The sequence below is a fragment of the Falco peregrinus genome, chromosome 4 (genome assembly GCF_023634155.1).
Source record: "Falco peregrinus isolate bFalPer1 chromosome 4, bFalPer1.pri, whole genome shotgun sequence".
In the NCBI taxonomy this organism is placed as follows: Eukaryota; Metazoa; Chordata; class Aves; order Falconiformes; family Falconidae; genus Falco; species Falco peregrinus.
In genome coordinates this window covers 122220787-122325366 of record NC_073724.1, presented here as the reverse complement: position 1 = coordinate 122325366, position 104580 = coordinate 122220787, and the positions used below count along the sequence as shown (strand labels likewise).

General features: G+C 60.7%; 4 protein-coding genes and 1 long non-coding RNA gene across 9 annotated transcripts; 3 read left to right on the top strand and 2 right to left on the bottom strand.

Annotated features, from left to right (window-relative positions):
• The first annotated feature begins 6335 nt into the window (after window positions 1-6335).
• PDE2A (phosphodiesterase 2A) lies at window positions 6336-62348 on the top strand. Of its 2 annotated transcripts, XM_055803244.1 has the most exons (31): window positions 6336-6550; window positions 32136-32196; window positions 47744-47833; window positions 49558-49646; window positions 51212-51321; window positions 52234-52289; window positions 52370-52429; window positions 52530-52689; window positions 52788-52840; window positions 53326-53400; window positions 53529-53570; window positions 53652-53720; window positions 53873-54003; window positions 54225-54336; window positions 54431-54470; window positions 55310-55373; window positions 55462-55540; window positions 55642-55819; window positions 56404-56516; window positions 56799-56876; window positions 57091-57213; window positions 57418-57488; window positions 57619-57741; window positions 57825-57912; window positions 58032-58079; window positions 58212-58286; window positions 58452-58551; window positions 58728-58840; window positions 59116-59154; window positions 59323-59429; window positions 59638-62348. In XM_055803244.1, exons 1-31 carry the CDS (start codon window positions 6483-6485, stop codon window positions 59858-59860), a joined length of 2838 nt encoding a protein of 945 aa, XP_055659219.1. In that variant the 5' UTR covers window positions 6336-6482; the 3' UTR covers window positions 59861-62348. The 2 variants fall into 2 exon arrangements, with proteins under 2 accessions (XP_055659219.1, XP_055659220.1); XM_055803245.1 differs by lacking the exons at window positions 6336-6550; window positions 32136-32196 and adding an exon at window positions 33082-33173.
• A 6578-nt stretch (window positions 62349-68926) lies between these two features.
• On the top strand, window positions 68927-88600 carry ARRB1 (arrestin beta 1). Of its 2 annotated transcripts, XM_055803241.1 has the most exons (16): window positions 68929-69180; window positions 78746-78776; window positions 79742-79802; window positions 80181-80225; window positions 80861-81057; window positions 81848-81907; window positions 82027-82094; window positions 82954-83089; window positions 83175-83259; window positions 83349-83421; window positions 83927-84064; window positions 84267-84350; window positions 84740-84763; window positions 85739-85809; window positions 86112-86163; window positions 86973-88600. In XM_055803241.1, exons 1-16 carry the CDS (start codon window positions 69161-69163, stop codon window positions 87082-87084), a joined length of 1257 nt encoding a protein of 418 aa, XP_055659216.1. In that variant the 5' UTR covers window positions 68929-69160; the 3' UTR covers window positions 87085-88600. The 2 variants fall into 2 exon arrangements, with proteins under 2 accessions (XP_055659217.1, XP_055659216.1); XM_055803242.1 differs by lacking the exons at window positions 86112-86163; window positions 86973-88600 and adding an exon at window positions 85968-86089 and having other exon boundaries at window positions 68927-69180.
• On the bottom strand, window positions 69357-78737 carry LOC129784407 (uncharacterized). The gene is made up of 2 exons (XM_055803243.1): window positions 78132-78737; window positions 69357-77483 (listed from the first exon to the last, which is right to left on the bottom strand). The coding sequence occupies exon 2, from the start codon at window positions 71635-71637 to the stop codon at window positions 70717-70719; it is 921 nt and encodes a 306-aa protein (XP_055659218.1). The 5' UTR covers window positions 71638-77483; window positions 78132-78737; the 3' UTR covers window positions 69357-70716.
• Window positions 88601-93508: 4908 nt separating the features above from the next.
• WDR73 (WD repeat domain 73) lies at window positions 93509-99681 on the bottom strand. 3 transcript variants are annotated; one of them, XM_055803238.1, is made up of 8 exons: window positions 99455-99681; window positions 99304-99371; window positions 98624-98712; window positions 97807-97895; window positions 96822-96889; window positions 95869-96033; window positions 94474-94848; window positions 93509-93902 (listed from the first exon to the last, which is right to left on the bottom strand). In XM_055803238.1, exons 1-8 carry the CDS (start codon window positions 99529-99531, stop codon window positions 93673-93675), a joined length of 1161 nt encoding a protein of 386 aa, XP_055659213.1. In that variant the 5' UTR covers window positions 99532-99681; the 3' UTR covers window positions 93509-93672. The 3 variants fall into 3 exon arrangements, with proteins under 3 accessions (XP_055659213.1, XP_055659214.1, XP_055659215.1); XM_055803239.1 differs by having other exon boundaries at window positions 95869-96055; window positions 96850-96889; XM_055803240.1 differs by having other exon boundaries at window positions 96850-96889; window positions 99455-99593.
• Window positions 99682-99821: 140 nt separating this feature from the next.
• Window positions 99822-103942, top strand: LOC129784405 (uncharacterized). Its single transcript, XR_008747117.1, has 3 exons — window positions 99822-102774; window positions 102978-103037; window positions 103532-103942. It is a non-coding gene; the product is annotated as an uncharacterized LOC129784405 (long non-coding RNA).
• Window positions 103943-104580: the final 638 nt, after the last annotated feature.

Genomic DNA, 104580 nt, shown 5'->3' with positions numbered 1-104580 from the left:
CCGGCACCGTGGCTATGGGCTGTGCCAGGGTCTCTGTCCCATCCCGGCAAGCGGCACCGAGCCAGCACGAGTATTTACTGGGGGTTTTCTGGGAGGGGAATGGGACTGCTGGCCAGGGCCGGGGCGCTGATCAGAGCCCCCCATCAAGTGTGCTGCTCCCACCAGCACCTTGTCCTCATCTGATGTGACCCAGCGAGCCGAGCGCCTCTCCCTGTGACGCTGGGCTTCATGACGCTGGGCTTTATTTCCCTTCCCTAATCTGGTCAGAGGATCTTTTCATCAGCACTTCCTCAGCTGCCGGCCACCGCGCTGCTTCAGTCACCCTCACACTGACGGGAAAGGGGGGGCCAAGAGCCCCCCCTCGAGCCTCCCCTGCTCATCCCTTTGCTCTCAGTTGCTTTTGGGAAAGGCAGCAGGCTTTGGCATGGGATGGGGTGTCAAGAGCCGGCATCGCATCCCACCTCTCCCCACAGCACCTTCCCCAGCACGGGGACAGGCTGCAGTGGGATGCTGCACACACACCACACCACACCCCCAAACAACCTCCAAATAGCTCCCCAGGACCCCTATCCCTACCCCAAAATACTGGGGTGTGTGTCTCTGTGTGTGTGTCCGTCCTCCCTACTCTGCCCGTGCTACGGCAGAGCTGTTGTACCTGCAGACATGGAAAATCATTTTCCTGATAATTGAGATCATTGAGGATTTCTTTCTTTCTTTCTTTCTTTCTTTCTTTTTTTTTTTTTTTGAGAACAGCTTGTACTGACCTTGCGATAAAAACAAGGCTCCGGGTTCCTCTGGGTGTTGTTTTCTGTTCTTTTTCTGTTCCCAGGATAAATGTCAGTGAAAATGGAAAAGCTTTTCTCCGTTTCGCCATTTTATTCCCACCCTGAAAGACTCCTTGGGTTTTCAAGCGTGCTGGGGAAAACGGTGGAAAAATCAGAGGCGGGGAGAGGGGAGACGGGGAGATCAAAACCAAGTTGCTGAGATTGAACTTTCCTGCAGATATTTCTACAGGCGCAGCAGCACCCGGTGCTCAGCTCCCACCTCCTCCCTGCCTGGCCGTGGCTGCCCAGCGGTGATTCAGGGTGCGCGGGGCGGCAGATGCATGCAGCGGGATAACCCTAAGGAAACCCTGGAAGCAGGGAAAGTGGAGTGTGGCTCGGTCCCTGGGACTATCCCGGGATGCTGGGCTGAGCTGGCGGGGTATCTCTGGAGGAAGGGATTCTTGTGTGCACAGCAAGGGAGCGAATTGCTCTCTGGAAGCTCGCAGCTCCGAGCACAGGGTGGCAGCGATGCCGAGCCCTTTTGTAGGGAAAGTATCCGCAGAGCAAATTGCTTTGTATCGGTAAATACACCTACATTAGCGGTGGAATTGGTATCCTGCACAATGAGCGCTCGAGGACAATGGACGGCTATTCAGAGCTCAAAAATTTCAATCCCGTAGCTAAGGAGGCTCCGCAGAAGTCTAAAGCAAGGCTTGTTTCATATTCACGCCACAAATATTGGTACGAGGGCATGTAGCTGTAACGATGCCTTTGAAACACCGGCAGCCCTCCGTCTTCCTGACAATAAAGAAAGATATACGGCCCGTGTCAGCGCCCAGATCGGGGATTGCCATGAACTCCATCAAAAGGGTGTTTGCGGCATCCAGCGCAATCTAAACAAGAGGGATTTGTCAGAAACGCCATGTCAGACCCTCCTGGGACCCTCTCCTTCCAGCCGGGAGGTCGGGGTAAGGTGCACTCTTTGGGCATACCTGGAGAAGGTTTCTTCATGGATCTCGCTGGCCATCGCCCTGCCCTAGCTTCTGCACCGCAGCCCAGGTCTAAGGTCACTGTCTGCCCTCGAGGCACCCACCCCATGGGGCTCCAGTGGCCAGGCTCAGCACCAGCTCCGTGGGGGTCTGAGCCGTGTGGGACCTCGGTGGGCACAGGGTGGCACACGGAGGAGGTGGCCTCAGAGCAGGTTGGGTGTTGGAGGGCTTGGAGGTGTTGCATTCCTAACAATAAGGTCCTAACGTGTGCTGGGGGCCATAAGCGACCCACGGAGCAGCTCAGGTGAGTGTCCACAGCGAGCACAGACATTCACACTGGGTGTATGGAGAAGCCTTTCCACCACAGAGCAGTGGAAGAAGTGGCCCAAAGAGGTCATGTGGTTTCCATCCTTGGAGATGGATCAGATGAAGCCCTGGCCTGATCCACCTTTGAGTAGGAGGTTGGACCAGAGACCTGGGCTCCTTATTCCTGTGGAGCTTTGGGTTTGCTCTAAGAGGTCAGACACCCAGAGACATTTGCAAACACCAAAGGGATTTGCTGTAGAAATCCTTTTCTTCTCCAAATGGCAGCTTCCTGGGGAGGTGCAAACTGGCAGGTGATGGATCAATGTCATCTGAAGAGAGCAGGCTGCTTTGGTGGAGAAGTATCTGCCCAGCACTTGGAGGAAGGGAAGCTTTGATGGGTCCAGAGGTGATACCAGAGCCGGCTGGATGTCTCCATCATGATGCTGGGGAGCTGCAGCAGAGGCAGAGGCTTCTTTGCTTGAAGCTGGTGGAGAAACCTCCTCAAGATAAGGCAGGAAACCCAAAGCTCAGTCCTTCAGGTTCCGCCTTTGGCACCTCCAAACCAGTTTTCATGGCATGTGCCAGAAGGTCACATCCTCCTGACATCTGTGTGATGTCCCTCACCATGGGTGGGATCCTGTAGTCCTTGGTTGCTTAGGAAACCATGCCAGAACTCCCTCGGTTACTCAAGACACCAGTCCAGCCCTCCTGGGTGCTTCCAAGCAACAGCAAGCAGGGATTTATCTGAAGAAAAGAAAGTAAAAAAAAAAACCAACCCAAACTCAAAAACCCCAGAATAAGCATTTTTAATGAAACGCATCAAAATATTTCAGAAGCAGAGGAAGCGTTCCAGCAAGCTATTTAAATTTCTCAGCATTTGTGAAACTCCCAGGGCTGCACACACTGAAAGGAGGAACCTTGTCTCCCAGGGAGAGCCCGAGTGCCTGCGCTGCCATTTGCAGAAGGACTCTCAGAAGCTGCTTGGATACGGAGCTGAGTTTTCTCTTGAGGAGAAAACAGTACCGAGTGACGTGGAGCAGAGAAAGCCACGTCTTTTAAATACCAGGAATAACGTTTGGACAGGGGACAGAGGCAGGCACCGTGCTGGACGCAGGGAAGGATTCACAGGGGGGTGGAGAGCAGGTCGGATGCTGGGCACACATGGTGGTCTGCGCCTCACAAATGGGGATGGGTGGCTGCTTCTGGTGGGCCTTGCACCCAGATCTGCTCTGATCTTCCCAGCTGCTTCTGGCTGGGGACCATTGCCAGACAAAAATGCCTCTTGGGAATAAGAAAAGCTTGGATAAACAACCATGGGAGCCAGCTTTTCCAGGAAGGAGGGGACTCCCTGTAGATGTCTTCATGCCAAGATGATGTGGCAAGGCAGCTCCGTCACACGGGGTTATAGGCTCAGCGGGTGTTGCACAGCACTCGGCTTGCTCCCCACACCGCTGTTGTTGTCACCGCTGCAGGGTTGTTGGAACCAGTTCAGCCCCACGTGGGGCTCAGGGAACATCCCCTGCATCACAGACAGGCCAGCCTGATGGCTTGGGCTCTAGAAACTCTGTGAGAAGCAAAAGCAGAAAGTGAGGCTTGCGCAGTCCACACTTCCACCGGAGCCCGGAAACCGAGAAAGACTGAAAGTCGCTGCAGCCTGGATGTGTTAACACCAATGCTAAGTGCAAGCATGCAGCGACAGCCTGCTCTGCCTGCCCGGGTTACAACGAGGACCATCATGCAGCTGCTTTGCCCCAAGATCCAGGCTGCTGGGAGGAAATTAAATAATAGCAATGTGAGGAAACAAAAATAAAAATGAGAGCGATAAATAAAATCACTGAGTTGGATGCTCGAGCCTTCTGAGGCTTTGCCCACCCCTGGGATGGCACCAGCCACTTTGGTGGGAGAAGATGGGTGAGCACTGGGATGGCTCCCAGTTCCCATGGCATCCCATGGTGTCCCACAGTAAGGTCCGCCCAAAGGAGCATGGGACATGCTCCAAAACCCCAGGTAAGCTCAGCCAGAGGATGAAAACAGCATTAAACCTGAGACTTGGGATGGAAAAAAGGGATTAGATTAAAGTGGTGGTCCTTAAAATAATCTCCAATTAGCCCTGACTAATATCAGCTCTTGGGGTAAAATTTGGTAAAATCTGGGCAAGTCATTGCGGGTGGGGGCCTCAGTTTCCCCCCTCTGGACAATGCAGGCAGAGGATCTCATGTAATTGATACAATACACTGCCTATTTATGTAGACCATGGGAATATTAATCCTTGTGAATTTGACAGGAACTGATGTGATTTGAGTGCTAATCTCTTAATATCTATTGCTGCTCTTGAAGTCCCAGCTGGTGGGTTCATGCCATAGCAGGGGAGTAGTGGCATATCTACATAGATTTTAAGGCACATTCTTCCCCTCTCCCCAGAAAAAGTGACCCTGGAGGGACGGAGAGATGCAAGGCTAGTGAAGAGCAACCAAAATAGCTCCTTTCGGTGCAAAATTTAATTACATGCAGCCGAGCTCCCAGTTTGGGGGTGTTTGGGGGTTGGTACCACTGTGCAGCACATGGAGAGTGTGCGGAGGATGCAGGTACCCGCAGAGGGATGCTGCTAAGCCTGCAGACCCCGAGAGACACTCCTGGGTTCGCCTGGGGTGGGGGGACTAACATCAAGGTGGCTGTACTGGAAGGTCCCTCGCCCCGTATTGCCAGTGGCCAAGAGATGCCAAGGGTGAGTGCAAGAGCAGGGCAAGGACATGCAAAACTTCCCCGAGTTCTCTCCTGCCCACTGACCATTCGGTGCTCAGGGATGACCCGAGCTACTGATGGTTGCTGTAGCATTGTGTACATGAAGATGCTGGCCTTAAGCCGTGTGAACTTTTACCATCCACAGCATCCTGAGGCAAGAAGTTCTGCTGCGGGATGATCTCCTCCCCCTCTTTGTCCATATTAGCTTCATTCTGATGTCTCTGCTGCTTGCATTGGGAGAAGCCAAAATGCTTAAATATCTTTAAAAGTCCAGTCTGCTCCTGCTCCTTCTTCTTGTGTGCCAAGAGATGTGGGTTTAATAGCAGACGAAGCCTGCTAGGACCCTGATTCAGCATAGGATGGGTGCCCTTCCCCAGTGTCCCTCCTGGAAGCACAGGTCTTCGACTGTGGCAGGTGAGCCCTGACTGGAGAGTGGCTGGGGCTGGCATTGCAGCAACTGTTGCCCTTCTCCAGCTGCTCTCTGCCACAGTCCCACCCGGGTGACAGCTCACCCTGACGGCCCCCATCCCAGGGAAGCCCAGGGCAGGAGATCCCAGTGTGGCTGTGGGGGACAAACCCACCCGATGTCCTGCAAGCCCAAATGGGCAGCAGCTCCTCCAACTCGGCCAAGACAAGCTCCAGTGGTGCTCGGTGCTGCACACATGCAAAGGGCTGTGGGCTCTCCCAGAGGGAAGCTGTGCTTTATTCAGGAGGTGACAGCATGGGCACAGGCATGGAGTGGTTCTGCAGGCTCCTGGGAGGCTCCGGCTCCTCCACCGCAGCCTTGTCTGGGAGCAGGCTGGTGCCTGGGGCAGGTTCAAGTGGGGTTGCAGCGTGGCCAAGGGCTCAGCATCCCCTTCCCACTCTTGGCTGCAGCTGAGCAATGCCACGGGCAGCATCCCGCCGCCAGTAGCTCCACACCACCTGGATGGGCTGGGCAGGCACCTGGTGGTGGGCATGGCCAGGCCTGTATCACCTCGCTGGCACCTGCTTGATACCACCCAGCGCCCTTACGAAAGGAACCTGCCTGCGGGTTGGGTTGGGTGCTGCCTGGTGCTGCTCAGTACCCCCGGGGCAGGGACCTGTGGGCTCAGTGCAGTTCCACATTGCTCTGTGTCACCCCCTGCCCCTGCCGAAGGAACATGTTGGGTCTCGTGATGCCCAGCACCCCCCGGGGCAGGGAACTGCCTGCGAAACCAGTGCTTCCCAGTGCTGCCCTGTGCTGCCCGATGTCCCCGGGGCAGAAGTGGCTTGCGGTCCCAGCAGGACCCGCTGCCCAGAGAAGCAGCTGCCTCCGCGGGGAGCGCGGAGGCGGGCCGGGCCGGCGTGTGCCTTGTAGACAAAGGCGGCGGCCCCGCGGTGCGGCGCGGCGCGGCGGGCGAGGACGGGCGCGGCCCGCGGCGGGCGGCGGCGGCGCGGCAGGTGCGGATCCCTCCGGCCCCTCCGCGGGAGCGGCTCGGCCCCCGCCCAGCCCGGCGGAGCCGCAGCGGCGCCGTCAATCAGCCGCGGCGCGCCCCCCATCCTCCGCCCTCCCCTCCCGCGCTGCATAGGGCTCGGTGACAGCAGCGGGCTGAGACACCCTCGCCGAGCGCGGCGGGAGCTCCGCTGCCAGCCGGCCGCCTCGCTGCACGCACCCGAGCCCCGCCGCCCGCCTGGCAGGGCTGCCGAAGAATGCGGAGCCATGGGCCAGGGCTGCGGACACTCCATCCTCTGCCGGAGCCAGCCGTACCAGGCGGCAGCGTCTGACCTGTGAGTCCCTCCCGCCGGCCCCGGGGCTGGGGGCACCACGCTGGGAGGGAGGGATGCTCCGGGGGTGATGCTGGGCGAGGGAGCGAGGGAGACATGGGGAAGGCAGGAAAAAGTTCCTCCTGCCTGACAGCTGGTGGGGAGGGGGGTGGCAGGGATATGACAAGAGGCAGGTGACCCCCAGCCACTGCCCCCTGTTTCCCCACTAACCACCTGTGTTAGCCCAGGGCAGGTGGCTAGCTGAAGGGCTCTGTGCTGGAGGGCTGGTGTGAGCAGCATCCCCCCATTTCCCGAGCCACCCTTGCCCTGTGGCAGTTTCTGGAGGGGGTGGAAGGCTCCTGGCCCGCCAGTGGGCTGCTGGAGAGGGGCGGGGGGTGGGGTGGGGGGGAGGGCAGGTGACTTTGTGGAATGCAGTTCAGGCCTCAGGATCATGGTTTCAGCGGCTCCATGCAGGGCATGAGAAGCCACCCCCCTGTGCACCCACCCACGCAACAGGTCTGGGGGTCCCAGTGGCGCTGCACCCGCTTGCATGCAGCAAGGTGGGGAAGGGGCTCTGAGGGTCACAGGGACCTCATTCCATGGTGCAGGCATGAGGGGCTTTGCGTGAGAGCATGGGGTGACCTTGCTGAGGGATGACGGTGCTCCCTGGAAGCGGTGAAGGGTGATGCTCCACAGAGCCCACGTGGGAAGAGGGGCTGAGCTGGCTTAATGCAAAGCATGCGGTGCCTGAATTCCCATCACCCACGGGCTTGGCTAGGGATGGAGGAGACCCCCGGCTCTGCGCGCGCGTGTGTAGCACTCACGAGGCTCCACAGCTGCCGGCTAGCAGGCTGTGCACAGGCGATTTGCAGTATGTGGGTGCTCTGCCTCCCGGGTACCGAGAGATCTTGGGTGCTCCCAGCCTGCCCTGGTGGTTGCTGGGATCAAATCCCACATTGCCAGAGGGTTGAGCTGAGCTGGTGGGGAAGGGATGTAGGTGTAAGGGGACGAGGAGGAAGGCTGCTTGGTGCTTGGATTCCTTTGTCTGGCGGTGCCAGCTCCACATGCTCAGGCACTGGCCAAACTGCCTGGCTCGGCTGCGTACGCCGGGACCACCGCTCCCAGGGGCTGCCTTGCTGCATGCGGGTGTGCCCGGGAGCAGCCTCAGGTCTCCTGGAGTGGGTGCTTTGGGTGATTACAGGATCATTGGGGCTTTAAGTGATTACAGGATCATTGGGGCACAAGGGAAGCTGCTGCCCGCTCCTGCCCCAGTACCACACGTCTCCCTCTGGCATCACCAGGTTTTTGCACCTTCATGTCACCTTCAGATGAGGAGTTTGCCTCTCTATAGAAAATAGCCTCCAGCATCTCTCCTACCTACATGTGGTGTGGGGCTTAGACACACCTCCAGAGGCACCAAGAGCTGCTGATCCCTCTACACTGCTGTGGGTGCTGGGTCTGATCACCTCTGCGGGCAGCATCCTTCCCCCCCAGCTCTCCTGGCTCCCCTCTGGTGCTGTGCATGCTTTGTTCCCTGAAGAGATCCTTCATGCTGCCACCAGAACATGTGCCCATGTCCTTTTCTTTAAGCAAAACACACAAAGGTCTTGAAATGCCAGGCTATCCCCATGTTTCCTCTGGCTGGAAGGCCTCTGCTGACTTGCAGCTGCTGTTTAATGGCTTTTAAGAAAGGTAGATGCTATAGAAACTTAGTGTAGCCGAGGCTGGCTATGCCCCTCGAGCCATCCAGCATGGAAGAGGCAGGAATGGTGAACCCCATTCTTCCTCCTTTTAACCAGGACGTAACCTGGTCCTTCCCAGGAGATGTTTGTCCCCATTCCTGTACACCCCAAGGGGATATATAGAGGTGGAAAAGCTTCCCAAGAGCTTTCAGGCAATGCCTTTGCCCCTGCGTTTGGCCAGAGGGGGTGTCCCCAGTGAGGCCAGCGCTGCGGGGTGATGCTGCCTGCTCTCTGCCACCACTCGAGCCCCGCGTTGTTTAATGCTGGCTTGCCTTGTGCGCTGCCGGCAGATCTTAGCAATGCCGCTGCCTGCCCTCACAGAGCATTGCTGCCTGGGTGGGGATGCTGCGTGGGGCCGAGATCCATCGGTGGGCCAGGTCTCCCATGTGTGCTGTCGATAAGCTCTGATTTATTCCAGGGGAGTGTTGGGTGGCAGCCAGTCAAGTGCCATTTTCTGTTATCCAGGTCACGTTTTAACCCATTTCCTCCTTCATTTTCCCCCTGTGGGAAACGTGTTCCCAGGCGGGCGGCTCCTGACCCGGTTAGTGGCGGGTAGGATGCTGGCGTGCCCGGAGCTGCTGCTCTGACAGCATCTGACAGCAGCCGGGGCTGGGGGAGAAGCAGCCGAGCTCTGTGGATTGAAAACACGGAGGAGGAGATGATACTCTGAGCATCCCTGCAGGGAAGGAGCAGGCTCAGAGGAGGCTGGAGAGAAGTCAGGGCTTCCATCGGAGAGCAGACAGGGCTGCCTGCTTCTCATCCAGCTCTCTCTGCTGCTTGGTTCGCTTCTGGCAGCTGCCTGGCAGGAGCAGACGTGGGGACATGTGAACTGGCCAAGTGTCACCATGCTCAGCGCTGGTCTGATGATGAGGTCGGTGCCAGGCGCGAGACGGAGGAGGGACTGTGGCTGCAGCCACAGCTGGGAAGAGGGGCTCCATCCTGCCCGGGGAGCCCATGGGCACCAGCAAAGAGCCCAGTGTCCCAGGAAGGGACAAAGATAGTTTATGCATCTTTACAGGAGCGCATTAAGTCTCTGTGCCAGTTACGCCAGGACCTGGACAGTGTGTTCCCATCAAGGCTCATGTAAGGGTGATGTGTAATGCATCATCCCCATTTTACCTCCCTGATGCACCCACCTGGCAGCCAGTTCCTCCTGGAGGGGCTGATGGCATGAGGTGACATTCGTGGTGATGCTGATGTCCCTACCTGCCGCTGCCTGTGTGACCTGGGCACATATCAAAGGGAAACTCTGGTCCTTCCCCACCTTGTGTGTCCTCGCCATTACTCCTGCTTCCCTCCCAGGGCACGGCCTGAAGGGCAGCACTGGCAGCAGAAACATGGCATCCACTGGGGTGGGACTAGTTGACCTTTAAAGGTCCCTTCCAAACCAAACCATTCTAGGATTCTACGTCTTGCTCCCGTGCCATTAACCCTGCAGGTACCCAGGGAGCAGCACTGGCTGGGATGCAGAGGGCATGAGCTGCCTGGCGAAGCGGTTCAGCCTACTTTCGAAGGTCTCCAAGCATCCGCAAAGCTGAGAGCAGGCTGCTGAGCCCACCAGAGCCCGTCCTGAACCTCTGCCTCGTGGTTATTGCCAGTCGCTGTGTTGCATGTTTAAAGTGCCATGGAAAGTACTGGCCCCATCTCTCCATCCAGCATGGCCGGGGCAGCTCTGCTCCTCACTGGGCACCCACTTACTGGGGCCAAGGGGTTCGGTGGGGCGAAGGCAGCCTGCTCCCCCGTTGCTGGGGTCCTTGGGAGCTGCAAGTGACTGCGTGTGATGTTCTCCAGGCTTTTTCAAAGCCTTGGGCTGTTCATGCCTCTGCCTTTTGCACAGCCTGGCGCCAGCATGTCAGCTGTGTCGCGTCTGGGGTGCTTCAGCATCACCCACCTGCGTGGGCACCTAGCCCTGGAGCTTGGAGGTGCCTTGCAGAGAGGATGGAGGGGAACTCCTGGCTTCTGGCACCCTGCATGTCTCTGTACTTGGGGGGGTTCCCTGGGGGGGAGGGACACCAGCCAGTAGTTTCCCCTCCAGGGCATCCCCCCTGAGCATCCTCAGCTTCAGAGCAGCGAGCGGTTGTAAAGTGTCAGGGAATTAACCTCCAGTGCTTGCCGGCTGCCGGCCAGATGCTAGCGCAGATGCAGGCAATCAGGCTGGCCCCTGCTCCGCCAGGCAGGCTGGCACACCACAGCCTGGCCACGGCCCAGGGCAGCAGCACCGGTGGCACCGCCGTCAAGGGGCTGCACCGAGCGTGCCCTGGCCGTCATCTGCAGCCGACCCCTGCGCATCCCCCCAAGAGCTGCGCTGCTCCATGAGCTCTGGGAGGACAAGCATCCCTCCAGGGTGGGAGCCAGCTCTGCGGCCACTCCTCTGTTGGGGATACAGGATTCCCTGGGGCAGTGGCGGATGCAGCAGCAGCCGCTTCTGGGAATCCCTCCTGCCTCCCGCTCTTCTCTGACCCCGGTCCCCACTTTCGCTTTTGTCTCTTTCCCAGCTTCCACGTGGCTTGCCGAGAGCTGTGCTGGGCTGCAGCCAGAAATGCAGGCAGGGCCCGGAGCTGCCTGGGACTTTCTGCCTGTCCAGCTTTCTCCTGCAAAGGGCTGAGCTGTCCTTGTTAATGGATGGGCCTGTCTGGAGGGGGGAGCGAGGGGGATGGAGAGCACTGGGAGATGCTTTGTCTGCTGCTGCGGCTCCATCCGCATGGCAGCGGGGGGTGGCAGGGGGTGTTAGATGATGGAGAACAACGGGCAGAGCACATGCAACGGGCAGCTTGGCAGCTTGGATCCCCCCAGCTGAGGTGTCAAAGCTGGCTGGGGGTCTCGCCTGCCTTGCAGCAATGGGTGATGACGCCAAGATTTGCTCTTTTGTGCGGGTTGGAGCCTGGATGGAGGGTCTCCAGCTGGTCCTTGGGCAGCCATTCCCTGTTGATGGTGGTCCCGGTGCCGTGGCATCCCCAGGCAGCAGGAAGGTGTCCCCAAACCTCGTCATCCACGTAGCATCCTCGAGGGATGGGACTAGCACAGCAGCCTGTAGGACTCACCAAGTGTTGGCTCAGAAATGTCCCATGGGGCCGGTTATTTGGCAGCAGCAGCTCTTAGTCCTGCTCCCATCACCAAATCATGTGCCCTGGCTGCCCTGGCACAGCCTGGCAGCTCTGCAATGCCAGCCTGGGGAGGCAGAGGGGAAAGGATGATTTTGAGAGCTTGCAGGGAGCATTTTGGCTGGGTTCAAGCCTTCTGGGTCTTTGGCAGTTTGTGTTTTCTGTAGTAAATCAAACAGAAAAAGGAGGTCGTTTTGGATGGGTGCATTTCCCACAGAAAATATTCAAACCTGATTTTTTGTCTGGGGCTCAGGAGGGGTTCAGGGCTTGGCTCAGGTGTTGCAGCTGGCGCGGATGACCTCACAGCGTGTTTCAGCATCTCCAAAGCCCTCTGCTCCCCAGATGCAGTGGAGGACTGGTTGCACCCAAGGAAGCAAAAAGCAAACAGCAGCTGCCGATGCAGCAGCCCCGTCACAGAAGTGATGACTTAGCCAGAAAGCCTCCCCTAGCTTGTAATCACTTCCCAGCCCCTTCCCAGTTTGTTATTAGCTTGCACGTTTCAGCTGGGTGACTCAGAAGACACCGAGGAGCTATTTATAATGAGCATTTGAAAGGCTAAGACTGGTGGAGGGTTTTTTTTCTCCCCCTCCTCTTTCCTTGAGCTGTTGCTGCCCAAATGCAGCTGCATTCCCCTTGGCCACAGGCAGACGTGGGGCAGGCAGCTCTGGAAGGGGACCCATCCATGTCCTCTGAGGTTCAGTGTCTGGTGGCTATGGGGTGAAGATGCTGATGCTCCCCTCTGTGCGGTATGCAAAGCTCTGTGCAAACCCCTCCTCACGGACGGGCACCCTGAACCTCACCCCGTGGTGGCAGAGCCCTGATGCTCCTGCCTGTGGGAGCCAGGTGCAGGCAGGGCTGCCAGAACACGCTGCTACCTGGGAACACAGGGATCTGTAGCCTAGGATATGAGCCCTCGCTGGGGTGGCACCCAGCCTGGGACCCAGGGCATGAAGCGGTGGGATTGAGTAGCCCAGTGAGGACGTCACTGGACCATCCCAAGCTGGAGCCTTTCCACCCCTCCAAATGGAGCTGGGATGTCCGTATGGCTTCACAGCAGTTCACAGCCTGGGGTTTCTGCTCTGCAAGGGGATAAGGACAGGGCTGCCCCGTGTCCCACAGCCGGGACGGGGTCCACAGTCCCATCCTTCAGCCGACACTCAGCTGGAGCCCAGCTGGAAGGACACAAGCCATGGGTGCTGCCGTGTTTTTCCTTGCTCTCCATAAAAAGTGGGCCTTTCCCTATTGTTTTTTACCAGTGATAACACAGCCAGGTTGATGGCAGCATCCTTCTAGTGGAAGGCATGCGGCCTTTCAATAAGAAATCAGGGCTGAGCAAGGTGGCTCCGGCACTGGGGACGGGTGTCAGTACCAGCAGAACCTTTACTCTCCCAGCTCCAGCGGGGTGACGGCTCCAGCAGGGTGACAGCACCCCACCAGGGAATTTGCTCCCAGCTACTTGAGGCAGAAAAATCTCTGCCCTGTTGCTGCCCATGAGCCCGGAGCTCCTGCTGCTGGCCGCCAGCGAAGGGTCCCATGGCGCAGCAGGGGCTGGGGGGCTCTTTGGGCCTGAGCACCATCCTCCCTGGGGGGGCTGCGGGACATGGGGACCCTCCCGGTCCTTCTGCAGCACTTGGGGTTCTTCTGGTCAGGTGGGAAATGGGGTGTGGGTATGTGGGGGGAGGCTGTTCTGGTACACAGCAGGGGGGCTCAGCCCCCCTCCGGCTGCTGCATGGGTGGGCTAGGGCTGAGGTCGGGGTTAGGGTCGGGGTTGGGGTCAGGGCTGAGGTCAGGGTTAGGGCCAGAGCTGAGGTAGGGGTTAGGGTCAGGGTTAGGGTCAGGTTGGGTCAGGGTTAGGGCCAGAGCTGAGGTAGGGGTTAGGGTCAGGGTTAGGGTCAGGTTGGGTCAGGGTTAGGGCCAGGGCTAGGGCTGATGTTAGGGTTAGGGATCGTGCTGACAATGTTAGGGTCAGGGCTAAGGTTAGCGATAGGGCTACAGGTAGGGCTAAGGTTGGGTTTAGGTTCAGGGCTAAGGTTGGGTTAGGGCTAGGACTAAGTTTAAGTTTAGGGATTGGGATACAGGTAGGACTAAGTTTAGGGTTAGGGCTAGCCGTAAGTTTAATTTTAGGGCTAGGGCTAAGTTTACAGTAGGGTTAGGGCTAGAGTTGAGGTTAAGGTTAATGTTAGGTGTAGGGGTAGGGCTAGGGCTAGGACTAAGGTTAGGTTTATCCTTAGGGTTATTGCTTGGTGTTAGACCTCATCTTAAGTTTAGGATTAGGGCTCAGGTTAGAACTATGGCTAAGTTTAGGTTCAGGGTTCCTGTTAGGGTTTGAGTTATGGTTAGATCCAAGGCTAAGGTTCAGGTTAGGGCTAGGTCTGAGGTTAGGGTGAGAGCTTGGGCTAGAACTAGGAGTAGGGTTGTGTTTCCAAGGATAGGGGTCCTGGGACCCTGCCTCTGCTCACTGCACACAGCTGGCTCCTTCCTCCCTGACAGGCAGCGCCGGGCTCACCCTGCGCATATGCTTCCACCACAGCAGAGCCAGAGCATGGCTGGGACCTGCCACCTGCGATGGCTTCATCTCCCACCCTTCCTCACCTACACCCGGGGAGGGGGCCTGGTGCTGAGTCAGCAAGTGCTGGCGGGTGAAATTCCCAAAACTCGAGTGTTTTCCTGAAGCCTGAGTGAGAAGTGATGTGGCCAGGCTGGGGTACATCCACAGCCCGGGGACAAATCAGATCTCAAGGCATGAGAAGCTGCAGTGAGCCCAAGGGTTGGCGGTGGGGCCACCTGGGTGTCAGACACCAGGGTGATGGGCACCTGGGCATAGGTGAGGCTTCTGGCAGAGGCTTCTGGTTGCTCCAGCCCACACCTGCAGCTGCCAGCAGTGCCTGTGGCTGTGTGCATTCTCCGTCTCCTCTACTCCTTGCCTCCCGTAGCTGCAGGGGGTCCCTCAGGAGGGAGAGGATCGAGGTAGGCTCAGGCAGTGCCGCAGCTCAGCAGTGTGAGCCAGGAGCACCGTGACCTTTGTTAATTACATTTTTGCTCTTTGCTTTTCCCTGGTTCCCTCCAGTGCTCTGCACCATCAGAGGCTTGGGCTCCTCCAGTGGAGCCCTGTAATGTGTTAATTACGGGGTTTCTTCCAAGCCTGATATTGCCTGCCCGCACCAGGGGTGCTGCCACTGTGCCACTGGACAGCGGGTCTGGGCTCAGTCTGGCTGTGCTGGCGGAGGGCTGGAGCAACCAGAAACTTCTGTGAGTAAATGCCAGGCTCCTGCCCCAAAGGAAACCGCAGCCCAGCTGCGGAGGGTCGAGTATCCCCCAAAATAAGCATGAGGGCACTAAGGCACCCTTTGGGTCTGGTTTCCCTTGGCCAAACCCGGGATATGAGTGGAGGCACCTGCAGAGCTGAGCAAGCACCTGTCCCGGAGGATGCTGTGGAAAAAGGGGATGGTCATGGTGGGAGCTGGGCTTGCTGCACCCTGGGGGGGGACTCAGGGAGAGGCTGAGAGGGGCTGGCTCCCATCTTGCACCCGCCAGATGGACAAGATACCCCTGGGGTTACCCAACTGCCTGAAACCCCCTGGGAGAGCCGAGGTGGGATGCGTGCCATGGGCTGGGAGGAGGGGGCAGCGGTGCCAGCGGCTCCCTATGTATCCACACCCCAGGAGCTGCATCAGGGCAATTCCAGGGGCACATCTTTGCCCCCCACCCGGGTCCAGCCACAATTACCACCTCTTCCAGGAACTGGAGCAGGCTGTCCTGCTGCACTGCATCCCGTGGGAATGCTGGGATGGAAAGGGGGTCTTCTCTCCCCCAGCCCCAGGAATAGTGTGGGAGCCAGCTCCCTGGGTGCATGGGTGGGCTGCAGCTGCGCCTGTTTTGGTGAGGACGGAGGGGCTCTGCGGTGGTGGGGGCTTGGCAGGGACCCACGGTGCTGCTGGGGACCCCTCCCCACCGCGCTGGCAGGGAGATGGGACAGCAGGTCCGTGGGCTGGCGAGCCGGCAGCTCCGCAAGAAGTGCCAAGGCAGGCACGCCTGTGTGTCACTTGTGCATGGGCGCTGGCAGCGTGCTGGGAAGCGAGCCCCCTGTTTGAGCCCAGCATGCGGAGAGCCCGAGCTGGGCACCAGTGCGGGCAGCGGGGACACCAGCCGTGCCCCCCGCTCCCCTCCCTCCTGCAGCCCCCCAGTCTGCAGGCACAGGAGAGGCACGCCAGACCAAGGTGCTACTCTGGGGACCCTGCTCTGTCCTTCCCTGTGCGGCTCGGTGGGATCCCGGCACCACACAGCAGCGAACCAGACCCTGTCATGGGGACCCCACCTAAGGGAAGGGGATGGGGGCTCTTGCTGGGTGACACCTGGCTGCCAGCCCTCCTGCAGGTGCCCTGGCTGGGCACGGCATGGCAGAGGAGCTGGGGCCAGCGGTTCACCCTGTGGAAAAGCCATTAATTCACAGACAGTGCGGTCCACTGCTACCAGCCCGACCCAGCCCCATGCTGGTGACACCTGCAGCAGGATCTGGCCACGCTGCAGAAGCCGATTGAAGTTCATTGCTGGAAAGCTGGTGCCAAGGGTGCTGAGCAGGGCTGTGTGGGGGCTTTGGCAGTGCTGGGGATCGTCACCAGAGGATGTGGCATCTCCGTGCCCACCCCAGGGCTGAGCTGCTTGCCTTCCCATCTTTCCCATCAGTGTCAGGACCTGTGTCCTCGCTGCAAGGGACAGCAGCAGGGCTGGGGACAGCTGCCCATGCCCCACCAAAGGAGGGGTCTGTCCTTCGCCACCGCTGCCCCTGTCACCTGCCACTGTCACCTTCTCCCTGGAGAGGAAAGAGGGATGGGGGGAAAAGCGAGTTCCTTGGGTAGGAGGCTTGGTCAGACATAAAAACAGCTTCATGGCTTGAGTAAGGAGTAAGACACACTGCTGTCCCCTGGGCATCGCAGCAGCCAGGGGTACACCCTTGTCCCACAGGGTTAGCGTGTCCCTGCATCTCTCTGTCAGCTCCATCCCTCCTCTGGTGCCCATGCCAGCCCTGGTGCCTGTGTCCCCACTGCTGGCCCCTGTCCCCAGCTGCCCCCTCCCTCCTTTCAGGCAAATTAAAAACTCAGCTCAGCTCAGCCAAACAGGGCTTTTAAGCAATTGGGTGTCAGATGAAGCAGCTCTCACCCTAACGAGCCTCAAAGGCACGAGCGCCTTTTAGCCATGTCCTTTCCCTTCCCTCCTCTGATGGTCTGGATCCCTGGGCTTGCTCTTGCTAATATTAATATTATGTATTTGCATGGCGCCTGCGCTGCGTTTAATTCCTTGACATGGAGACTTGGCTTGTTTTGGAGGGAAGGCCGCCCAGTGAGTGGCTGCCACTTGCACTGTGGTTACACACAAGAGGATTTGGTGAGATATCTGGGATCTTGCAGCCTGGGACAGGATCCCTGCTCCAGGGGGGTTGTGGTTTCCAGGGAGGGATGGGGAACAGACAGCAGAGGCAGGATGCTGGGGTCCTGCTCTATTCCCATGGAATTTTGCCGGTGGCAACGGGTGAAGAAGACCCTGAACTTGCAACGTGGTGCTGAGCCCAGTTATGCGCTGGGCAGGGATGAGCAGTGGGGCTGGTTGTGCCAGTGGGGCTAGTTGTGCGTCGGGATGGGAGGAGGACTCAGGGAAGGGGAAAAAAAGCCAGGAAAGGGAAAAAACAGCAAACAGTTCTGGGAAGATAATGAACACATGCTAAAACACCACCACCTCCAGCTGCCTTTTTTTTAATTTTTCCTCTGGTTATCAACTAAACCTACTAATTGAAAGATGAGTTGGCAGAGTCTGTAATGCTGCATTTATCCAAGGACAATTCCTCGGAGATTCAGGGTAACCGTGTGTTTTCTCTCCCTGCCTTGTCACGCCAGGCGCTGCTTCTGCCTGGCTTGATGCTGGCGCTGCGGCACGGGCATGTCTCCCTCAGGGCGCCGGTGGCCTCGCTTGGAGGTCCCCACGGTGGTGGCACTCCTGCTTTCCTCTCCTCCCGGCGCCGGTGCTGCCATGTCACCTGGCATTCCCTGTGTTACCCCCTTGGAGACAGCTTGGGGCAGGCTGGGGGATACCCTCCTGCTTCCAGTGAGCTGGGTCCTGGCATCTTGGGGCGCAGTGCGATGGGGATGGGGATTTGCAGGCTTGCAGGGCTGCCATACAACGGGGATGGGGATTTGCAGACTTGCAGGGATACTGCACAATGGATTTGCAGGGATACTATGCACTGGGGATTTTGCAGGTTTGCAGGGCTGCCATGCAGTGGGATTTTGCAGGCTCGCAGGGCTGCTATACCATGGGGATTTGCAGGCTCGCAGGGGTACTATGCAATGGGGCTGAGGATTTGAGGCTTGCAGGGCTGCTGTGCAAAGGGGATTTAAAGGCTTGCAGGGCTGCCAGGCTTTTCAGCCCCGTCAGACAGGGCTGGGCTGCATTCCTGCGGCTCCTTGAAGCCTTGGGGAGCTGCTTTTCCAGCCTGGCAGCGAAGGCAGCTGTCTGCACAGGACCTTAATGCTTAAGGGCCAGGCAGCATCCGGGGAAGTGCGTTTGCTGTGCAAACAGAACTCAGCCTTTCTGCAGACTTATCGAAGGCATTTAGGGCTCGATGCGTTTGTTAAGCAAATAAATCGCACCCGGCAAAGCTTCAGTGACACCGTTCCCCTTTCCCCTCCCGCGCTCCTGCCAGCTGGTGTGTCACTGCCCGGCATCCTGCAGCACCTGGCCATTAATATGCAGGCCTGTAATTACCCGGAGCTGATGATTGCTCCAAATTAAACATGGGAGCTCAGCAGCCATCCCTGCCCATCCTGACCATGGATGCCACGGTGATGCTTAACCACGGGGCACCCCGTGCCTGCGCTGTGATCCGTCTCTTGGATGCGCACAGTGAAATCCTTCGGCTTCAGGCTCGGTGACTGCAGTAAACAGGCAATTTTCTGTCGCTGCTTGAGGCTGGGGAAGATGAAATCCGAGTCGGCAGGTGCCAGCGTGGGAGGCTGACTGCCTCCGGGTGCTCTTCGCTGCTGAAGGATGGAGGAGAGGTCTCCTGGCTGTGCAGGGACCCTGGAGTTGCCCATCGATGCCTACTGCTCTGCCAGCCCAAAACACCTCGAGTTTGTGCTTCCCTTGCTCCAGGCTTTCCTGTGCCCCTTTGGCATCTCCCCTCTGCCCCATCGTGCCCCCACCCCCTGTCACACGCTGCCCACAGCAAGGGCTTTATTGAGGTGAGGGCAGGCACCATCTCCCGCCTTGCCTTTGCCTGGAGCCCGAGTTATCTGATCCCAGCCAGCCCGTGGGTCTGTCTGGCCGCTGCTCCTGCTGTCATGTTCCTCTGCTTCCCATTTATTTTTCCCTTCCAGATATACTCTCGAGCCTCAGCTGCTTGCAGAGCTGGGGCTCCAAGCCTGCTCCCCCCCCGCCTCGCTCACACCAGCCTCTCCCTTTGCCTGGCCACTGGTGCCTACCCAGGGCTGTACCCCCCTTGCAGCCAGAGTGATGGCCACCCCTGCCCCTAGGGACAGCCTTTTCCTCCTGCTCCCTCATCCCTGGGGCACTGGTGGCGGTGCCTGCCATTTGCCCTTGCACCCGGTGCCAGCGGGGCTGCGGCGTGGCTGCTGGCAGATGCCTGTGCTGAGATGCGGCTGTGGGTACCAATCCGTCCTGCCCTCTCCACGCACTCTAGGCATCCTCTGCAACGAGCCCCAGCTTGGTCCTGTGCCCTGCCCGAGATCGCTGCTCGCTTTTCCCTGCAGAGTACAGGCAGCGGCCAGCTCTGCAGGCACTGGGGTCACTGCTGTCACCCCATGGAGACACCAGGTCTCACCCTGCTGAGGACCTTGCTGGTGCTGGAAGCAAGCCATCCTCCAGGTTTCCAGCTCTTCCAAAGTCACCAGAGTCACTTGTGCACTTATGGGCCACTAAGTGCTGTAATTACAGACATGCTTTAATTAACATAATTGCGTTTCTACACAAATAAAACATTTGGTGTAGTTAATTCCTAGTCTGCAGCTCCAAACCAAGACTCCCCCCCCCCCAGGTCCTGCCTCAGTGGCAGGGGAGTGAGCAGCTGCCAGCAGTGGGGGCTGGCAGGGGTAGGAGAGCAGGGCTCTTGCCCCCCAGCGGGTAAATCCCTCTGCCCCAGCCAAGGCCTGAGCTGGATACCCCCCCGCCCATTGCCCCCCAGCACTAAGGGTGGCTGGGGTCCCCTTCCCTGTGGCTTGGCATCACTGGTGCGACCGGGACATCTTGCTGGCTTGCAGGGCTCTGCGGCACTGGGCTTGCTGGGATGCGGCACTGGGATTGCTGAGATGGAGCAAGGAACTTGCTGGGATATGGCACGCGGTTTGCTGGGATGCAGTACTGGGATCGTGAGGACATGGCACTGGGATTGCTGGGTTATGACACTGGGCTTGCTGGGATGGTGGCATTGGACTTGCTGGCACATAGCACTGGGATTGCTGAGATGCAGCGCTGGGATTGCTAGGATATGATGCTGGACTTCTTAGGACATGGCACTGGGATTACTGGGATGTGGCACTGGGCTTGCTGGGATGCTGTATTGGGATTACTAGCACATAGCACTGGGATTACTGGGATGGAGCACTGGGCTTCCTGGGACACAGCTGTGGGTTTGCTGTGACACAGCGCTGGGACTGCTGAGACAGTGCTGGGATTACTGGGACACAGGGCCATGTCAGCAGGTGATTGCCGCAGCCGGGTGAGATGTGGCCAGGCTGGGTGCTGGGGATCCAGCCCCTTAAGCCCACCCCGGTGCCTCCCCAGGATGCTCTGTCCCCTCCCAGAGCCCCCCTGCGCCAGCAGCATCACCCAGGTGCTCCCGAAAGGCTTTGGCTGGAGGATGCGAAAGGAGCCGAGGAGCTGCTGGTGGAAACATGCAGGGATGGTTTGGGAAAATGGCTGATGCTCACGTGCCTGCAGGGTTTGCTAAATGCCCTTTTCATTAAAAAAATAAAAAAAGGGGGGGGGAAAATATTCCATTTTTCTCGAGCTGAAAATGAAAGTGATTATGTAATGAGCAATAAATTACTTAAAGAGAATGACTCATTAGAGCAAATACAGAAAAAGTCACCATGTATTTTTAGCTCGAACACCTCGTGCTGTACCCGGCATTAACCCTTGCGGGGTGCAGCCTGGCCCCCCACCTCGCCCCCACTGTGACCGGGGCAACACCCCCAGAGGTGCCATAATTTGTTCAATAATTTTGTCCCTGTGACGTATTCCCGATGGAGTGTGGAAGTGATGGGGCCAGCGTGGCTGAGCTGTGGGTCCCCCACGCCGTGCCCCCCATCCTCGGTGGGATACTCGCAGGTGGGCCAGGGGATGCTGCTCACCCTGGATCCAGGTCCCTGTCACAGATGAGCTCCCTGCTCTGCTTCCCATCCCAGTCTTTCCTGCTGGGATAATTAACACTGATCCCTTCCCAAGCAGCGCAGACCCCGTGTGCCGCTGTTATTTCCCTGCCAAAGAGCCTGATGAATTAATTTGGAAATAGAAGTGACGAACAAATTAATTGGAGGAGAACAAGCAAGCAAGTGAGTGATCCCGTTTTAATCCAGGCTAAATCAGCGAGTGAGTGCATTGTTAACAAAAGAGAGATAACGAGGGGGAATTGGAGCAGGCAGGTGCCAGGCGAAAGAGTGGCAGCAGGTGCCTGAGCGTGGGATTCCAAGGGATGCCCACGGAGAGTTGTCCTGAGAGGGGGAAGATCCTGGGGACACCAGTAGGAACCTGTACAAGTGTGGGGAGGAGTGAGAGCTGCGTGTTACCCCCACATCAGGGTCCCTGGGGATGGTCCTGCCAGGTCCCTGCCTGCGCTGCCCATGTCCCCACTCATCCCTTTGCCACCCCTTTGATGAAATGGAGCATTGTTTTGACCTGATTTGCCTCCAAGGAGGAGATTTCCACCAGGAGTGGGGTAGGAAGTGCCTGAAGGTGCTAGAGAAGAGCTGGGGTTCCCTTCTGTCCCCCTTCTATCAGATGGGTCTCATTGGGTCTAGAGGGGAAACTGAGGCACAGCATGTTTTAAAGTGTCAACACAGCAGGATATAGTGCCCGGGCATCCATGGTGACCTTGGGGACATGGCTGTCCTTCCCTGGGTATCCATGGTGCCCTCAGGGACACAGTTACTCCTTCCTGGGAATCTGTGGTGCCCTTGGGAATGCAGCTCTCCCTCCCCAAGCATTACAAGGGGGTCCTGCTGACGAGGGAACATGTTGGGGAAACAGAGGCTGAGCTGTGTGCGTTCGTGTCCCTGGAGCAAGAGGAGGGCTGGAGCAGGTGGCCTTTTGGTGAAAGTGTTTGGAATTCAGCCAGATCTGCCCTTCTGCCTATGCTGGGCTGGGGGCACAGATTCTGGGGGGCATGGGCACAGAGAGCTGTGCTGGCTACACGCACCCAGGCTGTGATGGCTGTAGTGGGGTACTGAGCATTCCTGGGTCAGGCTCAGAGCCTCCCTGGCTTAAGTGATGTTATAATTCAGATCTTCTTTTGAGAAGCCCATGGGATTTGGATGTGTGCGTGGGGATGGAAAGCCTGTTCCCCCTGTGCCAAATTTCTCAGGAGTCTCCAAATCTGATGAAAACCAGCCCTGCTTTCCCGTCCCGGGGCAGAGTCCCTGGTGCTTGTGGTGGCACCTCAGTCTGCTGTCACCTGGCAGCAAACCCACCACACAAGGGGCCAAGGCGAGCAGAAGGGACTACTGGGAACACGTGGCAGAAGTCTCATGTCCTGCAGCTGGAGTAGGGTCAGTATGAAGTGACGCAGCCCATTGCTAATGGAGATCACCTATTATTCTTGTATTTAATCTGGCAATAAATCCATGTCCTCCATATGCCTGGGCCGGTCTGGGGTCTTCCTTATTGCTGCTTGGCCACCTGGAATAGCCGGCGTGGCACAGTCATTAATGTACTAACGATTTGCCTAAGTGCTTCTGGAAGAACATTGCCCACCTGGCTCAGATGCTTCGTTTATTTTTCACCTAGAATGTATCAGAAGAGAAATTTACGGTGATAAAAGGTGGGGAAAAACAAGGCAACGCCAAATGAAGTTGCTAAATGAGGTTCCCATCCCGCCGGGCTGGGTCTGCCTGCACCCCTGAGCCGTGCCTGCTGTGTGGGGCAGCCCTGCGGGCTCCGCTGGGGGGGTCAGAGCTGTTTTCTCAGCGGGAAACTGAGGCACAGGGAGGCTGGAGGCAGGCTGAGCTCTGAGCTTCGTGCTCCGGAGTTGCAGCCTGCTGTCTGTGGCTGAAGAGCTCACAGTGGGGGCTAACGGGGCTGGGGCTCACTCTGCACCTTGCTGTGCTCACAGCACACGGTGCTGGGGGGGCTGCATGTCTGGGGGGGCTGGGCCCCCTGGGCACTTGCTGTCTCCCCAGTGCATGCAGTCCCCTGAATGCATGCCGTCCCCTCCATGCATGCTGTCCCCCAGGCACCTGCTGTCCCCCCTCCTCATGCATGCCCTCTCTCTAGGTACATGCTGTCCCTCCAGACACATGCTGTCCCTTCAGGCAGCTCCTGTCCCTCAAGAACACGTGCTGTCCCTTGACACACATGCTGTCCCTGTGTGCACGTGCGGTCCTTTCAGACACCTGCTGTCCCTCAAGAACACGTTGCTGTCCCTTAAGACATGTGTTGTCCCCGAAGTGTGTGGTGACCTTCCATATACATGCTGTCCCCCAGGTCATGTCCCTCCAGACACACGCTGTCCCCCTGGATGCAAGCTGTCCCCATGAGTGTCATCTGTCCCTCACCCCCCCGAGCATGCAGCAGGTGTGTGTTCTGACCCCACGAGTGCAGGATGCTCGCAGGGGACAGGCTGCATGTGACAGTGGGGCTGAGCCACCCGGGGGTAAAAGCCCTTGCAAGCCAAGCTGGAGGTGTCCGTGGCCACCATGGGCAGCGCTTGCTCATAGCCAAGGACCAGCCAAGCTGTCTCCACGCTGGGGAAAGCAGCTGAGGAACAGGAGGGAGCTGCAGCCCCGGGGAGAGAGATGGAAACGGAGAGAACAGCCCTTTACACACCTTCCAGCCGGCCCCAAGGGGGACCAGCCTTCTTGGGAAGGGCAATCAGCTGCCGGGGAGCAGAGGGGGCTCTGCAACCCCCCCCACCCCCCTAACTAGCCCTTGCTCGCTGGCCACTGCCAGCGCCAACCCCCCCCCCACCCACCCACCCCCGGCACCCCGCGCAGCTGAGCTGTCTCCATAGAGACCCTCCAAGGGCTCCATCACTTATTCATCACCCTCAGCCAGGTCCCTTCATTGCTCAGCTCAAAATCCACAGTAGTAATGACAGCAGCAACAACCAGTGCAAAACCATCCCTGCCCATGCCCAGGACTCGGTGCCACCAGGTTCCCACAGCTGGCATCTCCCGGGGACTGTCCCTGCCAAGGGGCCAGGTGCCAGGACACCTGCGTCCCTGCCCAGCCCTGGGTTCGTACCATGCCTCGGTTCCTGCAGTTGCATCCCTTTGGGTGCTGGGCATCCGTGGGGCTCACGATGTGCCAGGGGTGACAGGGTGCTGTTGGCTCTTGGGGTGGCAGCGATGGCAGGAGTGAGCCCGGTGACAGCTGAGGTGGGGACGGGGCAGGTCAGTGAGGCCTTCGCATCGCTCTGGGTAAGCTGGCTGCTCCCGGCCCGTGCTGGAAAGGGAAGGGGTGTCCCCAGCCAGGACAGAGCCCATACAAATGTAGGGATGCACTGGGTGCAAACCTGGAGTGCACGGGGTGCAAATGTGGGGCTGCGCAAAACACCGAGCTGCGTGGGGTGCAAACGTGGGGGTGCACAGGGTGCAAGCGTGGAGCTGCAGGAATGCAAACACCAGGCTGAGTGGCTCCCAGCCCGGAGGCTGACCCTGGGGGGGGGCTGTGGGGCTTCTGCTGCCCCTGGGGTCGGCCTTGAGGGCTGGCTGTCAGCGACGGGACATGGATGGAGGGAAAGGTGGGGAGTGTGTGTGTACTCGCATGCATGTGCACCCCACGCACATACATGTGATGCACACAAATACACACCTCCCACACATGTGCACTCCCTGTGCATACAACCCCCATCACCACACGTGCCCCCCAAGTGCATGCACACGAACACTCCCTGTGCATATACGCACCCTGTGCCTGCACAAACGCATGTCTCTTGTGCATGCACGCTCTGCATGCATGTGCCCCTCTCCTTGCACCCCTTGTGCATGCACACACAAGCACACCCTGCATGCATCCCTGTGCGTGCAACCCCCCGCCACCGCATGCACAGCCCCATCCATGCACCCCATGCACACGTGTACACACACAAACACAACACCCCCCCATGCAAGTCCACCTAAGCGCACATCCCCATGCATGCACGCCCACAGGGAACATGCAAACTGATCCGTACCCGTGCACACACACACGCACACACATGTCGCAGCTGCCAGCAGCTGCAGGAGCAGCCTCTGCCCTGCCAGCCCCAGCTCTCCCAGAAATGATCCCCAGCAGCAATGCCCTCCTGCCCCACTCTTCCTCCCTGCCCTGCTGCAGGTCTTCCTCACTCCTGGACATGCACAGGTCTCCTTGTGGGCAGGAGGCCCTGCCTGCTCCTGCCCAGCAGCAGAGACATCATCTTTAATGGGAGGGGAAGGAGCCAGCGGCTTCTTCCTTCTGCTCTGAAGCAGTTTGGCTGCAGCCGCCGGTGCCATCGATTGTCTGGGCTCACGGAGCCTCCCGGTACCCTGAGCCTTGTCCCCAGGGGTCGGTGGCAACGGACCCTGAGCGTCACCCTGGGGAGAGACGCTGCAGCATGCCCTGCTCTGGTGGGCAATGTAACCCTTGTGGTGCAGCCCCATTTTGGCCACCACCAGCCAGGGCTGCGGTGTTGGGTAGGATTTATTGGTGAAGAAGCCATCACCGCCTTCCTCGGCGAGCAGCAAATGAGATATTGATCGGCAGCTGCGTCCAGCGCCAGGTTACACCCCCGCGGAGCAAGCGGTGAGGCTTGGCTGCTGCAGAGAGCCCCGGCCGGGGGGATTAGCGGCCGAGCGGGAGAACAGATGGATTTATTTCCGCCTGAATTTAGAGCTGGCAGAGTCACCCGGATTAGCAGCTCTGGCGAAGTAACACCTCAATTTATCTGTAGATACAGCAGTTCGATTAGCGGCCACGTCCCCAGAGCTCTGCTCCAGCCAGCTGAGTCCGGGTTGCTTCCGTGGCAGGGACCGCGCCACAGGCAGGGACACTGTAGCCCCGGTGTCCCCGCTCCCTCGTTCCCGGCCACACGTCCACCGGACGTGGGGTGCAATGAGGCATCTTCAGTGCTGGATGCGACAGCCCCAGGCATCCCGCCCTGCTCCCCCCTGCCTCCCGTGGCCATGTGCACCCTGTCCCCATGCCTGGCCACACGGTGTGCCCCCCCCCCCCCCGCCCCCCCCCCCCCCGCCCCCGTCAGGGATGCTGTGGGGATGCTCAGGGAGATGTCACTGTCCTTGTCCCAGCTGTGCTTCCCTGGAGCCACTACCAGAGCCAGGATCTGGCCCGGCAATCCACCCCAGTGCCACTGCTGCCACTTAATGAAGCTTCACTGATCTGACATGATTTACAGCAACGCTGGCACAGCTGGTAACTGCCAGGCCACGCTCCCCTCCCACGTTGGGCAAGGCAGCACCCGGCATCCCTGTACTCCCAGTATACCCAGTATACCCAACAATGCTGCTCTGGGGGCAGGTTTCTGCAGCTTTCCCTCCTAAACACAACCTGCAATGGGGCCTGGGCATGGGGAGAAACGCGTTGCTGGTGTTTTGGGGCTACATGGGCTTGGAAGGCTCAGCCTTGCTTCTTACCACCCCCACTCCCCCCAAATCCCCCGGCTTTGGTGCTTTGGTGCTGTTTGCTGCCGGCACCTCCTGCTCTCCCAGGGAAAAGCTGAGTCTGTGGGTCTCAGACACCAAAGGAGGTTTCTTGAGGCGTCTTTTGCGTGAAATAAGGGTTAATATTTACTAGCTTGCATGAACTTCGCTCCCTCCTATGCCATTAAACAACCCTCCCGCTGAAGCAGGGCTGGGATGCCTGGCAGGCTGCCGCCCCGAATCCTGGGGAGAGACATGATGGGCAGCACCAGTCTATCAACCCCAGGTCAGAAACATGGAAAAAACCCCACAGTCAGAGTGGAAACATAGGAAACGTGGCTGGGGAATATGCTCCTTTGCCTCTCCCCAGCACCTGGATTTATTCCCCAGCAGCTCCCAGCCCTATGCCAGGGTTGGGACAGGGGTGGATGCTGCATGTCCCCAATCCGACTGTGACACCCTGGGGACTGCATGAGTCAGTGAGCTGGAGCAGCTCGTAATTATACCGGGTTGTTAACAAGCTGGCCAGGGAGGTGGGCTCTGTTGCATGCACGCTGGCTGAGAGGCCGGGCCTGCGTGCAACCGTGGTGCTGCAGCCCTGCGCCCTGCAGCCCTGCGCCCTGCAGCCCCGTGTCCCTGCAGCCCTGTCCCCAGGTGCCAGGACGAGCAGCTGGGGACAGGGGACCTGGGGTCAGCCCCACACTGTGCCTTTGTGTGGGCTCAGCAATACCTGCCTGTCCGCCAGGCAGCTGCACTGGGCCCGTGACCTGCTGCCTGTGTGGCTCTGGTGACAATGACATCCCAAGCTCGGCACTGATCCTGCCAGCCCGGCAGCTGCTGCAGAGCACCCAGCTCTTCGGGGGTGATTCTGCCCCACGGGGAAATGTATCAGCCCCACTGGGAATTTGCTTCACGCACAGAGCACAGGACCCGCACCTGAGCCAGCAGGATCCGTCCAGGCTGGGCAGAGCTGGGCAGGCTGAGCTGCTGCTGGGGTCCCTGCAGCAGGGTGTCCCTGCAGCGAGGTGTCCCCATGGCTGGGGAGCCCAGGGCTTGATCATGGGGACTTGGTGGGTCCTGTGGTGGCCTGGTCAGGGTGATGGGCACAGGGAGACCCTGCCCCATGGGAGCTGACTCAGAGTGCATGCCCTGGAGTCCCCGGGGCAGGAAGCTCTGCCCTCACCCCCCTGCACCCCTCATCCTGCCAGGGGGTGCTGAGCCGTGGCCCTCCTGGCTGTGCCGGTGCCCCGCTGCTGCCTGCTTCGTTAAGGACAGCGGCTGACAAAGCTGCCCACACCCCCCCTTGCTGCCATCTCTAATTATAGCCCAGCTGGAGGGTGACTCACCAGGAGCAGCCCCCGCGGGGTCCTTCCCCCCTCCCCAGCTCCACGGCCATGACAGGGTGATGCACCTCCACCCACGGGCCTAGATCGCTGCCCCTCGACCACCCCGCTCCCCCTCTGTGGAGTCCCCATACCCAGAACCCACTGGGGATGGTGGGGTCCTTCCCCAGCCAGCGCAGGGGTGCTGCTCCCCAAACCCAGGGTGCCCGGCAGCTGCGGCTCCAAAGCTGTTGGTGGCATCTGCTCCCGTCATGGTGGCACTTGTCCCCACTGCCATAGAAACAAACCCTGCCAGCGCCCAGATCCGGCCGATTCCCACTCGGTGAGAGGGGAAACTGAGGCTGGAGTGGAGGAAGAGCTATCCAAAGGGTTTTTCCTCAGCAGCTGCCAGGGCTGCTGCGTGGCCAACCTCTCCTTGGTGGGAGGAGAAGGACGGGAGCCAAAGCGACGGCTGCTGGGGCCAGGAGCAGAGCGCGAAGCGGCTAAGGAGGTGCGAGGTGGGCAGGGGAGCGGGCAGCGGGTGAAGTCAGGGGGTGAAGGCAGGGGGTGAAGGGGGGGGTGAAGGCAGGGGATGAAGGCGGGGTGCCTGTCCGCACCAGGGGGCTGTGATGGCCAGGCAGGGCCTGGGGAGGGAGAAACGTTCTCCTGGCACCTGCAAGGCATGAGGAGCTGAGCCCAGTGAGGGGCTGTTGCCCAGGGCTGGTGTGCGTGGCCTCGTGCTGTCACCCAGAACGAGGTGCCCATGACCCTGTGCCACCCCTGGGGAGAGGTGCCCATGGCCTTGTGGCACCCCCGGGGCAAAGTGCCCATGACTCTGTGGCACCCCCAGGGCGAGGTGCCCATCGCCCTGTGCCATTGCCCAGGGCAAGGTGCCCGTCGCCCATCACCCATGGCCACGTCACCCTCCAGTCCCAGGACAATGCCAGCACAGCGCTGAGGCTGGCCCCCCCTGAGCCGAGGCGGGGGCTGTGTCCCAGCCTGGGGCACCTCGCCCGCCCCCCGGGGCAGGACCCCCGCTCTGCCCGTGGTGGCTTCTCCTGGGGGGCTGCGGGAGGGTGCCCCGGGGCACGGTGGGGGCTGGCCAGCCTGAGCCGCCCCGGCGTGGCCCTGTCCACTAGATGGCCCTGCGGCTTCGCCGGCTGCCCTGCCTCCCCCCCGCGGGCCCACCTGCCCGGGGGTGCGGGGTGCGGGGTGCAGGGAGTGGGGTGCATCACGCAGGGAGCGTAGGGTGCAGGGAGTGGGGTGCACGGTGCAGGGAGCCGGGTGTGGAGTGCAGGGTGCATCATGCAGGGAGCATGGGGTGCAGGGAGCAGGGCGTGGGGTGCAGGGAGTGGGGTGCAAGTTGCAGGGAGCAGGGCGTGGGGTGTGGGGTGCAGCATACAAGATGCAGGGTGCATCACGCAGGGAGTGTGGCGTGCAGGGAGCAGGGTGTGGGGTGCATCATGCTGGGTGTAGGGTGCATCACAAAAGCAGCAGGGTGTGGGGTGCAGCGTTCGAGGTGCAGGTTGCATTGTGCAGGGTGTGGGGTGCAGCGTGCGAGGTGCAGGTTGCGTTGTGCAGGGTGTAGGGTGCAAGTTGCATTGTGCAGGGTGTGGGGTGCAGCGTTCGAGGTGCAGGTTGCATTGTGCAGGGTGTGGGGTGCAAGTTGCATTGTGCAGGGTGTAGGGTGCAAGTTGCATTGTGTAGGGTGTGGGGTGCAGTGTGCGAGGTGCAGGTTGCATCATGCAGGGAGCAGGGTGCGGGATGCAGGATGTAGGGTGCAGGGTGCCACATGCAGGCTGCAGGATTCAGGGTGCAGGTTGCAGCACACAGGGAGGGTCCTGCTGTCAGGCCTCCACCTCCCCAGGGAGCCTGGCCCAGCCCCCCAGAGATGCTTTGGAGCTGCAGCACCTCCCTGGGCCACTGAGAGGGGTTAGCTGGGAGGGGGGGGATGCAGCTTCAGTAACCCCCAACTCTCCTCCGCTTGGCCATTGCCCCAAGGTGGCTTGGCCACTCAGTCACCCCACATGCCCATGGGATGCCCATGGGGACAAGGGCACCGAGGAACTTTCCCACCCTTTGGAGATGTTTCTGCCTCCACCAGCAGCAGGGCTTTTGTGGATTTGGTGCTCCCCCCGTGGGTCTCAAGACTGTGCGAGAGGGGTTGAGCCCCTGCAAGCCACCAGCGTATCCCCACAGTGCCCTGTCCCTGGGGAGCAGCAGGACCCTTTGGCTCCCAGCAGATGGGAGGCATGACCAAGGACCTGTGCTTTCACTCCAGCCAAAGCTTCCCCTGCACAAAAGGCAGCACTCGCATCTGGATGGAGTGGTGGGTGTATATTCTCTGATGTCTGATAGCGTGGCTGTGCACACAGCATTGGCACATAGGAGGCTCTTTGGGGTGTTTTGCAGAACCTGCGGAGCAGAGGTCCTGGGGACACCCCTCTGCAGTGGGGCTGAGCCCCAGTGCCATCGGGGGAAACACGCCAGGGGCGGCCAGCTCAGCTGGGGCTGCCCCCTCACGCCCACAGCAGCTGCAGTGTGGCGGCGGAGGGGATGAGCTCCGGAGGGTGGCTGATCTGGGGGGCTGTTGGGGCCTCACAAGCTGGGACACGCTGCCAAAACATCCCCGCCAAGCTGAGGGCAGTGCCTAGCGCCGGCAGGGAGGGGGCCCAGCACCCTGCAAGGGGCCCTGCACCCCCCGATTTCCCACCCCATCCAGCCTCCCTGCAAGCCGGGATGAAGAACTGGCTTAAGATCACACAGGCGATGGCTGCTGAGCAGCCCGGGGAGAGGATAAGAGCATGAGCAGCACTTAAATGGCTGTTACTGGCGGCTTAGGCCAGTTTAGCTCTGGTTTAGCTGATCTGAGCGACAAGGGAACGTGGAGCGAGCCAAGGGGTTCATGGGCTTTGGGGGAAGAGCAGGAGGTCTTCCTCCCCCAATCCAAGCCTTCCTCCTCTGCCCGGAGGAGATGGAGGTGGGATGGCAACCCTGGCAGGCCCTGTGTTTGTAGACTTTGGCACAGTGTCTCCTTCGCTTGCACATCTGCCTACTTTATTTCCCGTTTCTTCGTGTTTTCATTCGGTGCCGCTGCCTGCATCCCTCTGGCGGGTCACATCCCGGCTGCACCCATCCTGCCCGGCTCCTGGCCCTGGCTGAAGAAACCATCAAAGCACCGTCCTCTTGATCCACCACCTCCACCACCCCGTCTCTTTGGGTGGGCTCCCCGAGCTGAGCCCCGCTGTCCTCTGTGCGTGCTGTGGCACTGGGGTCCCTGTGTGGCTCAGGTTGTGCAGGGGGAGCAGCACCCCCAAAATCCTGGTGCTTGTCCCTGGGAGGGGAGGGGAGACTCGGCGTGTGTGTGCGTCACTTCTTACCGAAGGCGATGGGGGGGGTGGGGGTGGGAGTGAACAGCATCCCTGTGGGGGGTTCCCAAGTGGGGTCTCCTCCGTGTGTACAATGGGGGTCCCTCCCTGTGCAAGCATGGGGCGGGGTGCTGTTGCGGTGCAGGGCTTGCCAGGGTGCTGGGTGGGACATTCCGTGGGGATGGGAGCCGGGGTGGGGAGGGCTCTCTGCACCAAGCCCTGCAGCAGAGTCACCCCAGGGCCAGGGCTGGGCACCCTAAAAATGGGGGGAGGCTTCCAGGGATGATGGGGGGACGCCCAACCCAAGGGCACAGTCTTTAAAGGGGGGGAACTACATGGGGAGGGGGGGGATCAGCGGGTGACCCCTGCCCAAAAAAGGGGAAGGCGCAGAGGAGGCACCTCTCAATCCAAGCCCTCTACCCCAACCCCCATGAGGGGAGGGTTTAATGGGAGGGTGGGGACTCCCCCAGACCCAGGGGGGGATACTCAGTACCTGCCCCATAGGAGAGCACTGCCAGCCCACTGCCCCACAGCGGGAGCACCCCACCCCCCACCGGGGAGCAACACTCCTACCCCCTCCTCACACCAGAGACCCCTACCCCACAACAGGGAGCAATGAATGCCCTGACCCCCCCACCCCATGCGGGGGGTGATGACCTGACTCTCTCCCCACACTGCAGACCTCCACCCCACCCCAGGGAGCGATGCCTCGACCCCCTCCCCACACTGGGGACCCACACCCCACCCCAGGGAGCGATGCCCTGACTCCCTCCCCACACCGTGGACCCCCACCCCATATGGGGAGTGATGCCCCGACCCCCTCCCCACACTGGGGACCCCCATGCTGACACCAGCACCACCACCCCACCCCACCCCCGATACTGGGGACCAATGTCACTATGCCTCGACCCCTGCCCTACACCGGCCTCCCCTGCCCCGACCCCCACTCCGGGACCCCATCCCGCCTCCTGCCCAACCCCACCCTGCGATGTCCCGACCCCCTCCCGGCACCGGGGACCCCCCGCCGGGCCCCCGCCCCCCCAGGCCCCCGCGCAGCAGGTGCGGAGCGGAGCGCGGGGCGGAGCGGGGCGGGGAGCGGCGGCGCCCGCAGCCCCTGCCCGGGGGCGGGGAGCCGCGGGCCGAGCCGAGCCGAGCCGAGCCGAGCCGCGGCGGGCCGGGAGCCGGCATGGTGCTGGGGCTGCAGCATCTCCTCACCGCACTCCTTCAATTTTTCAGACGGGGCCAGCAGGTTTTCTTGAAGGTGGAGGACGCCGTGCCCGGCTCCGAGGCGCTACAGGTAGGGGCGGCGGGACCCCCACCCACCCCACCCCACGGGTGTCCCCTCGACCCCCCCCCCCGCTCCCCTCCCACCCGGGACCCGCGACCCTCCCCCGACCCTCCCCCCTTCCAAAGTGGGGTCCCTGTTGCCAACAGCCTTCCCTTCCACGCGGGACCCCCGCCCCACCTCCATCTCCACGCGGGACCCCCGCCCCACCTCGCCTCCCACTCGAGACCCCCATTCCAGCCGCCTCCCCTCCCGCCCGGGACCCGGTTGGGATGACGGAAGCGGGTACCGGGGCAACCTTGCTGAGCCCCCTCCCGGTGCCGGGGGTCCCCGGCTTTATGCTGGGGGGGGGGGGAGGTGCGATGGCGGAGCCTGGGCTCCCGGGGCGCCGTGCGACCCCCCCGGGAGGGCGGGGGACACGCTTCTGCTCGGTGGGGAAACTGAGGCACGGAGCTGCGGGCCCGGCCCGGGGGAGGCTGGCCAGGATGGGGAGCACCGAGGGGAGTGGGCGAAGGGCGGTCGTGCCCCCCCGGACCCGCTTCCGCAGCCGGGGGGAGCTGGCCGGGTGCGCGGCGCTGCACGGAGCCGGCCGGGGTGGGGGGCCCGACTTGGGGGGAGTCAGGATGAGACCCCCGCGGCTCGGTGGCTCCCGGGGTATGGGAGTGGGGTGGGGGCTGTCCCACCGGGGGTGCTGGGGTGCGGAGCGCCTGGCAAGCGGCAGGGAGAGGGCTCCCGGGGCGGGGGCTGCTGTGTCTGTGTGGGTCCCTCGCCTTCCCCGGAGGGGTCCGTGCGTGTGTCCCCCACAGCCCCGCAGGAAGGAGGCGGCCGGGGGGGGGGGGGGGGCGGCCCGGATCCCGCCAGGCCGGAGGAAATGGGCTGGACCGGGTGGCCCCGATCCCGGCCCCGATCGCGGCCGCGATCCCGGTCCCGATCCCGGTGCCGGCGGAGCCGGGAGCCGGGGCCGCACCATGGGGAGCCTCCAGGACACCGTGAGCGACCCCGGGGCAGGGGAAACGGGGAGACCCTAGGGGGGTCTAGGGTGGAGAGGGCTGGGGGTCCCTGCGTGCGGGGGTCCCTTGTGTGCAGGGGGTTTGGGGGTGCGGTGTGGTTGGGAGCACCTGAGGATGTGGGTGCTGTGTGTCTGGGGGGGTTGGGGACCCCACTCCCCCCTGTCCCCCTGCCCTGCTTGCAAAAGGAGCCCCCGGTGCGCGGCTGCAGGCAGCCCTGCCTGGCCAAGGCAGGGGCAGGCAGCGTGTCCCACCGCAGGGCCGGTCCTCGGGGGTGGGGGGGGGTGGGGGGTGGGGGGTGTTGGAAAGGGGGAAGCCCCATCAGACTCCCCCCAGCAGCACCCTTCCCTGAGACCCCCCTCCCTCCTTGAGTGAGTTGCACATTTTGTGGGGACACACATGGCTGCACCCCCATATGTGGATGGGAAAACGTTTGGTCCCTTTGTGCTCCTGTGCTTTCAAACACACCCCAGTTTGGGGAGGGGGTTGCTTGGGGGGATTCCCCCTCAGACCACAGCACTCCCACCCCTTCGTGCCGTCTGTCTGCCCTCCAGGCTGGACCCCTGACCCCCATGCTGGCCGTGCCGACGGTTTGGGGTGCAAGAGCTGTGGCCATGGTCCCACTGCCCCGTGCTGGGGACTCGGGCTGGGCAGGGGCTCCGGGGGGCTCCAGTTTCAAGGCTGGAGTGAGGCAGGGACCTGAGGCTTTGCACTGGGAAATGAAGGGAAGGAAACACTTTCCGGGAAACAGCCAGAAGCTGCTGACAGAGGGAAAGGAGCTGGCTTGCGCCCCAGTGGTCGGGTGCTCACCATGGGGTGCGCTGAGCCCCCAGGGAAGGGCAGGGTGAAGCTTGGGGACATCAGAGCTGTCACCTGGCACAGGGGCAGGATGTGTGACTCCTTACCGGCCTGGGGAAGGAGCCCTCTCTGCAGCACAGGGGGGACCCTGTGACCCCTCTTAGTCCCAGACCCCCAGCACCCAACCAGCCCTGTCCCAGGAGGGTGCTTACAGCTGGGTGGGCATCAAGCCCCGGCTGCAGCCCCCCAAGGGGACCTGGAGGTGTGGGAGAACCTGGAATAGAGCTGCAACCCCCAGTTCTGGTGAAGAAAAAGCCACCCAGATGGGGGGCCGGGGGGGGGGGGGGGGCTGGGGTGGCACTGAGGAGGAGAGGGACATGTGACAGGGCAGAGCTGCCCCCCAAGCCATCCCTGGTGTGCACAGGGCAAAGGGACATGACGAGGGATGTGTGGGGGATGGATCCTGCCAGGCTGGCCCACTGCAGTGCACGCCAGCCCAGGGTGGGAGAGGAACAGCTCATCCCACCCCCAGCCCCAAAATGCTCCTGGACCCCCGTCCACATCAGTGCCCTGGGTGCTACCTGCGTTTGGGACCCCCTTCCCCGAGCCTGGGGTGTGTGTGTAGGGGATATATAGGGCTTGGGGCTTTATTGCTCACCCCAGCGCCAGCCCCCACTTAGACCACCCCACTGTGGGGTGAGGCTGAAGATGTCTGTGCCTCCTCTCCCTCCCAGCCGCCGGCCCCAATGCAATTACCCATTGACTGGCCCATGAATCAAACCCTAATTGATACGTGTTCGCAGCCTGGCTAAGCAGGAAGGAGCTGGGGGGGGGGTTTGGGGGGGGTGGGGGCGGGGGGGGGGGCACACTGTGCCCAGGGGCTGGGGACAGGGGGAACACACTTGGGTACTGCCTCCCCCCTGCACCCCATCCCACCCCAGGGGATGATGCCTTTGCCGACCTGGCAGGGCTCAGGGTGCCTTGGCTGGTGCTGCGGGGCTGCCTCTGCCTCAGTTTCCCCACGTGTGGGGCCAGCGGCCAGGCTCATGGGGCAGGGGACCTGTCGAGGGCGGTGTAGGGACATGGGTGTGTGGGCGTTTGTCCCGGCTTTGCTGGCGTTTCCTCCGGTGGACACAAACACATCAGCAGGGCAATAAAGGGGAGGAAAGGGCCGCGGCGCACAATGCGGCAGGGACGCTTCTTTCCATGACGTGGGGCAGGGCTGGCTTCCTCCACACCCCACCGAGCCGCAGGGCAGAGCGAGACCCCCACATCGGAGTGGGGCCACCCCACTGGTCCCCAGCCTGGGGGTCCCCACCGGCAAAAGCTCTTTCTGCACAGCTGCTCTGAGGAGTGACTCCTCGGGGGTGCAGGATCAGCCCGTGCCAGCCCTGGCACTGCTTTTGAGGGGGGACTGTGGGGTTCAGGTTGTGGGTCCTGCCCCTCCCATGCCCCACGGCATCACACAGGGCTTGCGGCTGCCTCCAGGGATGTGGAAGTGGCCCAGCCATGGTGGCACAGCCCTGCCTTGTCCAGGGGGGCTGCAGGGCGAGCCCAGAGCCTGGCCAGGCTGTGGGTGCTGCTGCTGCACCCTGAGCAGTGGGGCTGCGTGCAGGCATTGGCACTGGGAGATGCAGAGTTGGGTGGGGGGCAGCTGGCACTGGGGTGGGGGGTGTTGACCTTTGGTATTTGGTGGAGAGGAGGAATTTTTTGTGCTGGGTCCAGCAGTGCAGCATTGTCCTCCCAGCCACGATGGGTGCTGCGGCTGACCTTGGCTTTTTGGAGCCGAGCTGAGACATTTTGCTGGGAGGTGATGGCAGGGATCCCCTGCCTGCGGCCGGGCAGCCGAGCCAGCTGCCTGCAAGGCCAGGTATGGGGGGGGCTTATGTGCCTTGCGGGGGGTGAGCTGGCTGTGGGGACAGTGGCATCCGTGGCGGCACAGTGGGGAGAGAGGGGTGAATTCAGCAGGGTCTTCTCATCCATGCCACATGGCAGTCAGGGTGTTACTGGGAAGGGCTGAACCTGAGGCTCACCTGAGGCCCTCCCCACCCCCACCCCCACCCCCCCCACCCCCCCCCCCCCCCGCCAAGCATCCACAGCCATGGGAAAGCTCATCCCTAATCCCATTCCAGGGTTGAGGACCCAGACCAGCTCCGGGGTGACCCTCTCAGAGGTGAGCCTGTGGACTGGGATCTGGAGCTGCTGGATCTTTGCAGCCACAGCCGGTTGCACCCTTAGCTCGGCTGCTCCACGGACGTGGAGGAGGAGGTGCTGGGGACCTGCCCCAAGGAGGACGCACGGGCAGGGAGATGCTGGGGGACATGGAGGGGAGCAGATGGGGAGCAGGGCTGGTTCCTGAGACTCCCTGTTCTTGGCACAGGAGAGAGGTGATCGCTGCTTCCAGCCTGGCTGCATCAGGGTGCTGCCAAAACCCAGAAGCAAATCCTCCCTGGCAGTTGTGTGTCAGCCAGAGTGGGGATTTTCTCTCTGCGTTTTGGCTCAGGCAGGTCTCTGCAGGTGCATCCCTCTGCCACCCACACACTGGTGTTTGTGGCCCTGGCAGGTGCATGGTGCCTTGCACCCTTGGGTGCCCTGGGCATGGCTTTGGAATGAGGCATAGACAAGGGGCTTGAAGACTGGACCCCCAGCTGGGTTCTGATCTGCTGAATGCCAGCACTGTAAACCTTCCCCCATGGGGAGCCATTTAAATGGGTAGCTTTGGGCTTCCCCTGGCCATGCCTCAGTTTCCCCATCTGAGTAGTGAGATCGCTGCAATTCCCAGACGTGGCCGCGGTGGCTGAGAGCTGGATCCTGTAACCAAAACCTCTTATATATGGAAAATAAAAGAGGTCCCTGTGTGTACAGAGCAACCCCCCTGAGGGAAGCGGCTCTGCCAGCCCCCAGCCGCCCGGGCTGTGCTCTGAAGTGCTGCCCCAAATTAAATTCCTCCCCAGCTTGCAGATGGCCAGGAATTCAATTTTCCCAGATCCCATCAGAAGCTGATAAATGAGCTCCCTAATCACTGCGCAGATCCCATTGGTGCTGGCCCTGCTGGGGGGAGATGTGGGAAAGCTGCATCTTCCCTTCCCATCCCACCACTCAAAGTTGCCCCCGTGGGACCCAGCTGCCCCCAACCCTCTGAGTCCCTCTCCGGCTGCATCCTCGGAGTGCCTGGGAAGGAGGCTTTGCCACGATGCTCCTGCGCAGAGCCAGGTCAGGGGAGCCTCAGCACAGCTAACCTGCTGGAAAATATCTAGGAAAGTCCTTAAAACCCAGCCAGGAGATGCTGGTGGCCAACAGGGACAGGAGAGGGGACCGTGTGCCAGGGAAAACCTTCCAGGAACACCATGTCCCAGGGACGTGCATGGTGCCAGCTCCCTGCCAGCACTGCCTGCAGCCGGGGCCCTGTGGCAGCGATGCTCAGCCCTGTGCCTGGCTCTGCCGTGGGTGCCAGGGCCAAAGGCTCGTTCACAGCTGGGTGCCAGGGTGGCCACGGCAGCTGCTATAAATGTCCGTGTCCCTCAGGGAGAAGGCAGCCGGGTGCCAGGGATGCTGCTAATGATGGAGCAGTTTTCCCTGCGGCTGCCTCGGGAGGATGGAGAGGGCTGCAGGGCTGCAGCTGTGGCGCAGGGAGGGCACTTGGTGCCTGTGATATGAGAGGAGGATTTTAGGGACAAGCGTGCCTTCACCCTCCTGCCCAGATGGCCCCCGAGCCCTGGCAAGGGGGTGGCATTGCCTGCCAGGATGCGGCCGGTGATCCAAGCAGATATTCAGTCAGGACCATTTTCTGATCCAGTTTTCCAGGATGGCCCCAGCTGCACCCCCAGTCCATGCATGGGATCACTCCCGGGGTCCAGCCATCCTCCTGGCCCTGTGTACCCCACAGCCAGGCTGGTTCCCCCCATCCCCACCTGCCCCCATCCTCTGGCGCGTTATTTATCAGCGCCGCAGCCTTGTGGGGTGGGCAGCTCCGCGCTGGGAACAGAGGGGCGGCTGGGTCAGCTCCCTCTCTAGGAATGCTGGGGTGTCACTGCAGTGCCACTGCACCCCTGAAACAGGCTGGGGCAGGAGACAGGGGGCTGAGAGGGGTCCATGTCCCCCTCCCTGACAGGGAATATGAGTTAGGGACAAGTGATATGGGGCTGAGTGGGGTCCGTGTCTCCCTCCCTGCCAGAGGATGTGGGTTAAGGACAAGTGACATGGGGCTGAGCAGGGTCTGTGTCCCCCTTCCCGCCAGGCAGCAGCTGCCCTGCGGGGCCACGGGGATGGGGCCCGTTGTCCCTGGGGCACGGGGGTCCCTGTGGCAGGCAGGGCTGGCTCACCAGCCACGTCTCTGCTCCTCCTGATTTGTTTCCCACCGAAATAACAACTTCCTTCTTTTCCTGGTGGGAGAGACCCCCAGCCCTTTCCAGCTCTGCTCTTATCAACAGCTAATTAGTGGCAAATCGTTTGGCCAGCCCGGCCAGGGACTGCTGTTCCAAGAAGGCCGCGATGTTCTTGGGGACGGGAAATCCTTGAGGAGGAGGGCCGCGGTCCCGGCCGTTTGTCCTGCACGACAAAGGGACATCAACAGGAAGCGACCTTGACTCTGGCCCTGCTCCGTCAGCCCTGAGAGGCGAGGCTGGGATGCGGGGGGATGACCTGAGGAGCATCCCCGAAGGTCTCAGGGCATGGTGGAGGTTGGAAAATTTGCTTGCAAAACTCAAAAGACTCGCTCGGAGACCACAATGTCCGCAGGGAGCATCAGTCCACGTGGTCCCAGTCTGTGCAAATGCCCCATGCAGACGACCTGGGCAAATGCTCCGTGCAAATGGTTTGCACCACCTGTGCAAACTGGCATGTGCAAGCAGCCAGTGTAAACTGCCCTGTGCAAAGTGTCTGTGCAAACTGTCTTTGCAAAGTGCCCTGTGCAGTGTTGGTGCAAATGCCCCTTGCAAATGGTTTGCGCCACCTGTGCAAACTGCCCTGTGCAAACGTGCCATGCAAACTGACTTGTGCAAATAGCCTGTGCAAATGGTTTGCGCTGCCTGTGCAAAATGCCCTGTGCCAACTGCCCCATGCAAGTGGCCTGTGCAAATAACCCATGCACACTGTCCTGTGCAAACTGCCCTGTGCAAATGGCCCCATGAAGCCCACCTTGTGCTAACCACTGTGGCCCACGAGCCGGGCTGCCCACCATGTGCCTGGCAGGGCCATGCCATGCCAGTGCCACTTCTGTCGGGCTCAGCTGTGATTATATTGCAGCCTTGTCAGCTGGGACTTTCTAATAGACCAAGAACACCTGAAGTGACTTTTAAAGTGCTATTTAAGGAGAAGCAAACAGCTCGCACTGGTGCAGTTAGCTGGTGCTTTGTGCCTGTTGGATGGTGTTTAAGGCTGTGGTTAAGTGTGGCAGGCTCAAACGAGGGCATGGGTGGGGGGGTCACTGCTAGAGGGTTGCACAGGGCTCTGGGGTCAACGCTGGAGGGATGTGCCGGGCTCTGGGGTCGATGCTGGGCTCAGCACAGCCCTTCCCATCTGGGTCTAACCCCAGTGCCGCCCCGAGCTGGTCCTGCACAGCTGTGACCCTGCATGGCTGGGGAAACTGAGGCAGGTGTGGGCATGCAGGGCTCCTCGTGTGCTTTTTTTTGGGTGGCTGTTCACACAGGTTTGCATCCTCCAGCCCTGGGAAGCCTGAGCCCAGCATCACTGGGTGCCAGGGCGGCTGGGTGCCAGGCTGCCACCCTGCAGCCCCTGCCTGCGGCACCCAGATCCTCATTTATCTGCTGCAACAGGACCCTGGGCAAACGAGCATGGGGAGGCAAGAGATATCCCAGAAGTGTTTCCTTCCCGTTGATGCTCATTATCCCCCTAGAAAAGATGAGGTAATTAAGGAGTTACCTCGAGTTACAGGTTGTTGTTGCTTGATTAGATTAAAGCAATGTAATTTGGGACTGCAAGCAGTGCTCTAATCCAGGATGGGCAGGCAAGGAGGGGATGGATGTCTTCCCGGCTGGGGTTGGACACAGAGCTGCCTGCTCTCCCCTCCGTCCCTCTGTCCGTCCATCCTCTGCTGCCCTGGTCCTTGCCCCAGGGCTGCTGGCTCCATACCCCCACCCGGATGGAGAGGATCCCCTGGGGAATTGTGGCTCTGGGGCTGGGGAGGAATGCTGGAGCAGCGTAGGGAGAGGGTGACAGGGCCATCAGCAGTGTCACTCAGCCCACTGCAGAGCTGGCGACAGCAGATCTCCTGCCTGTGGTGGGACCTGCTGCCTTCCCTGCTCCATGCCTCAGTTTCCCCACTTGCACTGCAGCGTTTGAGCTCGACGATGCTCTCTGTCTGCGCGGGGCTCCTGCCTGGCCCTGCCTGCTTGTTGTCAGCTCCGCGTTGCTAACACACAGCTAGAGCTTGGCTATATTTAACCACCGCGGCCGGAGCACGGGCCGTGCAGCCGGGGGGGCAGCGGGGAGCAGCCCCCCGGGGAGGGGAGCAGGGCTGGGGGGCTCATCATTGCCGGAGGCGAGGGGGAGGCAGGAGAGGAGGATGAATCATGGCTCAGGGATATTTTTAACGCCGCCAGATTGCTTGGCAAATGCTTGGGCAGGGCGGCGCGGGCGCCAGAGCTGGGTGTTTGCTTGCAGCCACCGGCTGCTGGGGCTCAGCTTGGGGGTGCTGGGGGACCTGGAAGGAGGTTTGGCCATTCCCCTGGGATCCTGGGGTGTGAGCGTGGCATTATCACCTTGCTGCCACACATTGGAGAGGTGGCAAAGGCAGGGAGGTTTGTCCCTGTGCCTTGGGTGCAGTCAATGGGGGCAGAAAGGGGGGTCCTGGACCAGCATCTTCCTCTGCAAAGAGGAGGCAGGAGGGGAGAAAGTGCCCTGGCAAGGGGAAAGTGATGGGGAAAGCCAGAGTTGTGGCACGGGAGAGGATCTGGGTGTCCCCACCTGCGGGTGCCAACCCGCTGTCTGCAGGTTTGGGGAGAGGCAGGGAGCCCCTGGGGCTGCTCTGGCCAGGGAAGGTGACCCAAGCAGCCGGGTGTCCCCAGGCTGGGGACACGGGGACCGGCAAAGGGCCATGCTGGTGAAGGCAGGCTGCCTCCCAGATGGCAGCGAGCGGCGGCAGGAATACAAATGTGATTTGCTTTTTGCCTCTCAGACGGGAGAGCGTAAAGAGATCCAGAGGCAGGCGGCTGCGGCTGAGCCAGTGTGGGCTAAAAATGCATCCGATGGGAAGAGCCCCCAGTAGGAGGGCACCGAGCCCCCGGCCCTGGCTCTGCGGGACTGCGATGGGGTGACCACCTTGGCCAGGCTCCTTGGTGCCTGCCTGGAGCGGCTTTGCCCTGCTCAGCCTGGAGATGTGGTCGTCCCCCTCCTCGAGGGCTGTGCACTGCCGGGGGTGCACCGGTGAGAAGCTTTTTCCTGCAGAAGGTCCTTGGTCCTCGGTGCCTGCAAACACCCTGCAAGAGGCAACAGGGCTAGTGTGAGAGGGGCTGGGGGTTAGCAGGGGGGTCCTGCCTGCTCTGGGGCTCTGCTGGCTGTGGGGCTGCCATCTCTCACCCTGTCTACTGCTGGAGAGGGCTAAAGGCAAGGCAGTAAACGGGGTGATGGGGTTTTCCCTGACCCAGACCCTGCCCTGCTGTACCTCACACTCTGGAGTAGCCCCATCCCTTTGCACCCTGAGCCAGCCCAGCAAAGACATGAGGCAGCATCTGCCTACCGATGGGGATGGTATCCATGGGGTGTGGGTACTGGGGAGGGAGGATGTGATGCCTGTGGGCACGGAGATGTGCGTACTCAGCATCTCGGATGCTCTAATTTAATTTGGGTTCCCCAGCTCAGGGAGTGAAGTCGTCCAGACGGAGAGATGTCCGGCTTCATCCCGAAGGCAATCGCTCACAGGGAGGCTAACGCACTAATCTACTTACAGAATTAATTGGGATCATTTCCCTCGCGTTCCCAGGTGGATAAAGTCCTGGGGGGGGGGGGGGGGCGGGGGGGCAGGAGCCGAGCTCCGAGGGCTTGTGGGGAGACGGGCTCCTCCAAGCTCGAAGGGTCACATCGCTCAAGTAATTTACTTGCAGTTTTTATGGCAAAGCTGGGCTGGAAGCTCAGCTGGGAGATGATTCATTTCCTCAAGGTTCCTCAGCCCCGCAGCGGGCAGGGGCTGCTGTCCCCATGGGGACAGCAGGCGGAAGGATGCAGCAAGACCCTGCTGCTGAAGCCTGGGCTGATGCCAGCATCCCCTCTTGGAGCCATCACCCATGGGTGCTGCCGCAGCGATGGCAAGATTTGCAGATCTGCCCCCCCGCCCTGCCCAGCCCAGGACCCCTGTCCTGAGCCTGGGAGCTGGGCAGGGCAGGGTGAGGGTCCTGCAGCATGGCTCTGCATCCCTCTGGGAGCAGGAGGCTCCCAGGCACTGGGTATTGCTGCCTTGCTTTCTGTGCCTCAGTTTCCCCTTGGTTAAAGAGGAGCCCAGTGGGTGGCAGGTCTTGCATTTCAGCTCTTGTTGGGGCTAACTCCACTTGTAAAGTGCCCAGGTGCCCCCCTCCCGCGGAGAGGGACCCCAGCTTCCTGGTACCCCTAAGGGGGCTGAGCATCACAGCGGGTACCTTGGTGCACTGGATCCAGCCTCTGCCTGTTCCAGGGGGGCTCCTCCTCACCCTGGTGGGGGCTCTGGGCAGGGGACCATCACCCTCAGCTCCCTCCCCGGGAGGAAAAACCACCTCCACCCATCACCCAGGAGCGAGGCCAGGGGAGGGGACGCAAGCCCTGAGACCCAGTGAAGTCAGCGTAGGATCCCCAAGTCGTGTCTTTCCCCCTCCCCTCCAGTCCCTCTCCCCTTGGCAGCCGTGAGAGCAGCCTTTCCGGAGAGGAAGCCAGTCAGGATGGGATTTCTCTATTTTGTAAACATCCAGAGAGGCCGGGGAGGGTCTGGGGGGGGGGCGAACCCAGCACTGTGGCCAGTGGGGATGAGCAGGGGGATGGATCTGTCCCAGAAATTCCCACCTGGTACATGGCCACACACCAGCCCCGAAAAAAGCCATGTTTTCACTGCCCGTGAATCCCTTCTGCTGGAAAAGACACTTTTCCATCCCAGTGTGGTCTGTCGGAGCCTGGGGAGCCTGGGATGAGTTGGGCGGACTGTGCTGGGGGTCCCCACCATTGCATGGCTGGGTATGGGATGCTGCCACTGCTCTCCAAAAGGCAAAAGGGAATAAAAAACAGAAGGGGAAAATAAAAAGGTGCTGTTTTCCACAGGGAGGAGAGCAGCCTGTGCCCTGGCCGCCCGGGCCATGGTGAGGTTTGGCTTTGCTGAAGCTGGGGGGGTTTGTGCCGTGCGGGGCCGCGTTGTGCCCTGGCTCGTGTCAGAGCAAAGACAAATTGCTTGCTTTAATGAGATGAATGGCTTCATTAATCACCCAGTGGCTCCGGCGGGAAATATTCAGGCATTGTGCCGTGCCAGGGGATGCTGGCATGCCAGCCGTGTGGGAGCCAGCAAAATCCCTGCTGGCACCATGGTCCCATGGGGCACCTGGGGGGTCAGTGATGGCACGTGGGGGAAAGCACCCAGTTAGCTTGGGTGTTTGGCAGAGTGGGAGCAGCATCACCATCCTCCCAGGCCAGCGCAAAGGTGACAATAGTCACAGGCTGATGGAGCCACAGCTGTTGTCTGCACTGCTGGGGACAGTGATGGGGACAGCGACGGGGACAGGAGCTGTTTCCCTGCTCTAGCCTGCTCTTTGGGAGCAGCATCCTCAGCTCCTGGGGTTGTTGGTGATCCCAGCGCCGTGCTGTGTCCCCTGCCTGCCATGCCTGAATGGGTGCTGGAGCTGCTGCTTGCACCGAGCCCCCAGGGCTGGCCCCAAATCCCCCTCCATGCCCATCTCCTAGCATCCCATTTCCAGGTGGTGTTTTCTTACAGAGGTGCTGGGCATGCAGACCTTGGGGTGAGGGTGTCAAGCTCTGCTCTGACAGCTGGGAAATGCAATCGCTCCGTGCTTCTCCCCACTTCGGTGATGTTAATTAACCCGCTGTGCCCTCCCGGGAAGCATTATTATTGCTCTGCCCTCCAGGGAAGCTGGGATGCGGCGCAGGCACTGGCAGCAGCAGATGGCAAAGCCTCTTCCAGAGGGTTCTTTGGTCCCCTGCCCTGACAGGTGCAGGTCCAGGGCTGTGGTCACCCCAGCTCGGTGGGTCCCGGTGACATCCCCAGTGACAGGGATGGGGTGGCTGATGGCTTAGTCTCCCCACCAGGCACTGGATCATCCTGCTGTGCCAGGGGTGTGTGTGCCAGCGTGGCCTCATGCAAACTCCCCAGCCAAGTGTCCATGGAGCCAGGGATGGATCCGGAGAATCCCTTGTGTCTTTGGGGTGGTGTCTGAATGGGCCCTGTGGTGCGGAGTGCCAGGAGCGAGATGTGGGGGACCCCGTCCCGTTGCTGCCAAGCTCCATGTCCCAAGGGATGGTGAAGCAAGCTGGACTCACCATGCAAATGGCGGGCTTTGGGAGGCTAATTAGCCCCCTAATTAGCTCCTTGGCAGGAATGCAGCTGGATTCCAGGCTGCGGAGGGCATGCCAGTGCCATTGGCACTGGGAGGTGCTCCCTGTGCGGTTTGGGGGTGTGTAGGGATGGATCCTGCCCCCACCATCCCACTGCAGGCAGTGTACGCTGCCTGCACGTTGCCTGCAGTGGGGACCCTGTGCTCTGCTGCTGGGGGGCACGCACCGGGAGAGGCTGCCTGCACCAGGGGGACCGTCAGCCTGCCTGCACTGGGTCACTGCAAGATGCTGGGGGGATGGTGACACCCCCATCCCATCCGTGCCCCACCTCCAGTTTGCATGACAGCCCCAGGATGCGTGTCACCTCCCTGGCAAAGACAGGGACCGGGCACATCGCATCCTGCTGGAGGAGGGACCCCCTTCCCCACCAGGAGGAGGAAATTAGAGGGCGGATATGGGCAACCCTGTGCCCACCCCCCCCCCCGGGTCTTTGCATGGCTCCAAGCTCACCCAGTGCCCTGGGTGCTCGCAGGGACTCGCTGCTTCAGCTCCCCAGTAGGGTCATTAAATAAAAGCAATAAAGGGAGCTGACAGCGGGGCCCCAGTTGGGCTGAGCCTGCAGTGCAGCCGTCCCGAGGCCATTGGGAAACACTATTTATGGCAATACATGGGATGTGGCTGGGCTGGCGGCCCCAGGCGCGCTGGCTCCTTGCCCAGCATGGAGCAGGGCCGCATCCTGGCCATGGAAGGGTGCAGAGCCCTAGCTGTGGCTCCGCAGCATCCCCAGGGCTGAGCAGTACTGGCAAGGGGCAGCTGGCAAAACCTCCCGCTCCGGGCTGGGGGGAGCTGGGCTGGAGCAGGATGGGTGGGACGAGGTGGGATGAGCAGGATGAGTGCAATGAGTGGGAAGAATGGGATGGGCGGGAAGAACGGGATGAGTGGAACGAACAGGATAAGTGGGACAAGCGGGACAAGTGGGATGAGCAGGATGAGCAGGACAGGTGGGATGAGCGGGGCAAGTGGGGTGAGTGGGATGAGCAGGGTGAGTGGGATGAGCAGAGTGAGTGGGATGAGCAGGGCAAATGGGATGAGCATGATGAATGGGATGAGCGGGATACCCTTCCCAGGCCAGCCTTGCTCCCCTGCCTCCTCCCTGTGCAGCCAACACTCCCGCCTGCCTCCGCTGCTCTCTCTTCATCTTGGGGATGTTTTTTTTAGCTCCTGCAGTTTTTTCCACCCCCTCTGGGACGGACCCGGATTCCCAGCCCTATTAAAGCCATCACCCGTGTCCAGCTGCCATCTGTCCGTCTCCGCGCCGAGCATGCCGCCAGCATTTGATGCTCTGAGCAGTCCCGGGGGTCCCACTCGGCCTCTGCCCCATCTCCCCCTGCACATGGTAGGGATGCTGAGCTGACACAGACGGACCAGAGGGACAGCAGGACGGACAGCTGGCCGAGGCCCGGCTGTATTCTACAGTGCATGTGTCTCCAGTGTGAGTAAGCGACTGGAGATGCAGCCCTGTTGGAATAACAGCCGGCGCCCATGTCTTCAGCTGGAAGCACCTTCATCGCCACCAGCCATGCTCCCACCTGCTGCTCGGACCCGGCCCTGTGGCCGAGGATGCTCCCGGAGCTGGGGGGTGGCACAGCCCTGGTGAGGGGCTACGGTCCTGGCCAGGCTCCCCTGGGGTGCAGGGTTGAGGACAATCCCCAGGGGGTGACACTGGGGCCAGTTACCAGTGCAGCTGGGGATGGAGCCTGGAGCCACCTGGTAAAACCAGGACCGAAGGGAAGAGCAAATCCCGATGCCGTTAGCTGGTGCCTGACTCGGAGCCTCGACCCGTTCCCGTAATAACAACAGCCTTATCCTGGTCTCCCAGACAAGGGCTGCAGGCAGGGGCAGGGGTCGTGCTGCGGAGCCCCCTCTTCCCCCCAGCTTTTCCATGTGTCCACCCCAACCCCTCCCATCATTAATTTCAGATGAGTGTTCAGCCCCTGCGACATGCTTTATCCAGCGCCTCTTCTTCCTGCCGGTGATTTATGGCGGAGCTTGGCAGGGGAACGGCAGGAATTTTCCTGCCTGCGAGGCTCCCTCTGGGTGTCTGGCAGGAGCCACGGTGGTAGCCACGGCGGTGGCCTCCGGCAAACCCAAGGGCAGTGGGGGGGACCAAGGGGGAGCGTGGTCCCTCCATCCCCTGCACCCTATGGATGCTGCAGGGTGGCGTGGGATGGGGGAGCGGGGGCAGATGCGGGCTGGCCCCCTGCTTGTCAAAGCCGAGGAACCAGTGCTGACTCGGATATTTAAGGGCAGGGAGACTGTGTCTGCTGCCCTGCCTGCCCTGCCTGCCCTGCGCGCCCTGCCTGCCCTGCCTGCCCTGCGCGCCCTGCCTGCCCTGCCTGCCCTGCCTGCCCTGTCGGTGGCGTGGGCAGGAGCTCAGCTGTGCGTGGAGGATTGAAAAAGTCTGGGGATGAGGAAGGAAGCAGCAGCGCCTGGAGGGAGACAAAGGTGTTGATGTGGCTAGTGCAGGCACCGACGTGGCTAGCGCAGGTGTTGGCATGGCTAGTGCAGGCATTGATGTTGCTAGCACTGGAGTTGCCATGGCTAGTGCAGGCACTGACGTGGCTAATGCAGGCATTGGCATGGCTAGTGCTGGAGGTGGCTTGGCTAGTGCAGGTGTTGACACAGCCAGTGCAGGTGTTCACATGGCTAGGGCAGTCGTGGGTGGGACTAGTGCTGGGGGTGACGTGGCTAGTGCTGGCAGTGGCAGCCTGGCGCAGGTGCTGGCATGGCATGGGCATGACAGGTGCAGGCAGTGGTGTGGCTAATGCAGGCACTGGTGTGACTTGTGCCACCATCAGCGTGGCTCGTGCAAGGCCGTGTGTTACCCAAGCGCGGCTTTAGGGCCACCATCCTGCACGCATGGCTCCCTGGAGGCACCCTCCCTGTGCCAACCGTGTGGGGCCAGATCTCCCACCCAGTGCTCCCAGTATGCCAGCATGCTCAGCCCAGTGCCCCCCTCACCCTCCAGTGTTGAAGCCTCTCCGTTTTTGGGGGACCCCTGGCTCCCCCGTCACGGGCATTGACCGAAAAAGGGAGGTTTTGACCCCAAAAAGGAGGTGGGCAGGCTGGAGACTGCTCCTGGGGGTCTAGGGGAAGGATAACTGTGCCGTGGTGACCTTGGGGACAGGATGGAGAGGATGACTGGTTCTGTGGTGCCCCTCACTGTGGCTTCAGGCCACCGTAACCCTCCCTGCCCTCCTCTGCTCTCTCCCCAGGATGCCCTGCTGAGCCTGGGGGCTGTCATCGATGTCTCCTGCCTGCGGGATGCCCTCCGCCATGCCCTGGTCTCCCTGCTGCCCAGAGTGGTAGGTGGGCGCGGGGCGGGGAGAGCCCCGGGACCTGGGGGTGGTGGTGCTGCGGGATTCTCTGCTGGCTGATATTGAGGTTGAGCCTGGGATGGAGTCTTCTCCTGCCCAGCCCACCTGGATGTCCTCCCTGCCCCAAAATGGGCTATGGGTCACTGGTCCCCTATTTCCATTTTAAGTGTGAAATGGCTCTTGGGTTGGCTTTCTGAGCCTCACTTGCCAGTCACCGGCCACCTCTCCACAGGGAGTGGCTTGGAGCCCCCCAGGAGCTGCAGGGCCCCTAATGCCCCTGTGAGCCCAGTGGGCTGGTGGCCCTGCTGCTGGTGGTGTCTCTGGTGCTCATGGTGGCCCTGGTGCTGTTGATAGCCCAGAGATGCTGGTGGTGCTGGTGCTCATGGTGGCCCTGGAGCTGGTAGCTCTGGTGCTGCTGATAGCCCAGAGGTGCTGGTGACCCTGGTGCTCATGGTGGACATGCAGTGCTTGTGGCCCTGCAGTGCTGGTGGCCCTGGTGCTTATGGTGGCCCTGCAGTACTGGTGGTGGCCTTGGTGCTGCTGATAGCCCAGAGATGCTGGTAGCCCTGGAGCTGGTAGCTCTGGTTCTGATAGCCCAGAGGTGCTCGTGACCCTGGTGCTTGCTCATGGTGACCCTGGTGCTGGTGGTGGCCCTGGTGCTGCGGATGGCCAGGCATGGGGCAGGCATCATGGGACCCCCTGAGACATTGGGCATCAGGGCTGGGGTGCCCTGGTCATGGGGGCCTGCAAAGTGGGGGGTGAGTGCACATGCGTGTGCGTGATAGCAGGTGTGTGTGCACGAGTGTGCACACTAAGGTGTGCACATATGTGTGAGCATGCACCTATGTGTGCCCACAAGCACGTATGCAGGTCTCTATGCATGTGTGTGCACAGGTGCATATGGTGCACGTGTGCAGTGGGTGTGCATGTGTGTACATGACTGTGTGCATGCGTGTGCATGTGTGTATTCATGCGGCTGTGCACGTGTGGGTATGTACATCTGTTTATTTACATACGTGGCTATGTACATGTGTTTATGTACGTATGTGGATATGTATGTGTGTATGTACATGTGTGGATATGTATGTGTGTATGTACATGTGTGACTGTGTACATGTGTTTATATGTGTGGGTGTGTACGCTTGTTCACTTGTGTGGGTACGTGTTTTCATGTGTGGATGTGCACATGTGTTTATGTCAATGTGGGGGTATGTAAATGTCTTTATGTGTGGGTACATATATATGTTTATGTACATATGTGGGTGTGCATGCATTTCTATGTACTTGTGTGGGTATGTGTGTTTAAGTATATATGTGGGAGTGCACATGTGTGGGTATATATACGTGTGTGTGTACATGTGTCTGTACATGTTGGTATGCACATGTGTTTATGTGTATCTACATGTGTTTATACATGTGTGGGTGTGCACGTGTGTTTATGTATGTGTGTTTATGCACTTATGTACATGTGTTTACACACATGTGTGGGTGTGCATGTGTGTTTAGGTGTGGGGTGTCATGACCTTTGCTCTGGACAAACCCTGTGCACCTGGGGAAACTGAGGCACGCAGCCCTGCCTGGCCCGGCTGCTCCCTGCGGAGTGGGCAGGGGGTACCAGGGGTGGCGAGGGCTGGCTGGGCTGTGGCGTGGGTGAGGGGCAGGGTGGGGGTCCCGACCCTCAGCGTTGCCCACCCCCGCCCCCCCCCCCCCAGGAGCATGTCTACATCTACCTGCTGGATGGGGAAACCCGGCTGATCTGTGATGACCCCCCCCACGAGCTGCCACCCGAGGGGAAGCTCAGGTGAGCCCAGCCCCCCCCCAGCCCCCGGGTGTGTGCACACACGTGCATGTGGCCCAGTGAGTGTGCATGTACACGCGTGTGCATGAAGGCCATGAGGTTTCACAGGGGACCTGGCATTGGTACACACCCATCCCTATCCCTGTCCTCATCCTCATCCCATCCTCATCCTCACCCCATACCCATCCTTATCCCATCCCCACCCCGTCCCCATCCTCATCCTCATCCCCATCCTCGTTCAATCCCTGCCTTCATCCCATGCCCACGTTCATACCATCCTCATTCTCATGCCCATCCCCTTCTTCATCCTCAGCCCCATTCCCATCCCTTTTCCCTTCCTCATCCTCGTCCCTGTCCCCATTCCCATCCTCATTCTATCCCCATCCCTATCCCTGCCCCTATCCTCATCCCCCTTCCCTTCTCCATCCCCATCCTCATCCTCATCCTCATCCTCATCCTCATCCTCATCCTCATCCTCATCCCATCCTCATCTTCATCCCATCCCCCCGTGCATGTGCAGCAACATGCACACATGTGTGCAGACACTGTGCATGTGCAGAGACACGCATGCGTGTGCAGGGGCTGTGCGTTTGAGAGACATGCACACGTGTGCAGGTGCTGTGCATGTGCAGGGACATACATGTGCAGGGACACACAAATGTGCAAGGGCTGTGAATGTGCAGGACACACACGTGCAGGGACATACACATGTGCAAAGGCTGTGAATGTTCAGGGACACACATGTGTGCAGACACTGTGCATGTGTAGAGACATGCACACATGTGCAGGGACACACGTGCACAGGTGCTGTGCATGTGCAGAAACACGCGTGCATGTGCAGGGGCTGTGCATGTGAGAGACATGCACACATGTGCAGGTGCTGTGCATGTGCAGGGACATGCATGTGCAGGGACACACAAATGTGCGAGGGCTTTGAATGTGCAGGGACACATACATGTGCAGGGGCTTTGCATGTGCACGGACACACAAATGTGCAAGGGCTGTGAATGTGCAGGGACACGTGTGCGCAGGGGCTGTGCATGTGCAGAGACATGCACATGTGTGCAGGGGCTGTGCATGTGGAAGGACACATGTGTGTGCAGGGGCTGTGCATGTGCAGGGACACACATGCATGTGCAGGGACACATGTGTGTGCAGGGTCTGTGCATGTGCAGGGACACACATGCATGTGCAGGCACTGTGTGTGTAGGGACACACGTGTGTGCAGGGGCTGTGCATGTGCAGGGACACACATGCATGTGCAGGGACACACGTGTGTGCAGGGGCTGTGCATGTGCAGGGACACACATGCATGTGCAGGGACACACGTGTGTGCAGGGACACACATGCATGTGCAGGCACTGTGCATATGCAGGGACACACGTGTGTGCAGGGGCTGTGCATGTGCAGGGACACATGCATGCACAAGCGCTGTGGGTGTGCAAGGGACACGCATGCTCAGGTGTGCTGCACAGCCCTGTCCCCTCCCCGTGTGCACAGGTCCCCTGCCCAAGGTGCCTGGGGTGCCCCGGCCTGGGGCGGTGGCTCAGGTGTCCCTGTCCCTGCAGGGATGCGGTGCGGAAGCAGAAGCGGCTGGAGTGTGGGGGGCTGCCCCCCGCCGAGCTCCCCAGCCGGCAGCTGGGCCCCCTGGCAGCACCCCTGGCCCCTGGCACGCAAGGTGGGGCTGCAGGGGGGGCATAGGGGTGTTGGTGGGGTGGGAGAGTGGGTGGGTATGGGGGTGGGGGGGAAAGTTGGTAGGTGAGTAGGTGGGTGGGTGGATGGATGGATGAGCTGGTAGGTGAGTGTGTGGGTGGATGGATGGATGGGTGGGTGGGTGGGTGGATGGGTGGGTGAGTGAGTGGATGGATGAATGAGTTGGTAGGTGGGCAGATGGATGGATGGGGGGATGGATGAGTTGGTATGTGAGTGGATGGATGGATGGATATGTTGGTGGGTGGGCAGATGGATGGATGGGGGATGGATGGATGGATGAGTTGGTATGTGAGTGGGTGGATGGGTGGGTGGGTGGGTGGATGGATGATGAGTTGGTAGGTGGGCAGATGGATGGATGGATGGGTGGATGAGTTGGTAGGTGAGTGGGTAGATGGGTTGGTGGGTGGATGGATGGACGGGTGGATGAGTGGGTGGATGGATAAGTTGGTAGGTGGGTGATGGGTTGGTGAGTGGGTGGATGGATGGGTGAATGGACGGATGGAAGGATAAGTTGGTAGGTGGGTCATGGGTTGGTGGGTGGGTGGATGGATGTGTGGGTGGGTGGGAAGATGGGTGGGTGGATGGATGGGTGGGTGAGTGGATGGAGGAATAAGTTGGTAGGTGGGTGGATGGGTTGGTGGGTGGATGGACGGGTGGCTGATTGGGAGAACTGAGGTGTGAGTGGATGGATGGGTGTGCACAGGAGTGGTTGGATGGGTGGGTGGGTGGGTGGGTGGATGGATGGGAGAATGGCCAGGTGGGTGGGTGGGTGACCCATGGCGACACAGGGATGACAACATGCACCCTGAGGGCTCAATGCCCCAGCCCCAGGCTACCCCCGATGCCCACTCAGGACTGACCCTCTCTTGGCTTGCAGTGCGCATCATCCCGCTGGTGGACAAGGAGAGTGGGGCTGTGGTGTGCGTCATCCTGGTGAGTGCGAGGATGTGGGCCGGGCTCTGGGGGATGGGACAGTGTGCAGACACTGGGGTCCTCACACTACAACCCTCCAGGTACACTGTGGCCAGCTGAGCGACTCGGATGAGCAGAACCTACGTGCGTTGGAAAGACACGTGAGTGACCCCAGCTTGGCTGTGGGCCCCGGCACCTGGGGACCTGCCACCTCTTTCCCCAAACCCTGCTGTCCCTTGTCCCTTACGCCCCTCCTTGCAGACCCTGGTGGCATACCGGCGCCTGCAAGCCCTGCAGAAGCTGCAGCCCTGGCCCCAGGTCAGCCTCTCCACCAGCTCCTCCCAGAACTCCCTGGCCAAGACAGAGAAGGCACCTGAAAGCAGCTACAGTGACCTGGACTGCAAGATCCTGCAGCTCTGCGGTGAGGCCAGGGTGGGGGGCAGCAGGGGGGGGTGGTGTGTGCCAGCAGGGTGGAGCTGGGGCGTTGAGCCCCTCATGGTGTTTGTGCCCCTTGTACAGGTGAGCTGTATGACCTGGATGCTGCCTCACTCCAGCTCAAGGTCATCAACTATGTGAGTAGTGACCATGCTGGCCCCCCTCGCCCCCAGCCTCAGGACACACAGAGCACCTCAATTTATTTCCAAAAAAAGAAAATCCCCCAAAGTAAAGAAAAACCTCAAGCGTCAGCTGCGCAGCCATCAGTAGTGACCAGAGTGAACAGCCTTGTCACAACTGTCAAGTCTCCAGAGTTAACATAATTAACAGTGCCATCCGTGCCACAGAAACTCTGAGACAGAACCTCCAGGTTCCCATCAGGCTCTCTAGCATCCTGTACCCAGCCCTCAGTAGCATCCAGAGTGAACAGCCTCGCCCTTGACATCAGTAGTCTCCAGAGTGAACCTGATCAGCTGCAGGGAAGAGGTTCTCAGAGGGCACCTGATTCTGTGTGGCACGTGTGGGTGCCCTGGGCACAGGGAGGCAGAGGAGGGGCTGGATTCTGCCCTGGGGGGGCTCAGGGCAGGCTGGGGTGCTGACCCCCACCCTTCACCCCCCCCAGCTGAAGCAGGAGACCCAGTCACTGTGCTGCTGCCTCCTACTTGTCTCTGAGGACAACCACCAGCTCTTCTGCCAGGTGGGTGCCACCGGGCTGGTCCCCCCACCCTGTGGGGCCAGGGGGTCCCAACTGCACCCCCCAAGCCATGGCTTCATGGGGCTTGACCACCATCCCATGGCAGCTCACCCCCCAGCTGTCTCTTCCAGGTGGTGGGAGACCGTGTCCTCGAGGAGGAGATCAGCTTTTCGGTGAGCAGAGTGGGGGATGGTGAGTGGGGGATATAGGGGGGCAGTGGGTGCCATGGGCTCACCCATCCCCTCCACCCGCAGCTCACCTTTGGGCGCCTGGGGAAGGTGGTGGAGGACAAGAGGTCCATCACCTTGAAGGACATCAGCGAGGTGGGTACCAGCTCTCCTACCCTGGGTGGGGACTCTGTGTGTGTCTCCTGCACCCAGGGACATGGTTCCCCAGCCCGGACTGGGGACTTCCCGGGGGTGGGGGTCTGGTTTGGAGGTGCCGGTACCAGCCCCCTCTCACCTCCTCCCTGCAGGAGGAGCACAAGCAGCTGAGCAGCATGTTGGGCAGCGAGGTCACCTCCATGCTCTGTGTCCCTGTCATCAGCCGGGCTACCTCCCAGGTGGTGGCATTGGCCTGCGCCTTCAACAAACTGAGCGGGGGGAGGTGAGTAACCGTCTTGGCTTGGGGAGGGGGGGGCAGGATCCAGCCCTCCCACCTTCCCCTCTGCCCTGAGCTGGGGCTGCCTTTGTGGGTGGTGGAGCATTGTCACCATGGAGGAAGAGGGTGCAGGTGTGGGGACCAGCAGGGACAGGGGACAGAGGTGTGTGCCCCACCACGATGGGGTCTTGCCCTTCTCCTCTGATGGGGTCTTGCCCTCCCCCCAGTTACACCAAGGCAGACGAGCACAAGATCCAGCACTGCTTCTGCTATACCTCCACGGTGCTCACCAGCACTTTGGCCTTCCAAAAGGAGCAGAAGCTCAAGTGCGAATGCCAGGTGAGTGCCCGCAGGGCTGTGTCACACCGGGCACACACGTGTGCGTGTCCCATGTCACGCCAGTTACTGACAGCATCACCTCTGTCCCCACCAGGCCCTGCTGCAGGTGGCGAAGAACCTCTTCACGCACTTGGGTAGGTGCACGCTGCAGGGAGCACCCACGCCCTGGGTGGGGGGCAGAACCCCCTGCACAGCTCCAGGGGACAGTGGCACTGGGGTCCCCTGCCCCCAGCCTGGGGGGACCTTGTCCCTTGCCCTGCCAGCCCTGGCCCTGCCTGGGGGATGATGGCAGGAGGGCAGCCGTCAGCTCGCCCAGAGCCTTGCTTGCGCTGGTGATGCACAGCTGCAGGCGTGCACACTGCATCAGCACAGAGTGCTGCGTGCACTTAGAAATGTGTGTGCAGACATGCATTGCTGCATGTACTGCTGCCGGCGCACACTGCTGTGCACACAGAGCTGCACATGTGGGAACTGCTGCATGCACACATGCACTGTTGCACGCGCACACATTGCTGCATGCACACGTGCACACTGCTGCACATGCACACACACACTGCCATGCATGCACATTGCTGCATGCACGCACAACTGCTGCATGCATGCACTGCTGCATGTGCACACACACATTGCTGTGCACACACACTGCTGCAGTTCATGCTACACACGAGCACCCTGCTGTATTGCATCTGCTGCTGCCCACTTGCACGGGCTGTGTCACCCTTTGGTGTGCATGCATGCACGTGTACACACGCAAACATGTACATGCATGCACACGGTCTGTGCAGACCCCACTCCTCTGTGCCCCCCAGGCCTTCCTGCCGTGCCCCTGGGGTGGGCTGTGTGCAGGCACAGCCCACGCTGGGGACAGACTGAGCTGAGACACCCCCTCTTTCATTGCATGGGTGGGGAGATGAGGTGGGCAGCAGCTGCTTGGCTGGGGGCTCCCTGACCCTTTCCCCCCCACCCCTTGCAGACGACGTCTCTGTTCTGCTCCAGGAGATCATCACAGAGGCCCGAAACCTCAGCAATGCAGAGATGTGAGTGGGCCTGCCATGAGGGGGGGGGGACACAGGGTGGGGGGGCACAGACCCCCCTGGGTGCGAGTGGCATTGGTGTCTCTTGCAGATGCTCCGTGTTCCTGCTAGACCGGCTCAGCCACGAGCTGGTGGCCAAGGTGTTTGACGGTGGCGTGGTGGATGACGAGGTGAATGCAGGGACAAGGGGATGGAGTCTGGTGGGGGGTCCTGGGGTCCTGCCCCCTCCAGCCCCAGGACCATGCTGGTGACCTCCTCTCCCTGCCCGCAGAGCTACGAGATCCGCATCCCTGCCGACCAGGGCATCGCCGGGCATGTGGCCACCACTGGCAAGATCCTCAACATCAAGGATGCCTACTCCCACCCGCTTTTCTACCGGGGGGTGGACGACAGCACCGGCTTCCGCACCAGGAACATCCTCTGCTTCCCCATCAAGAACGAGAGCCAGGGTGAGGGGCACAGGCAGGGCGCCGTCCCCCTGCATGGGGACCCGGCACGTGGGGGATTGTGTACCCCGGGATGTGGGCACGGCACGGTCCCCTGGCACAGCAGCATCCCCCAGCCCGTGGGAACCATCCTGCCCCGGGGGGCACGATCCTGAACACAGCATGTGGATGTGATCCTGTCCCCAGCACGTGGACATCATTGTGTCCCCAACACACAGGCACAGTGCTACCCCCGGTACTTGGGCGTGATCCTGATCCTGTCCCCAGCACATGGGCACAGCAGCGTCCCTGGCACTTGGGCACAATCCTGTCCCCAGCACACAGACATGATCCTGTCCCCAGCACGTGGGCATGATCCTGTCCCACGTCCATGGCCACGATCCTGTCCCCAACACACAGGCACAGCACTGTCCCCAGCACATGGCCACAATCTCGCCCCCAGCAAAGAAGTATGTCCCCCAGCATAGGGTCATGATCCTGTCCCAAGCCTGTGGGCACAGCGCTGTCCCCAGCACACAGGAACAATCCTGTCCCCAGCACACGGGCTTGATCCTGTCCCCTGTCCCCTGTCCCCACTCTGCTCCCAGAGGTCATCGGGGTGGCAGAGCTGGTCAACAAGATCAATGGCCCCTGGTTCAGCAAATTCGACGAGGACCTGGCAACCGCCTTCTCCATCTACTGTGGCATCAGCATCGCCCATGTATGTGCCCGGGGGGGTCCCCAACCCTGGCGGGGGAGGGCAAGAGCAGCCCTCTGTGCTGCCCCGGAGCTGGCCACAGTGCAGAGGGACGGGGTGGGGGGATGTGTTTGGTCCCCGTTCCCTGGGGACAAGCAGTGGTGGGGATGGGATGAGCTGGGGTGGGGGAGGCCACGTGTGGGGACCAAGGATGTGCTGGGGGGCCAGCATGGGCTGGGGGTGCTGAGGGGGCTTGGGGGGCTCTGCACACCCCCAGCACTCCCATACCTCCCTCCCACCCTGCAGTCACTGCTGTACAAGAAGGTGAATGAGGCGCAGTACCGCAGCCACCTGGCCAATGAGATGATGATGTACCACATGAAGGTGAGGTGGCACGGGGATGGGGGCAGGGACACGGGCTGGGACCCCCCCTGCCAGCGTGGTGCTGCCACACTCCACCCCAAGGTGGTGGCACAGTGGGGTGGCGGTGATACCCTGGGTTCTCTGCTCTCGCTGGGGCTCACGTGGCCCAGGACACAGCTTGGGGACACCCTGGGGGCCCGGTCACAGCGTGGACCACTAGCAATGGCTCCTTCAGGTGTCAGACGATGAGTACACCAAGCTGCTGAGCGAGGGAATCCAGCCCGTGTCCACCATTGACCCCAACTTTGCCAACTTCACCTACACGCCACGCTCGCTGCCCGAGGATGACACCTCCATGGTGAGGACTGTGGGGACGGTCCCCAAGTGCCACCGTACCCTGCCTGCTCTGGGTCAGGTCACAGACCCCAGCCCTGGGGTGCTGGGGGGCTGGAATGGGGGGATGTGGCTGCACCCCTGAGCATCTTCCTGCCTGCCAGGCAGGGGCAGGGGTGGCACGGCAGGGGGACAATGAGCACTGCCACTCACCCTGTCCCCTCCGCAGGCCATCCTGAGCATGCTGCAGGACATGAACTTCATCAACAACTACAAGATGGACCGTCAGACGCTCACCAGGTGGGTCCCCATCCCTGTCACTATCCCCACACCTGCTGGGGACACCTGGGCAAGACAGAGGTCCCCAGGGGGTGGGGGTGGTGCAAAGACACACACCACACACCCCCCATGGCCCTTCCCTCCCTGCCAGGTTCTGCCTGATGGTGAAGAAGGGCTACCGTGATCCCCCCTACCACAACTGGATGCATGCCTTCTCTGTCTCCCACTTCTGCTACCTGCTCTACAAGAACCTGGAGCTCGTCAACTACCTGGAGTAAGGCCAGACGCCGTCCCTGTCCCCGGCCGGGGCGCTCCCCGCCCTCCTGCCTGCCTCATATTCCCTCCTTCCCCCCCCAGAGACATCGAGATCTTTGCCCTCTTCATCTCCTGCATGTGCCATGACCTGGACCACAGAGGCACCAATAACTCCTTCCAGGTGGCCTCGGTGAGCCGAGCCCAGTGCTGGGACGTGCCTGGGTGGGGGGGATGGGGACAGAGCTGGGGGGGTGGGGGCGTGGGTCTTCACCCCCATAGCTCCATCACTCTAGCCGCTCTGCCTTGCAGAAATCGGTCCTGGCTGCGCTGTACAGCTCGGAGGGCTCCGTCATGGAGGTAAGGTGCTCCCCAAAACCTCCCCCTGCCCAACTCTCTGGGGCTGCGGCTGGGTGGCAGCATCCCTGCCTGCGCCCTGCCTGCACCCTGCCTGCACCCTGCCTGCGCCCACGGCCCCGGCTTCTCCCGCAGAGGCATCACTTCGCCCAAGCCATTGCCATCCTCAATAGCCAAGGCTGTAACATCTTTGACCACTTCTCCCGCAAGGTGAGCCCCCCTGCCTTGGCACCTCTCCCCTGCCACCCTCCTGCCCAGGCTGAGCCTGCTCGTCCCCTCTGGACCCCCTCCCCAGCTCTGGATCTGACCCTTGGGATACAAGGGCTGGCAGGGGCACGGAGCTGGTCACGGCAGCTACCATGCCTGGTCTTGCAGGACTACCAGCGCATGCTGGACCTCATGAGGGACATCATCTTGGCCACTGACCTGGCCCACCACCTGCGCATCTTCAAGGACCTCCAGAAGATGGCAGAAGGTGAAGCTCCTATGCTTGGGCTTAGGGATGCGGTGGGAACTCATCCCCCCAAGTCTGGAAGGTGGCACTGCAGGTCCTGGCTGTCCCCAGAGTCCTTACTTGGGGAGCTGATGGGGGCTGTGGGGCTCCTTCCCGAGCCCCCAGCCCTAACCCCTGCCCTGCTCCCTGCCTGGCAGTGGGCTACGACCCTAAGAACAAGCAGCACCACAGCCTGCTGCTCTGCCTGCTTATGACCTCCTGTGACCTCTCCGACCAGACCAAGGGCTGGAAGACCACCAGGAAGATCGCGGTGAGTGCCACACCATGGGGCTGACCCCCTGAATGCCACCCCCTCCCCCGTCTTGGGGCACCCGCATGGCCCCAGGCGCCGGGGACCAGCCTGCCCCTCACAGTGGCATCGTGGCCTGTGGAGGGGGTCCCTGCCTGGACCACGCAGCAGCCCCCCGTGCCGGCAGCATGTCCCTGCCCAATGCAGAGCTGTGGAGGGGGCGTCTGGAGGGCAACTGGGGTAGGGATGGCACCCCAGGCATGCAGCCCCCTACTCTGACAGTCTGTCCCTTGCAGGAGCTGATCTACAAGGAGTTCTTCTCCCAGGGTGACCTGGTAGGTAGCACCAGGGCTTGGTGCGGGGTTGGGCTTGGCCAACACTCTTGGCAAGCACCAGGGGGGCCCAGATGAGGTGGGGGGGGGCGGTGGACAGGGAGGTCTTGCCCGGGAATGGGGAGGGGATGGTCACTGGCATTGACACACACCCCCTCACCATTGCTGCAGGAGAAGGCCATGGGCAACCGCCCGCTGGAGATGATGGACCGGGAGAAAGCCTACATCCCCGAGCTGCAGATCAGCTTCATGGAGCACATCGCCATGCCCATCTACAAGTGAGCCCCCAGGGCTGGCGCCGGGCTGGGGGGGGCTGCTGCTATCACCCCTGCCTTGCCATGCCAGGGTGGGACAGGGGGTGCTGGGCGGGGGGTCTTGCAGATATTAGGGGGGTTTCCAAGTGGTGGGGATGGGGGGAACAGGGTTGCATCCAACTAAGGGGGTGCAACCCCGTGTTGATGGCGTGTGGTGTCCCCTGCCCCCCAGGCTGCTGCAGGACCTCTTCCCCAAGGCAGCGGAGCTCTACGAGAGGGTGGCCAGCAACCGGGAGCAGTGGACCAAGGTCTCCCACAAATTCACCATCCGGGGTTTGCCCAGTAACAACTCCCTGGACTTTCTGGATGAGGAATATGACCCGCAGGCCCCCGACCCCCAGCTCAACGGCTGCCTGGAGCCCGAGGGGGGGCAGCCAGAGGCAGGGGCTGAGTAAAAGGGGCAATGAGGGGGGCTACGGCCACAGCTGGACCAGGAGCATCCCCAACCCTCATCCCCCAGCCTATGGGGAGGAGGTTTGGGGGGGGGACATCAGTGACTCTGGACCACAACAGCAAGGTCTGTGTGTTGCCAGCACCCACCGCTGGTCCTTTCCCACCAGTGGGTGACTGTCCCCTCCCTCCGGGGCAGGTATTCAGGTGTCCCCTCCACCTGGTGGTCCCCTGGACCCCTCTTTGCTAGGACTCTGCCTCTGTGGCCGGGGACACCGGGGGACACCGTGGGGCTGAGGGATGGATGTGCTTTAAACTGCCTTAAGGCTGCAGGTCGTGTCCCCACGGGGTGACAACAGGGACGATGCCCTCGGCAGAAGCACCCCTGGAGGGGTTGTCCCCCTGAAAGGGGGCTGTGGGTCTGCCGGGGGTCAGCGGGATGGAGGGGGACAGTGTGGAGCAGGATGGCGAGGAGCAGTGGGAGTGCTGGGGGTGGGGTGGGCTGCAGGGCACAGGGGTGTCCCCATAGACCCCAAAGTGGGGCGTGAGGCTGTGGGAGGGGGCTGGGAGGTCTGAGGACAGAGGAGCCAGGCTCAGGCCCATGGAAGGAGGCTGGTTCTGGCTGGAGGAGGGAAGAGGCACCCAGAGCAGGATGGCCATGGCCGTGGCCATGGGGGTGCTCTGCCTGCATCCCCTGCTGCCTCCCAGCAGCTGCCGAGCATCTGTTGGCTAAAAGCCCCCCCAGCCCCGGGACCCCTGGATCCACTCACCTGTGGAAGGACTCGTGTCCCTCGCCCAGCCTGGTCCCACACAGCTACGTCCCCTGCAAGGGCTAGATGCGTGCCAAGGCTGGAAGGGCTCCTGCTCCTGGTTTGCACGCATGGGGTGTGTGTGTGTGTGTGTGCTGCGCTCCCACAGGGACACTGCAGGAGGTCCTGTCCCCACCGTGTCCCCTCAATGTCCCCACCACGTGGGTGTTTCTCTAGCTCAGCACTGTGGTGCCCGCCCAGGAGCCTCCTGTCTGCAAGCAGCTGCACCAGTGACCGATGTGTCCATGAGCATCCCCAGCTCACAGTGGCTTCACAACTCCTGCCATACTGACCACCATGCATGGACCCTGATGGTCTCCTGTGGTCCCTCTGGTCCTGCAGACCACCGTGCATGGACCCTGATGGTCTCCTGTGGTCCCTCTGCTCCTGCAGACCACCGTGCATGGACCCTGATGGTCTCCTGTGGTCCCTCCAGTCCTGTTGACTGCTGTGCATGGACCCTGCCAATGTCCCATGGTCCCTCTGGTCCTGCAGACCACCATGCATGGACCCTGATGGTCTCCTGTGGTCCTTCTGATACTGCAGACCACCATGCATGGACCCTGATGGTCTCCTGTGGTTCTTGTGGTCCCATCAACTGCCATGCATGGACCCTGTCATCCTCCTGTGGTCCCTCTGATCCCACTGACTGCCATGCCTGGACCTTACCATCCTCCCATGGACCCTCTGGTCCTACAGGCCACCATGCATGGATGGTGATGGCCTCCTGTGGTCCCTCTGGTCCTACTTAGCATTGTGCATGGATCCTGCTGGCTTCCCATGGCTGCTCTGGCCATGCAAAGACCCACCAGTCTCCCACCATCCCTCCTGCCCTGCTGACTGCTGTGCATGGACCCTGCCATCCTCCTGTGGTCCCACTGGTCCTACAGACCACCATGCATGGATGGTGATGGCCTTCTGTGGTCCCTCCTGTCCTACTGACCACCGTGCACAGACCCTGCTGGTCCCTCCAGTCCAACAACCCAACACGTGTGGATTGCCTCAGCCCTGGGGGCTCTGCTCAGCCAGCCTTCCCCCTCCCCCCCCCCCCCCAGGGTCTCTCCAACTGTGTGTGACCCAGGTCTTTGTTGCCCCAACCAAAGCCACCCGAAACAGCCATGAGCAGGGGAACCAGACCATGGTGAGCCGTGGTGAGCAGCTTGCTTTGCTGGGGTTGAGCGGAAGGGGGGCCGGGGATGAGGGTGGATGCTGAGCCCCCAGGGACTGGGGTGCACTGAGCCCCCCTGGCTGCATCACCCAGCTCATGGGAAATGGCAGGGTCACCATCACAGCAGGGGAAGGTGATGGAAGTGGCACAGTGAAATCCTGGCACTGCTGGGGTCGGTCCCACCAGGATCGGTCCCACCATGGTCAAGGGCAGCCCGGTTGCAGCCATGGAGCCATCTGCCGCCCCATCCCCACTCTTCTGCAGCATCCCACGGCACCACCCCTGCGCCGAGTCCCAGCAGTGCCGCAGCAGGTCCCCGCGGTACAGTGGTGCTCCCAGTGCATCCCTCCGGGATTTGAGCGATGGGGCGGCTGCTCCTCTCGACATCTCATCTGTAAGAAACACCACACACATTTTCTCGGGGTACCCAGAGTGTGCGTGTCTGCAGGAGCAATGGGAGACCCCAATGCTGAGCTGCTCCCCGGGGACGAAGTGAACTGAATTCCTTTTGCCTTACCTACTCGGAGATGCCTTTAGCAAGATGCTTTGCCCAAGCCCCGGTAGGACCTGTCCGGTGACCGTGTCTGGCTGCTGGCCCATGGCTTCGCCTACAAGACCCCCTCAAAACCTTCCCCCTCCGCATGCTGCCATGCGATGACACTGAGCGGGGGGCAGGGATGGTCCGAGAAGGCAGAACCCCCCCAAAGTGCAAGAGGAGGAAAGCAGCTCCATCCCTGGCATGATGCTGGCATGGCTGCAGTGCCAGTGTGCCGGCGGGCACGGCTGCTCCCAGCCGGTACCCACAGCCCCCTGCCAGTCCGCAGTGCCTGGTGATGCAGGGGTCTCGCCATCCCAAGCTGGTGCTGGTGAATGCGGGGAGTGGGGGGGTCCTGCACTGGGGTGCCGCATCCTGGGTACCATGCCACAGAGAGGGGCACGCAGGGATGCCCGTTTCCCAGCTGTAGCCCACTTCTCCAGCCCCCGCCGCTGGTGAGCATAGGTGGTCGATGCTTTCCTGGCTCCCGCCCCTGTACATACTCCTATGGATACTGGGGAGCGCAGCTGGCACCCAGCCCCGCTCACCCACGAGTGTGCGCGGGCGTGCAAAACCTCCTCCAGCTTTTTTGTCCTCCCCTCTTGCAGCGCTGGTTGTTCTGGGCTCCAACGGAGCCCAAGGAGACAACTCTTCTCCGTCTTCTTCCTCTCCTCCTTCTTCTTCTCCTCCTTCCTCTTCCTCCTCCTCCCTTTTTTTTTTTTTTTTTTTTTTTTTGTGGGTTTTGGTTTTCCTAAATAAATTTCATACGTTGATCTCCCCGCGGCAGGTCGGTAGGTGCCTCATGTTGGGGGTGCCAGTGGATGTTCTGCAGTGGGGTGGGTGTGGGGATGTGTCCGTGTCCCCAAGGATGGTCAGTGGCACCAGGGAGGGACAGCTTGGGTTTGGTGATGAACCTGAACTTGTGTGAGCTGTGCAAGGTGTGGGCAGCAGGGGGGCTGTGGGCAGTGCCAGTGAGGGGACAGAATGGTTTGGGGGTGCAGGGAGGTGTTCCCTTGTGAGGAGACCCTGGGCCACCCCCAGCCCCTGTCACAGCCTCAGTGGGGACTGGGTAGCTCCAGCTGAGACATGCACACCCCAAAAGTGCCCTTGGGCGGGGGGGGGGGGGGGGGGGGGGGGGGGCAGACATGACAACTCCAGCTCAGGATAGGAGGCTCTGACCCCCCTGGGATGCTCCGGTCCCTTGGGATGCTCCCATGCCCCGGGATGCACTGACCCCCCCACCTTGCTCTGGTTCCCCCACTGCCCTGTTCCCTTCTGAAATCCCTGACCCACAGGATACTGCAATCCCCTGGGATGCTCTGCGTCCCGCCCCCCCCCGCCCCCCTCCCCCCATTCTGTCCCCCCATCTGCCACGCTGGGACCACCCCAGCCCTGGGCAGCAGCTGGAGCTGGGCCCAGGGCAGAATCCAGCCTAGACCGGGACTGCAGCAGGATCACAGGCTGGGATGCGGGGTATGGCCCATGCTGGGATGTGCCTGTGCTGGGACTAGGGCAGGATGCGGCCTGGAGCAGGACCCCCCCCCTCCCCAACCTACGCTGGGACTGGGGTGCAGGATGTGCCACCCCCCGCGACTGACACTGGGTCAGGATCCAGCCCCGCTAGGACCAATCCGTATCCAGCCCAGTCCTGGCCTGTGCCAGGATGGGATGGGATGGGATGGGATGGGATGGGATGGGATGGGATGGGATGGGATGGGATGGGATGGGAGGACCCCAGCGGGATGGGGTTCCCCCCACCCCACCCCCAGGATCCCCCCGGCACTGGGATCCCCTACCCCTCAGGCTGGAGGGCAGGATGAGGCCAGGACCCTGTGCCCATGGCCGGCCGTGGGTCACGCTGCCCTTTGCAGTGACACGCCCCAAGTCACCCAGGGGCCCCTGCCCACAGCACCCCGGGCTGCGGGGTGCAGGATGTGACCCTAAGCTGCCCTGCTGGGTCCAGCGGCCGCCCCTACACAGCCCCGGTGGGACAGAGCTCCGCTCTGCCCATCACCTTCACATCAGGGCTGTGGTTTTTATTCCAGCTCCTGGTCTGACGAGCCATCCCGCTAATGAGCAATTTATTACCCGGGATCAATCCAGCGCCCGATCCGATGGCTCCAGCCCAGGCAGCACCGGAGGAAAAGTCCCTGGAGGCTTCAATGCTGGCACCTGCTGGTGCTGCTTGAGCTGCTCAAATTGGGGTGAAAAACTACAAAAAACTAGAAAAAATTGCCAGTGTCCCCCCTCCCACTCCGAGCCACCATCAAACCCAGCAGCGGAGCAGAGAGCGAGTCCTGGGATTAAAACCTTTAACACGGAGCAAGTCCGGGAGCAGCGCGGAGGGGTTGCCGAGGGTCCCCAGCCAGGAGCTGCCCCCTCCTGCCTCTGACACTGATGACTCTGTTCCCTCTGGGATGTCCCTTTGTCATCCTGGGTGCATGTGGGGTGCCACAGCTGTCCAGCTTGCCCCTCACCCCAGCCCCTGGGCTGTCCCCTGGGTCTCAGCTGCCGCTTCCTGCCTGTCCTTCCATCCCTGGTTGTCACCCCTTGTCCCCTGGGTGGCCTCAGGAGGATGCTGAGCCAGGTGGCCATGCCCCACGCAGCATCACCTCCCGGGCAGCCCACCTGAGTGAACCAGTAAGGGTCCAGCATGTCCCCCACCTTCTCCCAGAGCTGGGGTGGATTTTGGGGGGCTGCTCAGCCCCCTCTTGCCTCCTCCCCATCCCCGCCCTGCTGCCCCTGTGCCTCGCTGGTCCCCCCCGGCACCCCCAGCTCCAACCCTGGGTTCCCGGGGGGTCCCTGCCCACCGCGGCAGGGCACAGGCATGAGGTGGCACCTGCTGCCCACACAGTGGCCATGCCATGGGCAAACCCAGTGCTCCCAGTGTCCCCAGTGCTAGACTCCCCACAGCAGCCAGTGGGGCTGGGGGCAGGGTGTGTGTGTCTCCGGACCAAGGTGGGTGCGTTCGGGGTGGGTGGGGGGCACCCACCAGCCAGGCAGCCTCAGCATCCCCTTGCAGAACAGCACGGGCAGGGTTTGCCCTGACATGTGGGTCACCCCTGGGGGACAGAGGGCCATTGTCCCTGCCCGTGCTGTTCCCCCTCGGTGCAGGTGGGACCTTGCACCCTGTGGGGCAGCCCCAGCACCCCGAAATACCTCTGCCCCTCCACTCAGGCATGGTGGGTCCCCGTGGGTCCAGCCATGGGGGGGGGGGGGGTGTCAGGTCCCCTTCTTCAGGTCCTCCTCCTCCTGCGGAGGCTGTGGGAGCAGGATGTGGGCTGTGCACGGTGTGGGCACAGCCGGGGCCTCGTGCATGGGTCCTGGTCCCTGGGGGGCTGAGCCCCCCACTCCGTGTCCCCTCCAGCCCCGACACTGGCTGTGTCATGGTCAGCTCCTGTGACGGGGTCACTGGACAGGAAGGCAGCAGCCTTGCAGTGTGGTGCGATGCACCCATGGGTGCAATCCTGCAGCTGGGTGCTGGGCATTGTCAGTGCAATCCTGCAGCCAGATGCTCTCCATCCCTCAGTCTAATCCTGCAGCCAGGTGCTGTGCGTCCTCAGTGCAATCCTGCAGCCAGATGCTCTCCATCCCTCAGTCTAATCCTGCAGCCAGGTGCTGTGCGTCCTCAGTGCAATCCTGCAGCCAGGTGCTGTGCATCTACCAAGGCAGTCTTGCAGTGACGTACTGTGCACCCATGGGTGCTATCCTGCAGCTGGGTGCTGTATACCCACCATCACAGCCTTGCAGTGAGGTCCTGCAGGCTGGTGCTGGGCATGCACAGGTGCGATCCTGCACCACAGTGCTGTGCATCCATCGGTGCAATCCTGCAGCGAGTTGCTGGTAGCAAGTTGGGCCCAGGACCCTTTCAAGCCAGCTCTCCCCCATGATGGGAACACAGCACAGCACTGCACAGCACCACACCACAGTGCACCGCACTGCACCATGCTGCACCACACTGCATAGTGCCACGCTGCACAGCTCCATGCCATATGAAACCACACAGGACAGCACAGCACCGCAGCATGCTGCACTGTACCATGCAACACCGCACTACACCACAGTGCACAGCACTGCACACCACACTGCACAGCACCATGCAGCGTCGCATGGCACTGCACAGCACCACACCATACCAAACCACACAGCACTGCACCACACCACAGGGCACAGCACTGCGCACTGCACTGCACTGCACCGCACCACAGTGCATGGCACTGCACCGCACTGCATTGCACAGCACTGCACGACACCTCATTACTCTGCACCAAGCTGCATTGCACAGCACAGCACTGCATTACACTGCACTGCATTGCTCCGCACTGCATTACATGGCACTGCATTGCACAGCAATGCACCGCACTGCATTGCATAACATAGAACTGCATTGCACCGCAGTGCATTACACAGCACAGCACTGCATTACACAGCAATGCACTGCACCGCACAGACCTGCACTGCATAGCACAAAACTGCATTGCACTGCACAGCACTGCATTGCACCGCACAGCATTACACCGCACTGCAATGTGTGCGTGCATGTATGGGGGGGGCGCCCCTGCCCCTCCGCACCCGCCCGCGCAAGATGTCTGTGTGTGTGTGCACAGAACTGCGTTGCACCGCACTGCACTGCACAGCACTGCATCGCATTGCACCGCACAGCACTTCATTGCACCGCACCGCGCCTCCGCTCCCCCCACCGCCCCGGCAGGGCGGGGGCAGGGCCGCAACCCCGCAGCCGCTGCCCCCCGGAGGCCCCGCCATTGCGAAGCCGCAGGCGGGAAGTGGCGCGCCCCACTCCCTGCCCCTGCCCCTGCCCCTGCCCCTGCCCCTGCCCCTGCCCCTGCCCCTGCCCCTGCCCCTGCCCCTGCCCCTGCCCCTGCCCCTGCCGGCCCATTCCCACGGCGGCTCTGATTGGCTGTTCTGTTGCAGGAGGCGGGCGAATGGAGAGAGACAGCCAATCAAAAGCGGAGGGCCGGGGCTGTCTGCAGGCAGGGCTGAATTTCATTGGAGGAGAGGAGGGAAAGAGGCGCGGCCCGGGTCCCTGTCGGGGCGGGACCAACGGGGAGGGGGCGGGGCCCATGGGGAGGGGACGAGGAGGGTCACAATCTCTCCCCCCCCCCCCCCCCCGCCGAGACCCCCCGAAGCGCGGGGGCGGGAGTGCGCGTGGGGTGGGTGCGTGCCGCGTGCCCGTGGGGTGCGCGCGCCCAAAGGGGTTGGGGGTATGCGTGTGCACGCACCTCCCTTCGTGCGGGGGGGTGGGCAGGTGGGGGAGCGCGCGCCCCCGTGCACGCGGGGCGCTGCACTTCTCTGTGCGTGCATGCACCGGTGCACGCGGGGCTGGCACCTCCGTGTGTGTGCGTGAACCGGTGCAGGGGGGCGGACACGTGTGTATGTGTGCACGCGTGCACCTGTGCATGGGTGTGCATCAGCACATGCAGGGGTGCACCAGTGTGTGCTTGTGTGGGCGTATGCACAGTTGTACAGGGGAGGGTTGCATTTCTCGGTGTGCTTGTGCACCAGTGCACACAAGGCATGCACGCCTGCATTTGTGTGCATGCAGTGGGGGGTGCTGCTCCATGTGTGTGGGTGTGCACACCGGTGCACGTGCAGGGTGCACAGCTGTGAGTGCATGTGTGCACTGATGCATGTGGAGGGTTGCACTTCTCCGTGCATGCATGTGCACGCACTGGTGCATGTGGCGTGTGCACCTTCCTGTGTTTGTGCACCAGTTCATAGAGGCAGTTGCATACTCCATGCGTGTGTGGGCCCACCGGTGCACCCATGTCTGTGAGTGCACTGGTGCACGTGGGGGTTGCACTTCTGTGTGTGTGTGCACTGGTGCACACAGTGGGTGCACCTCTGCGAGTGTGCACACCGGTGCATGCAGTGTGTGTGTGTGTGTCACACTTCTCTGTGCGTGTGGTTGTGCACCGGCGCATGCCTGCGTGTGTGTGCGCGCTGCGAAGCAAGCACCCCCATGTGTCTTTATGCACGCACCAGTGCACACGGGGGTTGTGCACTCCATGCATGTCTGTGTGCACTGGTGCACGCAGGGGTTGCAGTCCTCTGAGTGCATGTGTGCCCCGCTGCACACCAGGCATGCACCTCTGCGTGTGTGTGTGTGCACCTCTGTGAGTGCGTGTGCGCACAGGTGCATGCGGAGTGTGTGTGTGTGTGTGTGTGTGTGTTGCACGTCTCCATGCATGTGTGCGCGCGCACCGGTGCACCTGCGTGCGCGCGGCGCCGGTGCACGTGCAGCCTGCACCTCCGTGTGCGTCCGTGCACCGGTGCACGCGGGACGTGAGCGTGTGCGCGCGGCCCGGCGCACGCGGGGCCGCCCCTCCCTCCTGGTGTGCATGTGCGCGTGCATGCACGGGGGGGCGCCCCTGCCCCTCGCACCCGCCCGCGCGGGGTGTGCGTGTGTCTGTGTGTGTGTGCGCGTGTGCGTGTGCGTGCGCCGCCGTCTCCCCGCGCGCGCGCAAGGCGGCGCACAAACCCACCCCCCCCGCCCCGGCCCCCCCCCGGCGTGTGGCCCCGCGCGTGCCACCGCCCCCCCGCCCCGGGGCCGCGCCGCTCGGGGGCGGGCGGAGGCGGCAGCGCCGCGGGGCTGCGCTCGGCAGCGCCCGCACCGGAGCCGCGCCGGGCTGGGCCGAGCCGGGCCGAGCCCCACCGAGCCGCGCCGAGCCCAGCGCCCGCCCCGCCGCCGCCTCTCCCCTCCACCATCCAGCCAGTAATTTTCCAAGCCCGGCCGGCGCTTCCCGGTTCAGCCGCCCTGAGGATCGGCGGGGCCATGGGAGACAAAGGCACCCGGTGAGTGGGCCCGGGGGTGCGGGGGGAGCCGGGCGGCCCGGGGCGGGGGGGGGGGGGGAATCCCGGGGCGGCGCTTGCTGCCCCGCGCTGAGCCGCAGGGTCGGGCCGGGGCTGCCGGGGGTCCCCGCCGGGCTCGCCCGCTGCGGGGGGCGACCTGGGGGCCGGCTTGGGCGGTGAGCGGCTCGAGGCCGGGGGGGACGCGGGGACCCTCGGCCGCCCCCGCCCCGCCGTGGTGCTGGCTGGGTGCTGGGCGCCGTTGTTGCTCTGCCCCGTCCGATTCGGAGCCTGGGTGGCTGTTGTTGGGTATTTTTTTTGGGGGGTGTCACCCCAATTGTTCCCACTCGTGGCTCGGGTGGGAGCAGGGAGCGACACCCAGGGGAGCCGGGTCCTGCGCCCCCCGCCCCGCGTTCGGCACGATGGGGGGGTGCTGGGGGACACGTGCCAGGCCTGCAGGTGGGGGGGGCCACGGTGGCCTGCGACACCTCGGTCCCCTGGGAGCCACCGCGATGGCTGCCACCCTTTGGGGACGCCCGTGGTGCTGAGGGGGTAAGGGGACCCTCCAGCCACCCTCCACGTCCCTGGGTGCGGAGCACGGCAGAGGTGGTTGGGGTGAATTCACAGACCTGCCGAGGTGTCCACCCTGGGGACGGGATTTGGGGATTTCGGGACCTTGGCGGGGAGTCCGGTGACCGCCACCAGCCCATGCGCGGGGGGTCTGGGGGTGTCTCCCGTGACAACCCCTCCCCTTGTGGCCAAGGGGTTCAGGCTCCGGCTCGGTGCCATTCCTCACCCGGATCCTTTTCTGACAGCTCTCCATCCCCTGGGCCTCCCCATCATTAATGTATTTTTTAGGAACAGGTGCTCAGGAGTGCTCCCGCTTGACCCCCAACACCGGTGCGCAGGTAGTGGGGGCGTTGCCCTCCCCTCAGCCCCCTCCCCCTCCCCCCCCCCTTCCCCAGCACCTGAGTGTCAGGACTTGGGGCTTTGGTGCAGCTAATGCCACCCCGCAGCCCACGGCAGGAGGGAAGGATGAGGGGGTCCTGCTTTGGCAGAACCTTCCAGAAATGCTGCAGTGTTTTGGGGTGGTGGGTTGGGATATGGGGGCTCTCGCAGAGCCCCCAGCATTGGGGGGGCGTCACTGCTGGGCAGGCTGCCTGGGTGTTGCTGCCCTGGCCACGGCCGACAGCATCTGCATCCCCCCAGCTCAGCATCCCTAATTGAGGACTGGCACGTCTGTCGCACCCCTGGAGCAGGCAAGCAGCACCCCCTCCCCCCCCGGAGTCAGGGGGAGGGAGCGAGCGTCGCTTTTGTAGTAGCAGGGTTGGAGCTGGAGCACCCTTTGAGTTTCCCCCCACTGGGTGCGATCCCTGGTATGCAGCCCGTTCGACCCTGGGAGATTTTTGGGTGCCCAGGGGAGCACGAGCAAGCGGCATTCCCATGGGCTGGCAGCAGCCGCGGGCAGGCGTGCAGGCAGGGGAGGCAGGAGCTGATCTCCCAGCCCACGCGGCGCTCCGGAGGGAGCTGGGTGGGGGGTAATTAGGCTGATAAATCCCCCCCGCCCCATCTCCCTTTCAGCTCCTGTTCGCAGCTCTGACCCCAAATCCACATGGATTCATCCCAAAGCTTCTGAAGGGGGTCAGGGGGTTCAGCTGCGGCAGCTGGTTTACCATCGGACACCCCAAAAAAAGCATCATTCCTGATGATTCCTCCAGTGCCAGCGTGGGGCCACCCCACTTTTCTTGGGGGGTCCCCACAGCCTCCCCTGTATGCCTCTGTGGTGCAGGGTTTTGGGGTCACCCAGCTCCCGGCGTGGCCCTGGGTGCTCCGTGGGTGAGGGTCGCATGCAGGTGCTGGCGAGCCCGGCATGCAGGGTGCAGGGGCTGTCCCCGCGTTCGGCGGGGGGCTGGGGGGCTCAGCCGGTGCCGCTCCGTGCGTCATCGTGCTGCCGTTCCCAGCCTCCTGCCGAGCCCCCTTCAAAGCCCCGCGGTGGGAAGAGCGGAGGAAGTGGCTCGGTGGAGTAAACAGGCGAGTTTGTGGCTGCTGGCAGTGCCGGGGAGCAGGCCAGCCCGGTGGCCGCCAAACATGCCGCCTCGATATTTGCAGCTTCTCCAAGAACACGCATCTCCCCCTCCCCAGCTCCTCCTGCCCAGCACCCAGGCAGGGTAGCTGCGGCCCCACGGGCACCTGCTGGCCTCCATGGGCCAGTCGGGTGCTCCGCTGGTGGCCCGTGGTTTGAGCTGCGGTGGAGGGTGGTTTCCCAGTTGTCAGCGGAGCCAAGGCTGGAGCTGGGGAAGCACTGCAGTGGTCCCAGTGTGGCAGTCCACCTCTGTTGGCACTGGGCACCCCTCTGCACCCTTCCCTGCACCCCGTGGTCCCATCCTGCCCCTCTGCCGCATCAAACCGCGCCAGGACCAATAGGTCCCCCGGGTTGCTTTGCAGTCCTGGCATCCTGTGCATCCCCCTGGATGAATGCGTAGGGTCTGGGAGCAGGACAGGGATCTCCGCTGGGAAGAGAAGGAGCCCTGGAAGGTGGCCCGGGAGGGGAGTCTCCTGCTTCCTGGATGTTGTTTGGAGAACAAACTCTGGTAGTAACAGCAGGATCCAGACACATCCCGGATCCCACAGCCAAGGCGTTTCCTTGCCAAGGAAGCCAGCAAAGCTCTGACCCAGCTGGGGGATGCTGCTGCTGAGCCTGGCAGGCGATGCGGCGGGATGCAGCGGGGATGCAGGATGCAGCCTTCAGCCCATGGGATGCTCAGGCTTTGGGATCGGCTGCTGGGGTGCTCGGTGCTCATCCCAGCACAGCTGGCACAGAGCCACTGGCCGCCGCCACGGGGTTGTGCTGGAGCGTGTGATGTGGTTGCTGGCGGCTCCGTTATCCCTGGAGATCCCTTCTAACGCGGCTCTGGCTAATTAGATCTGCCCGCTGGCCCCATTAGCGTGAGAGCCAGTGAAAACCCTGGCTCTTCCACCCAAGGTTCAAAGGCAATCGATGGCGTTGCCGTCAGACCCCGCTCTGATGCCCAGGGGAACCAAATCCTCGTAAATCTTCCGAACAGAGATCAAACGGCCCCCACTCAATTATCAGCCACCAAATAAAGCGATCATTAGTCCCGGACGTGTACCTAACGAGCTCATTAAGGTACCGGATGAGTGGCAGGGAGAGGGCAGGGTGGCCAGGAGAGCAGGATATGGCCTTGTGGCAGTGTGCCGGGGGCGCGGGGGGCACTGGGGCTGCCAGCCCGTGGCACGGGGCCCCCAGGCTTGGAGATCGCTGGTGGGCAGTGATGGTGGCAGCTTCCTGCCTCATGTCTCCAGCGTTTCGACACCAGGAAGGGCTGAGGGGGAGGGAAGGCTCCACGCTTCCTCCATCCCTCCCCCCGGATCCGGCAGTGGTGGCGGGCAAGGGTCCCCCCCGGCATCGAGCAGCTGCTGAGGTGCGAAAAGCCACTGTGTCCCAGCATGCCCCATCCCCGCTCCCATGGGTGCTTTTGGGCAGAGGTGGCCGTTGGGATGTGCATCTGTGGGGGTCTTTCTGGTAGGAGGGATGCAGCACCCGTAGCATGAGGTTACCCCAGGCTCCTGCACCCAGAGCGTGGGGCAGCGCGGGGCTCCTGCACCCACAGCGTGGGGCTGTGCGGGGCTCCTGCACCCACAGCATGAGGCTGTGCATGTCTCAGGCCCTATGGGGCTCCTGAACCCGTAATGTGGGGTTGTGTAGGAGCCCTGCACCCATAGCACAAGGCCAGCCCAGGCTCCTGCACTGTAGCACGGGGTTTTGCAGGGCTTCTGCACCCATTGTGTGGGGCCGTGCAGGTCTCGCTTGCAGTGGGGCTCGTGCACCCATGGCATGGGGACACCCCAGAGTCCTGCACCCACAGCCGGGGGGCTGTGTGGGGTTCCTGCCCCCGGCGTGGGGCCAGCGTGGATGGGTGCTGGCGGGGAGCGGTGAGTAATTGTTTCCTGCTCAGCACTTCTGCAGCGCCTGCCATCGATCTCGCCTTTGCTGGGGTTCATTAGTGGCTTCGTTTGTGTAATGAAGGTTGGGCAGGAGGCATCACTGCTGCACCCGCTCACAGCATCTCAGGGTGGGGGGGTCCTGGCAGCGGGACCAGCTGAGCCTCCATCCCTTGGCCATGTTTCCCAGGGCTTCCCGGCACGCTGGAACCTTCCTGGTGCGAGCCCTCCCCGGGGTCTCCCCTGGGTGCTGGTCCCTGGCGAGGGGATGGTGGGTGACAGGGAGGTGTCAGGCTGGCAGAGGATGCTCCCAACCTTGCTTTTATGTAATGTCTCATTAATTACCCAGAAGGATCCCCCTGTTAATTGCCCTGGGCTCTCAGGAGGGTGGCATCACCCCCTCCATCCCTGGCTCTTGAGACTGGATGCTCTGATCACCCCTTGGCCTTAAAAGCAATTAATGAATTGTGGGGAAGGGGAAGCACTGAGTAACAGCGCTGATGCCCTTGCCTGATGAGCCCAGGTCCTTTATTCCTCCCCTCTGCCCCCGCCCCCTCCCCATTTATTTAGTTGCAGCAGCGTTCCTGTTCAGGCTGGTTTTGCTGGTGCTGGTGCAGGATCCAGCCCTCACCCTGTGCACTGGGGATGGTGGTGCCAGCAAACCCTCACGCCGAGCATCCTGTTCATGGAAATGCTCATCCCACCTCGGCTGGGAACACTCAACCCCCAGCCCTTACCGAGGAGAGGCCACCCAGGAAGGGCTGGCGGGATGTTCCCAATGTTCCTGAGTGTTTATGTGCCTGGCAGAGGGTTTGTCAACAGCTCCTGTCATCTCCTGGGGCTCATGTGGGGCCAAGGGAGCAAGAGCGGCAGCGTGGGTTGGCCCCCATGCTCCCTCGGCAGCAGCCCGACGGCCGGGCCGGATCCTGCTGTGGTCCCCTGCCAGAGCTTGGCCAAGTTATGCTGGGCCCTGCGGCTCTGGAGGGGATGGCACAGGGGGACACGAGGATGCACAGACACAAAGATGCAGAGATGTGGGGACACAGGGACATGAGGATGTAGGGACACGGGGATGCAGGGATATGGCTACATGGGGATACATGGATGCAGGGAGACAGGGATGCAAGGACACAGGGATGTGGGTACACAGGGATGCAATGATATGGGGACACGGGTGCATGGATGGAGGGACACAGGGATGCAGAGATGTGGGGATGCAGGCACACAGGTATGTAGAGGTGTGGGGACACGGGTGCAGGGACACAGGTATGCAGAGATGTGGGGACACAGACATGCAGGGACATAGGGACACAGGGATGTGGAGATGTGGGGGTGCAGGGGCATGGATACAGAGATCCGGGGACATGGATGCAGGGACGCAGGGCTGTTGGGACACAGACATGACAATGCACTTGTACTGCCCCTCCCCACCATGGGCCCTGCCAAGAGCCCACCCTGGGGGGCCTGACCTCTTGCCAGTTTTCAATGCTGGGGTGTCCCTGGGCTCTCGGCTTTCCGGGGGTCATGGCCCGTGCCCCCCTCCAGGCAGGCAGTACCTCCCCACTCTTTCTGCAGGTGCATGAGGGCCAGGCTCATGGGGAAACCGAGGCACAACAAGGTCCGGGGGGGAGGGTGCTGCACAGTGTAAAAGCATCCTCGTGCTTCTGGGGTGGGTGGTGCCAGGGGTTCGCTGGAGCAGCTCAGCACTCGGCCTTCCTCCAGCCTTGGCTGAGCCCCCTGCCCAGCCCCCTGCCCTCTTCCTCCTGCCTGGGCTTCTCTGGCATGAGAGCTGCTGCCGGCGGTGGCTGAGCTGGAAGCGGATGAAGGAAGGGCCCTTTCCCGGCATTGCCAGGCGTTGTCACTCAGCAGGAATGCTGAATTTCAGCAATCCCCTTTTTTCTACCCTTTTCCCAGTTGCTGAGTCTTCCGCAGAGGAAATCTCCATGCTGAGCCCCTTCTCTGTCAGGACTGGGGAGAGTGGCTCCGTTCCTGGGAATCCCAGCCGCTTCCTGGAATCTCGCTGGGATTTCAGGGGTGGTGAAAATTGGCTTCCTGAAGGAGCAACACCGCTTCCTCCTGCCTGCACGGTGGGGCTGCATCCTGCTCCCGGCTGGCCGCATGCGCCGCAGAGCCCGAGCGGTGCCATGTGGGTGCTCCGGTCCCTGAGGACCTCGTGGTGATGCCTGCTGGGTGACATGGCATGATGGGAGCCGGGGGGGATGGATGTCCCCGGTAGCCCAGGGCCATACTATGTTGAGCACCAGCGCTTTCCTGGGCCAGTGAGGCTGGTGCTGGGGCTTGCTGGCACCCTTGGCACTGCTGTCCCTCCTGCGTGGACCAACGTGTGGGCGCGGGGCTGAGGGTCACCCTGGCACGTGGACATGGGGATGAAGGCCACCCCAGCCTGGGAGTGAGGGTCACCCTGGCATGCAGGGATGGGGGTGAACAGTGCAGCACCTGGGCATGGTTTGAGGATCACCCTGGCATGCCGGCAGAGGGGTGAGGGTCACCCTGGCATGTGGGCACAGGGACCAGGGGCACCCAGCACGCACGGCAGGTTTGTGGATACCCCTGTCGAGGCTCTGCTGGGTGCAGGGACTGTGCTGCTGGCACTTGGATGTGCGAGGACCCTCCCCAGTGTGTCACCACGCATCCCCCAGCACGGTGCTTGCAGCTGACCGGTGCATCCCACCCCATCGCCAGGGCTGTGCTCACCCCCGGCCGGGCACTGCACCTCGGGCTTGTCCCAAGCTGCCGCCGGCTCTTTTCCTCCCCTGCTTGTGCCACGCAAACCCAGTGGCTGCTGCTGCCCCTCAGCAGGACACAGTGGGATGCCAGCGGCTCGGCTTGGTCCTGGGGTGAGGGTCCATCCCAGCAGTGCCTGGAGGAGCCCCCACCCCGAAATACCCCCTGGTATTTTGGCAAAGCCGAGCAGCTGCCCTGGGAATTGTTTTTCCCAGCCTTGAACCGCAGCTGCTAATCTTCCCGGATGGCTTTAATGGAATTTAAAGGCGAGGAGGGATTATCCGAGGAGAACCCATTATGGGTGGCTTCACGCCAGGGCACGCTCCGAACAGCTTCTGAAATGGGGCAGTGCTGGGTGAGGGAGCCCTGCCTGCCCCTGCCAGACTGGGGATGCTCCGGCTTCCCCAGCACCTACAACACCGCGGTGGCATGCGGGACCCCCATCCTTCCCCCGCAGCTCCGTGGGGTCTTGCAGAGGGATTTTGGGGGGTGCCTGGGGGCTGTTCCCACAGCGCAGGGCATCCCCTGGGATGGAGGATGGGTGGAAAGCCCTGGGGACAGGGGCACCCCACTCTCTCCTCGCCTGTCCAGTGGCTTTGGGATCCAGCCACGTCCCGTGGGGCAGAGGTGACAGTGGGGACCATAACCCCACAGCCACAGTGGATGCAAACACACTGGGATGGGGGCTCATCCCTCGGGGTGCCCCCGTCCTCGGTGATGTGTCCCATGCTGCAGCCAGCTCCCCAGGCCACCCACAGGGCTTGTCCCTGGCCCCGGGGAAGCTGCTGTGCCATGATGCTGCAACCTCATCCCAGCCTCCTTTTTAATATCTGTGTGTGCAGTGGAAACCTTATTTTTAATTTACTTTCAAGTGATTAGAAACAAATTAAATCCCAGAACTGAGACGAAGGTGCTGGAAGGCAGCTGGGATGCTGCTCTGCAGGCTTTGGGCTGCTGCCCATCGTGGTGATGTCTGGGCGCCTTCCCCATGCGGTGTGCTGTGCCTGCTTCCTGACGCCTTGTGTTTTCCAGAGCAGGGCGCTGGCAGTGCCTGTGGCTGCTGGTTCACCCAGATGCCAAGGGCTGGGTGGACCCTGGTACCCAACAGGGCTGTGCTGGTGGGTGCTTCTTCCCCCTGGGACCCTTCCCTGCACCGCTTGGCTTGGGCTGGAGAAATGTCCTCCGTCACCTGGGGTGGGCTGGGCAGCTCTGCGTGCAAGGGGAGCTGTGAGCGGGGTGCTGTGGTGCTTGCTGGGTGCGGCCCCTCTGCCGTGCTGTTCCCTGGCTGGCAGAAAGCCTGGCTTCACGCAGCAGGGCCTCTGCATGGCACCTTGCACTGCTCCTGGCACAGCAGGGCCTTTGCTCAGCGCCTCACACTGCATCTGACATGGCAGGGCCTTTGCTGCTGCCTTGCACACCACCTTGCACAGCAGGGCCTGTGCACAACATCTTGCATGGCACCTTGCACGGCATCTTGCACAGCATCTTGCATGACACCTTGCTTAGCACCTTGCCCAGCAGGGCCTGTCCATGGCATCTTGCACAGCACCTCATGCTGCACCTTGCGCGACACTTTGTACAGCAGAGCCTTTGCACACCATCTTGCATGGCACCTTGCACTGCTCCTTGCATGGCACCCTGTGCTGCCCCTTGCACTGCCCCTTGCATGGCACCTTGCACTGCTCCTTGCACTGCCCCTTGCACAGCACCTTGCACTGCCCCTTGCATGGCACCTTGCACTGCTCCTTGCACTGCCCCTTGCACAGCACCTTGCACTGCCTCTTGCACTGCTCCTTGCACTAACCCTTGCACGGCCCCTTGCACTGCCTCTTGCACAGCACCTTGCACTGCTCCTTGCACTGCCCCTTGCACAGCACCTTGCACTGCTCCTTGCACTGCCCCTTGCACAGCACCTTGCACTGCCTCTTGCACAGCACCTTGCACTGCTCCTTGCACTGCCCCTTGCACAGCACCTTGCACTGCTCCTTGCACAGCACTTTGCACTACCCCTTGCACGGCCCCTTGCACTGCCTCTTGCACGGCACCTTGCACTGCTCCTTGCACTGCCCCTTGCACAGCACCTTGCACTGCTCCTTGCACAGCACCTTGCACTACCCCTTGCACGGCCCCTTGCACTGCCTCTTGCACAGCACCTTGCACTGCTCCTTGCACTGCCCCTTGCACAGCACCTTGCACTGCTCCTTGCACTGCCCCTTGCACAGCACCTTGCACTGCCTCTTGCACAGCACCTTGCACTGCCCCTTGCACTGCCCCTTGCACTGCCCCTTGCACTGCCCCTTGCACTGCCCCTTGCACTGCCCCTTGCACAGCACCTTGCACTGCTCCTTGCGCAGCACCTTGCCCAGCAGCAGAGCTGGGTTGTCCTGTCTTGCTCAGGGCAGACGCATGCAGGGACCCCCCCGAAGCATGAGCCCCATGGGGCAGGGGGCTGCTGGGACACCCCACTTGTTGCAGACAAGGGGCCAAACCCCTCCCTGGTGTAACTGCACTGCAGGAAGGTGTCGGGCCCTACCTCCATGCCAGCACCAGCGTGCCGCTCGGGTGGTAAACTGAGGCACGGGGGTGGGGCTGGCTGCTGTCGTATGGCCTATGGGGTGGGGGGGTGAATGGCCAGCCCCCCCTCCCGCCCCGGGCCATACGGGGGCAGGACTGGGCTCTGCATGCCCCCATATGGTATATAGGGTCAGGTACTGCCAGTCTGCCCCACAGCACCGTGTAGGGCTGGGCATTGTGGGTGCTGTGTGGTACAGGGTCAGGTACCGCCCCGCTGTGATGCAGCTGCATCCCGCAGCACCCATGGGTGCCCCAGCCGCTAACGACCCCCCCCTTTTGTCTTTTGCAGGGTGTTTAAGAAAGCCAGTCCCAACGGGAAGGTAAGTGGGGGGCCAGCAGCTGCCCAGGGAGATGGGGGGGATGCGGGGGTAGCCGGTGCTTCCCAGGGTGTCCCCCCTTCCCGAATCCTGCAAGCACAGCCAGGAGCGAGGCGCAGACCCCAGAGATGCCCTGCAAGCTGCTGGCTGCCAGAGCATCCTGCTGCGCCAGCAGGGAGGGAAACTGAGGCACAGCAGGGTTGGGGGGGGCTTGCCCAAGGTCAGGGGGTGAGCAGGTGGGTGCTGGGGGCAGGCAGCCCTGCCCGTGGGATTTCTGTGGGTCTGGCAGCATGGGCTGGTGCCTCTAAGTGCCGGCGTGGCAGCTGCTGGCTCCTGCCTGCCCTGCGCTGGAGGGAAAAGCTTATTTATCCAGTCACCTGCTGGGTGAGGCTGGGGTCGGAGCTAACTGGCTCCAGCTGGGATCCGGCTGGGATCGCTGGGGCTGCGTGGTGGGAGGCAAGTCGGATTTGGTGCCAGGGATGCTGAGCTGGCGAGCCGGGGACTGTCCGAGCCGGTGGCAGCATGCACCAGCACCAGGGCTTGGTCCCAGCTTGGAGCTGACGTCCCTCTTCGTCATTCCCATGTTCCCTGAGGAGCATGCTCCTGCTAACCCTTGGGTGATGTGTCTGTGCCCCGTGCCTCAGTTTCCCCATCAGGAGAGAGCTGGGGGGGTGATGCTGTGGGGCTCAGCCCTGCCCCACTGGCAAGACCCCCGGGGACAAGCCCATGGGGTCCCAGCTGGGGCTTGTCCTGAACCCAGATGTCCCCAGATGCCAACTGCCTCCAGGTCTGGGGACATCTGGAGGGGTTCCTGGGGCCGGAGCTGGGACAGAGGGGCGGCTGGCTTTTGGGTGCCACAGGGACGGGGTGACATGTGGTGATGGACCCCCAGTGGGTGGTGACCACACCCCAGGACATCCCCGGAGCTGTGCTGGCACGCATCCCTGACCCCGCCATCCCTCCCGCAGCTCACCGTCTACCTGGGGAAGAGGGATTTCGTGGATCACATTGATGTGGTGGACCCCGTGGGTACGTGGAGCCGGGGCAAGGTTGGGGGGACACACCGGGGTGGGCTGGGCTTGCTTGAGTGGGATGTCCCCCCTCAACCCTGCCTGCACATCCCCTCCCAACCGTGCCTCCATGGACCCCCAACCCTGCCTGCACGTCCCCCCACTGCCTGCATCTCCCCCCTGTCACCTGCATGTCACCCTCCCAGCCTGCACATCCCCACTTGACCCTGCCTGCCTGCCCCCCACAACCCTGCCTGCAACCCCCTCCCCAACCCTGCTGCCACATCCCCCCGACGCTGCCTGCACAGCCCCCTGGCCCTGCCAGTGTGCCCCCAGCCCTGCCGTGTCCCCCCGTCCCCGTGGGGGTGTCCCCTGACGCTGCGGTGCTCCCTTGCAGACGGCGTGGTGCTGGTGGATCCTGAGTACCTGAAGGAGAGAAAAGGTAAGGGCTTCCCGCAGGGTCCCTCCTGCCCGGGGCCGTGGAGCTGGCACCGCCACGGGGGGTGGCCGGTGTCCCCTCGCAGTCCTGCCCTGGCTGTGGGGTCTCTGGGCCCCCAGGTGACGTTTTCCAGCCCCGTCCCCACAGTGGGTGGCCTGTCCTGCAGAGGATAGGGGTCCTGTGGTGGGCACCCCAAGGCACATCTGGCTGGTCCCTGGGTTGCGGCCTCATCTCCCCACCATGGCACCTCCTGGGAGCCACCACCCAGTGCTGCTGGGACTGGGATAAGCCATGATGCCACCATGCTGTGTCGGCACCACATCATGACACCACCACACGATGATGTCACCACACCATGATGCCACCATACCATGAGGCTACCACACCATGATGTCACTGCCATGTCACCACGCCATGATGCTACCACACCATGATGCCACCACACCGTGATGTCAGCACACCATACCACCATGTCACCAAATCGTGATGCCACCACACCATGATGCCACTACACCATACACCGTGCCATGATGGCACCACACCGTGATGGCACCACACCATGATGTCACCACGCTTTGATGCCGCTACACCATGATGTCAACACGCCACCAACCTCCACCCTTTGTCACCCTCTGCAGTCTTTGTGACGTTGACCTGCGCCTTCCGCTATGGCCGTGAGGACCTGGATGTGCTGGGGCTGACTTTCCGCAAGGACCTCTTCGTGGCCAACGCCCAGGCCTTCCCCCCGGTCCCAGAGGAGAAGAAGCCCCTGACGCGGCTGCAGGAGCGGCTGATCAAGAAGCTGGGCGAGCACGCCTACCCCTTCACCTTCGAGGTAGGGCGGCCGCGGGTGGCACTGCTCCTGGGTGCTCTTCCCTTACTGCTGGAGGGGATGGTGACGCCCCCTCCCCTGCAGATGCTGGGGTCCCTTCTGGCCCCGTGGGGTCCTGGGCGGGGTGAGATGCTGCCACCTGTGATGAAGATGCAGGGGTTTTAGTAGATCTTCAAACTTGGGGAACAAAAAGCAGCTGCCAGTGGGGAAACTGAGGCACGGGGTGCATGGCGGCACAGGGGCCCATGCCCCGAGTGTGACTGGGGTAGCGACACCGTCCTCAGGTGCTCCCCCAAAGTGAAGCAGAGCCTGGGTGGGGAATGGGGTGGGGGTTGACCCTCACTTTGTGTACCTGCACCCCCAGTTTCCCCAGTGCAGCTTTGGCAATGGCAGCCCCCCCGCCGGAGCGAGCCAGGGGGACCTGGTGGCATTTCCCAGGCTTGAGCCATCGGCTCAGCCCTGCGGGCTTGGCCAGAGCCCTGACCCCCTGCGGAACAAGCTTAATTCCTCCAAATCCCCCAGATTAACGAAAAAAAAACCCAAACCAAACCCCCAAATAATGTATTTTTGGTAACACTTTGGGGGGTGGGTTGGGAGAGGCGAGCGGCTGTCCAGGGTGGGTGCAGAGCGGGACTTGAGCTGAAGTGGGGCCAGGAGGGAAAGGGCACCGCGCAATTGGGAAATGCAATTAGGGAAATGAAGAAACCATTCCTCATTGTCCTCCCCCGCCGTGGGAAGGAAGGGGGAGTGCTGGTGGCACCAGGAAATGTCCTAACCCCCCTTTCCCTTTCAGATCCCCCCCAACCTGCCTTGCTCCGTCACACTGCAGCCGGGTCCGGAGGACACGGGGAAGGTAAGGTCCACCCGTCCCTGCGCCACTGAGCCCTGGAGACTGGCCCTTGGTTGGGGTCATCACTTGGTAGGGTGCTGTGGCGTTTCCCTGCCTTCTTCTCTGCCCCCTCCTGGTTTCAGGCATGTGGTGTGGACTATGAGGTCAAAGCTTTCTGTGCAGAGAACCTGGAGGAGAAAATCCACAAGAGGTGAGCAGAGACGATCCGTCCAGCCTGGGTGGGAGCAGCATCCTCAGGGTGCTGGCAGGGGCTGTGACGTGGCAATGGGGAAGGGGCACCCCAGTTTGCTACCCACAGTGGGGGAGGTGGGGATGGGATGGAGACATCCAGGAAGGGGTTGGAAGGGAGATGTCCTCCAGGATGGGGCTGGGATGAAGATGTCCTCCAGGATGGGACTGAGATGGAGATGAACTCCAGGCTGGGGTAGGGACAGAAATGTCTGCTGTGCTGGGTCTGTAGTTGGGATGATGTCTTCTAGGCTGGGGCTGGAATGGAGATGTCTCCCATGATGGGGCTGGGACAGAGATGTTTGCTAGGCTGAGGCTGGACTGCAAATGATGATGTTCACCAGGATGGAGCTGGGACAGCGATGTTGTCCAGGCTGGGGCTGGGATGGAGATTTCTCCAGACTGGGGCTGGGATAAAGATGTCCTCCAGGCTGGGGCAGGGATGGAGATGATCTCCAGGACAGAGGTCTTCCCTGGGCTGGAACTGGGGTGAAGACGCTTCCCAGGGTAGGGATGGGTCAGAGATGATCTTGGGGGTGGGATGGAGATACCCACCACTGTGCTGCAAGCCAGGAGCCCAGCGCTGCCATGGCATGGGGCCACACAGGCAGCTTGGTTCGTCCGTGGGGCTTCCCCCCCTTGCAGGCCAGGTGAGCTGGGCATCCGGCCGAGACCTCCCACGGCATCCTTCTCCTGACCCAGCAGACCAGAAGAAAAGAGGGATTTGACCCAAAATGGGCCAAGAAAGAGGGCAGGCTGCGGGCAGAGCTGCCTCCAGGCAGCCGGGCACTTGGGTTCTCCTCTTGCCGTCTCCCCTCCAGGAACTCGGTGCGCCTGGTGATCCGTAAGGTCCAGTACGCACCAGAGCGGCCTGGCCCACAGCCCATGGCGGAGACCACCCGGCAGTTCCTCATGTCGGACAAACCGCTGCACCTCGAGGCATCCCTGGACAAGGAGGTGGGTGGGTGGGGAGGGGACACTGGCTGGGTGACCCTGGGGAGGATGGGGACTTCACTGTCCCCCTTCCTTTGCTCCCTCGCAGATCTACTACCATGGAGAGCCGATCAGCGTCAACGTCCATGTCACCAACAACACCAGCAAGACGGTAAAGAAGATCAAGATCTCAGGTGAGGAGCATGGCTTCGCCACCCTCAGCTGCTGTCCCCGTCCGTGCGGGGGCCCTCCCCGACACCCATGTCTCCATCTCTCGCCCCAGTGCGCCAGTACGCCGACATCTGCCTCTTCAACACTGCCCAGTACAAGTGCCCGGTGGCCGTGGAGGACGCTGAGTGAGTACCAGCTCCTCGGGGACATTGTGAGGGGTTCTGGGGACTTTGGAGGAGGCTTGGAGATCTCCTGCCCTGATGCAGCACCAGTGGGATGCTGCATTCAGTGAACAGGTCCTGGTGGGAGGAGTGGGGAGATGGAGGCCCTTTTTTTGATGGCACCCTGGGAGATGTTACCCTCTGCGTCCTGCCAGCTGAAGGTGAACTCCAGGCTGGGGCAGGGACAAAGGTGGCTGCTGCACTGGGTCTGGAGTTGGGATGGAGATGTTCTCCAGGCTGAGATGGAGATGTCTGGGCTGGGCCTGAAGTTGGGATGGAGATGTCCTCCAGACTGGGCCTGGGAAGGAGATGTCCTCTAGGCTGAGGCTGGGATGGAGATGTTCTCCAAACTGGGCCTGGCACAGAGATGTTCCCCCAGGCTGGGATGGAGATGTCTAGAGTAGCCCGTGGGGTTATTAGAGCTGGGTGGGGAGCTGGGGCTCTGGCTGATGCTGGCTGTCATCCCTAGTGACATGGTGGCCCCGAGCTCGACGTTCTGCAAAGTCTACACCCTGACCCCCTTCCTCGCCAACAACCGGGAGAAGCGAGGGCTGGCACTGGATGGCAAGCTCAAGCACGAGGACACCAACCTGGCATCCAGCACGCTGTGAGCCCCTCCAGCCACCCCTGGGGCACCTGCTCCGTCAGCACGGGGGGCGGGGAAGGTCTGAGCCCTGGTGGGCATCCAGCTGCTGCTCCAGGGGTGATGCTTGGGTTGGGGAAGACCCCTGTGGGCAGGCCTTCAAGAGGATGGGGTGCTGGTCCCCATGGACATCCTCACAGTGATTGCCACCTGCCCCTTCCTCCAGGTTAAGAGATGGAGCCAACAAGGAGATCCTGGGCATTATCGTCTCCTACAAGGTGAAGGTGAAGCTGGTGGTGTCACGAGGAGGGTGAGTGTTGGGGACCCTCTTCCCCACGCTGCACCCCCTCTCTTCCTTTGCTTTCCTTTGGGCTTGGGTCTGGCCTCGGTGTGTCCTCCCCAGGATGCTGCCCAGTTCCCAGGGCAGGATGGTGAAGCTGTGGCAGAGCCCAGCTCTGGGTGAGGTGGCCCTTTCTGGGGACACCGGTGTGGCCACTGCTGGGGGGGTCATTAATTCATACAACAACCCTGCTTCCCCCTGCTCTGTGCTGCGGCACCTTTTGCAGGATGGGGCCCATCCCCCTCACAGACCTGCCCTGGCACTCAGCAGCGTGGGGGGGACACAAGGTTTGGAGGGGGGTGGGTCACACACCCTCGGGGGACGGTGACTAATGTGTTGTCTCCTTCGACCCATGCCAGCCTGCTGGGAGACCTCGCCTCCAGGTAATGCCAGTACCGCCCCCACCTCCGAAGACCCCCAAATCACTGCCACAGCTCCCCACTGCACCCTCCAGCGCCTCAGCCCCCTCTGCTGCCACCCTGACCATGTATTTGTCCTTGGGATGCTGCTGCTGTTGGGGTCACCGGCTCAGCCGAAGCCCAGGGCCGGGCAGCTGGCAGAGATGGGATGGGGTGGTGGGATGGGGGTGCCGGTGGGGGTCGGACCCTGCATCCGCCCCTCGTGCCAGAGCAGCAGGGCGGGTGGGAGAAGGGCCCACGGGTGCTGCTGGGGGCAGCGAGCAGAGCCTGGAGGTGGCTCCTTAGGGCTGAGCATCTCCAGCCGTGAGGATAAGAGTCTCCGGGGTTCTCCCAGTCTCTCCTCACATCGCCCCCCCTCCTGCGGGGTGTCACGGGGGGACACGCCACGCGCTCCCCCGCCTGCTGCACCACGCTTGCGGGTGGAAGAGGCAGAGCTGTGTCCTGCCCAGTCCCCGGAGGAGCTCGGGGCTGTGTTGGGGCTGTCCCACCCTGCCGTCCCTGTGCCCGCTGAGCACCGGGAAACTCGGCGTGCTTCCTCCATCCCTTCCCGCCATGCCGACGGTGCCCAGACCCTGCTGCCGTTCATGTGGCGCTGCCGGCACGCAGCCTTATCCCAGGGGATTTGGATGCCCGGCTGCTGCTAAGCTGCTAAAAGGCAGATTTTTGCTGCGCTGATCTCCTCCCTCGTGCCCTCTGGCCGGCCCTGCAGCCCGGGGGGCTTTGTGCTGATCCCAAAGCGCAGGGTCAAGCTCGAGCAAGAAGCGCGATAGCTGCAAAGAGGCTCCACGAAGGATAATACAGTTTTTTTCTCGGCTTTGTGGTCTCTCTGGCAGCTGAAATGTGGGATGTTGTTCTGCCCCCCCCACCCCTCCCCAAAGTTCCCTCGTTCTGCCTGCAAAGCGCAGGCAGCCTTGTGCTTTACCCCAGCCTCTCTTGCAGCGATGTTGCAGTGGAGCTGCCCTTCACGCTGATGCATCCAAAACCTAAGGAGGAACCGGCACACCGGGACGGTGAGTGTCCAGCCCCGGGTGTGGGGCAGCACCCCCGTGGGGTGGGGGGTGGGAGCGGGCAGAGGGGTCAGCCCGCTCCTCTGTCTGTGCCAGAGAGGCTGCGCGGTGCCTGATGGAGGTTTTCGGCTCCCGTCAAGCCCATGGCAACCCGTTCACAGGGCAGCATGGCTAAAACCATGGGGGTGCCCCCATCACCCCCCTGCAGCCACACTCTGGGAGGGGTCGCACCCACCCGGTGGGACGGCAGTGACGACCCCGGTGTCTGCGGTGACTAATCCTGTGCCATACTTCCCTCTGTTCAGTTCCAGAGAACGAAGCACCCATAGATACAAATCTGATAGAGCTTGACACAAAGTAAGAGACAAAAAGAAACCCCCGCTCCCCCTCCTCGGGGTCTGTGTGGGAATGCGAAGTGTTTCCAGAGGTTGCATGGCACCCCCCCTAACCCACTAATGCCTGCTGTGCCGTGCCGTACCGTGGGATCGGCACGCCGTGACTAACCCCACGCACGTAACCTGTAACGCATGCCCTGCCCGTCTCTCTTCTCTCCTCCCTCGCCATCTCCCTGCACGGCTTTCCAAAAAACAGGAGAAACCGCAGTAAGAAAGCGCCCGCCGGGGTCGTGCATCGGAGGGGTGGGGGTGTCCCTGCGGAGTCCCCGGGGCTGGTGATGCCGCGGTCATGTTGCACTGCCTGGGTTAATCCCCAGCTCCGTGTTTGTGCTGGAATAAGTGGGTTTGGGAGGTTTTGCAGCATTCCACCAACCCAGCCGCTCCCCGAGGAGCAGGGGGAATGGCGTGGACAGCCCCAGTGATGCCGATGCAGAGCTCTGGGGCTGCGCATCACTCCTGGGCTGCTCAGCTGGCTCACTGAGCAAGCGCTGAGGCATCCACCCCTCTGGGGGCTTTTTTTTTGGGGGGGTGGGTGGAGGGCAAGCATTGGTAAAGCTTTGAAAAATGAGGCTGTTTGCTGAAGGATGGGGTTTTAAGAGAGAGCCCCCCGAGCTGCTGAGATGCCGCAGCACAGGTTGAGCATGTGGGAGCACACCTGCCTTCGCCGTGCGAGCCAGGGCAGCTTTGCAGTGGGTGCCCCCAAATCCCAGGCTCGCCACACACCCTGTTGTCCCCCCCCAGTAAAGCCCCTCTCCCTTCTGTCTCCGCTAGTGACGACGACATTGTGTTCGAAGACTTTGCCCGCCAGCGACTCAAGGGCATGAAGGATGACAAAGAGGACGAGGAGGAGCGGACAAACTCCCCGCAGCTCAACGACAGATAAGCGAGCCCCCCGCAGCTCGCCTGGCCGGCCTGCGCCAGTAACACCCGTGCATTAGGCTTCTTCTCTTTTGTATAATTAATTAATTTTGTTTTCTACCTGTACCGGGAGCCTATGGATCGCCCGATGGCGACAGCAATTATAATCTTCCAGCTGTGCCGTGTTGTCACTCTTCATCCAGCTGCCAGAGCTGCTGTTTCCCATGCAGGGCACGGCCAGAGGGGTGCTGGAGGCAGAGGGGTCTGGGGGGGTCACAGCACCCCTTGCCTTAGCCCCCCCCTTCCCGTCCAACCCACTGCCCCTTCCCCGCTGTGCTCAGAGCCCTTTCCTATGAGCTGCCTCTTTTATGCGTTTTATATTAAGTCCGGTCTCTACACCAGTTTGCTACGGGGGGTGGGTGGGAGGGGGTGCAGCAGAATGGGGGGTGGGTGGGGTCTTTTCTAGGCAGCCTGCTCGTAGGAAAGGGCACCCGCACACCTTGGATGTCCCCTCCTGTCTGGCCCTGCCGCATGCGTTCCCTGCCCGGGATGCACGAGCCTGGCGTTGACCCTTGGACCCTGCCTGAGACCGAAGCCCAACTGCTCCCCAGTAAAGGCTCAAGCCGGCACCGGGGTTTTGGAGCTGGCAAAGCTGGGTGGGCATCGCTCCCCCTGCTCTTCCCCCCACCCCCAATCCACCTGAGCAGCCGACCCCGGGGATTTATCCTTCAGTTGCACCGATTTTTACACCAATAGAGCCTCCCTGGAGGGAAGGAGCTCCGAGCTATGAGTTGCTGGGGCCAGGTAAGGCCAGCAGACTTGGAGCTGGCACACAGGGACAGGGCTGGCAGCAGGGGCATGCGGGCCCCCGCCATCGGTCTGTGCCATCTGCTCTGGGAGAGGCTGCGAATGCCTTTTCTCAGCCACAGCAGGGTCATGGTGTAAGCCTTGTTCCCATTGGCGTTACACCAAGGATGCTTTGCCCCCCTGCCTGCAACCCCAAGCTGCAAAGCTCCCCTGGTTGATGTTTTCCCCTTATCTGTGCCTGCATGGGGGTCAAGCACCTATTTGGGGATCGGGAGGGAAGGGGAGCACAGCGTTTGCTGCCCTAACCAGTGTTTCACCAGATGCTTGTGCCTCCCGACGGCGGTGCTGGTCCTGGGGCTCCCTTGCTGGGTGCCTGGGTCCCATCCCACCCCACTGGGGTCTGCTGGGGTCTCCCACCACCGATCGAAAGGCCCTTCTCACTATTTATTGTGCTGTTGCGGTCAGCATCATCATCTGAGAGCAACCCATGGGGATAGCTCCGTCCTTCCCTGGCCGGGGGAGCACAGAGCTGAGCCCCTCACCCCGTTACTTTTGGGTAAAGCTGATGGGCAGAGTGGTACCTTTTTTTTTTTTTGTAAAAGTGGTTACTTTGTACTGTTCATTGATACCTGCTTCTTTGGTTTCTCCACCATATCTGTGATGTTTCTGTGTTCTGTCAAATAAATTATTCTAGTTTATTAAACTCAGAAAAAAAGAATAAATCATAAAATACAGTCCCAGCACCTGGACACTTCTGTTGGCTCAGGACAGGGGCTAGGGTCTAATACAAGGAGGCACCCGTTCAGGGTGCTGGGGGATGGGTGGAGGCTCTTGATCCCCCCCTCTGCTGCTGTGTCTCACCCCAGCAAGTCAAATGCAAACGCAGAGAGCAGGTTTCCTTGTCACGGCATCGAATAATCCTGCTGTTCCTGTCCTCAGTTGCACGTTTCCCCGCTAGCAAATTAATTAATTTGTGTATTAGCATGGACATGAGCTTTAGCTGCAGCCCGTCTTCAGCCCTGGTGTTTCCAGCATCCCTGCCTGGGCTTTGGGGCTCTGGCTGCCTCAGCTCCCCCCCAGCCCCAGCCCCCCCCCCTCCCCCATCACCTGCCTGCAGGAGACTTTGGCCACCGCGGCTCCCTGCTCCCTGGGGCATGCCCTGGCTTCCAAGGTCACGCAGATATGGTGGGTAAACGCCAGCCTGGCTCCTGCCCTCGGCTCATACCAGATGTCCACGTGTGTGTGCACGTGTGCGCGGTCTGCAAGGTTTGGGCTGTAGCAGAACCTGCACAAATCGATGCTAAAACTACCACCGGGCTGGCACCATGCTGTGTCCTGCACAGGGGGAGCACAGGAGAGCTGCCTGCCCAGGCACGACCCCCACAGTTTCCACCACCCCAGCACCCTGGTTGCTCTTAGCCAACACCTGAAACCTTGGTGGGTTGGGTGTGAAATGACTAATGCAGCTTCAGCCTGCCCTGCCTGGGCACTCTGCCAGCAGAGAGAGACATCCAGGGCAAGGCACCGAACCAACACGTCGCTCTCACGGCGGGCTATACCCTGCCCCCGAAATGCCGGTGGCTTTCCATCAGCTGAGACACCGTCCTAGCAGACCAGCACAGATGGACACGCAGCCACTGCAGCGGATCCCGCTCCTCCTGCCAAGGACCAGGGTGAGCAGCAGCACCTGCCCTGCTCACACCACTCTGTTGAGCCACCCCGTGGTTCTGAAAAAAAAATGCACGGCCACGCGGTACCCAGCGAGCACAGCCTACTAACGAGCTACTTATTAAACAAGTGGTGTCCAGTCAGGGTCCTGCCGAGGAGCTCCTCATAGCTGATGGTTGTGCCCTAAAGGCTGACACTGCAGGGCACGATACATCCGGGAGCCAGTGCCCACAAGCATGAAGAAGAGCAACCGCCACAGTGCTTATCATCAAAGTCAGCCTCTCGCAGCAGCCAGACAGCTGTAAATGCTGCGGACTCTCCGGTACTGTGCATTTGTACAGGAGGAACAACTTGCAGGGATGATGCTGAGAGCTGGGTACCAGGCCTGTGTCATCATCATGTGAGACAGGGCAATTTGGATGGTTCTCAGTGCAAATGGAGGTGTCCCAGCCTCTCCAGGAGCAGATGATGGTCCAGCTGCCAGGGGCACAAGCACACACAGGTACTGCCCTGTTAAACCCAGCAAGGCATGCCCGTGCCAATCTTCACCCAAGAATACAGCCCAGCAGCTTTAGAGAGCAACACAAGGCCATGAAGCAGAAGTCCCCAGTCCTTAAACACATGCAGGCACCCTCTGAAAGCAGTGCTGGCAGCCGCACTGCAAACATCGACCACCTCTCGGCCCCAGGTGTCACACAGAATAGTTGCATTAAGTTTGCCTCTGCTCCCACTGACCTCTGTTTGGGCGCAGGAGAGGGTGCTCCTCCTTTCACCGTAGCTCCCTTGGTTGCTGCAGCACACAGCCTCACACTGCAGAATAAAACCCAGGCTCACACTTGGTTTGAAATCATGTCTTCCCAACAAGGGGGTGAGAAGGAGCCAGGGAGAGCAGTGAAGCATCTCCTCGGAAGGATGCAGCAATGCCTGCACATCTCCACACAAGTCCACAGCTCAAGCCTGGCGCTGCAGCAGGTGGGCATCCCAGGAGGGACAGCAAGGAGGGTGGAGCTGGTGCTGCAGTGAGCTTCTCATCGCCCCCGGGAGCAGGATGGACCAGGATATGGGTGTGTGTGAGCCAAGTAACCTCCCAATTTCCCAGCCTGAAATGGGGGACAGCCTCTCAGGGAAGAGCTGTGGCTTGTCCCCTCCCAGGCAAGGGAGGAGAAACCCAGAGCATGGCTTGCTCGGCTTGCTCGGGCCAACATCCACAGCACCGTTCTGGATCTGCTACCCGCTGGGAAACATCTCTCCAGCCCGGCGTGTCCAGCCCACTCGCTCTCCCCAGCTGCGATACCTTGCCCTGGGGTTAGACCAGAGAGGAAGGCTCTGTGGCCAGCTTGCCTCAGCAAAGGCAAGGGTCCTGGAGAACCTTTCTGTGGTCCCAGGGAGAGCAGAGGTTGGACACATCCGCATCCAACGCAGCTGCAGGCTGCCCCTTGCCACGCTGATGCTGTTGGGGAAGGAGCCCATCCCTAAGTCGGGCCGTCTCATGGGTGTTAGCATTTGCGCTGGGGGCTGGCAGGAACCATCCCAACCTTTCCCATCGAGGACAAATGTGGCTCCAGCAAAGCCAAAGTTCCCACAGCCACACAGCCAGACTCTCATCAAATATTCAGGCATCGCTAGAAGGTCCACATGGTACATTTCGGGGAGGAATGCCCTTATCGCCCTGTGTGAGTTCTCCAGTGCCACATCTAAGGGGACATCCCTCCTCTGTGCATAATCCCTTGCCTCAGCAGCTGCAAGTACTTAAGAGTTTTGGACATCTCCAGTCCCCTGTCAAATCTGGTTCAAGCTGGACAAGAAGGCTTAAGTTATTTTGCCAGGAAGGGGGAAGAGAGAAATTTAGATGAGGACAAACTGTGCTATTGCTTAAGCCCCAGTTCCCTGGAAAGTCAAGCAAGTTTGCTTCCCTGTCCTCTCTGCACTACCTGCATCACCATGGGGTGTTGGGGCGGTCAGGCCCAGCTCTGCTGCTTCTGCTTGTCAGGTCCTCCACCACGACCCTGCGAAGGAGATGGTGAGGAAGATGAAGCCTGGTTGCTGGGAAGGCTGCAGTAGTCTTCTCTCCTCCTCAGAGCCCACCTCCTCCAAGGCCAGACCCTCGCTCGGGTGGGTGTCTCTCTCTAAAGGCTGCATGTTGTGGAGGAGCCCAGAGGAGCTCCAGCAGTGGAGCCATGCACCTCACTTTGCCAAATCTTGTGCTCCCTGGGGTGCTTGAGAAAAATGCCCTGAGCTTCAGGATCCCGCCCTGGGAACCCTCCATGTCCGTGTACCCATCAGCCACACACTACCCTTCCTGGGACTGTGCCTGGTCCCAACCTTGGGTCAAAAAAGCCACCTCCTAAACTGGTGAACTTGGAGGTCTCAGTGCAGGGGAAGGGCACGCTGTGCTCTCCCACAGCAGGGACAGGCTCAGTGGCAGATGCAGAGAGCCTGGAAGGCCAGGAACTCTCCTAGCTGTCCCTCACTGGGGCAGAAATCCTCCCAGGCCCCTGGCCGGAACCCAGTCACATCAGTTTGACGTTGGCACAGCTGGACTTGCTTTGCTGGGGACCCTCCAGGGGTGGAAAAGAAGACCAGGTGTTCCTGCAGGAGTGCTCAGCTCCTCCTAGGATCGAACAGATTTTTCCTTCGCTGGTACGTCAACTGCCGGTGGCGACACAGACCTACGGCTTCGGCTTCGGTGGGTAACAAAGCATCAACCCCCACCAGCCTCTGGCAGGAGACGCTCCCCTCCGCACCCTGCCACATAGGCAGGGATAGTTTTGGGTACGGGGGCAAGAGCCCACATGGCTTGTGCTGGGAGGAAAGCTGCGAGGTGAGCAGCAGGGAGCTCCCCCTGCTCCTGCGTGGATGGGAGGAGGTTTCAGCTCTAGCACCCGCAGGCAGACAGCTGTTGCCATGACACAGCGCAGTTCCGTACGCCGCATTCCCAGCGCCAAGGTTTCCCCAGCCGCTTCAAACACAACCTTCACCCCAACTCACCCTGCGCCAGCACCCGTCGCGCCCGTCCTCCACCCCAGCTTACACCCAGAGAAGCGGGGAGCCCTTTGCACCCCTTCTTGGAGGGAAGCAGAGCAGCAGTTCCCGAAATAACCTTGAAAAAGCACTTAGAAGCACGAGGGGACAGTGACCGTGGGGTGCTGGGATGCAGAAGGGAGCGGGGGCAGCCTGGCGGGTCCCACGCGAGCATTTGCACCGCAGGATGGAGGCTGGCTGCTGCGCACGCAACCCCCAGTGCCAGAGCAAGCCAGGGTCCCCCGCTTTGCCGGTGAGCACCCCCTGCCTGCATCCCTCCCTTGCCCCGCTACCAGCCTCTGCCACGGCTCTTGACTCCCTTCCCCAGCTGCTCCACCAAACGCGGCTTTCCACGTTCAGGATAAGGAGCAGACAGCTTTTTCCCCCCTCAAGTAACACCCTGGTAGCAGCGTAGGCAATGCAAGCCATTGCCTGGCTTCCTCAGGCCCAGGAAATCACATTAGCTCCATCAAGTTTAAACTTTCAGTTGGTGGGAAAAGAGCCAAAAAGATACCAACGCCTTTTCTTAGGCTGGGTGCTCTCCAGTTACACAGGGGGAGGACAAAGCTTGTAACAGGCTGGGGCTGAAAAAGGTGGTTCCTGTTCCTTTTTGAGGCTGCGAGCAGGCTGCGTTTGCACTGCAACTTCCTGAGCAGAGGCCGCTGCTCGTGGCACACACACGTGACGACAGGCCAGCATCCTGTGGGGTGTAGAGCCTTCCCCTGGGTGCCTCGGGCCTGGAAGACAGCGGGTTAAATAAGCCACAGAATAGCCCATTTCCTCAAACCATGCTCGTGCTTTTTTGTCTGTTTCTTCTGAAAAGTATGGTGCAGACGTGACACGAGTCTATGAGAGAATGATGGCAGGGTGTTCTCGGCTAGCGGATGCAACCAGAGCTACAGGGCTGCTAACATGGTCACAGCTATCATTTGAAGGATGGTACACAGGAGAAGTAGTATCACAATCAAAACTTTTATTGTATTAAAATAGCGTTTTACAGCTGCTTCTGTTCACTACAACTGTCTCAAAACAGTATCTGCATGCAAACAGACACCCCGCAGCCTACGCAAACCAGAACACACACAGGAAACACCCCCCACCCCACCGAAAGTATCACCTACCCACACTCCCCAACCCAGTCCCAGACGTGCAGGGAACCGTCGCTTGCTGCCGACAGTAAAGTTCTTGGTTTCTGCGGATGCCAAGTGTGCACGGTGACCGGGGGAGGACCTCCGCTGCTGCCCAGTCTGCTGAATACATGGCCTTTGTGAACAAAGATCGGTTCTGCTTCCTTGCCAGAGCTGTCCCAGCTCTGCGAGTTGTACACGTGCACGGTCCCATCAAAACCTTGAATAAAAGGGAATCAGAGAGACTGCAGCAGTAAATTGCTTTGCTCTAGTCCTACTGGACTCCTGCTCACCTCCCAGCAGGGCTACTGAGACAGAAATGAGGACAAAGGCCCAGACTGAAAACCTGTGACAGGCAGAGCATCCAAGCCTCCGAGGAGCTTGTCTCAGCTAACAGCTGCTGGGGAGAACACAGGCCAGATCCAAAAAGCTTGCAGATTCACTAGTCTGAATTTGCAATGCTCCAGCCAAGAGGCAGACTTGCTGCCCAGATGGTCTTATCAGCACAGTATCGTGGCGGTCAGGCTGTCACTGGCACTATCAGGACAGTGTTTGCTAAGGGCTTGGGGTCTTTGTTCTCCAGGGGGGGAACTCCCCCCGGACCCACGCAGTCCCCTTCTGTAGTTGTTGGAGAGAGGTAGCTGCATAAATTAGCTTGCACCGCTGCTGGCTCCAGGGGCAGCACTGAACCACAGGGGTGTTTAAAGTAAGGTGGGGTGAATGGGGCACTTGATCTGAAATACAGATCAAAAAAGCATCCAGAAAAGGAGATCTCTGCCCAAAGCACATACCTGAAACAGCAAGGCAGCCTTCCAGCGCAGGAGCCCAGGAGACACAGAGGAACTCCGCACCTGAGCTGGGAGAGGGAACTCTGCACTTTACTGAGGCCAAGGACTCGGAGGTTTTTCTCACATCTGTTAGGGTGAGGTGCCCTCCGCTTGAGAGGCAAGCTACGGGCTGGGAGCTTGAGTCAGAGCCTTGAGGTTGGCGCCCGACTCCCATGCACCACTGCTCGCCACACGGCGCGGAGGGGACGGACACAGCCTCCAAGGGACTCTGCGGCTGCCGAATGTCGGCCAGGCACAGTTGCCCCTTGGCACAACAGAGGAGCAACGTGTTGCAATCCAGAAAGGCCAGGCCGCCCAGCTCCTCGTTGTTGCTGGAGGCTAGAAAAGAGAGACAGATCTCAGATGCCATGAGGAGCATTTCCCTGATTTCTCTGCTGCAATCTTGCCCGAGAAAGCAGATTTCCAGCCTTGTTCCTGGAAGTGGCTTTCAAGCAATGCTAAGTAGTTCTTCCAAAGAGCCAGCAGCAGACACTAACTGCCTGCTCGAGAATCGTCTCTGCGCAGGATCCACGCGGAGCAGGCACAGTCTGTACCCCTCCAAAGGTGATGTTAATACCCAGGCAGAGGAGACAGGCAGGCCCGCAACTAACACTAGCTCTGTTGGAGCGGGACCCGTCATGGACCAGAGCTCTGACGAGCAAATGCCTCCAGCACTACCCTTCAGCAGCGGGAGTCACGAGAGTCCCTGCAGCACAGGGACACAGCACAGCAGTGACAAACAGACCTTCCTTTTGCTCAGCGCGCTGCATTACAGCCACTGGACACATACACAGACATTGTTCTCACCAAAGGATGAGATGTGTGGGCACCGAGCCTTACTGTGGAGGTGAAGGCAGATGTCTTCAAGGACCCCCAATAAACCAGATCTGGATTAACCACCTCGAGGTCAGGCAGGGCTGGTTTAACAAGGCTGGCATGATCCCTCCTCCCACCCACACAAACAGATTGCAGAGTAACATAGAGTTTGCTCAGTAACAAATCGATGCCAGATTTCAACAGCCCCAAGTGATGTGACTCTGCACCTCCCCTGTTTGGGACAACATACACAGCAGCCCTCTGCTAACCCAGTTCTTGGCACTGAAACCACCTGCGGTGCTCTGGTAGGGCCCAGATCTGGGGCAGAAGCCTCAGAAGTCACTGTCATGGGAGTAGTGGAGATTGACAGAAGCATTGTAGCCTTCTTCCTCAAGACAATGTACTTTCTGCAAATATCTTTGTACCCTTTGTCACGTGTCTGAAAGTACCCACCCAGCGAAACGTTTGCCACCGGAGCAGTTACCCTTGCTTTACCCAAACCCTAACTTTTCAAAAATCAGATATTAGACTTGGTTTAAATACCTGCCATGTAGACATTTTTCCTTGATTCAACCTCTGTAATTTGGACGCTGTTGAGTCTTGAGCCGTGAAGGACCCACGGGGCTCTGGCCGAAATGGTTGCAATTTTAGCCCAAGGTTGTCCAGTGCTATTTTCTGTAGGTATGGTGCTTACAGATTTAATAACATCTATTTGAAAGAGATGTAAGCGCTGTAAAACACATCAGGAGTCAAGTAATCCACAAGACTAAGCTGTTTCACAAAGACTCCTCGCAAAGCTAAAAGCGACCTACTAAACCAGTAAGAAATCCAATTATGACTAACCCCTTCTCCGGAATAAACCCACTGTTTCTAGCACATCCAGCCAGGACTGACAACAAGCTGTTTAAAATCTAGCAAAATGCATGGAAAGTTGTGAATCAAGATGTTTATTTTCAATGAAGAATAAGAAAACTTCTAATAACATTTTGCACTTCCTTTCTGGTGGTTTCAAAGTATTTCACAATTAGTAGATGAAGCAACGGCAATCCTTTTCTAGAAGCAAGCAGACATAGGCTTGGAGAAGTGAGGTGGTTCATGGTATATCCATACATGGTGACGTATGGAGCTATTTTATTTCTAACCCTTGGAGATACTAAGGGAACATTGTGCCAACTGGATGGTTAGGGATTTTGTTTGCATAACTAAGAGCTCACAAATAAGTGGAAAAACACCATGACAGGCCTAAACCTACTTAATTCCCTTACGAGGTTTGTGCTGTCAAGTCCACATCTTTCCAAGCCACCAGACTCTGTGTAGACCCTTTGTCTCATGCCCTTCTCCAGCCCCTGCCACACAAGGGCAGTCACTCAGGATGTCAGTAAACGGGACTGGCACTCCTCTCCTCATTTTACATCCAGGAAGAAGGGGAAGCTAGAGGTGCTTGATGCAAAGAGCACATTGAGAAACTACTCAAGCTCAGAAACATGTTCCCTTACCAGAGTCCTCTGCTGACACCTGCCATACCTGGAGGGAGCTGTCTGGTGGGCCACTCGTCACCAGCAAGCTGAGGAAACAAAAAGAACCCCACAAAACTCTTCATGAGCAGAGAACAGCCTTTTTTCTCTGGCCTGGGACAAACTGGTCTGCTGTTCCTTCTGTGCTCAGGAGCTCCTGCCTCTGCTCACAGCCCAGAAGAGACCTTAAGGACCGTGATCCCAGAACTCCTCATGCCAGGGTGCTTTACTCAGCCCATGCAAACACAGTCCCAGGCAATGGTATTTAATTAGCACACTTTCCGAAAGCACTAGACTAAGAACAGCACAAAGAGCGCCAAAGTAGCAACAGGGGCTTGTGTAGGAGGAGAGCACTGGAGGAGTGAAATGAACCAGTCAGAGGAAGCGTATTTGCTTGGTCTACAATCCACAGCAGGCAAAACCCCTTCAAACTTGCATGTGCAGGGACTAACAGAGAGGTGGCAACAGCCACTAGTATCCTGATCTGCTGAGCACCTCCACGCAGTGCCAAATGCAGAAGGGATGGAAAAAGCAGAGCAAGAAAACTACACATGCCCTCATTGCTCAGAAGTGGAGCAGGGAGGGATCCCTGGTGAGCCAGCATCTACGTCACCAGCCCCTGCAGCTTGCTTCTAGAAGAAGCTGAGGATTCAAGGTATCCAGCAGCAGCTTCAGTTTCCCTGCCATCTACCCCACAAGGCGCACCACTGTGGCTTTCAGTACTGCAGCAGCGGGGTGCGTTCTGTTTTGCTGATAGATGGCTCCTCTCCAAACACCCAGACAGAGTTCTGGGAGGACCACTACACGTCACTGGCCAGCAGTTCCTCACCCAGACTAATGCTGCTCTCGGAGCTGGCAGGATTGAGCAGCTGCGTTGGGAAAAGGCAAGCAAAAGGAGCTCTCTCTCAGGGGACAAGCCCCTTCACCATCTCCAATATGCCCTGGAAGGACCATGTTATGGCCGTACCTGGTGTCTGGCACGAACTTCAGGCTGTACACTGGGCGGTTTGAAAATCCACCACATTCCACCTTGAAATCTCTCTCTGGACACAGGCCCTAGAAATCAGGGGCAAAGTCATTTCTTCACACTTAATGGTGCAGAACTTGGTGTGGTTGGTTACCATGAAAAAAAGACAGACACACAAGGCACACTCTCACTTGGTAAAGCTTTGCCTGTCCAGTAATGCCTATTTCAACAGAAGTGGATAGGATTGAAGGATCCCAAAATAGTTAGAGGGGGAGAAAAAAAAACCAAACACTGGGGAAAGCTCCTGCCAAGAGCTCTGCCTGGGTTTGTTGCCATCTGTGCATGTCTGGCTCAGGAGCTTTCTGCTCACCCAGTGACTAAACAACACCTTCTGCTTTAGTGTAGAGGTCACCCACCCAAGGGCCAACCTCACTGGTCAGCAGCATGGTCCCCCAGGCTCGGGTGCCTCAGCAAGTCCCTTCTTCATTTGCCTTTGTGTCCTCATCTGTCCTACTTCCACACAAAATGCTTTCATTCACACATTTGGAGATGAAGTTTTCACAGCACAATCTGCCTGCAGCGCAGCAGAATTACATGACTGGACTGCCCAACCTGTACTGCTTTATCTGGACAGCAGCCAGGTGACTTATGTGCCTTACCTTTCAACCAAAGCTGCTCAAAACCTGGCCAAGCCCTTGTCAGAGCAACAGAAACCAGAAACAGTTTGTGAAGCCCAGCACAACTGTAGCTTGGTCTCTAAAGACACCAGGTCAAGGAGGACAGAGAGGTCTGGTGCCACCCTGGCTGCAACACCCACCTGGGTCTCCTTCGCCTGCAGTGTTGGCGGTGGGAGCAGCTGCAGGATCTCGTTCCCACCAGACTGTCCATACCCAGCTACACAGACACCTTGGGGGTGGGCATGAAGAACCAGGGACATGATGAGATACCCTCCCCCCCTCCAGACCTGGCCCCCTCCCTCAGACAGACTCTGGAGTTACAGAATCAGAGAGTTTGGGCTGGAAGGGACCTTCAAGACCAGCCAGTCCCACCCCCCGCCAGGGGCAGGGCCCCCTCCCCCCAGCCCAGGCTGCTCCCAGCCCCGTCCAGCCTGGCCTTGAGCCCTGCCAGGGATGGGGCACCCACAGCTGCTCTGGGCAGCCTGGGCCAGCGCCTCGCCGCCCTCATGGGGAAGGGTTTCTTCCTCATGTCCAACCTAAATCTCCCTTCTTTATCGTACAGCCCACCCCGAACTTTGGAACAGACCCAGAGCTCCAGCCCAGGCTGAACCCCAGTGCAGCCCCCGCTTCTCGACCCCGCTTCTGGGGCCCGGGCCCTAACCCTGCCCCCCCGGCCTGGCCCGGCCCCCGGCCTGCCTCCTCCCCACGGCTGGGCCCAGCCCGCCCCAGCCCCTTGCCCCTCTTCCCTCCCCGGTGCCCCGGCCCGACCCCTCGCCGCCCTCAGCACCGCCGGGCCCGGTGCCGCCCGCCCCGCACTCACGGTTCCCCCGGGCCCATTCAATAAGGCGGGTGGGCGCCTGGAGCTCGAAGGTGTGCAGGTCCCCGTACCTGCGGGACAAGGAACGAGGGAGGTTGGCGGGGCGGGGACCGGGGGGCGGGGGGCCGGAGCAGGGGGGCCGGGGCTCCCTCACAGGCGCAGGGACTGCAGCAGCCACTCGTCCGCCGCCGCCGCCTCCTCCTCCTCCTCCCCGGCGCCCCCCGCCTCCATAGCAACGCCCGCCGGCCCGGCGCGCCTCTGACGTCACGCGGCGGCGCACAGCAGTGACGCTCCCGGCCGGCGCGCGGCTCCGAGCCGGTCGCGGCCGGTTGGAGCCGGTGGGCGCCGGTGGCTGTGAGGGAACGGCGGGCGCTGCCGCCGCCCAGAGGGAAAACCGCGGGGGCCGGGGGGGAACCGCGTTATTCCCGCGCGGCCGCCCCTGAGGGGGGTGGGGGCGTGGCCGCGGCCTGCAGGGCATGGATGCGCCCCGGGCAGCGCGGCACCGTGCGGGGCGGCGCAGGGCCCTGCAGCGTGGCCGGTGTCAGCAGCAGCGCGGCCAGCAGGGCCAGGCAGTGCCCGTCCCCCTGTGCCGGGCCCTGGTGCGGCCGCCCCTCGAGCCCTGGGCTCAGCGTTGGGCCCCTCACCCCCAGGCAGACCCGGAGGGGCTGGAGCGTGTCCAGAGCCGGGCAGGGGCTGGGGAAGGGGCTGCGGCACAGCTCTGGGGGGGCGGGGGGAGCTGGGGGGGCTCAGCCCGGAGAAAAGGGGGCTCAGGGGGGCCCTTCTGGCTCCCTACAGCTGCCTGGCAGGAGGCTGCAGCGAGGGGGGTCGGTCTCTGCTCCCAAGGAACCAGCGGCAGGACAGGAGGGAACGGCCTCCAGCCGCACCAGGGGAGGTTCAGGGTGGGCACTGGGAGAAATGTCTTCCCCGACAGGGTGGCCAAGCGCTGGCACAGGCTGCCCGGGGACGGGGTGCAGGCACCGTCCATGGGGGGGTTCAAAATACACATAGGTGTGGTGCCGTTGCTCTGTAGTGGGCTCACTGCCTGGTGCACAACACCAATTAATGCACTGAATCGAGGTATTCCAGTTGCAAAGTAGGGAGCTAGGGGGTAACCCTCAAATGCCTAGCCAGCCCCTTGATTGCCAAAACCTTACACTGTTTCTACATTGGTTGCAAGTTACACAACTCTCATTACTTTGCCCTCAGTTTCCTATTTCTTAAGCAATTCCCTTGCTTCCTGTGTTAATTAGTCTGCACACTCAATCTCGGCTTCTTTTGTGGTCGGTGGGTTTCTGGAGTCAGCGGTCAATGGGTTGGTGGTCCTGCTCTCCCCCTGCCAGAGTTACCTTTCCCCTAGTTTTGCTGAGCTCATTGCTTGTGACATCTTCCTATCAACTTTTCTATCTTGTGGAGGGCTTGCTTGGTGAAGTTTCTTTCTAAACAAAACCATTTGCCATACCAAAGGAAGTGCTTAGCAGGACATACAACATGCTTATAACCTGAATTAACCCTTAACTCATTTGTTCTAATTAAAGTCCAGCTAATAGCAACACATTCCATTTTATTAACAGTCTGATAGCAGTGCTTAGAGGTATGGTTTAGTGGTGGACTTTGTAGTCCTAGCTTTATAGTTGGGCTTGATCTTAAAGGTCTTTTCCAACCTAAATGTTTCTGTGGTTCTATGAAGCATGGCTAGGTCACGTTGCAGTGTTGTCTTTAGTCGCACGTCATATTTTAACAATCAGAACACTGAAATGTGGATAACAATGCAGGCATACATGGAGATTTGCAAGTCCAATACAAGTAATAATGCAGTGCAGGTCTGTGCATCTTCTCAAATATATAGAAATATCCGTGTGCAAATGTGGTAATAAACTCAGAAGCTTCCCAAATCTTTGCAAAAGTCAGCCTAATGCCTTTCTGTTGTGCCAGTGCCTCTGCAAAGTGGTTACATGGTGGTTCCCAGCTAACACTTCTGTAGGTTTAGGCTTTTTTATTTTTAACAATTAAATGTGTTATTCTCAGGTACATTACTATTTTCCTGGCAAGGGCTGTGTATCATCACACTGACTCTGGTTTCCCCTGCCAAGAGGATGTTGCTCGAACCGAGATCACAGGGCTGGGCCTCACCATGAGCCCATGTTTGCAGAATCACAGAAGGGTTTGGGCTGGGAGGGACCTCACAGACCACCCGGTCCCACCCCCTGCCAGGGGCAGGGCCCCCTCCCCCCAGCCCAGGCTGCTCCCAGCCCCGTCCAGCCTGGCCTTGAGCCCTGCCCGGGATGGGGCACCCACAGCTGCTCTGGGCAGCCTGGGCCAGCGCCTCGCCGCCCTCACGGGGAAGGGTTTCTTCCTCATGTCCAACCTAAATCTCCCCTCTCTCAGCTTCAAGCCATTCCCCCCTGTCCCACCACTCCCTGCCCTTGCCCAAAGCCCCTCCCCAGCTTTCCTGTCGGCCCCTCCAGGCACTGGGAGCTGCTCTAAGGTCTCCCCGCAGCCTTCTCCTCCCCAGGCTGCACAGCCCCAGCTCTCCCAGCCTGTCCCCACAGCAGAGGGGCTCCAGCCCTCTGACCAGCTCCGTGGCCTCCGACGGGCCCGCTCCGACAGGTCTGTGTCCTGTGCAGAAGGTGATCGCTCTTCCAGCGATATGTTCCTCCCCATTTCTCTCCAGTGTAGGCTCAGACCAGGTGCTGAAGGATTGGTGCAGCTAACTTGCTTCCAGTTGTGGGCTCACTGCCTGTAACAGTGACGCTTCAGGATCAGTGGTGATAATTGGGTGTTTATTGTAGATTATTGTGCTTTTGCTGTCTTCTGGCTGGGTTTTAGCTGGCATGCACAGTGTTGTGTGCCAAGCTGTGTCTATTTTCCCTAACACTGCAAGGTGGCAGCCTACAGCTTCTGAGGTGGCTCTGGAGTAATCAGAAAAATCACTTTTTAGAGAAATATATCTGAATGGGAATGTTTTAGTCTGTGCAGTGTCTCTTATGTTATTTGACATTCTGTATTATTTATTTTTTACCTCACTTTTGCAGCGTTCTGTCAGTGTCAGTCCTGCAGAAGTTGTCAGAGAAGAATGGAGATGTTTGGGTGGTTTTGCAGGGCAGTTTCCTGGGCTCCTGCAGTGCTCGGGGACGTGGTAGGACATTCTGGGTGGCATGATGGGTTCAGACTTGGGCTGTGCTGTCTGAACGCTCTGCTCAGGACTAATTCAGGGCTGTCAGTACAGAAGTGAGCAAGAAAGGACCGAGGACAAAAGGAGGTACAGAGGCAGAAGTGCTGTGAAAACGATGGAAAGCCAGACCTGTTCCTTGAGCCAAGAGGATGCGTGCTGCTCTGGAAGCAGGAACCGGAGCTGGTCGATGTGAGAAGCACTTGCTACCGGTGGTTACTTTCCTGACATCCTCCACTTTGTCACTTCAAGATTAGAATTGTTCAGAGAAAGGATGGCAAGAATTCTCACATACAGAGGAAGAGGTACTTCATTCATGTTATTGTTTGTAAAATTGCACAGCACAACAATCGTCACTAAAAGCCTTGTCTTAACAATTCTTTCTGAGTGCTAGGATTCAAAAGCAAAGTGCTGAGTAAACATCTTGTGAAGAATCTGAGATAAACTGACTGCAGGTTGTTGTTTTTTTTAAATGCAAACAGTATAGTTGTTTTAATACCTTTGGTAGAAGCCTGTGAGGGATGTTGCAGTGAGCCAGGAGGTAAAGCCGGGACAGCACCAGCTGCAGGTGAGAATACAGTGCTGTGGCCCTCTGTGAGCTCAGAGCTACGTCAGCCTTTTGTCACCTTCTCCCAGTAACTCTTCTCATCTGCGGGCATTAATTGCAGGACATGAGCTTAGCCTGAGACAGACCAGTGGCCAAGTCAGCTCAGGGTGCTCCTCTGGCAAGGGATGGAAACAGAGAGGAGAAATAGCAAAGGAAGGGCTGGGATGTTTGGCTGTGAGTGGTGGCGTGACCTTGCTCTCATGCTGCCCTGCGTCACTTATAGTCCACAAAGGAACAGGTTGTGTTTCCCCTGAATGCCAAGATCTGGTTTAGAGGGTGGTAATTAAGTGTTTGGAAATTATCTTCTGGTGGCCACTGAGGAGAAGAAGCATGAGGCAGAACAGTGTGAGGAGCAACCAGATGCTGTGAGTTCTAGGTGCGGAAAGCAGAGAGCCCAAAAATGGTTTTCTCTGCACATTCTTGCCTTTTATTTTACCTTCTCTTTATCTTTCCAGTGTACTAAGGGAGCAACATGGGGCTGAGTGGTGGAAAAGAGAAAAAGCCCTGCAGTACTACAGATAACACAGAGTGTTTTTGAAGTACCAAGGCCTGAATTAAGATAACTGAAATGACCATTTAAGTTGGACAACCCCCCCCCCCACATTTTAAGGCTTTTTCAAAATCTCTCCAGAAAATAAATATTTTAATTTCAAAATTTTGAAGAGGAAAGAGTAAAAAATGGGCACATTTGTTACAGTTACAATAATAGGAATGGGCTAAGCTGTTTCATTATGCCGCAGCATGTGACTTTGCCATATATATATATATATATATAAAGAAAATACAGAAATACATTTGTTTGAGGTAGGGTGGGTGTTGTTTTTCAGCAGGTTCTGTGCATGCAGAGAGCTTGACAAAGTGAAGGAGACAGAGAACCTACAGCCTTAGCTGCTTTTCTCTGCCCGCTGGCTTTGCACTGTTACCTGTTTTTGGGCAGCCTTGGAGACGTGTACATAGGGAAACTGTGAAGGAACTAGGAATGGAAATCGTCACTTTGAGAACTGATGCAGTCTTTAAATGAGATGAAATGTTGCTCGCCTACTGGATGTCTGAGCAGTTTTCAGGCTCAGAATATTATTCAGAATATATTATTCAGAATAACTACACAGTAGTTATTCACAAGGATAAAAAGAATATTTCCATTTGCTATTTCTACAGCTGAGCCACCCTCAGAAGTTTGGGAAGAGGCTCAGTATGTTATTTGGACTTACTTCACTATAGCCTTTCTGCAGAAACTGAAACCTGTCCCCACATGGAGTGGATGTATGTGTGTGCGTAGCCCCGTGCAGGCTGATGCTGTGGCTGTACCCCCCGTGTTACTTGGATAACCATGGGTGGCACCCCTCAGAAAACTGAGTTACCCTTTTGCCTCTTACGGAACTGTGGTCGTCTTGTCTTCCAGCTTTGGTGAGTGGGATGGCAAGGGACTAGATCGTCAGCTCTCACAGCTAGGAAGGAACACTACCAAAGCAAACTGAGCAGCTCTTGGGGTCCACTCTACCTA

Bases quoted from the DNA above. Each gene is read 5' to 3' on its own strand.
- PDE2A (XM_055803244.1), top strand. From the start codon at position 6,483: ATGGGCCAGGGCTGCGGACACTCCATCCTCTGCCGGAGCCAGCCGTAC. The intron at 53,721-53,872 runs GTGGGTACCAGC...TCCTCCCTGCAG, and splicing joins CCTTGAAGGACATCAGCGAG to GAGGAGCACAAGCAGCTGAG. The intron at 57,214-57,417 runs GTGAGGACTGTG...TCCCCTCCGCAG, and splicing joins CCGAGGATGACACCTCCATG to GCCATCCTGAGCATGCTGCA.
- ARRB1 (XM_055803241.1), top strand. From the start codon at position 69,161: ATGGGAGACAAAGGCACCCG. The intron at 69,181-78,745 runs GTGAGTGGGCCC...TGTCTTTTGCAG, and splicing joins ATGGGAGACAAAGGCACCCG to GGTGTTTAAGAAAGCCAGTC. The intron at 79,803-80,180 runs GTACGTGGAGCC...GCTCCCTTGCAG, and splicing joins TGATGTGGTGGACCCCGTGG to ACGGCGTGGTGCTGGTGGAT.
- LOC129784407 (XM_055803243.1), bottom strand. From the start codon at position 71,637: ATGCACAGGATGCCAGGACTGCAAAGCAACCCGGGGGACCTATTGGTC.
- WDR73 (XM_055803238.1), bottom strand. From the start codon at position 99,531: ATGGAGGCGGGGGGCGCCGGGGAGGAGGAGGAGGAGGCGGCGGCGGCG. The intron at 98,713-99,303 runs GTGAGTGCGGGG...CCCACCCCCAAG, and splicing joins TGAATGGGCCCGGGGGAACC to GTGTCTGTGTAGCTGGGTAT. The intron at 96,890-97,806 runs GTACGGCCATAA...TTGTTTCCTCAG, and splicing joins AAGTTCGTGCCAGACACCAG to CTTGCTGGTGACGAGTGGCC.